Raw genomic sequence first — 144,179 nt, 5'->3', positions numbered from 1 at the left:
ATATATATATACATATATGATTCATATGTCTTTTTATAATACATTATTTCACTGGTATTGAACCCCAACAGTGTTACAAAGAAAATGGGTCAGATACCGTCAGATAGCTGTTGGAGATGTGAAACAGTGGTGGAAAACTTAGCACATATTTGCTATGTCCGATAATAACCACGTTCTGGGACCAGGTGATATTGATATATGAGACAGTTATAGGGGTCCAGGTGACGATAAGCCATTTAAAGACCCTACTAAAAAGGAGCTACTGGTCTGCTCCAGTTATGGGTAGCAGCTAAAGCAATGATTACCCTGCACCCAAAGCAATAAATTAAATAGGTCTTAGGCTAATGTCTGTGGATAAACGCAGGCCAAAAATCTGCCCCTACGCTCCAAAAAGCTTTTTGATGTGCCTGCACCTGGAGCAGTTGTTGGTGCGGAAAAGCTAGAGTATACATTATGGCACAATAGTTCGCTCATTGTGCCCGCACCCAGGCCAATGCAATGGCTCCGGCTACAGGCACACAAAAAAAGTAAAATTATTGCCAGTGACCTCTTCATACCACTTCTCCAGGCGGAAATTCGTTACCAAATTTAGTGAATTTGCAGAGCAACGATTATTCACCAGAGTGCGAATAAACGCTAGCGACAGTCTCTTTCCCTAGCCAACTCTCATCTGCGCCTGTTAGTGAATTGGTGATGTCCCTGTGGATGTAATTTCTGTTAAAAAGGCTCTAGTGTTAGCCACTTTGCCCTTTAGTACATCTGCCCCCTTGTTGGAGCCCAAGAGGCCTCAGATAAATAATAGATCTCTAATTAGTACAGTTTGTGTACTAACTGTTCAGCTAAAAAAATACTAGAAGGTATACACACAAACTTTATAAATATGTTTTGAATAGCTTGTGAACCACTTAAATTGTTATTTTCTTTTGTTTGATTAACAAGACTTAATTTCTCCTTTCATTTCCGTTTGGTTAACATAAATATTGATCTGTGTGCCACCGACTCGTTCTCAGTGGTGTAACTAGATGTTACTGGGCCTAGGGTTGCCAAATTTTCTGGAAAAAAATACAGGCCTTCCAATATATTTATCTTTTTTCCCAATTAATAACATTTGGACCAACCATAAATTTTTACTGGCTGGGCCGGTAAAATACCGGGCAGGTAGGGCTGCCACCTGGCCGGTATTTTACCGGCCTGGCCGGTAAAAATGCTGGTTGATCCCAATGTTATTAAAAGGAAAAAAAGATAAATATATTGGAAGGCCGTTTTTTTTTTCCAGAAAAGGTGGCAACCCTATGGGCAGGTAGCAACACTAACTGGGCTGCCCATAGGGCTGCCACCTGGTCATTATTTTACCGGTCTGGCCATTAAAAATGCTGCTTAGTGCCAATGTTATTTATAGAGAAAAACCACAAAAATATAGGAAGGCCGGTATTTTTTTTCCAGAAAATTAGGCTACCCTAGCCCCACAGTAAAGTCTGTTTATGGCCCCCAACATACAGAGGCTGTCCTGTTATAACAAATTATCGATTCATGCGGGCCTAGTGGGGCCTCTAAACATCCTGGGCCTTCCTCTGTAGTTACTACTTTTGCCACCTGACTGGTATTTTACTGGCCTGGCCGGTAAAAATGATGGCTGATCCCAATGTTATTAATAGGGAAAAGAGATAAATATATAGGAAGGCCAGTATTTTTTTCAAGAAAAGGTGGAAACCCTAGTAGTTACCCACAAACTGTTTCCTGTGATTATTAGATATCATATAAGCCTAAAGAGTTTTGTCTTCACAGCGCAGGTCTGTGTGTGGAATCGTTACTATAAACAACACATATGTTCAATAAACAAAAAAACTTAAAATGATGACACTACGTCAGATGGCCCCTGGTTTTGCCAAATTTCTTTAAATTTTGGTCAAATTTAGCGAAGAGACTGTAATCAGGCGCCATTGGCAACCAGCAAAAAGTATTTTTTTAGTTCCGACAGACACAATTCTGAGCAGAAAATATAAATGACTTCTAAAGAAATTGGAATCTGAGGTGGTAAAGCACATGATGAAAAACCAACACGAAAGATTTATTTTTATTTTCTATTTTTTTGTTATGAAACAGAGGAAGGAGGTGACTCGTGAGGGGAGCTTCAACAACTGACTAAAAGCTTTCGATTGTGTTACGCGGAATTACGCCTACTCGTCACTCCCACAAGGCGGCTACGTGATGCGTCACTGCGCTCACGTGTAGTCTCGCGTGATGAGACTTGTGGCGTTAGGATTTTCTGTAAGACAGGAGACTAGGAGCCTGCAGTTCACAGTTTTGCGGGAGGCGTAAGTAGCTATGTGGGACCGCGGGTTGTGTTAGGGAAATGGTCACTGTTGGGCGGTGTGAAAGTTGTGTAGTGAAAAGAACATGCAGATAATGTAGCTCCCGCCGTCCCGAGATCTGCAGCTCACTGACAGCAAGGGGCCCGGTAAGTGCAGCACAGCCCGGACCCACTTTGGGGGGATGATTTACCCCCACCTTGGTGACCCCGTGTGCTGCTGGGATGTACGTGGACCGCTGTAGGGGTTGCAGATGCCCCTAAGTGATGTGCTAGTGTCGTGACATCAAGCTATATGTATATATACACCACAGAGGTGCTATGTCTCAGTTACCAGTCTGACACAGGACAGAAAGTCATTGCAGCGAAGTGGTCAGGGCACTCTGTTATTGATAAGAATGAAACAATCATTTATTACTATGGTATCTAGGGTGGTAATGTTCACTTGGGTGGCAGAGGATGTAGTGCGATTACTGTTGTATCACAGTGACTTATATTGGGGTAAGAAAGGGCAGAAAGTGATACACAGCAGGGCACCTAAGGCTGGGCTTTTATATAGAAGCTGACACTGGTGAATTATTGTGGACACAGTATGTGAGGGCTGGCAATGGAATGGGATTGTGGAACCTATAAACAACTAGCACTGCTAATCTGCCTGGCAACTTGGTTATATAGTCACAATAAGTAAACCAGAGACCATGGGGAATATTTATCAAAGAGTGAAGTTAGAGATCACCACAATCAGGGCCGGAACTAGGGGCAGGCAGAAGAGGCACAACAATGTGGGGGCGCTGGGCAGGTACCTGTTCACAGGTCTTCTGAATATCCCTAGTCCGGATTCGCTCCCCTCCCTCCTCTCAGGACTGTATTTAGGTCCCATGCTGCCCTACGCATCGGACCTAAATACGCCCCCTACGTTGATCACGTTACGTCACTTCCACAAACCAGACCGGCCCCCTCACCCCCAAGCTTTTTCATCGGATTTTTAATGGAAATCCGTGTAAGAGGCTGGGCGATTTTTTTTTTTTTAATTTCAAAATTGTTTTTTATAGGCCCCCCAAAACCTGCCGCCCTAGTGACAGGCGCTCGGGTGCTTTAATTTAAATACGGCCCTGCCTCCTCTGTCCTCTCCTCCCCTCCTTCCCCTCCCCTCTATTACTCCCCCCTACCTCCGTCACTCCCCCCTTCCTCCACTGCCCTTCCCCTTTGTTGCTCTCCCCTCCCTCCTCTTCTATTATGGCACATGCGCACTCACAAGGGGGTATCCGACTAGGGGTCCCTGGGGCACCCTGACGGCTTGGCCCTGGCCACAATCCACTAGAGTGAAATTCCACCACTCTCCATTCATTTCTATGGGATTTTTAATAGAGTATTTATCAATGGGTGAAAGGGAAATTTCAGCCTTTGATAAATACGCCTTTCAAAATGTGAAATGAATGGAGAGTAGCAGAATTTTACTCTAGCAGATTGTGGCAATCTCTAACTAACGTGAATGTTGATAAAAGGATCCGCACACACTTCTTTCTTTTGCAGTGGGGGGTCACCCCTTCACTTTATTTGTTTAATCACCACACCATCAACGTTTCGGGGGGGATACACCCTCCCTTCATCAGGATAAAAAGAATTGTGCACATACAAATTTAAAGCTTCATCCCACGCCTCCATTGCCCATAGTGCATTGTGTTTTACAACAATGTTTAATTAATCTCTAACTAATCTCTTTGATAAATATGCCCCTTTGTGTGCCCAGGAAAAGTCAGAGGGTGGCAGCAGAGTTGGCCTCTAGGGAAGAAAATAGAAAAACTGAAGTTTAGGAAGGTCCTCATCTGAATAGTTATACAGTATATGCAGCATAGGTAGGTCTTAGTAGACAGGACTATGGTGACAAGGATAGTGAGTTTAGGTATAGGAATGCAAGGCATTAGCCTGGTATACAGTGTAGAATATATTGCTTGTTTTAGTTATATTACCTAGTGTTTCTTGTTACTGTGAAAAAATTGTGATGTTTTACTCTGGAACATCCGTGTATTTTCTCTATTCCATTTCCCTGCTATGTAATTGATCTTGGTTACACTGCTTGAAGAGTATTTCTCCTTAAAGTGCAATTTTAGCAGTCTACCTCTAGTGGGATTCTTAAAACCTTGCACTCTTATATTATGTATTCATTTTGTTTTGCAGCTCCCAGGCTTGGAATATAAAACTGCTGACTCATTTCTAGGACTTTACAACCGTAGTAACCATTAGAATAACAAAGTGCAATATAAATAGGGAAGGCCTGAGAAAAAATAATATAACACTTAGACCGAAGTCTTAATTACTGACCTTTTTTTTTTTTGTTGCTGGGGTCAGTGGCCCTGACAACCAGACCAGAGTTGCAAGTTGGAAATAGAAGAAATAGGAAGTCTATTTGGACCAACTGAAGTAATGTTGGAGGGGCTGGGCCAGGGTTACAATGGCAGTGGGGAGGGTGTTTGGCAGAGTCAGTCCTACAACCTGCTAAAAAGCTGGTTTGTCAGCCTGAACCCACCAAACTCTCAGGTTGGAGGCCAGCCTTGCTGTACACATATCCCAGTTATAGTCCGTTATCCTAACAACATATTGCCTTACTCTGCATACTGTCTTATAGTTACATACCCTTCTCTGATTAATAATACACTTCCTGCAGATGCAGCCTATTCCCAGAAGAGCAAGAGATGTTTGTGGATCCCACTAAGGATAGATACACAGACCTTTGGCCATTGCATCTTCCCAAAATGTTATTTTAATCCAATTAGATTCAAACACAGCAGGAGTTTGCTGGATACTGTGCTGACCCCCACTGGTATGTGAGATGTTTTTTTGACCCAAGTGTAGTAGAAGTCACATGTCTCTGTGATGGTGCTTTGCCAGCAGGCACTTTTAGAGTTTCAACCCTAACCTCAGGATGACGTCCCCTTTGGAAATAATCCCTTCTTTGAAACTAATGATAAAACAATTGAGATTCTCTCTGTGTAGAAATGTTCAATGCAAGGATCTGCTGCTTTTCTGCTTTTATCTGGGAGTTCTAGTTCAGCACAAACTTAGATCATATCACACAGATTTAAGTATAAAGGTGCCAGAAGTTAAGATTCTTGGACTAATTTTCGTGTGATTCGACAAATCCGTCATTGTCGTGAGGTTGGTGGGGCACTGATCTAACGATTTTCAACCGACATTGGTCAAAAAGTCAATCGATCGGGTTAGAAAATGTAATCAGTCAGTGACTGACAGTTATCCAAGGAAAATAACTTTTAAAATTCTTAACATTTAAGGCCACAGGGTGCAGAAGGAGAAAGCCACTCACCTAACTTCAAAGGAGATGTTCACCTTCAAACACTTGTTCACAGTTCAGTTGTTTTCAGATAGTTCACCAGAAATAAAGCCTTTTCCCAACTGTTTTCTATTTGTGAACATTTTTCTAATATTGAAGATTAAATGTTAATTTTTCATCTTCATTTTTCTATCTGAAGCAGCTCTGTGGGGGGGGTCGCTGACTCTGTAAACTGTTCTGAACTGATACATTAGTTGAAACTTTACTTTTCTTTGTACGGAACACATTTTAGGACATCATGAGGAGAACACACGCTCCTGCATGCGCTCTCATAAAGAAGAAGTATGCAGACTCGTCTCTTATGATACTCGCTTATCTGAAGAAACTGCAGTTACACCTCTGTGCTGCCCACATTTGCTGTTGCAATCTCACCCCTCTTGGCTCATTCCTCATCCCTCCCTCCTCGGCCCTCAGCCCTCCCTCCTCGGCCCTCAGCCCTCCCTCCTCGGCCCTCATCCCTCCCTCCTCGGCCCTCATCCCTCCCTCCTCGGCCATCTTCCCTCCCCCCTCAGCCCTCCCTCCTCGGCCCTCAGCCCTCCCTCCTCGGCCCTCAGCCCTCCCTCCTCGGCCCTCAGCCCTCCCTCCTCGGCCCTCAGCCCTCCCTCCTCGGCCCTCAGCCCTCCCTCCTCGGCCCTCAGCCCTCCCTCCTCGGCCCTCAGCCCTCCCTCCTCGGCCCTCAGCCCTCCCTCCTCGGCCCTCAGCCCTCCCTCCTCGGCCCTCAACCCTCATTACAAAAGTCCTCAGCACTCCGTCCTTAGACCTCCCTCCTCAGCTCAGCCTGGTTTACGAGCTGAGATCTGAGCACGGAGGGCTGAGTGAGGGAGGGCTGATGAATAAACCACGAGGTGGGACATTGCAAAAGCAAATGTGGGCAGCACAGAAGTGTGACTGCAGTTTCTTCGGATAAGTGAGTATAATAAAAGACGAGTCTGCATACGTCTTCTTTACGAGAGCGCATGCAGGCGAATGTGTTGTGATGATGTCCTAAAATGTGTTCCGTATCTTTGTCCCTGCTGAGCAGAATCCCTGGGCTTCATTAAATGCAATTGATACAATAGTTGCTAATGTTCCACAGATGCTGCTGACAAATGTATCAACTAATGGAGCAACATTAAACTTAAATTTTGGAAAAACGGTAAGAAAAAAACTGGACTGAAAAAAGTCTTTATTTCTGGTGAACAATCTGAAAACAACTCAACTCATTTTGGAAGGTGAACAACCCCTTTAATTGCATGAAACTATCATCTTGCTACAGATACAGAGCTTGTTCTTCTGGTTCCCAAAATTTTGCAGCCACTCTATACAGCTCCCAGAATGTTGTGTGCTATAGTTGTTCCCAAATAGCAGTCATGGACAGGATAGCAGCAGCAAGTGGGCCAGAAGGGAGCCACAGATAAATATTTTTCCAGCTGCAGCAAGTTATTGCACACAGAGGGTTTGTGTTGTTCTTATAGGCAGCACTGTCTTGTTTGGATCAAAGCCTCTTGTATTTGTGCAAAATAAGCTATAAATGATTCTTTCTGTAGCTCTGAGAGTGTTCTCACTTAATTTTCAGTGTGTGCACAGTGCCCCAGGTTGGAGCTTTATAAATACATGCTACTAATATAAATTTACATAATGTGCATTAGTATATATAATGGGACAGATTTTGCAGCCTCCATGATGACCCTTCTCAATTCGGCCCATCCAGTGGCTGCCATTTGCCTTCTTTTTTCAAACTATCTGATTAAAGAAGAAGAAAAGGGTTCATCAATTGGGGGTGCCACTTCCCAGTGCTTATTATTGATTTGCGCAGACCCCGGGCCTCCTCTTCTCTTCACTGAAAAACGTACCAGCCCAGGGTATTATTCTAGTGAGCACTGCAGCCACCATCATTTTCCTGGGAATATCAAGGATTATGCCAAATCTATTGGCTATTTGAGAGAGAAAAAGTTGACTCCTGGATTGTTTTTTTTTTTTAATTCTGAAATATTTTTTTGTTATTTTTAGTCTTTATATAGTGTCAACACGTTCCACGGGGCATCATTCATATCAAACATGTTCTACAGAACCTATATCCTTATCATCAAACATGTTCCACAGCGCTTACATCATTAACATCAGTCCCGGCCCCAGTGGAGTTTACAATGTCCATGTCCCAATTGTGTCAATTTTACCCGGAGCAAATTAACCTGTGTGTATGTCTTTGTAATATGGAAGGAAACTGGAGTACTTGGTAGAAACCCACACAGACATGGAAGGACTCTCAATGGATTATTGTTTTGATTTCCCAAGGCTGCTGCATTTGTATCAGGTGGACAGATAAGGAGGAGTTCATAAGGGGGTTAACAGAGTATAATCATTTAATATATTACTTTATAATTCTCCCAGGATTGCTGTGAAATACAATGGAGATTAGATCACGTATAGAATGAACGTCCTTTCAATTTTACTGCTCTGTACTTTTTAGTGCTTGAAGTACCTAAGGTGCATGAATGCATGTCCAACACAAGCCCTTTATAAGTTATAGTCATGGTGAACACGGGTATATTGCTCTGCTATTTTCAGGAAACCTATAAAATACATATTGTTCGGTGCAACTCAGTTCTCTCTATATATATTTTTTTGCCTAAATATTCCTCTCCATTTTCTTCCAGAATGCTGAAGTCACAGATGGGTACAAGACAAACGTTACGTGTCCTGTAGTAAAGGAGAAAGCACATATTTGGCTTGCTTTCCATCCCCTCCTTTGGGCTGCTTCAAATCCCCATGGTAAAATGTCTGTAGACATGAACAGTCAAGGATCAGACAGCAATGAGGACTATGACCCTAACTGTGAGGACGATGAGGAGGAGGAAGATGATGATGATCCAGGAGATATCGAGGATTATTACATTGGGGTTGCAAATGATGTCGAGCAACAGGGGGCGGACTCGTTTGATCCAGAGGAGTATCAGTTTACCTGTCTCACCTATAGAGAATCAGAGAGTGCACTGAATGAACAAATGGCAAATCTGTCCTCCATGTTAAAGGTAAACTGTACACGGTCATATTACTGGCTAGTTATATATTTCGAAAACAGTGCAGGCTTTTTCTGCATTATTTCTGGGCCATGCACAGACCAATGTTGGAATTATCCAATCAACTAAACTTTTGGCCAGTGAGTTCGATATTTTGTAATGTGGCTGTTAACAGGGATGTTGGAATATAATCCAGTGCTTGTTCCTCAGTGGCCCAATTCAGTTGGACAATGCCTTATCCATCATCCCTGGTTTGATGATGCCTTACTGACTATCCATGCTCCAATGGGAAGCCATAGGCAGTAAGGCTGAAACAGCCACATAGCCTGATCATATTGTTCTGGATGGACATATTTAAGGGATACTGTCATTTTTCCAAAACACATCAGATAATAGTGCTGCTGCGGCAGAATTCTGCACTGAAATCTGTTTCTCAAAAGGGAAAACTTTTTTTTTTTATATTTAACTCTGAAATCTGACATGGGGCTAGACATATTGTCCGTTTCCCAGCTGCCCCCAGTCATGTGGCTTGTGCTCTGATAAACTTCAGTCACTCTTTACTGCTGTACTGCAAGTTGGAGTGGTATCACCCCCCCCCCCCAACATTCTAACAACAGAACAATGGGAAGATAACCAGATAGCCGCTCCCTAACACAAGATAACAGCTGCCTGGTAGATCTAAGAACAGCACTCGAACAGACTGATTCAAGTAACATTGAGTAGGAGAAACAATAACCTGCCAGAAAGCAGTTCCATAGTGCAGCACTGCCTCTAATGAAAGCACATGACCAGGCAAAATGACCTGAGATGGCTGTCTATACACCAATATTATAAATTAAAAAATACACTTGCTGGTTCAGGAATGGAATTTTATACGGTAGAGTGAATTATTTGCAGTGTAAACAGTGTATTTTAGAAATAAAAACTACATAATAAAATCATGACAGAAACCCTTTAAAGTTCTTTAAAGTTCCTTAAATTATAGAAGGAGGCACTATCAGTAAGAGAGATACCCTTTAAGGCAAAGTTACTCCCATGCGTTGGATGAAACATTGTGCTTGATAAAGAAAGTATCCATTCTACCATTATCTGATAATATGGCCATTAGCAGGAACTTGTTGTTGGGGGTCAGAGCTGATATTCAGTTGGAGCTAACATGACTTCTACCTGTTGTATAAATCTATAGGCAGGGAAGTTAACTCTCTCTGCAGTTGTAGAAAATAAGGTAAATGGGAACCTTGCAAAGACATAGGGACACTTTCTATTTATAGGGCAACGAAACCCAAATTCACTGGGATTGCCCTGTTGAAATTTCAGTACTAGGGAAAATGGTTAACTGTATGTTGTCCTTTAAATCCCAAAGAACATCAATTTGTTATTCAAATTTCATGACTTTTATTGGTTCACCTCTAACCTCGGCCAGTATTTTCTGTAGTGCAAACCAACACAGTCTTGCCTCCGCTCCCCAGGCATTCCCTTCACCTCTTTAGACTTGGCACATGTGCAGTACACATGCCTCACTTTTACTTAGTCAGCCGCTGCCAGATTCACACCTATATGTATCCAGTCATTTTCACTTTAGAGAGCTTGAGGGCAGAGATGGACGAGAAGATTCGGGGTGATTTAGTTACCGGGCGACAAATTGCCTCTTCGTCGGGCGACTAATCTCCCCGAACTGCCTCCCACCACTAGAATGTAAATCGCCGGCGGGATGGCAATCGGTGTGCTTCGTTTTCCGGATGGCAACTGGTGCGGTCGCTCGAAGTTGCCTTACGAGGGAACATAGTGGCGACTTCGGAAAACGGAGCGCTCCGAGTGCCGATAATCTAGATCGCGGGGGGGGAGGCAGTTCAGGGAGATTAGTCGCCCCAAAAAAGAGCCGATTTATAGCGACTAAATCTCCCCGAATCTTAGTCATGAGCTGTAAGGGCAGAGACACTGTGTTCTCCTGAGTCTGGCACTGTTATCAATTGAGATAAGCGACATTCCTTTTAGCTAATAATTCTTTACACTGTGACTGATATGTACAATATGAATGCAGCTTGCTTTTAGCTGCAGTGCTGTTTAAATGGGTTCAACTTTAAAGGGGAACTATCGCCAAAATGAAAATTTAATACAAGATTCAGCACACTGAAATAAGAAACTTTCTAAATACAATCAATTAAAAATTCTGTACCGTTTCTGAAATAATCAAGTTTATCTTCCTCTCCTCTCTCAGCATCTGTTTCTCCTCATTCTGTCTTCATGCAGCAGTAGGGTGTCAGATGAATTATCCAATATATCTGATAGGGGGGCTCCTTTTACCTAGAAGATGTATTAGAGCTCACTCTATTAAAATCCCCAGACATCATGTCTCCCTACATGCTCTCTTTGTGTAAAAGGCAGTTATTTTGTTATATTTTGTTTGTATTGGAATCAGTTATTTGAGTGAGCTCTAATTCATCTGATAGGAAAGGGAGCCCCCCCATGAGATATATTGAATCTTTCATCTGACACCAACTCCTGCATGAAGACAAAATGAAAAGAAACAAATGCTGAGAGAGGAATATTGAAACTTGATTATTTCAGAAACAATGCAGAATATTTCATTGGTTGTATTTAGAAAGTTTCTTATTTCAGTATGAGGAATCTTATATTAAATTTTCAATTTTGTGATAGTTTCCCTTTAAGGTGTGCATCCCTTTTAAACTCCCCAAAGCAAGATAGGCTCAATCCTCAGAGCACTAACACACACACACACCTGAATATAGCAATAAATATATCTGACTAGGCAAAATGTGAGACCAACAGCTGCCCCCACAGCCTTCATTGAGACATCCAGCAAAAACAGCTACTCTGCTCAGCCCCTGCAACAGTCACTAAACATATCCACATCTGGGAAAAGTCAGTCTGTAATAGTCATTTAGCTGACAGACCCTTTGCCCATAGCCATCCTTCTTGTCTATTCTCTCACATGATAATTGTTTGGGAGGCTGATGGGCATACAAGATATTTTTTTTTCACACCAGTGCATTGCAGCTGGGAGAGAAGCACCAAAAACTGGCCCTGAATCGAGTCTTTCTGAAGTTACTGCAGGGATTGTGCAGTGCAGCCTTTGGCTGATCTCTTGGTCAGCCTTTATTACATATTTTTTGTGTAATAGTTTTATAGAGCTGTGAATAATCATATTGGAGAAAGATGAACTTGTAGATCCAAAATGTAATTACAACTGAAATCTGTGTGTGCCTCTCCCTTTCTGCACTGTTGCTTCTGACTCTTGCAAGCTACATTCTCCTCCAGCCACATTTCTTTTTCCTCAACGGCTTGCTGTGTCGCAGTTGCTTCAGAAGTCAGAGGCAGCAGTGCAGAGAATAGCAAAGGTCAGACAGATTCTGAATTCCCGTCGAAATTCTATTTACAAAAAAAATCCATAAAGCCATTAAAAACGTATATGATAATAAATGTGTAGATTAGTTTAGGAAGATTTTAAACCCTACACCACCCAGGAATTAAATCTAAAGGTCCCCATAGACGCGACGATTCTTCTTGCCGAACGACCGATTTTAGGGAAGCCCGACCAATCCTTCGAAATTATCGTGCGGTTAGTGGTATTCGAACGATCGTACATCTTACGATTTTTCGGCCGACATCTGTCGGGAAATTGATCGGCCAGGTCAAAAAATCTTTGTCGGCCCCAGTGCAATCTCTCTATGTTTGCAGGGCCAAGCAGGCAGCTCCCCTTTGTTTTCCTGCCAAATTGGTCTTTTTAGTTGATGGTAAATTCGTACGATCGTACGATCGTTCTGAGAAGATATTGGTCTCACGATCAGGATCTGATCTTTTAAAAATCTCAACATCTATGGCCAGCTTAAGATCCATGGCCCATATCTCTCTCCCCCCCCCTCTCTCTCCCCCCCCCTCTCTCTCCCCCCCCCCCCCTCTCTCTCTCTCTCTCTCTCTATCTCCTCCTCTCCCTCTCTCGCCCTCTCTCTCCTCCTCTCCCTCTCTCCCCCGCCCTCTCTCTCTCTCGCCCTCTCTCCCCCCCTCCCTCTCTCTCCCCCCCCCCTCTCTCTCTCTCTCCCCCCCCTCCCTCTCTTTCTCTCTCAAGAACTGATAGACACATTTTTCCACTTCACCGGTCCCATAATAATGCCTTTATTGATCAGCTGCTGCGGATATGAGTGTTGACGCTGCTCTTTGCCTTCTATTTTGTGCAAGTAATTAGTACTATATCTGGCCCCATGAGCGTGTGGGCTGGAAAGAGATCTGTGATAGAGTGCAAGTTCAGCATTATTGTAAGGGCCTGTGTGGAGGATGGTAGCTGGAGCCTTTACTTGCGTTCACTCTGCAAATGTTTTCTGTATCGCTTATATTATTTTTTGTATGATTTTAATTTACTAGGAATCTATATTTAAACCCCACTGTTAACTTTAATGGCCGCAATGTACTTGCCAAAGCTTTAATCTGTTAATCTTGCTTTTGATACTGGAGATATCATATACTAAAACATAATTTATGCATTTAATAAACCCAATAAGTTTGTTTTGCCTCTAATGAGGAATAACTATATCTTCGTTGGGATCAAAAACAAAGTACCGTTTTGTTATTACAGAGAGAAAAGGGAAATTGTTTTTAAAAATGATTTGATTATAATAGAGTCTAGGGCAGCTTTCTGGATAATGGGTTTCTGGATAACTGATCTTATACCTGTATTATAGGCAGCAGCAGCCAGCCTGAGACACCATTTTGTAAATGATGATCTAAATAAATGTTTAGCACTATAGAAATAAAATGTTATAAGAATAATAATGGCAGCCTAGGTGAGGCTACTTGTAGCTGCCTGGGTTGCTTATATTTTCTTGTACAGGTATGGGATCCATTATGCAGAAACCTGTTATCCAGTAAACTCCAAATACCGAAAAAGCCATCTCCCATAGACTTCATTCTAATCAAATAATTCAGATAATTTTAAAAATTATTACCCTTTTCTCTCTAATAATAAAACCGTGCCTTGTACAGGTCTGGGATCCATTATCCGGAAACACGTTATTCAGAAAGCTCTGAATTTCGGAAAGACTATCTCCCATACACTCCATTTTTTCCAAATAATCCAAATTTCTAAACATGATTTACTTTTTATCTGTAATTATAAAACCGTAGCTTGTAATTGATCCCAACTAAGATATAATTAATCCATATTGGAAGCAAAACCAGCCTATTGAGTTTATTTAATGTTTAAATGATTTTCTAGTAGACTTAAGGTATGAAGATCCAAATTACGGAAAGATTCATTATCCGTAAAAAACCCCAGGTCCCAGCATTCTGGATAACAGGTCCCATACCTGTACTTTTACGCCTGTCCGTGCATCAGTGAGTGCCTGCTGCAGTCTGTCCCCTAGGTAGGGCTAAAATTGTTAACTGAGCCAGTAACTCATAAGTAATAAAACAATAGTAAATATGGCTTCAATTCTTACTGATTTCATTAGATCCAAATGTAAAATACAATTCAGCCAAGATTCTGCCTTTTTCAGCAGGATTCAGATTTGGCCGAATCCTTCTGCCTGGCCGAACCAAACCCGCATCCTAATTCGCATATGCAAATTAGGGGTAGGGATGGAAATCGCGTGACCTTTGGTCAAAAAACGCATGTTTTCCACTTCCCATTCTTAATTTGCATGTGCAAATTAGGGTTTGGTTCGGTATTCGGCCGAATATTTTGTGAAGGATTCGGGGGTTCGGCCGAATCCAAAATAGTGGATTCGGTGCATCCCTAGTAATGATGTTGGACCTGGGGCAGAGCAAAGACTGTTCAAGCTAGCTACATTTTTGTCCCATCCCCAAGCCCAATATCACTACTGAGGCTGCAATGGCTGGAGAGATGTTGAAAACCCACACACGTAAGTAATGGTTTAGCTTACAGGATCATAAAGCCCAATTTCTCTGTCAATGCCAATTTATTCCGCAACACTAGTTCCTCTAATAACCAAGCTGGAAGTTGATGAATGGTGCCTGGAATTAGGGTTAAAGGGGTGGTTCACCTATAAATTAATGTTTAGTATGTTATAGAATGGCTAATTCTAAGCAATTTTTCAATTTGTCTTCATTTTTTTTTTTTTTTATAGTTTATTAATTATTTTCCTTCTCCTGATTCTTTCCAGCTTTCAAATGGGGGTCACTAACCCCATCGAAAAACAAATTCTCTGTAAGGCTGCACATGTATTGTTATTGCTACTTTTTATTACTTACTATCCAGTCCCTCTCCTTTTCATATTCCAGTGTCTTTTACAAGTCAATGCATGGTTGCTAGGGTAATTTGGACCCTAGCAACTAGATTGTTGAAAATGTAAACTGGAGAGCTGCTGAATAAAAAGCTAAATAACTCACAAATAATAAAAAATAAATGTTAATTGTCTCTAAATATCCATCTCTACATTATACTAAAAGTTAACTGAAAGATCAAGCCCTTTTAAAATGGTCCATTATATAATGAATAAAGTAGCTCTCTTGTAAAATATAAGGATATTATAAGTTACCGAGGAGTTTCATGATCATATAAGAAGGCCAAGTGTTTTTATACAGGTCATGGAACTCCGGGGTAACTTCTAATATCCTCATATTTTGCAACTGGGGGTACTTTATTTATTATAATACACAAGTTTCAGTGAGAACTCACCGTTTATAACGGATGACATCAGAACTCACCATTTATAACTGCTGACATCAGAACTCACCGTTTATAAGGATATTATTTACAAGATATTCATGGCTTTTGTGTATTATAGGGAAATCGTGGCAATTTGCATCTTCAGTTGCACTTTGCACACTCTTATTCTTGTAATAGATTTGTATGTTATCCTTGTGATGCTGAGACCTTGGGGAACAATTCCAAGGTTTTCTCTAGAATGCACCCTATGCAGCAGCAGCCAGGCTCATGCACATTGCAGTCAGTTTCTCATTTTATATTAAATGAAACATTTATAAATATGTCTTATATTTCGGAGAAGAATATTTCTTGTAGTGCAGTCACAAGCCCGTGTGTTGCAGATGAGCATATTGCTGCAGGGTGAGCTTGTTGCTTTATAAGAACTACACAAGTGACTTTTGTTTGCCCCCAGGAGTCTGACGCACACAAAAAAGCTTCACTACCAGAGTATTCACTTGGAAAAGTGACTTTTTTTCTTTGAAAGGGAACCCTTCACCCCCTCCAAATAACTGCTCTTCCAATAGGACTCCTGATTTTATTTTCTTCCATGCCAAACATGACTTTAAAGTCTGTGGAGCAAGACAAGTTTTCTTATGGCCTGTACAAAGAGGATCATTTTAGGACCCTATTAATTGTACACTGTTTTGAACAAGGAACCTGTATTTAAAGCGGAATTACTATACAAAATATATATTTTTTTTACCATGTTGTTAATTTGACCTTGTTAAAGGGGTGGTTCGCCTTTAAGGTAACTTTTATTATGTTATAGAACGGCCAATTCTAAGCAACTTTTCAATTCATTATTTATAGTTTTAGAGTTATTTGCCTTTTTCTTCTGACTCTTTGCAGCTTGATCCAGGGACTAGTCCGATTGCCATTTTGGAGTCAGGAAGGAATTTTTTACCCCTCTGAGGCAAATTGGAGAGGCTTCAGATGGGGTTTTTTGCCTTCCTCTGAATCAACTGGCAGGCGGGTTAAAAAAAAATAAATAAATAAATAAAAAAAAGTTAAAAGGTTGAACTTGACGGACATGTCTTTTTTCAACCTAAATTACTTCTGTTTCAAATGGGCGTCGCTGACTCCCTTCTAAAAAACATGCTCTATAAGGCTATAAAGTGTATTGTTATTGTTACTTTTTATTACTGATTCTTCTATTCAGGCCTCTCCTATTCATATTCCAGTCTCTTAGTGCTCTTACTCATGAGCGTTTTTACCTGCGCTCCCCTGCGTTCCGTTTTTCGGCGTTCAGCCGCAGGGGAGCGCAGGAATAGACGCATTTCATTATTTCAAATGGGGCTGTACTCACACAGGCGCGTGTAGGCGCCGAACGCAGGAAAAATGCAGCATGTTGCGTCTCAACCTGCGTTCCGCGCCTACACGCGCCTGTGTGAGTACAGCCCCATTTGAAATAATGAAATGCGTCTATTCCTGCGCTCCCCTGCGGCTGAACGCCGAAAAACGGAACGCAGGGGAGCGCAGGTAAAAACGCTTGTGAGTAAGAGCCCTTATTCAAATCAATGCATGGTTGCTAAGGTAATTTGGACCCTAGTTACCAGATTGGTTAATATTCAAATTGAAGAGCTGCTGAATAAAAAGCTAAATAACTCAAAAACCTTCAATGATAAAAAATGAAAACCAATTGCAAATTGTCTCCGCATATCACTCTCTGGATCATACTAACAGTTATCTCAAAGGTGAACAAGCCCTTTAAGTCTTTTTGTTTATATAATGTTTCAATAATGTTGAAGCATTTCACAGACTGGGTTATATGATAAAAGGTGCAAAGTTAGCAATGATCCAGGACTTCAAACTTGTCACAGGGGGTCACCATCTTGGAAAGTGTCTGTGACACTCACATGCTCAGTGGGCTCTGATTGGCTGTTGAGAAGCTAAGCTTAGGGGTCGTCACTAATTATCCAGCAGAAAATGAGGTTGGTCTGTAATATAAGCTGATGCTACAGGGCTGATTATTAAATTCTGATGCTGATTGCACTGGTTTCTGTGCTGCCATGTAGTAATTATCTGTATTAATTACTAATCAGCCTTATATTGTGACATTTCTATTCTATGTGTACTGTATATTGTGAGTGGGTCCCTAAGCTCAGTAAGTGACAGCAGCACAGAGCATGTGCAGTGAATCAGCAGAAAAGAAGATGGGGAGCTACTGGGGCATCTTTGGAGATTGGAGGTTGCCTTGGGCTGGTACAGAAGCACAAAACATAATGTACAACATTTCTAGACACTTCTTTAATTCAACTTTTTAGTTCTCATTTAAAGGGGTGGTTCACCTTTATATAAACTTTTAGCATGTTCTAGAATGGCTAATCCTAAGTAACTTTTTAATTGGTCACCATTGATTCTTTTATTCTGTAGCTTTTGAATGACTTGCCCTTTTCTTCTAACTCTTTCCAGCTTTCAAATGGTGGTCACTGACCCCATCTAAAAAACAAATGCTCTGTAAGGCTACGCATTTTCTGTTATTGCACCTTTTCATTACTCATCTTTCTATTTAGGCCTCTCCTATTCATAATCCAGTCTTTTATTCAAATCAGTTGCATGGTTGCTAGGGTCATTTTCATTATTTGTCTTGGACACTCCTTTTATGATTTAATAATGGTACAATTGCTGGCATTGTGTACCAATTGTTGCAATGGTAGGGTAATTTTGACCCTAGCAACCCGATTGCTCAGCTTGCAAACTGGAGAGCTGCTAAATAAAAAGCTAAATAACTCCTAAGGCTCAAATCACAAAACATGGAAACCAGTTGCAAATTGACTCCGAATACCCCTCCCTACATCATACTAAAAGTTAATTTAAAGGAATCACCTTGGTTTCAGTTCAAAGTTAACAGAGGAGCTGTTTATAGTAATTAGCATCTTGTCTGCCACCCACTTGCAGACTGGGAGTGAATTCTTCCGACTGTCGAATGAGAGGACATGTGGCTATTAACCCCTTTGTAGTTTTGTACAAGAAACACTGTCATTTTGAAATGTCCTGTGATATGATGAAGTCTGCTCAGCTACTCCTCTATCTAAAGCTCAGGGACCCCACCTAGTCTGTATTTTTCATTCCGATGTCTCTGTGCTTTGCCATATCTGTGAGAACAAGAATGATGTGCTGCGAGCGTGTCCTTCATGCTGTGCAAACAGACCTTGGACAGGACAAGTGAAGGAGCGAACTGATAAAATTCACATTCTTCCTGTAGAAATAAACATATAGACCACCTGACGCAATGTCTTGGCGTCACCAAAGCGTAGTCTCTGCCCTCCTTGGATGGATCTCTTTCATGACGTTGACCCCACCGGCCGGCACAGCGATCAGCAGAATATTACAGCTAGGGGACCCGTTATCTGAAAAGCTCGAAATTACTGGAATTTCCCATAGACTCCATTTTAAAATAATTCTCTTTTTTTTAAATATTATTTACTTTTTACTTTCTGTAATAATAAAACAGTACCTTGTACTTGATCCCATCTAAGATATAATTAATACTTACAGGAGATAAAACAATCCTATTGGGTTTAATGTTTTTAGCAGACTTAAAGTATGGCGATCCAAATTAAGTAGAGATGCACCGAATCCACTTTTTTGGTTTCGGCCGAATCCTTTGCAAAAGATTCGGCTGAATACCGAACCGAATCCAAACCTTAATATGCATATGCAAATTAGGGCTGGGAAGGGGAAAACATTTTTTACTTCCTTGTTTTGTGACAAAAAGTCACACGATTTCCCTCCCCATCCCTAATTTGCAAATTAGGATTCAGATTCGGTTCAGCCACAGAAGGTTTCAGCCGAATCCGAATCCTGCTGACAAAGGTCGAATCCCGAACCGATTCCTGGATTCAGTGCATCACTAAAATTAAGGAACAAACCCTTATCCGGAAAAAACTAGGCCTAGCATTCTGGATCACAGGTCCGATACATGTACTAGAAATCAGCCCAGCATAGGGACATCTTCCAGCAATCATAAGCAGTAGAAAAAAATAAGTGTACCCCAAATACAAGGTACAGAAAAAATAAGTATACCCCAACTCTGAACCTTGACCCTGAACCATGACCCTGAAATGGCAGCATCAAACCTTCTCCCTGCTACGAGTATGTATTTAAAGTCTCTGGTGCCCTAGCATATCCGAGTCTTTCAGATATTCAATATCGTCTTCATTTTTCAGAGTGAAAATCGTTTAGGTCAGATATCTGTAGGGAATAGGATTCCTGTAAGTGGCATCTGACCAGACCTGTAACACCCCCCCCCCATGCAGGCCATTTGTAACGGTGGCTGTCTATCCGGTATCCCGTAACCCATTATCCAGAAATCTCTGAATTATGGAAAGGCTGTCTCCCATAGACTCCATTTTAATCAAATAATTCAGATTTTGTAAAAATGATTTCCTTTTTCTCTGTAATAATAAAACAGTAAAGTTATAGGATCCCTTATCCGGAAACCCGATACCCAGAAAGCTCAGAATTACATACATACATTAGTCTCCCATAGACTCCATTTTATCCAAATAATCCAAATGTTTAAAAATGATTTCCCTTTTCTCTGTAATAATAAAACAGTAGCTTGTAATTGATCCCAACTAAGATATAATTAATCCTTGTTGGGAGCAAAACCAGCCTATTGGGTTTATTTAATGTTTAAATAAATTTCTAGTAGACTTAAGGCATGAAGATCCAAATTACGGAAAGATCCGTTATCCGGAAAACCCCAGGTCCCGAGCATTCTGGATAACAGGTCCCATACCTGTACAAGCTACTGTTTTATTATCACGGAGAAAAAGGAAATAATTTTTTAAAATTTGGATTATGTGAATAAAATAGATTCTATGGGAGACAGCCTTCCCATAATTCTGAGCTTTCTGGATATATATATATATATATATATATATATATATATATAGTGAATAAAGTAGCCCCTCTTGTAAAATATAAGGATATTATAAGTTACCGAGGAGTTTCATGACCATATAAAAACACGAGGCCGAAGGCCGAGTGTTTTTATACAGGTCATGGAACTCCGAGGTAACTTCTAATATCCTCATATTTTGCAACTGGGGGTACTTTATTTATTATAATACACAAATTTTAGTAAGTCATGTGACAGAAATCACATCACTACTCACCGTTTATAACTGATGACATCAGAACTCACCGTTTATAAGGATATAATTTACAGGATATTCATGGCTTTTGTGTATTATATATATATATATATATATATATATCATCCTTAATTCAAGATAACTGGCTCAGGCTCCAGCTACTAGTGCGTAAGAACAAATGCTATTAATAGCCAGTCCCTAGGGAATATGTGCATCTCCTGCAGAGAAGAGGAGCCGTGGAGGGTGCAGTTTTTTTGGTGCACTGCTTGTAATTCCCCTTCCCTGTCCGCCAGCAGCACTGCGAAGATCCTCCGTCTGACTTCTGTGGGCACCATATGGGTTGCTGAATCAGAGATTAGTTAATGTATATCCAGCTTTTCCAAAGCTTCATTTTGTGTGGTCAGGATATGTAATGGTTTATTTCCCATGGGCGCAGCTATATAACTTCCATTTTAATATTTCATGCAGCTGCAGATGACTGATGATCCTATTGCAATCGAAGATGAATGCATATTAATGAACATGTTTGTATATTATTAACGTCAATATATGTGGGGTGCAGAATTCAAGTCAATGCAGCAGGTAATGTTTTAAAAGAGACATTAACAGCAAAAAAAATGTGTTTTAAATTTGAAAAATAAAGTGCTGTTGTCCTGCACTGGTACAACTGGTGTTTGCTTCAGAAACTACTACTACTATAGTTTATATAAACAAGCTGCTGTGTAGCCATGGGGGCAGCTATTCAAAGCACAGGTTACATATCATAGCAGGTTACATAGGGATCCTTCTCTGAAAGGTCCCATTGTATTCTATTACAGAGCTTTTCTATAATCTGCTAAATTTCACGTGCCTTTTCTCTTTTTTTAGCTTAAAGGAAAACTATACCCCCCAAACAATGTAGGTCTCTATAAAAAGATATTGCATAAAACAGCTCGTATGTAAAACCCTGCTTCGTGTTAATAAACCATTTTCATCATAATATACTTTTCTAGTAGTATGTGCCATTGGGTAATCATAAATAGAAAATTGCCATTTTAAAAAATAAGGGCCACCCCCTGGGATCGTAGGATTCACAGTGCACACAAACATACCATACATGTTAGGTCACATGAGCCAATTAACACTGTTCTGTCTTTTGCTTCGACACTTGTTACAGTTAGAGTTGTAGTATTTCTGGTCAGGTGATCTCTGAGGCAGCACACAGACCATCACGAAATGGGCAAGAGATTAAATGGGCAATATTTACTTACGTATATATTCCAGTTTGGTGAGATTATTTAATATGTCACTTAATATGATATAATCTGTTGCTTAAGTATTCAGCAAACACGTAACAAACCAAAGCTGGGCAATAGTACACTATATTTCAATTACTTTAAAATGCTTTTATTTTTAGGTGTTACTGTTCTTTTAACCATCAGTATGGCTTAGCCATGAGGTTGCTGCCCTGGTCGACGTTGAATGTCGAAATTTATCATGTCTTTAAATATTCGACTTCGACTATTCGGCATCTAAAACCTGCGGAATTGCCGTTTTAGCCGATGGGAGACCCCCTAGACCCTATTTGGAGTCAATTGGTGGACTTTGAAAAGTTTTCTTTGGGAAAAACTTAACTCAAACTCAAATACGCTATTCCTCCGATTCGTACGATTCTAATTTGGCCGAATACAGACCTATTCGATCGAAAATGGACCTATTCGACCAAAACAAAACCTTGACTTAATTTCGGTTGGTCTATTTGAATTTCGAAGTTTTTTCAATTCGAAATTTGACCCTTGATAAATATGCCCCTTAAAGTTATTGTTACTTTTTATTATTGATATCTCTATACCAGTCCTCTTGTATTCATATTTCAGCCTCACACTCAAATCAGTGCATGGTTGCTAGGGTAATTTGGACCCTAGCAACCAAATTGCAAACATGATAGCTGCTGAATAAAAAGCTAAATCACTCAAAAACCACAAATAATAAAACATGAAAACCAAAATGCATGTTTTAAATTAAATTAAAATTACATTTGTGATTGTACACAAGGGATTCTTGAGAAGATTGCATCATGGTGTTCACTACTATAGAACACCCCAACCGGTATGTTTTTCATCAGATAATTGCTATCTTGGGGTCTGAGGGAAACTATTGTAATGGTGGGGAGGGGGCCTATTGCTTTCTGTACTAACCGTCTCATTCTTCCTGTTCCAGGTAACTCACTCTGTGGCTAAACTCATATTAGTTCAATTTCATTGGCAAGTCTCAGAGATTTTAGAAAGGTAAGTCGCTTAACTTGATCAATTAAAGCTATTAACTGTTTCTAGGCTATGTATTATTCACCTTTCAGCTACCTGGAATGTGCCGTCTGTGCGATTAGCCCTAATTCTCTGTTCCCATGAGCCCACAGTACAGTCACACTTGTTTATAGACTAATGCAGGCATGTCCAAAGTACGGCCCACGGGCCAATTGCGGCCCGACTTCAAATTTACACTGGCCCAGACCCGCTCTCTGCCTTTGCTGACCCTAAACTCCTGCTCCAGCCCTGGCAAAACTAAGGTACGCGCAGAGGAGTTGCGGTAAGGTTACCATCTGTCCCATGGGGATCCACCCATTTCAGAGTGTCCTCGTCAAAAAAGCCCCTGGGAAGCATCCCCGCCTCATATCTTTGTCCCCCTGGCACCCTGTAGCAGGCAACACCACATAGACAATCACATTGCAGCAGCTCAGCCTCCGCTCAGCCTACCTCGGAGTTCCATGACCTATATAAAAACACTCGGCCTTCGGCCTCATGTTTTTATATGGTCATGAAACTCCTCGGTAACTTATAATATCCCTATATTTTACAAGAGCTCATGTAATGGGTGAACAGAGTGGGGTGCAGGTCCAAGTGATTAGAAATCAGCAGAACTCTACTTGTCTGCAAGTTTATGATTGTGATGAATAATAAAATATAACTCTATTTTTTCCCCCAGACATAAACTGAATTCTGCGCAGTTGTTGGTAGAAGCAAGAGTTCAGCCTTTATCATCTAAACATGTAAGTGTCCTGCGGTTATTACATCGATTTTGCTGACTGTGTTTGAAGTGCGTCTTTGTTTGTTGGGATTTAACCAGTACATATTACTGGGTGTGTTCGTTCTAGCACAAAGTAAGCAACAGGCAGCTAAAATTGGCCATTTATATTAGGGTTGGGCAGATCTGGGAATGACAGAAACTTTACATCATTCAGGAATGCAGATAGATTTCTAAAGAGCCTATGACTTTTAAAGTGGTACTAAGTACTACATTCTCTTTGGTTAAAGCAGCAGTACCCAAATGCTTGAACCTATTAAACTTCTTTCCCCTCCTGTTCTGCAGATTAAATTTGTTGCAGGCAGTGTGTCAAAAATACAGAAAATAAAATTGTGTTTTTAAATTGTAATATTTAACATGAATGGCGCCAACTGCCTTCATGTTTGTAAACCCTGATTTTGGTTCTTCTTTAGTCATCACAAATAGATAAGCCTCCCAAGGCAGACATCTGCATTTCGTAGAAAACAGTGTGAGCGCACACGCTGGCCTTCCTTACTCGATTGCCTGGTGCACAATCCTCTGGGGAGACGGCACTCCCTCGATTTCCAATGTAAAGCAAAGAAAGGAGGAATCGGCACACAGGAACAAATTGCAATGTGGGGTGAACCCCTAAGTGTTTATTGTGTCATAAGATGCACAACGTTTCGGGGGCACAAACGTTGTGCATCTTATGACACAATAAACACTTAGGGGTTCACCCCACATTGCAATTTGTTCCTGTGTGCCGATTCCTCCTTTCTTTGCTTTACATTAGACCTCTGCATTTAGCATGCTTTCTTTACTTTATTCTCCAGGCACCTAGATTAAATAAAGGGATTATTAAAAATGTAAAGTGTTTTAAAGGAACAGTTCAGTGTAAAAATTAAAAACCTTGGTAAATAGATGGGCTGTGCAAAATAAAAAGTGTTTCTGATATAGTTAGTTAGCCAAAAATGCAATGTATAAAGGCTGGAGTGATTGAATGTGTAACATAATAGCCAGAAAAAGAAAGCAATGGCACTCACAGCATATTCAAGCAGGATAAACCTTGCGTATGTTTATTTGCACACGATGCAACGTTTCGGGGTGGTCCCCTTTGTCAAGCATGCTTGACAAAGGGGACCACCCCGAAACGTTGCATCGTGTGCAAATAAACATACGCAAGGTTTATCCTGCTTGAATATGCTGTGAGTGCCATTGCTTTCTTTTTCTATTGATTGAGGAGGGTGCCGATCCTTCCAAGCAACTGAGCACCTGGCGGAGCTTTTAAGGCCTGGGTGTGCGAGTTTTGCCATTATCTCTTAACATAATAGCCAGAACACTACTTCCTGCTTTTCAGCTGTCTAACTCTGAGTTAGTCAGTGACTATAAGGAGGGCCACCTGGGACATAATTGTTCAGTGAGGTTGCAATTGATCCTCAGCATTCAGCTCAGATTCAAAAGCAACAGTTATGACCCATGTGCCCCCCCCCTCAAGTCACTGATTGATTACTGCCTGGGAACCAATCAGTGGAAACCAAGAGAGCTGAAAAGCAGGAAGTAGTGTTCTGACTATTATGTTACATGTCCAGTCAGTCAAGCCTTTATACATTACATTTTTGGCTAACTATATTAGAAACATTTTTTATTTTGCACAGCCTATCTATTTACCCAGTTTTTATTTTTATACTGAACAATTCCTTTAAAGGGGTGGTTCACCTTTAAGGTAACTTTTATTATGTTATAGAACTGCCAATTCTAAGCAACATTTCAATTGGTTTGCATTATTTATTTGTTATAGTTATTTGCTTTTTTCTTCTGACTCTTTGCAGCTTTAAAATTGGCGTCGCTGTACCCTTCTAAAAAAACAAATGCTCTGTAAGGCTACAAATGTGTTGTTATTGTTACTTTTTATTACTGATCCTTCTAGTCAGGCCTCTCCTATTCATATTCCAGTCTCTTATTCAAATCAATGCATGGTTGCTAGGGTAATTTGGACCCTAGTTACCAAATTGCTTAAGATGCAAATTGAAGAGCTACTGAATAAAAAGCTAAATAACTCAAAAATCTTCAATAATCAAAAATGAAAAACAATTGCAAATTGTCTCAGAATATCACTCTCTACATCATTCTAAAAGTTATCTCAAAGGTTAACAACCCCTTTAAGAGGAAGGACTCTACCCACTTGTTTTCCTGGCCACATGATTTATTGCACTCTAATTTGTACGCTGTTGTTATTTTGTAGGTCATGGCACATTCCTCCCATCACTGCGCTGTCTGTATGCAGTTTGTACGCAAGGAGAATCTACTGTCACTTGCCTGTCAGCACCAGTTTTGTCGCAGCTGTTGGGAGCAGTACTGCACAGTTCTAGTGAAAGACGGGGCTGGTGTAGGTAAGGCTGTTTCCATGATATCCTTCAGCAAAGCTGATACTGAGTAATCATCTCATCTTGATCAACCTCATTGGGGTTGGCATCCGGTTAAATGAGACACTCAAGTGATCTCAACTACATGTTGCAGAAACCCTGTCAGTCTAAGATTAGTACAGTCTTTTATAGACACTGTTGTAAATGAGTATTGTATGCTCCAGTCTGACCCTTGAAAATGTTCCCCCTGTAACACTTCTTACTTGGCTTTAGGGATGCACCGAATCCTTGTGCGTGGCCGAAACAAAACCAAATCCTAATTTGCATATGCAAGGAAGGTAAATTACGTGACTTTATGTCACAAAACGAGGAATTTAATTTTTTTTTTCCACTTTCTCCTTTCCCGCCCCCCATTGTGCATATGCAAATTAGGATTCAGTATTCGGCCGAACCTTTCACAAATTACTTGGGTATTCCAAAATAGTGGATTCGGTACATCGCTAATTTTTTTTTTATCCATCAGTGGTATAAATACAGGTATGGGACCTATTTTTCAGAATTCTCATGACCTGTAGTTTTCCAGATAAGGAGTCTTCTTGTAAATTGGATCTCCCTACCTTAAGTCTCTTAAAAATTGTTTAAACATTAAAAACCCAATAGGATTGTTTTGCTTCCAACAAGGATTAATGATATCTTGGTTGGGATCAAGTTCAATATACTGTTTTATTATTATTATTATTATTATTATTATTATTATTATAATAGAGAAAAAGGTATACAATTTTAAAAATGTGAATAATTTGATGTGTATGGGAGATGATATTCCTGTACTTTGGAACTTTCTGGATAACGGATTCCATATCTGTACAACAAGGGCAGGACGTTGGTTGTTTAAGATCTGTGTTCTGCTGTGCCTTTTCCGATCATGAAAATAGGAAACGGGGGGGAGCCATCTTTGGGAGTGTGGATGGTGCAGTTAGGGAGGAGAATTTCTGCTGGTTAAAGTGAATAATGTATTAAAACGTCACGCACCTCTTTATATTGCCCAAATTATAGATTAAATGTATGGTTTGTAGGGATGCACCGAATCCACTATTTCGGATTCGGCTGACCCCCAAATCCTTTGCGAAAGATTCAGCCGAATACCGAACTGAATCCGAATCCTAATTTGCATATGCAGAGTAGGGTGGGAAGGGGAAAACATCTTTTATTTCCTTGTTTTGTGACAAAAAGTCACGTGGTTTCCCTGCCCTCCCCTAATTTACATATGCAATTTTGGATTCAGTTTGGCCGGGCAGAAGGATTCGGCCGAATTGGAATCCTGCTGACAATGCCGAATCCCGAACCGAATTCTGGATTCGGTATATCCCTAATGGTTTGTGACCATGCCTAAAGGGGTGGTTCACCTTTAATTATGTTCTAGAAAGACCAATTCTAGAATGGCCAACTTTTTCAATTGGTCTTCAATGTTTATTTTTTATATTTATAGGATTTTAATTATGTGCTGCCTTCTGATTCCAGCTTTCGAATGGGGGTCACTGACCCCATCTAAAAACAAGTGCTCTGTAAGGCTACTTTAAAGTTGTGGGCCCATCTTCTTTCACTCTTCAATAATTCAGGCCTTATTGTCACTACCCCTATTGCCATGTTGTATAATAAAATTCCTATTTATATGTACTTATTTCTCTCTCCCTCATTTAGGGATTTCCTGCATGGCACAGGAATGCTTGCTCCGAACACCAGAGGATTTTGTGTTTCCGTTGTTAACCATCGAAGAATTAAAGGACAAATACAGACGTTATCTCTTCAGGGATTATGTAGAGGTATGTTGATATGTCACTGCTCGTCCAGTCAACATAAAGTACTGTGTATGTGTCCTATTAATACTTTAGGGTCCTCAGGCTTCTCAGTGCCATTATAATTGATTGTTGTCGTTTCTATTTAAAGACAACTTTCAGTGTCAGTTGATGGATTTGAAGTGTATTCTATGCAACAGAATGATAGTGTGTAAATTATAGACTACATACTGCTATAGGGAATGTAACCCCAAAAATAAAAACAATTGCCAGGTAAAAATAGATTTCAATAGTATATAGTTATTTATAAATGTAATTGTTATTGAAAGTGGTGTTGGTCTGTCTGTCTATTCCCTGCACCCTGAAACAACTCTCCAGTCTCTACAGTGCCTTGCTTACTTCTTCACAGGCTTTTAGTCAGAACCAGCAATGCAGAGACTAGATTTCAATTACAATTGCCTTTGCCAGCAACTTAAAAGGTTATAATGAATATAAAGTGCAAACATTGCAGACCTCCTGTATATGCAGCATTTGTAGCACTTGCCGACACTCCATATAAATGGGCAAATGGTAAGTGGGATGTAGACGTTCCCTATCCCACCCTCTAACTTAAGGTGGCCATACACGGAGAGATCCGCTCGTTTGGTGATGTCGCCAAACGAGCGGATCTCTCTCCGATATGCCCACCTTGAGGTAGGCAATATTGGGCTGATCCGATCGTGGTCCCTAGGGCCCAATGATCGGATCCTAACGATTGGGAACGGGCGGGCGGATCGCGGGACCTCATCAATGAACAGATTCGGCCAGCGATTTGACGGGATGTTTTATCCCATCCGATCGAGATCTGGCCGAAACTCGATCGGGGAAGCCCGTCGGGGGGGCCCCATACACAGGCCAATAAGCTGCTGACTCAGTCTGTCGGCCGCTTTTAGTGGCCCGTGTATGGCAACCTTTACTTACCATTTATGTGTACAGGTTAGGTAGTGCTTGCAGCATACTCCTTCTTTACTGACAGAGATTGAATAATGGAGCTCTAATGTACTTTTTGTGTCTCTGAAAACATTCATAGGGTATAGTCAGAGAATTAAAAACCTGCAGATCCCTACATAGGACTAAGGCTGTGTTCTTTGTATTATTGCTTCATTAGACTTCACTGGACTGGAAGTGTATGAGTTATCTATGTTTGCTCAATACTCGAAATAGAATTCCAAAGAATTTGAATGTTGCATGTTTATTTCTTTGGTAACAAAGTTTTATATTGTGACCCGCCTTTTGTTTAAAGGGGAACTATTGCGAAAATGAAAATTTATTATAAGCTTCATCATACTGAAATAAGAAGTTTTCTAAATATAATCAATTGAAAATTCTGTACTGTTTCTGAAATAATCAAGTTTATCTTCACTATCCCTCTCTCAGCATCTGTTTCTCTTCATTCTCTCTTCATGCAGGTGTTCGGTGTCATTTACAGTTAGATCCAATATATCTTATAGTAGGGCACCAGAAATCCTGTCTCTCTACATGCAGGATTTCTGCAAAAGGCAGTTATTTTGTTAGGTTTTGTTTGTACTGGTATCCGTTATTTGAGTGAGCTCTAATACATCTGCTAGGAAAGGGAGCCCCCTATAAGATATGTTGGAGCATTCATCTGACACCCAACTGCTGCATGGAGACAGAAACAGATGCTGAGAGAGGGGTAGTGACCATAAACTTGATTATTTCAGAAACAATGCAGAATATTTAATTGATTGTATTGTACTTTCCTAGAGATGTGCTAAATCCCTGTGCTTCTAATCCTCAACATATATATATATATATATATATATATATATATATATATATATATATATATATATATATATATATATATATATATATATATATATATATATATATATATAATCAAGAAGACCAGCAACACCAGGACTTGAGAGATTGTATTTATGTGAGCAGATATACAGTGTGTGTATATATATATATATATATATATATATATCTATATATATATATCTGTGTATGTATATATGTTATAGTCCTTCTGTTGGTAGTTAAATAACACATTGACGTGTTTACATGTTATCGTTTACCCAGAGCCACTACCAGTTACAGCTCTGCCCAGGGGCAGATTGCCCAATGGTCATACAGGTTCAGGAGCCGAAGGCTCGGCGAGTACAATGCAACAGATGCAGCGAGGTCTTCTGGTAAGTAACCTTGTTAAGTAATACCGAAAGGTAAGAATGCAAACTTTCTGAAATAAAATTTGTTTTGTAATGGATCTACATTAGGAGATGCCTCTTGTGCGTTTGTTCTTACCTTCCTCAGATACTGGAGCTCCTATTTTCACATTACATAAGGAAGTCCCCCACCATTTTAAAATATAAAGAAGTCCTAAGTCTCAGAGGAATGGACTGGACATATCAAGGCATAAGGCAGACTTTTCTTTGCCAGCTGAAACACTATGGGGCAGATTTATTAAGGGTCGAATTGAAAAAGAGAGTTTTCAACAAAAAAACTAGGGAATTATTCAAATTATTCATACTCAAGTTGAGTTTTTTTGTTTTTTTTTTTACATACCCTGGCCCTTTAAGAATTCGAATTTGACTATTCGCCACCTAAAACCTGCCAAAATTATGTATAAGTCAATGGGAGAGGTCCAGTGACCAATTTGGAGATGTTTGTAGCCTTCCTGACATTCAAGTTTTTTTTTTTCCGGACAAAAAAATCAAATCGAGTTCGGTCAAATTCAAATTGGATTCGAGTTTTCAAGTCATTAAAATTCGACCAAGTTTTAGATTTTTTTTCTTAAATAACCCCCAGTCGAATTTCAAGTATATTAGAATTTAGGGGGTTTAAAAATACTTACATGTATTCAAAATTGGAACTTTGCAATGGCGTAACTACCGGGGGAACAGGGGGTGTGGGGGCGGCTGCGTGTCCCGCGCCAGGGCCCGCCCCACTCTAGTTATGTTGCTGGACCTTTGATAAATGTACCTCACATTGACGTGAGCCTTACCAGTATATCCCAGGCTTACAGATAATGGGGATTTCATTATAAAATATGTTAAATTGAGAGAAGAATCTGATTACTTCATTTTTTCACAAGGTGGTAGGACCAACTAAAAACCAGAAGTCTTGTTCAGTTTTCAGTGATTAGTCTGAAAACAAGGCATGCACTCTACTGCTGATTAGATTGTAAGCTCAGCTGGGGCAGGGACTAATGTGAATGGTGCAAAATCCCGGTAAAGCATTGCAGAAAATGTTGGTGCTATTTAAGTAAAAGATGGTAAATGAGTAGAAGAGGCACAGCTTGAAAGATCATGGTGGAAAGCTTAGCAGTGAATGTTGTCATCAGCTCATCTACTTGCAAAGCCACCATTTCATTGTTATTGCCTGAAAACCATTTGCTTTGTGTTCGGGAAAGTTTCCTCTCCGTTAAGTTTGTCAGGAACACGAGGAATGTTTCTTCTAGTGATCTGTGCTATGTCCAAGAGGGGGCTTTAGGAGCCCTGTACTTAATCATAATGCTGCGCAGAAGAGAAGCAGGGGATTAGGTCTCTGAGGTATTCGTACCATTCCCAGATTTTGCTAAATTCCCAGACGTGTTTTCCCGTACAGGTGCCAAACTTCGATCACACAATAGACCTGTTACCTGTTTCATTAAGGCAGTGACGAGGCTGGAATACACCATGTAAAATGTGGAAATAGATGCCGCAAGAGCCTGATGAGTGTTCCCTACCTTGATTTTTCTCTCCATGTTTTTTGCTGCCATGTTGCTTCCTAAAGAATTGAAGGTGCTACAGATGTGGACCTGAGAAACATTTCTTGTTACCATTTTCAAATACAAAACCCCTTATATAAATATATTTTGTTATTTTGGCAGGCACTCCGCTTCCATTCCAGCCCCAGGTGCACGATAAGGGTTCAAAATATACTCAAAGACCAGCAACACCAGGATTTCTTATGAAAAAAGCAAATGTATGTTGGCTGCAAATGCACTTTTTAATACATTTGCTTTTTTCTTAAGAAATCCTGGTGTTGCTGGTCTTCCTTTTGATAAATAGATAGATAGATATATATATAGATATATATATAGAATATCAAAACAGGGGGGTTGTGGGAGCACTCTAAAGGCTTTAAAGTATATATATAAGTAAAATAAATGCTAAGGCATATGTACCCAAAACGGATTATTTTGTTATAAAGTTATGATCATAAAATTGACAAGCCACCATACCACGTTAGATATATATAGATATATAGATATAGCTATATAGATATAGCTATATAGATATATAGATATATATATATATATATATATATATATATATATATATATATATATATATATATATATATATATATATATATATATATATATATATATATATATATATATATATATAATAAGCCTGACTATAAAGTAATAAAATGTGTTGCCTCCTCTCCAATACTTGACATCATTAAAGCTCCCTAAACAAAAGGTCTCCTTTCCCGTACTTATAAGGAGATATTGAAAGCATATTGTTTGACTAACCCTGTACAAACAAGGGATCTCTGGGAGGATGAGGTCAGACATGACCAATGGAAGGAGGCACTAGATAGTCCCTCCCTCAGTTCACTCAACTATACACATAGGCTAATACAACTCTGTTTAGTGTACAGGGCATGTTATACTAAAGCTCAGTAAAATGTTCCCTACTCTTACACCAATGTACCTGCCGTGTTCGGAAGATCCGGGCACCTAATTGCACACACTGTGGTCCTGTTCAAGAAAGAAGCCAGCATTCAGCAGTTGGGTGTCAGATATTCATTGACAGATCCAATATATCTTATAGGGGGCTTCCTTTCCTAGCAGATGAATTAGAGCTCACTCAAATAACTGATTCCAGTACAAACAAAATGTAACAAAATAACTGCCTTTTGCACAAATTCTGCATGTAGAGAGACATGATGTCTGGGGATTTTAATAGAGTGAGCTCTAATACATCTTCTAGGCAAAATAATCCCCCTATAAGATATATTGGATCAAACTGTCAATGATTATCTGACCCCCAACTCCTGCAAGAAGAGAGAAACAGATGTATAAGGAAGATAACGGTACAGAATTTTTAATTGATTATATTTAGATAACTTCTTATTTCAATATGCTGATGCTTATATTAAATTTTCGTGATAGTTCCCCTTTAACATAGGAGCATGCCAAGTTGTACAAAAACCCATAGTAGCTCTAATAATGAAAGCGCTGTTCCATTACTATCCAACTGGATAGAGGCCGTTACAGAGATGTGTGCCAAAGAAAAAGTGTCCCTCACTTAGGATCAACTCCTTGCCCCCCAGTATAGTGTCCACACACATAGGCCCTAAGGGAGGAATGTGGTCAAGATCAAGGTATCCCTGAATTATACACCAAAGGATTAGGCCACAATAAATGTAAAACAAACCTACCGACCTTGCACGGTTGTTTCTTTTTTTGCTGTGGTTTTAAAACCAGAAACCCAAATGCGAGTACTGTGTGCTTTATATAAAGATTGTTATTATACAATTGCGCTGTTTGTTTATTCTGTATGCTTTAATAAACTTCACCTGAAGAAAAAATGAGAAAGTAATAAAATATAACTTTAATAATAAAATTATAGGAATAGTGTTGGGGGTCAGAGACCCCCCCCCCATTTTAAAGCTGGAAAGAGTCAGCATAATTTAAAAACGATGGCATGTTTTTGGCATGCTAATCCTACTGCCCAAATCATAAATACCATCTGCAGTATTTAATTGGTTACAAAAACAGAGGCTGATTTACTAATATAGGTAGTAAGTGGCACAAAGTGGAAGTACTTACAACTGCCAGACTGGAGTGTATAGAATATATTACATCTCCATCTACTGACTGTACATAAATGTAGAAGCAGATGTGCAACAAACATTTGCATTTGAAAATCAAATCGATTAGGGTTTATCATCGTGCCCCCTTTTATGACCCTTTATTAGGTATAAATATATTATCTGTATTAACTGCCAGAGATATCTCAATTTGCCGTTGGCTCGTGGATTCCATGCATCATGCTGTGAAGTAGTCGCTTCTGTAGAAAACATCTTAAATTAAAAGCAGAGGCCTGCCAGTTCTATTTATATGCCTTGGCTTGTGCTGAGAGCTACAGTGCCTCTATTAAAGTCTTGGCATTTGCCTTGACCCTTCTTGACTGCGTGCGTGGAAAGTGCTCGGCTGGACTGTGCAGACACGGACCGAAACTGCCACATTTTTACCTTTTATTTTACATTTTATTTGTTACCTTGCTTACTTTTTTTTTTTTTTTTTTAGAGGCTTGTAATAACCTTGCAGCCCACCCAGCCACTCAGCTCAGACTCTGCTTATGTTTTAAATACCGTACTCTTATCCACTAGCTGCCTTTTATGCCAATATGCCAAGCTAAATAGTTACGTACAATAAGCATGCCTTATTTTACTTTTTGTTTTACTAGAGAGCACTTTAGCTTCTTTGTAAGTGGATTATAACATTGTAGGAGGGCTATGGGGATGATAAGGTTGCGACAACTGTGAAACAACTGCAGTTTAGACAAGATAAACAAGACTGGGCACTGACAGGGACGTCACTACAGAGGAAGCAGACCCTGCAGCTTTACGGGGGCTCAGGAGGTATAGGGGCTCTAACACGTATACAATTTCAATAACTATTGGTAAATCAAGTCGATCTCTAGACATTTTGTTGGCCTGAAAAATAATTTGCTGTGGGGCCCTGTGATATCTAGTTACACCACTGGGCATTGACCTCTAAATATTCCCATTATAAAAATAAAAAGATGGAATAGTTTCCCACTAGAGTCAACAGGATAGGCTGCCCCATTTCTTTTTTTTTTTTTTTTTTGCATTGCTGTTCATTGTCCAGTCCACCCAACCTTTATCCTGTGGCCTGAGTTTAAGACTGGAGAATCATTATTGCACCCCCAGTGTTCACGTGTGAGGATACTTTGTTGGCATCTGCTGTAGGGCGGCCTCAATAAGCATTAATATATGTTCCTACCGCACACTCGCCTTTCCTCTCGCTGCGTTGGTGGTGCTGGTTTCTCCGTTGACCCCGGCCAGGTCCCTTAGCAACAGCAAACAAGAAACGGATCCGCACACACGCTATGATCAGCAGTTGGGGGGGACACCCCTCTTTATTATATCACCTCGTGATCAACGTTTCGGGGGGATAAACCTCCCTTCATCAGGATAAGAATACAAATGTGAACAGTCCCTATATTGGTGAAACCCCTCCCCTTCCCAGGGTGGGTTAATTAATCAATTAACAAACAACTGTGAAACTTTCAATATAGCCAGTTACATTACTGTGCAAATATATACTTAATTTATCCAGTTTTACTTTATACAATCAGGTTAAAAAGATTTTTTCATAAGAGATTTTTTATATATATAAGGGAAAAAAAATTTTTACATTTTTTTTTTTTTTTTTTTAAAAACAGTGATAAATATTTAAACAATTCTCCATACACATAGTAAAACGTGGAAAGTGCATATGTGCTTACTAAATATTACAGGATCAATTACTCACTGTATAAATAATGTTCTATTATGTATTGATACTCTGTTTATTCTCCATGTGCCTCATCTATAAAGGTAAAACAAGAAAAGGGGTAAGAACAAAGGAAAGAGAAAATTGAGAATGAGAAAGATCACGAGGTGATATAATAAAGAGGGGTGTCCCCCCAACTGCTGATCATAGCGTGTGTGCGGATCCGTTTCTTGTTTGCTCTCAATAAGCATCAAGCCATACCCAAAAGTAAGATGATATGTATGAACAACGTGCCCGGACTGGTAATCTGTCTGCTTGGGCAAATGCCAGAGGGGCAGGTCTACCCTGCTTTCAAGTGGGCCACCTGCTGCCTAACTAGATGAGGTGCACGCTGCACTTGACTGGAAGATTTATGGCTGACCTGGCTGCTGCCTTTACTGCTGAAGTTAGTTTCTCTGGCTTCACGGCGCCTGCACTGTTCTCCCTCCTTAGCATTTCTGCCAGTTTGGGTTTGGGGAGTGTGCCGGTAGTTTTTATTTGCTCAGCCGTGATTTATTTTTTCTAAGAGATACCAGCAGTAAGGGCAGCAGCAAGGTCAGACATAAATCTTCCAAAGTCACTCCTTTACTGCACGCAGAGAAATAGCTGGTTATCAGGAGACATTAGTGAGCACGTAACTGCTGGTTCAAGCGCTTGTCGCCCTATCGCCTTTTTTCAGACCAAGCAGTACAACCAGAAGAGGGAATTTGTGTCATTATTTAGGTGTAAAAAATAAATTGTTAACCCTATCAAGACCAGATGAGTTAGTGGAGGTGGGTAGAAGGCATTTTTTACATAAAATGTTTGTGTTCCTGATCCTTTAGCTGTAGTAAGTAGTTAGTACATAAGTACTGCTGTTTTTATTATTTTGAGTGCCCTTTAGAAGGCTGAGAACTTGCACTAAATTACATTAATTAGAAATCACATTACAGTGTATCAAATAAAGGCACAAGGCTGCAGGCTGAGTTATACAGGGAACTCTGAGTATCACTCATGTATTATAAGGGATAATGTACCCCCTACTGTAAATGATAAGGATATTAGAAGTCACTGAGGGGTTGTTCTGTGACCATATAAAGTCACAAGGCTGCAGGCTGAGTTATACAGGGAACTCGGAGTATCACTCATGTATTATAAGAGATAATGTACCCCCTACTGTAAATGATAAGGATATTAGAAGTCACTGAGGGGTTGTTCTGTGACCATATAAAGGCACAAGGCTGCAGGCTGAGTTATACAGGGAACTCTGAGTATCACTCATGTATTATAAGGGATAATGTACCCCCGACTGTAAAAAAGGATATTAGAAGTCAGTGAGGGGTTCTGTGACCATATAAAGTCACAAGGCTGCAGGCTGAGTTATTCAGGGAATTCTGAGCATCACTCAGATATTATAAGGGTTAATGTACCCCCTACTGTAAATGATATGGAAATCTATATATACATATAAAATATGCGTGTGTATAAGTAAAACACCAGCACGCATTTATGTGTGGGCTGCTTTGATTTTTTTGCCTGGCTGCTTTTTACTCCCAGTCTGGCCTGATGAACAATGTTATTTACCAAATGTATTCTTTATGCCATTTTACATCTTTTTTTTCCCCACCACAAGAGAGGAACCGCATAATTGTCTGCCACACAAAATTGGGCACAAGTTACCCAATAGTCTGTAGTAATGTAGAGCAGGTCTTATTTTTTATGTCTTATTTCTCAAGGTAATGCTTCTAACCACTCAGTCCTGTATTTACACCATATGCACTGTAACACTCAGATGTCTGGGTTCTAATCCTTTTCTATGTTTTCTTCTCAGCTTTAGGTGTCGTCAGATGTACCACGCTCCCACAGATTGCGCCACCATCCGGAAATGGCTGATAAAGTGTGCAGATGACTCTGAAACTGCCAATTACATCAGTGCTCACACTAAAGATGTAAGGACCTTCCAATGTGGATTAAAGTGGGTGGAGAAGAGCAGATAAGAGGTCTAAAATACTTGACAGATATTTGAAGTAAAGGTCTGAAAAGCGCTCTAAAAATGAGAAGGGGGTAGGAAAATATTGTTTCAGAGGTAGGGATAGTCAGAAAGAATAGCAGAAAGAATGGTGTATAAAAGAGTCAGCAGTTTTAGCTTTAATAAAAGAATACTGTTGTCAAAATGTGTCTGTGCACATAAATAGTGTGATTTAAAGTAATTAAAATATATTGTATTGTTGCCCTGCACTTGCAAAACTGGCATGTTTGATACAGAAACACTACTATAGTTATAAAGTACAGGTATGGGATCAGTTATCTGGAAACCCGTTATTCAGAAAGCTCCAAATTACAGAAAGGCCGTCTCCCATAGACTCCATTTTATCCAAATAATGCAAATGTTTAAAAATGATTTTCTTTTTCTCTGTAATTAGACAGAAGCTTGTACTCGAGCCCAACTAAGACATAAGTAATCCTTATTGGAAGCAAAACCAGCCTGGGCTTTGGGCTTATTTAATGTTTACATGATATTCTAGTATACTTAAGGTATGAAGATCCAAATTATGGAAAGGTCCGTTATCCAGAAAACCCCAGGTCCCAAGCATTCTAGATAACAGGTCCCATACCTGTAGTATATAAATAATTCTTTCGGGAAAGGAGAAAAGACCCAGGTTATATAGCGAATAAACTCTGTAGAACACCATTATATTCTACAGAGCTTATCTGTTCTCTGCTAACCTGTGCCATTTAGCCATATTTCAGTTACTTCCATTGCTATATTGCAGCTTGTTTATATGAACTATAGTAGAGATTCTGAAACAAACAGATTTGTTTTATCAGTGCAGGGCAACAGTACATTATATTTTAATTACTTTACAGGAGAAACACACCCGTAACATAAAAAACCCCTACCCTTTGTATAGACCCCCCTCCCAGCCTAGGTGGTATTCGGGGCAAATGCCCCTAACTTTTGACTTATCCCTCGGTTTTTGGCGAATGCGCAGTTGGAGTAATTTTCTGGTCCTGAACAACTGCACACGCGCCGAAAGTCATGAAATTTCGTAAAAATGCCCAGTTGTTCGGGACCGGAAAATTACTCCCAACTGTGCATGCGTTGAAAACAAAGGTCTGCTTCCGAAGTTTAATGAAGAAAAGAAGATGGCTGCCGCGAACTGCGGGGGACTGAATCTGCACCGAGGGGTAAGTAAAAAGTTAGGGGCATTTGCCCCGGGTACCACCTAGGCTAGGGGGGGGAGGAGGAGGGAGGGAGGGGGGTCTACAAAGGGTAGGGTTTTTTTATGTTACGGGTTTGTTTCTCCATTAAAACGCTTTCATTTTTGGTGATACTGTTCCTTTAATGTAATGCAGTATTGGGTATTTTTGCCAGCCTTGTGCTTCATGTGGCACAACTTTAGCACATTTGATACTATTGCTTGGAGAGGTCTTTGTATAATTTAGCTATAGTAGTGTAGAGACATGAGTTCGGTTAGAGGCAGGACGAACAAACCATAGAACTTTTAAAATACCTAAGCATTTTAAATTAAAGCGCATTCAGTTTGGTTAGGGAGAACTGTGGAAGATCAGAATGCCTTGTCCTCGTGCAGCGTCTTACCTAAAATGTTAGCCAGGTTATTCAACTCACTTCACGTTGGGGATACCTTGTATAATTTAGTCTAGATAATAAATCTATAAAATACAGTGTCTTCATCCACTGATTCTCAATGAAACTCCTCTACTCTTCCTAGTGTCCCAAGTGCAATATTTGTATTGAAAAGAATGGAGGATGCAATCACATGGTGAGTATCTAAGACTAAATATCACCTTATCATATATATTTCCCAAACAGATGAGTTGTTATTTGGAGCCATATTAATGGAGGGGGGCTGCAGTAGAAAGTTTCCCACTACCCATGAGGAAAAAAAAAAAAGTGATATTTGAACAAAAACACAGAAAAGCACATAATCCAAGAATTGATATAACTGGATAAACCAATTGCAAGTTGTTTTATTAAAAATGGTGACCACATCATGCTCTAAGTTAATTCTAAGTTGGGGTCACTTTGAAGGAGAATTACATTACAAATATTGCCAGAAATGTATTTTATATATTGAACAAAATGTGCCCAGAGATTCAGCAGCCCTATAAAAGTATTGATCCAGGCTTTCAAAGTTCTCCACAGGAGCTCCGCAATTTATGAACTTACTAGGGATGCACCAAATACCTAACCGAGTCCTAATTTGCATATGCAAATTAGGGGTGGGAAGGGGAAAACATTTTGTACTTCCATGTTTTGTTACAAAAAGCCGCACATTTGGTTCGGCCCGGGCAAAAGGATTCGGCTGAATCTGAATCCTGCTAAAAAAGGCAGAATCCTACTTGTATCCCTACTTATTACTCCTTATTTTGAGTGTCCATGTGCTCTGAACTGTTGCCATGTGCTCTGAACTGTTGCCATGTAATGTGACTCTGAATTGAATATATTGTGAATTCTATATTGCATTTATGCTTTATATTTTTAGCTGGTCACGTATGTGACCGCAGCCCAGAACATGTTTTGTAAATCTGCAGAGAAGAAGATGGCAGCTACTGTGGGCATTTTTAAAGGCAAAGTTGCTAAAGGGGGTGAATTTGGGCTGGTACAGAACTCCCTAAAACTTAGTGCAGCTTGATTCTTTATTAAGCTTTAGTTCTCCTTTAAATAAATCCACTCAGACCCTTTAGTGAGCTGTTAGTACTGTAAGTAAAGATAGTGCCCAGAAACCTGGGCAAGTACTGAACGCAGACTAAAGCTGGCCATAGACATGCAGATATATAGTGAATAAAAGTATAATACAAGTATATAAGTCACCGAGGTTACTTCTAATATCCTCATATTTTCCTACAAGGGGTACTTTATTATAATACACAAGTTTTAGTGAGTCATTTGACAAAAATGACATCACTTCTCACCGTTTATAACTGATGACATCACTAGCTGCTGTTTATAAGGATATAATTTACAAGATATTCAAAGCTTTTGTGTATTATAGCCTTAATATTGGACGAACGATCATGTGGTGCAATCTTCCGACCTACCACTAACAATTCAGATCAAATACAGTAGTAAAAGAACAAATCAGGCAATGTTCTGTCACTGACAGCAATCGTACGAAAGTTATGTCCAACAAATCGTACTGACAGTCTCCCGCTGATATCGTAAGTTAGGCCATACATGAAGAGAAATTATTGCTAGCCGACTGAAATCTTTTAACCTGTCCCATCGACTGAACAACAGATGGACATGGCACGAAATACCAGGACAATCCACTCACAGTCCGAAAATCGTATGAAATGAAGATTCGTACGACTTTATCTTTGCGTCTATGGCCAGCTTTACAGATACTTCCCTGGTAAACATGCCATTAAACGATCTTCAGCTGTAATACATTTTAGGAGCTCCAGTGGAAGTTTTAGCTTGAGCAATAATCATTTGCGTTTTGCAGCTGAAGATAAAGCCAAAATGTTACCCAATAATCGTGAGCAATAATTCAGTATTTTTCTCTTTACAGCAATGTTCAAAATGCAAGCATGGTAAGATCACTTCATATATAATCCGTTCTGTATTAAAGCGATTTAAGCTTAAAAAAGGGAAGGCAAGGACAATACAAATTCTTAAGACTTAACAGAACACGTGGCATATTTATAAGTGCCCAAATGACAGTTGAACATGTATTGTGCAGAGCTGCAGAGTGAGTCGCCATATTGCCCTTTTCCAGTAGACAAGAAGCAGTGTTTTCTAACAGTAGTTTTTTAATAAAGCATTGCTATTAATAAACTTTATGCAGGGTAGATCTATTATTAGTGTGGCTAGAATTACAGTTCCTTTAAGTTTACATTCTCTGTAGTTAAATGTTCTTATGGAGGGGTTGATGTAGGATAAAAGTAGATATTTCTATTAGAAGGAAACACTAGACATGCAACCTTGGTGATCAGCTCTCACAACTCTTATTTGTTTGTACACACAGACTTCTGCTGGATGTGTCTGGGGGACTGGAAAACCCATGGCAGCGAGTATTATGAATGCAGTCGGTACAAAGAGAACCCAGATATTGTCAATCAGAGCCAGCAGGCACAGGCCAGAGAGGCCCTGAAGAAATACTTGTTCTACTTTGAAAGGGTCAGTTTTAGAAAAAGCCTAATATATATAGTGTCACTAAGAATTTTCTATTTTAACACACTTACGTAATGCTGGCTATATATGTGAGATGTAGCCATAACAAGGACATTTGATTCTTGTCTGTTCTATATGCATTTCTGTATCATAATCTGATTGCCCAGAGCTTGCCATTCCTTGAGCACTGGCACATTTCTTGGCCATTGTTTACTCTGAACAATGGACAATGTTTTTTTCCAGTATTATTTTTGCTATTGGGTATGCTGTCTTTTCTTCTCACTTCTGTTCTGTGCTTTGTCGCTTGGCCAGTGGGAGAATCACAATAAAAGCCTGCAGCTAGAGGCACAGACGTACCAGCAGATCCAAGAGAAGATTCAGGAGAGAGTCATGAACAATCTCGGTACTTGGATTGACTGGCAGTATCTCCAGAATGCTGCAAAGCTGCTAGCAAAGGTCAGTAGGCCTCATCTGTTTGGGAAATATATATGATAAGGTGATATTTAGTCTTCTCTCCATCGCTTGGCTTAAGGGAAATTATTTTATGTAATTAAACAGGTTTTTTCAGCAAGTAGTTCAACTTTAAACCATTTTATTTGTTGGTCTTGTCATGAGGCCACTTTCGTTTTGTAATTGTTTTTATAATAAATGCATTTAGAAAAGGTGTTACTGTAGGGGAAAACAGAATTGGGCCTTTGGCCACAATGCAAAAGGGGTTATATAATATCTGTGGCATAATCCTCTATGCTTTTGTGTACGATCATTCCTCAAATCAATGGCAATGTACTAAGTCCCTTGTGATCTGCTGTTTGTTTATTACTATGGGTTTTTAGACTTGCTGCTGATCTCACTTCAGAAGTAAGGAAAAATGAAGAAAAATATATAGTGTAGCATTCTTGAATAAGATTACACCTCAAAGTGAAGGCATTCACACACTATCAGTGTATTAACCCAACCTAAAATTAGTGCAGGTGAAGTTATTCTCATATACACTTAAAACACTATCAAATTAAGGTGCGATTAAATTAGTACGTAAAGAATACAGTTTTCCTAGACAGTAGGCGGGTACCCACACTAGCTTAAGACCCAGTTTCTGGAAGTCGATTATACTTTGGAATTTTTTAATTACTTTTGGAGGTTGGAGAGAACCTTTGTGCTGCTGAACTGGAGATTACATTTGGTTTGGGACTTTTATTTTTAAATAACTATTCTAGACCTGCTGCTTCACCTATGCAGTTACAAATGTTCCACCTGCTCAGACTTATGGGGTCAGGGGTACAAAAAACAAATGAGTAATTGTCTACACAGCTGATCCTGCGTATGTTTTTTTTCCCCGCATGTGAAACCAGTGTCGGTACACTCTGCAGTACACATATCCCTATGCTTACTACATGGAATCTGGTCCAAGGAAGAAGCTAGTGAGTAAATATGAACCTCCTTTTTCCTCTCGTTCATGTCAAGACATGTTAAGCAATCAAGAAGATATATATATATATATATATATATATATATATATATATATATATATATATATATATATATATATAAACAGTGTTAATATTTGGGTTTCATACTCATTTCTTAACTCCCCCCAGGGCTTTCTCTGTTGATAGCTATGCACTGGCTATGCAGTCACTAGGGATCATACGCCAGTGTTGCCTTTGAGGATTATATACAGAGAAGGAATGTTCTGTACGATAGCTGCATTACATAATCTATTGCTTATGTTAAAGGGATACTGTCATGGGAAAAAAAAAAATTACAAAATGAATCAGTTAATAGTTCTGCTCCAGCAGAATTCTGCACTGGAATCCATTTCTCAAAAGAGCAAACAGATTTTTTTATATTCAATTTTGAAATCTGACATGGGGCTAGACATATTGTCAATTTCCCAGCTGCCCCTGGTCATGTGACTTGTGCCTGCACTTTAGGAGAGAAATGCTTTCTGGCAGGCTGCTGTTTTTCCTTCTCAATGTAACAGAATGTGTCTCAGTGGGACATGGGTTTTTACTATTGAGCGTTGGTGTTAGATCTACCAGGCAGCTGTTATCTTGTGTTATCTGGTTACCTTCCCATTGTTCTTTTGTTTGGCTGCTGGGGGGGGGAAAGGGAGGGAGTGATATCACTGAGATATCACAGTAAAGAGTGATCGAAGTTTATCAGAGCACAAGTCACATGACTTGGGGCAGCTGGGAAATTGACTATATGTCTAGCCCCATGTCAGATTTCAAAATTGAATATAAAAAAAATCTGTTTGCTCTTTTGAGAAATGTATTTCAGTGCAGAATTCTGCTGGAGCAGCACCATTAACTGATTCATTTTGAAAAAAAAAAAATTCCCATGACAGTATCCCTTTAAGAATAATGCCGTGGAAATTATGTTTGTTGCAACTACAATGACAATTACAGTAGAACATATACAGTAAATTCAAGCAAAAGTTAAATTAATTTTGGGTTCTTAGGACCTAACCGTAATAGAGGGTCTATTGTAAAATCCAGAAACATAACATGAATATCCATAGCTTTAGGAACAAAAGGATTTAGATTTGTTTTTTGTGCTTACTGAGAAATGTTTTTCTTGTGACTGTGTTTACTGTTAATAAAATGGGAATTAGCGACATGGGATTATAAACGAATGGAATTGTGTGTGATCTCACCATACCTTTAATCCTGACCAGATGGGCTGCCGTAATGGCAAATGTTTAGTTGTTCATCTTTGCTTATTGAAAGAATACTGCCTGATTGAAGCCTGGAGCTGTTTTATATTTTATTGTCAAGTTCAGTTCTTTTGGTAATGCCCCCCCCCCCCCAAATTCACTGTTTTCTCAGCAGGTGTTTAGTAAAGCAATGTGCTCTCTCTTACAGTTTGAGTATCAGCAGGCGCAGCTGGAGGCTGAAATAGAAAACCTTTCTTGGAAGGTGGAACGAGCCGATAGCTATGATAGAGGGGTAAGTGCTTTGACATGAAGCCACAAAAGCAGTATTTAGTCACATACCAGTCAGTATGTATGAAGAAAACGGAGACCCTGGTAACTTTGCTATTTAACATTGTGTTCAGAATCTCTGAGCTTTTGTTTCTAAGATATGTGTTCTTTAAAATAGGAAATCACAGTGATCACAGGCTGCTTTACTGATCATGGAGTTTTTGACTGTGGGAGTGAGCGGGGGGTCACACCAGGCACATTGTTCAGTGTAGACAAAAAAGAGAAAAATTGCGAGCGCAAGGTTTGCCTTTATAAATAATTTAAAGTTTTTTTTTTAAAAAAATTAGGTGTTAGTACCACACTTTGGCCAAAATATGTAATCTCACGTGCCACATCAAGGCCCCTCATTGTACGCGAGTCCTACATTATTTATGAGCATTATAAGTTTGTAGTGCTTTTAAAATCAAGTCCCCCAGCAATCAATGTCATTTAGTAGTAAGACCAATGTGCACTTACCCTTAACTCAGGAGCTCTATGGGAAAGCAGGGATCTTTTAAGCCCCAGCCAACAAACATGTGAATGGTTTTTCTTCCTACACTATTAGCATTTTGTAGTGCATTTTAAATCAAGTCCCCCAGTAAACATGTGACTGAGTAATAAGACCACGGTGCACTTCCCTTTAACTCAGGGGCTATAGTGAAAAAGCAAGGAGTTTTTTAGCCCCAGTCAATTAACATACATCTGAAAGTGATTCCCTATTTTAAAGGCTGAATGGCAGCTATAGGAAATATTTGGCTATAATTTGTAAACAAAAAACAGAAAGATATTGCCCACATTCTGGAGTTGACCAGCTGCTATAAACGATAAAAAGCCAATATTTGTCCAGTGTCTCTCAGCAGTAGGGCAGTGGGTCCCAAACTTGGGCAAGAGGGACTTTGAGGGGCCTCCAGCTGAAGGTTAGGGTAACATTTGTAGAAAATAGCAGTTTGTTCCCTTATACACACGTGAAAGCACAGTTATAGCAAGAGTGGGAAGAATATGTATATGCTGTCCACGATATTCTTGGAACTATAACTGTATGACTGATATACCATCATTTTCCTGTTTCTGTACCATATAATGAACTATGGGGGGGGGCTTGATTAAGTGGAGACTTATATGTGCCTTATTTGTAGTTATTAGCTTTTATTATAATGGGATATTTCCAGACAATTGGTCTTATTTTCTTTTTTATTATTTAGCTTTTTGTTTAGCAGCTCTCTGTTTGGAATTGATGGACATGGGTCTTTTTTAAACCAACTTAACACAATTGGTAAAAAAATGGTAACGTAATTTAAAGGTGAACTGCCTCTTTGAGGAGTTATTCATTGTGAATAAATGTCCCAGAAATACCTTCCGCTTGACTAACATCAGTATCGACACATGTAAAACACATTACTCGTGGCAATTGAGCACATTCTTGTGATTGCCAGATCCCATTGTGTAATATGTTTTACATGGGGCCATATGAATTTTAGTCAAGGGGATCATATTTGCCTGGCATTTGTCACCCGGTAGCATAGAGTTATCACAGGCAAAAATCTCAATGGATCTGCCATGGGCCTTGATCAATCAGGAGCTACAGAAATTATGGGATTGAAGGGTTAAGCAGCCATGCAGTTAATCCTTTGCTGTTTAATTAAAGGGACATAAAGGGAATAAGGCCTACTTTCTCTTTACTACTGGAGAACAGAACTTTTTTTTGTCTCTTTTTCTCAGGACTTGGAGAATCAGATGCATATAGCCGAGCAACGCCGGAGAACACTGCTAAAAGATTTCCACGACACCTAAAAGGCGCTTTTTCTTTTTTTTTTCTTTTTTTTTCTTCGCCGCTTTGGCAACATGAGCATGTTGGTTGTGATGGAGGACTAATGCTGCAAGATACAGACGCTCAGAGGAATGTGAAGAGAATACACCTTTCTTACAACCCTGCTCGCTCTTACGAAACATGGTCCGTTTGTTTCTGTCCCCTTCTTTTCGTTTTTCCCACCCCCTCCTTCCCTCCCATCGCAGCCACTAACCCAGGGATATCAAATTAGCAGCCTATCAGCTGGTGGAGGCTTTGAGCTTGGTGCTAAGTTTGCATCACCTAAAAGGCCAAGCATTTCCCATTCTTGTACTAACACTCTGCCACATTAACTGCCATAAGACGGTATCCCATTTCAGAACACCTCTTGATCCCTTCCTCTTCTGTTTAACATCCTCACCCTCTCTGCTGCTGGCGGGAGCCTGTAACTCATGCTTTTGTTTTGCTCCTTTTGCAGAGGAAGGGTTAATACTTCTCATTTTTGTTTTGGTTTATGCCCCTCCCTTTTTTCTTTTTACGTTCCAGAAGGCAATTTTTGGAAAAGTAGTTCAATTTTTTGAATGGCTGTTAATAGACTTAGATTATTATGCAAACTGTCATTTTGAACTGTTGTACAATTATACAGGAAAAAATAGAGTTACAAAAAAAAAAGAAAAAAAAACACTTTTTAAAACATCCTGATTTTGTTTTTTGTTATTTGATAATCAGTGATGGCTGATTTTCCAGGCTTTGTGCTGTCTCTAGGAATCCACAGCTGCAGTAGGAGCAGCAAACAGTGACAAAGAACTGTGTATCATTTCCCCTTATTAATAATAATAATTAATACATAAGAGAACACTGAATACGTGTTCAATTGGATTATGGTCAGAGTTCTGCAGACCATTCAAGTTCCTTCATCTCAGTAAACCCACTCTGTATGGCTGTGTGCATGGGAATACTATTGTGCTGATGAACAGAATTAACAATGTTGTTGTTTGATGTAGTCTTAAAGGGCAACTGTCACCCTAAAATAGTTTCCGCCATCTGAGGAGGCACCTGGAGGGCCTGAGAGTAAAGGCTGAAGCTAAAATTAAAAATGATCATGAACTCTGAAGGTCAGTAATGGGGTATTATGGATGGCACCTCTAGTGACACCCTGGGTTTTGTAGAGCCCACCAGAGACCTTGATATCCTGACCGGGTCCCTTAGCAACCAATGTGTAAAAGAAACGGATCCGCACACACACCGATTAGTGCAGTCGGGGATTATCCCCTTTTATTCAGCCACCAAACATCAACGTTTCGGGGGGGGGAACACCCACCCTTCATCAGGATAGGGTGGTGATGAAGGGTGGGTGTTCCCCCCCGAAACGTTGATAATCCCAGACTGCACTAATCGGTGTGTGTGCGGATCCGTTTCTTTTACACATTGCTTGATATCCTGACACCACTCTCACAGCAATTAGATATTGATAATGTTAAATGTTTTTTTTTCTTTAAATATTTTTTATTAGCACCAAGTAGATACATAAAAAAAAAAAATGAGACATGCCATACAGTCATGAATAGTTTACATATATAAACTAGAGTAGGTCTACACACGTTCATTGACCCAACCCAGTGTTAAATGATATTTTACATGGTTTGAAAAAAAAAAGGCACATGGAGGAAAATAAAAATAGGCTGATGACGCCACTAAACGATCCTCTCATAAGCTGGAAACCTGCATCAGTTGTGCTACCCTCAATGGAAAGTGCAGAAGAGAAAACATGATTATCCTACGGATGTTTATTATGTTTGTTAATGTTACTGCTCCTGCGATGTGCTGCATCTAGCGCCTTCCCAGCTTCTGAAGTCCAACCAAGGGATTCCCTTCAGCAGCAACTGAAAAGCTGCCACTCAGAGAATCCTCTGCTGAGTGAGCTTATCAGTCTTCAGCCACATTGTGTGTATGTGTGTGATTCTCTGAGCAGCACTTTCAAAAAGGCAAAGTCATGCTGGCTGTATTTATCAAGCAGGAATGATATAGATGCCAAGAATTCACCGAGACAGCTGGGACATGTCTGTGTTTTCCATCACAGCTCACAGAGGTGCGAGTAATAGCGTCAAGATAAAACTGCTAGTAGCCAAGATTCCTCATGTACAAATATTGTGTGCGGTGCTACTGAGACACCCAGCGTGCATTACTTTCATTGCTTGCTCTGCCCTTTAACATTATTAGATTGCTCCACCTCTGTTAAGCAAGGGTGCTCCTGTGTTTTATCTATTGTCTCCTGTAACTGAGGAAGCAGTATGGCGTCAACCAGTCCTTTTAATAATAGTAATTATTATTTATATAGTTCCAAGCAGTGCTTTACAGATATACATCAGTCCGATCGATCAGGTGCCAATAAACCTCTCTTTTTCTTATTGGAGTCTGGGAATAATGATGTTCTGCCCATAATGGGTTGCCACATCAGTGCTAGTCTCATTATTGGCAGGATAGTGTTTGTGAAGTCTGCACCCTTCTGTCATTATCTCCGACGTCAGCTAAGGGGCTGGGGTGGGCTTAGGTCTTCATGTCCCTTCTCAACCTTGGGCTCAGATTGTAAAGGGGAAATTTCTGACCCATTGGTACTGGGAACATACAAACTCCTTTAGGGCACTTACAGACAAGCGTTTTTACCTGCGCTCCCCTGCGTTCCGTTTTTATGCGTTCAGCCGCAGGGGAGCGCAGGAATAGATGCATTACATTTTTTCCAATGGGGCTGTACTCACACAGGCGCGTGTAGGCGCCGAACGCAGGAAAAATGCAGCATGTTGCGTCTCAACCTGTGTTCGGCGTCTACACGTGCCTGTGTGAGTACAGCCCCATTGGAAAAAATTTAATGCGTCTATTCCTGCGCTCCCCTGCTCCGTATTTATCCAATTATTTACTAGCCAGTCTGCTAAATATGAGTTATTTTCATGCATCAGTTGCTGTCAAAGTACAAAAGTATAGTTCATTTCAATGGGAAATGAGTATTCTAGATGGTCCAGTAAATCATGCTCCTTCAAATATAATGGCAGCAAATTATATTATTCAAAATTAATTCTATATGCTGGGAGTTGATGGTATAGGAAACCTAAATCCTGTTAGCATGGCTCTGGTCCTATCCTGGAACTGAGTGGTGCACTTTGTTTTGATAAGTTGGAAGATTGAAGATATTTTTAGCCCGTGTGTGTGATGTATCACAGCACTTTCCATTATCTGTTTTATGTTACATGCTGTCTATTCCTAACACAGGGTACTAGTCGCATTACATGTGTGTATGTGTATATATGTATATATATAAGCATTCATGGTACTTATAAATAAGTGAAATTATTATATTTATAACCGCCAATCAATAACAATTTTTATAATATGGATACACATTTCACTGTCTGCTTCTGGGCTACTGTTTTTTTTTTTGTTTGGGAGTGCGTTGCTACTACAATGTGTTGTATTTCTCTTTCATTTCACAGTAACAAGAAATGGCTCCAAATTAATTGAAAAGAATGTTCTCTGCAGGGCTGCTGTGTGGTGGGGCCATTTAAAATATTAATAAAAATAGGTTATGCAGCCATGACTGAGGTGGAACTTTACCCATTGAAGACAAAACGCAATCCATAGAACAGGGAAAGTGTGTGCAGCATGAAATTTGCTTCTTCAGATGGCACCAGGTAGAGTTCTGTGCAGGTTTAGATCTGCACCCGACCTGGACCCACTGATCTGTGCATCATCATCCAAACCAGCCTGAAACCAAATAATCACTTCTGACCTCTTCTAACAGGAAAATTCTAAAAAAAAATGTGGTCCCCAAACAAAACCTGGATCCAAGACCAATAGCCACATCTCACCCCCAACCCCTCCTGGCCCCCCTACAGGGTACCCACAGATCACCCGCACAGTCAGTAGGCAGGGGTTTCCCAGCCGAATCCTGACCTCTTTGTAGTTATTCTACAGGTACCCGACCTAATGCAGACCCAGAAGTGCCACTGCTTGCAACTTTTTTAAATGCGCCATAACCATATGCCATATTTTTCAGGTTTGGTCAGGCTTGATAAAGGGTTGGCAGGCTGTAATATTGCCTGTTTTGTTGGAACAATTAACCAGTCACTAGATTCTGATTGCTGCAGCATGTCTTCTTTGGAGTCATAAGTGGGTCCCTGGCTGTGGGACTAGCAACTTGCACCCAGCTCTGCAACAAGCAGTTTGGTATAGTTAAGCATTGCCCAAACTGTTGTTATAGTTTTCAGGTGTTGTAAAGATTGATTGACTGTACTTGCACCCACCCTGCATTTATACCCATCTGAGCCTGAAATCAGCACAAGCTTCACCCTCTTGCAAACTAACTCCCTGCCCGGATATGAGAAAATAACATCATCAGAGGGGCAGGACAAAGACAGAAAATGAGGGGCTTTTAAAGAGAGATTTTTTTAAAGGGGTTGTTCAGCTTTAAATTAGCTTTTAGTATGATGTAGAGAGTGATATTCTGAGACAATTTGCAATTGGTTTTAATTTTTTATTATTTCGGGGTTTTAAGTTATTTAGCTTTTTATTCAGGAGCTCTATAGTTTGCGAGTTCAGCAGTTTGGTTTCTTGATTGAATAAGAGACTGGAATGTGAATAGAAAGGGCCTGAATAGAAAGATGAGCAATACAAAATAGCAACAACAATACATTTGTAGCCTTAGGCTAGAGGCACACAATGCTATTTGGGGCAGATTAATCGCCCAGCGACAAATTGCCTTTTCTTCTTAATCTCCCTGCAATGCCTTCCCGCCGGCTAGAATCTAAATCGCTGGTGGGATGGCACACTTCGTTTGCCAAAGTTTCCTTGTGATGCAACTTCGGGCGACTTCAGAAAACTAACAGCTCCCAGCATGGGCGTCCACAGAGGGGGGCAAGAGGGGGCAGTGCCCCCCCCTGGGACTGTGCACATAAGTTTCCACATGTTCGTGCATTGGCCCCAGCTTACTGTGGTTTCTGTCGCGATCCCTCGAAGGAAAGCCCTATCTATTGCAGTATGCAGCCTTGTACTTGTGAGTTCTGGGGGTATTTATACAATTACTTGCCCCTGTGCCATCTGTTTGTGTGTTCTGCTGGTATTTATGTATGTACTTGCCCCTGTACCATCTGTTTGTGAGTTCTGGGGGTATTTATGTATGTACTTGCCCCTGTGCCATCTGTTTTGTGAGTTCTGGGGGTATTTATACATGTACTTGCCCCTGTGCCATCTGTCTGTGAGTTCTGGGGGTATTTATACATGTACTTGCCCCTGTACCATCTGTTTGTGAGTTCTGGGGGTATTTATACATGTACTTGCCCCTGTGCCATCTGTCTGTGAGTTCTGGGGGTATTTATACATGTACTTGCCCCTGTACCATCTGTTTGTGAGTTCTGGGGGTATTTATACATGTACTTGCCCCTGTGCCATCTGTTTGTGAGTTCTGGGGGTATTTATGCATGTACTTGCCCCTGTGCCATCTATTTTTGAGTTCTGGGGGTATTTATGCATGTACTTGCCACTGTACCATCTGTTCTGGGGGTATTTATACATGTACTTGCCACTGTACCATCTGTTTGTGAGTTCTGGGGGTATTTATACATGAACTTGCCACTTTGCCATCTTTGTGTGAACTAGGGTTGCCACTTGTCAGACAACTGGTATTTTGAAGGGTTTCCCGGGTCAAAACTTCCTGGATGGTTTTTCAAATTAGGGAAACTGTGCAGGATTCCCTTGATTGACCCGGCGATCGGCTGATCGCCGTGGCATAGCTCCACCCCCTGATGGCAGTGACACACCCACCTATCTCACAGGCCCACCCACAGATGCCTCCTTGCCCCACCCTGGAAAATTTTCTGCGGACACCCATGGCTCCCAGTACCATCAGGTGCCTGAAGAAGAGGCAATTTGTCACTGGGCGACTAATCTCCCCAAATAGCATTGTGTGCTTCTACCCTTACAGAGCATTTGTTTTTCAGATGGGGTCAGTGATCCCCATTTAAAAGCTGGAAAGTGTCAGAAGAAGAAGGCAAATGAGTAAAAAAAAACTACTGTATAAAGAAAAATGTAAAAGTTTCATGGGTGAACCACCCATGTGTAATTTGACGCACACCCTACCAGTACCTGTATTAACCTGTCCAATACTCATCCTGTAATGGTACCTGACACCAATTAAATTAGCTGACAAAAAAACATGCTTTTAATAGAAGCATCATGTTTTCTTGATACATTGTTTTTATAAAACAGTTTTTTTGTTCATTTTCAAATCTGACCCTGTAAGTGTGGGCAGCCCTCCAGAAATGCAACGCATTGGCCCACACTGTACAGGCGATGTGTACTATTGTACTAACCCACTGCCAGCCCTGCTGTGCACATAGCTTGTCTAAGTATAAATTACATCAAATATAAAAGCCAACATTTCAGCAGCTACCAAATAGCTAGTCCCATCCCAAGAGGGCCTAAAAGAAGGTGATAAGGGGTTCTCTAGAGACACTGCAGCATGAGTGTAGCACTGGAGGGGAAAGCTGGAGGGGAATATAAATGGAGTAAAGAAACAGATTGGAAGCCAAAAAACAGATGGATTTAAAGATTAATGCAGAAACAGATGGGGCCGCTGCCTTGTTGGTGGCACTGAAGAGATTTCTGTTTAACTGGGCCATCGCTATAGATGTATCAGCGATTAGATGGATTTTTATTAAGCCTTTTGACTCATAGCTTCATGCCTATTTGTTTTTTTTTTTGTTCTGTCAAGTGCAGTGAGAAATATTAAGGAAACCATTTTGTAATGCACCTTCCTGGTAAATACAATTGTCAGCCTTTCTCTTAGTGCCTGGGCTTCTCTTTGATGTCATTGTATATGGAAAGAATGCTCAGACTGCATTTTAAAGGAATTCTGTCATGATTTTTATGATGTTGTTTTTATTTCTAAATTACACTGTTTACACTGCAAAAAATTCACTCTACCATATAAAATTCCATTCCTGAACCAGCAAGTGTATTTTTTAATTTATAATATTGGTGTATAGACAGCCATCTCAGGTCTGGGCATGTGCTTTCAGAAAGAGCCAGTACTTTAGGATGGAACTGCTTTCTGGCAGGCTGCTGTTTTTCTCCTACTCAATGTAACAATGTGTCACAATGGGACCTGGATTTTACAATTGAGTGTTGTTCTTAGATCTACCAGGCAGCTGTTATCTTGTGTTAGGGAGCTGCTATCTGGTTACCTTCCCATTGTTCTGTTGTTAGGCTGCTGGGGGGCAGGAAGGGGGTAATATCACTCCAACTTGCAGTACAGCAGTAAAGAGTGACTGAAGCTTATCAGATGGCTGGGGGCAGCTGGGAAACTAACAATATGTCTAGCCCCATGTCAGATTTCAAAATTAAATATAAAAAAACCTGTTTGCTCTTTAGAGAAATGGAATTCAGTGCAGAATTCTACTGGATCAGCACTATTAACTGATGCGTTTTAAAAGAACATTTTTTCCCCATGACAGCATCCCTTTAAGGGCAAAATAAAAAGATTTGAGGACAAATAAAGTGAAAAGTATTGAGTGGCCCCCTCATTCACTAACCTTTCTGTCTGCCTGTCAATTTCCCTCTAATTCCATCTCGGCTATGTGTGGAACAAAATTATTTTGTGTGCACATTTTAAACTTTTGTGCTCTATTTTTAAAAACTGTGTGCTCACTTCAGAATTATACAAAATGTGTTTTCAGACAAAAGTCTTTATGCGCACCTCTATCTGTTGTGTGTGCTGGCCTCAAAATTTGTGTGCGCGTTCACAATCGCACACCATAGGGGAAACATTGCTGCCCGTGTCTCCATACTTTAGTGATGGCTGAGTAGTCTTCTTTCCCCTGGTGGCAACAATACCATCTTGATAATACTCCCAACTTTCCTAAATGCTAACTCCTAAATGCAGTCTTGTGTTTCTTTGCAGAAATCCGCTGAGTGGGTTCTCGCTGGAGCCGACTGTTCTGGCTGCAGAAAGGAGAGAAAGCTGCTGCCCAGCACAGGGGCTGAAATCAACTTTGTCAGCCTGAGTGCAGTAACAAGAGAAGGCTGATGCCAGCAGAAGGGCTGAGTCTGTTTATACGCAGGCCGTAATTCAGCCTGTGTGACTTTAGCCTAAAACAAAGGGCACCCATTGCCTACAGTCTGCATCTGTCTGTCTACGTTTTGTAAATAGACAGAGAGGAATGGATCCACTCAAATTCACGACACCCCCCACCCCCATCAGGCCTGGACTGGCAATCTGTGGGTTCTGTAGGGTTGCCACCTTTGCTGACGCCTAAACCTGAACAAAGGGGGTGCGGCGGATAGCATTGGGGGTGGAGTAGTGGTGACATAAGATGGAGTTATGACGCTAGGGTGGGGTTATTGTATCACTAAAGACCCCCATACACGGGCTGATAAAACCTGCTGACAGACCGAGTCGGCAGCTTATTGGCCCATGTGTGGGGTCATCAGACGGGGGTCCCCGATGAATATCTGGCCATGTTGATCGGGTAGGGTAAAAAATCCCATTGGATCGCGGCCGCATCTGTTCGTTGATGCAGTCCCACGATCTGACCATCTGTATTGCCTGCATTCTGATCCATTCATTTGGCCCTAGAGTCCACGATTGGATCAGCCTGATATCGCCCACCTCAATGTGGGCATATCAATGTCGCCAAACGAGCGGATTTCCCTGTGTATAGTCACCTTTAGACGCAACTAGCTGGCTTTCCATCCAGTTTTCTCAATGTTGTAAACCGGACAGAAAATTTTGATGTCCAATTCAAAACCACACTGGTGGCAAACCTATCTATATTCTGCCTGATGAGTAAGCCCAATCCTTTAATTACAGATATGGGATCTATTATACAGAAATCAGTTAGCCAGAAAGCTCTGAAATACAGCAATGCTAATTTAGAAAAACAGTTTCTTATTTTTGATTGTTTTGCTCTTTTTTTGTTGTTTCTGAAATAAGACGCCCCAGTGTATAGCTCCGTAGGCAGCAGACAAAGTGCTTGGAATTTTGCAAATCGCCAGTATAAAGGTCCCCATAGATGCAACGATTCTTCTTGCCGAACGACCGATTTTAGGGACGTCCGACCAATCCTTCGAAATTATCGTGCGGTTAGTGGTATTCGAACGATCGTACATCTTACGAATTTTCGGCCGACATCTGTCAGGAAATTGATCGGCCAGGTCAAAAAATCTTTGTCGGTCCCAGTGCAATCTCTCTATGTTTGCAGGGCCAAGCAGGCAGCTCCCCTTTGTTTTCCTGGCAAATTGGTCTTTTTAGTTGATGGTCAATTCGTACGATCGTACGATCGTTCCGAGAAGATCGTGGTCTCACGATCAGGATCTGATCTTTTAAAAATCTTTACATCTATGGCCAGCTTTAGTGCCATTTTGTTTATAGCAATAATCGCCTGACCCAGGTCCAGGTTATTTTTGCCTGACAGCCATTGCACTGGAAATCGTGTGCAGGGTAAAACAATCACCTCTGAATACCATTTCCCTCTGTAGTTTTTTTTTCTTAATCTTCTATACAGGGTCAAAAATAACAATTTTGGTCCCACACATTGCCTTTTTTGTTTCCAGAAAAAAAGAAACGTATTAATGGAGCTGACCCTGTGACTGTTAAGGCGTCAGGAAGTAAATTTGAAACATTTCTTATTCCCAATGTTTAGGGGATCCCTACTATGATTGTGCTACAAGATCCACTTCGTCTAATCTTTTATTTGTATGAGTGAAAGTATCTTCCCGAGTGATGAGGGAAGTACCACAACAAAACACAAACATGAGGTGTAGTACTAAGTTCTGTTTCCTAGCAACCCCCTCCCCTGGTCCACGCGCGCGCGTCACTTGGCCCCTCCTCCAGATCTCGCGCGCCGAACTAGTCCCTGTCAGCTCGCGAGCTCGTACGACACACCGTCTCCATGGCAACCAGCGCGCTCCCCGGCTCCTGTCAAAGCCAGAGGATGGAGGCTGCAGCGGCGGCTGCTCTGGGCAGTGCGGTAACCGGAGGGCCTCCCCCGCCTCAGGATCAACCACCGCCTCCCCCGCCTGTGAGAGACAGGTTAGCCGGGATGCAGAAAGGTGGCGGCGTGTGCTCCCGTTCGTACTTTGTGGTGGTGATGGTGTTCGTGCATGTGTACATATTAAATGTCATCGCGCTGCTGCTCTACGTGTACTACACTAATGGCAACCAGCACGGTACCGAACTAGGCGCAGATACAGAGCAGGCGGCTACAGGGACACCACCAGCCCCGCCGGACACCAGACCAATCCCGCGCCTGGAGGAACTAGCCGGTCCCTACACATATCTGCCCAGACTGGAGGGCATTAAGGTGAGGGGGCGGGGCAAATCCTGTGTACTGTGTGGGGCACACCATTACTACAGCAGCATGGGGGGCGCCAGCTAATAAACTGGCTAACAATGGAATACCCCTACAGGAAGAGCTCCTTTCAACATCCTATAGAAGCCAATGCAGTCTGCAAGCGACATGCAGCTCAATCTATTGGATCTAAAGCCTATGGCACCTGGGGCATTTTGTCTGGCACTTTCTGCTGGACCAAACACGTCATTAGGGAAAACAGATTTGGAGTTTAGGTATGTCCAGCCTGAGACAGTCCTGCTGTTGTTAAATTACAACTGTCAGCTTCCCATGAACATGCTGGCCCCTGAGAAACTGAGGGCTAAAGGAGAATGTACTCTCTGCTTTAAAGGAGAGTTCAACCCTTAACTAAAAAAAAAACCCTACATCCCTACCCTATGTAGACCCCTTTCCTCCTCCCCCCAGCCTAGCTGCCTCCCTGGGGAAATGCCCCTAACTTTTTACTTACCCCTCTGTGCAGATTCAGGGATCGCATTTCACGGCAGCCATCTTCCTGGTACGCAACAACTGCACACGTGCCAAAATAGATGTAAATTGTCGAAACGCCAGAAGAAGACACGTAGACCTGGAAGATGGCTGCTGTGAACTGCGATCCCTGAATCTGCACAGAGGGGAAAGTAAAAAGTAAGGGGCATTTCCCCCAGGGTAGGCTGGGGGGGGAGGGAAGGCCCAAATTTGTTGCGAGTCCACAAAGGTCCGGGCCTAGGGTGGCAAAATTTGAGGGGCGGCATGCCTTATCACTGTTCCTTGAGGAGCGAGCATGTGTTGCTCTGATTCTGTTAAGTGAAGATACAAATCTATGGTCTGGCAGTTAAGGCTCCCTGCACCTTGCAAGGCTCTACAGTGGCACCAATGTGTCTAGCAGCTGCTTTATGATTTCACCCACTTTGTGATAACAAATTGATTTGAATTTAAGCAGCCCTATACTCCCTGCTCTTTCTGCAATAAATTGTCATACATCACTTGTAATTTTATCTACTGTATTAAGTCTCGTCCAATTCAGCGCGCCGGCGTTAGTTGGGGCTAGGCTCGGCGGCCCAGTGCAGGACTTTCCGCAGCCCGGTTGTGGGCCATGGCCCGGTGGTTGTGGACCCCTGAGTTGAAGTACAGCAGCCCTAGCATTCAGCTGTGGTACTAGTGTGATCTTACTAACATTCTGATTGAGGATTCTGCATTCAGTGGCTGCTAGATCTGTTTTTATCAGGGTAGTAGCAGCGTCTACAATAGTCTCTTGGAAAGGACTGTGGCTGTGGGATAGCAGGTGTAGTAGTGAGAGATGGTGCCTATAGTAACAGTGGGGATAATAGTCTCTGGGAAGGGAGTGTGACTGTGGGATAGCAGGTATAGTAGGGAGAGATGGTGCCTATAGTAACAGTGGGGATAATAGTCTCTGGGAAGGGAGTGTGACTGTGGTATAGCAGGTATAGTAGGGAGAGATGGTGCCTATAGTAACAGTGGGATAATAGTCTCTGGGAAGGGAGTGTGACTGTGGGTTAGCAGGTATAATAGGGAGAGATGGTGTCTATAGTAACAGTGGGATAATAGTCTCTGGGAAGGGAGTGTGACTGTGGGATAGCAGGTATAGTAGGGAGAGATGGTGCCTATAGTAACAGTGGATAATAGTCTCTGGGAAGGGAGTGTGACTGTGGGATAGCAGGTATAGTAGGGAGAGATGGTGCCTATAGTAACAGTGGGATAATAGTCTCTGTGAAGGGAGTGTGACTGTGGGATAGCAGGTATAGTAGGGAGAGATGGTGCCTATAGTAACAGTGGGATAATAGTCTCTGGGAAGAGAGTGTGACTGTGGGATAGCAGGTATAGTAGGGAGAGATGGTGCCTATAGTAGCAGTGGGATAATAGTCTCTGGGAAGGGAGTGTGACTGATGGATAGCAGGTATAGTAGGGAGAGATGGTGCCTATAGTAACAGTGGGATAATAGTCTCTGGGAAGGGAGTGTGACTGTGGGATAGCAGGTATAGTAGGGAGAGATGGTGCCTATAGTTACAATGGATAATAGTCTCTGGGAAGGGAGTGTGACTGTGGGATAGCAGGTATAGTAGGGAGAGATGGTGCCTATAGTAACAGTGGATAATAGTCTCTGGGAAGGGAGTGTGACTGTGGGATAGCAGATATAGTAGGGAGAGATGGTGTCTATAGTAACAGTGGGATAATAGTCTCTGGGAAGGGAGTGTGACTGTGGGATAGCAGGTATAGTAGGGAGAGATGGTGCCTATAGTAACAGTGGATAATAGTCTCTGGGAAGGGAGTGTGACTGTGGGATAGCAGGTATAGTAGGGAGAGATGGTGCCTATAGTAACAGTGGATAATAGTCTCTGGGAAGGGAGTGTGACTGTGGGATAGCAGGTATAGTAGGGAGAGATGGTGCCTATAGTAACAGTGGGATAATAGTCTCTGTGAAGGGAGTGTGACTGTGGGATAGCAGGTATAGTAGGGAGAGATGGTGCCTATAGTAACAGTGGGATAATAGTCTCTGGGAAGAGAGTGTGACTGTGGGATAGCAGGTATAGTAGGGAGAGATGGTGCCTATAGTAGCAGTGGGATAATAGTCTCTGGGAAGGGAGTGTGACTGTGGGATAGCAGGTATAGTAGGGAGAGATGGTGCCTATAGTTACAATGGATAATAGTCTCTGGGAAGGGAGTGTGACTGTGGGATAGCAGGTATAGTAGGGAGAGATGGTGCCTATAGTAACAGTGGGATAATAGTCTCTGGGAAGGGAGTGTGACTGTGGGATAGCAGGTATAGTAGGGAGAGATGGTGCCTATAGTAACAGTGGGATAATAGTCTCTATGGGATAGCAGGTATAGTAGGGAGAGATGGTGTCTATAGTAACAGTGGGATAATAGTCTCTGGGAAGGGAGTGTGACTGTGGGATAGCAGGTATAGTAGGGAGAGATGGAGTCTATAGTAACAGTGGGATAATAGTCTCTGGGAAGGGACTGTGACTGTGGGATAGCAGGTATAGTAGGGAGAGATGGAGTCTATAGTAACAGTGGATAATAGTCTCTGGGAAGGGAGTGTGACTGTGGGATAGCAGGTATAGTAGAGAGAGATAATGTCTATAGTAGCAGTGGGATAATAGTCTCTGGGAAGGGAGTGTGACTGTGGGATAGCAGGTATAGTAGGGAGAGATGGTGCCTATTGTAACAGTGGGATAATAGTCTCTGGGAAGGGAGTGTGACTGTGGGATAGCAGGTATAGTAGGGAGAGATGGTGCCTATAGTAACAGTGGGATAATAGTCTCTGGGAAGGGAGTGTGACTGTGGGATAGCAGGTATAGTAGGGAGAGATGGAGTCTATAATAACAGTGGGATAATAGTCTCTGGGAAGGGACTGTGACTGTGGGATAGCAGGTATAGTAGAGAGAGATAATGTCTATAGTAGCAGTGGGATAATAGTCTCTGGGAAGGGAGTGTGACTGTGGGATAGCAGGTATAGTAGGTAGAGATGGTGCCTATAGTAACAGTGGGATAATAGTCTCTGGGAAGGGAGTGTGACTGTGGGATAGCAGGTATAGTATGGAGAGATGGTGCCTATAGTAACAGTGGGATAATAGTCTCTGGGAAGAGAGTGTGACTGTGGGATAGCAGGTATAGTAGGGAGAGATGGTGCCTATAGTAACAGTGGGATAATAGTCTCTGGGAAGGGAGTGTGACTGTGGGATAGCAGGTATAGTAGGGAGAGATGGTGCCTATAGTAGCAGTGGGATAATAGTCTCTGGGAAGGGAGTGTGACTGATGGATAGCAGGTATAGTAGGGAGAGATGGGGCCTGTAGTAACAGTGGATAATAGTCTCTGGGAAGGGAGTATGACTGTGGGATAGCAGGTATAGTAGGGAGAGATGGTGCCTATTGTAACAGTGGGATAATAGTCTCTGGGAAGGGAGTGTGACTGTGGGATAGCAGGTATAGTAGGGAGAGATAGTGCCTATAGTAACAGTGGGATAATAGTCTCTATGGGATAGCAGGTATAGTAGGGAGAGATGGTGTCTATAGTAACAGTGGGATAATAGTCTCTGGGAAGGGAGTGTGACTGTGGGATAGCAGGTATAGTAGGGAGAGATGGTGCCTATAGTAACAGTGGGATAATAGTCTCTGGGAAGGGAGTGTGACTGTGGGATAGCAGGTATAGTAGGGAGAGATGGTGCCTATAGTTACAATGGATAATAGTCTCTGGGAAGGGAGTGTGACTGTGGGATAGCAGGTATAGTAGGGAGAGATGGTGCCTATAGTAACAGTGGATAATAGTCTCTGGGAAGGGAGTGTGACTGTGGGATAGCAGGTATAGTAGGGAGAGATGGTGCCTATAGTAACTATGGGATAGCAGGTATAGTAGGGAGAGATGGTGTCTATAGTAACAGTGGGATAATAGTCTCTGGGAAGGGAGTGTGACTGTGGGATAGCAGGTATAGTAGGGAGAGATGGTGCCTATAGTAACAGTGGGATAATAGTCTCTATGGGATAGCAGGTATAGTAGGGAGAGATGGTGCCTATAGTAACAGTGGATAATAGTCTCTGGGAAGGGAGTGTGACTGTGTGATAGCAGGTATAGTAGGGAGAGATGGTGCCTATAGTAACAGTAGATAATAGTCTCTGGGAAGGGAGTGTGACTGTGGGACAGCGGGTATAGTAGGGAGAGATGGTGTCTATAGTAACAGTGGATAATAGTCTCTGGGAAGGGAGTGTGACTGTGGGATAGCAGGTATAGTAAGGAGAGATGGTGCCTATAGTAACAGTGGGATAATAGTCTCTGGGGAAGGGAGTGTGACTGTGGGATAGCAGGTATAGTAGGGAGAGATGGTGTCTATAGTAACAGTGGATAATAGTCTCTGGGAAGGGAGTGTGACTGTGGGATAGCAGGTATAGTAGGGAGAGATGTTGCTTATAGTAGCAGTACGGATAATAGCCATTTGGTGGTATCAAACTTTGATTTTTCATAATAATAATAAGAAAGTTTCAGGGGGGTGATAGGATTTTTCTGTAATGGCTCTAGTGCTTTATATATGTATACAAGACTCTGCAGCAGGTGGCACTTTTTACAACTCCCTCCCCCCAGTACAACCAGTATAATGTTGAGGGGGTGTTGCATGATCTTTTACAGGCCAGTCTCCAACAAAATGTTATCTCATCTCACACACCCAGTGGTGGGAATGAGGATCCACTGCACCTCTAATTTTAGAATCCCTGTCTCTGTATCAGACACTACAGACTGTGTTATCCTAACAGGTTTAGATAATAAAAAAAACTGAACAAATATTATGTACCGTAACACAATATTATTCTAAACAACTTTAACAATATACATTAAATAGATACATTACAATTAAGCTTAGCACTTAACCAGGTATATATTGGAATGGGAACATCTTGAATTGTATTCATTATTTATAGCTATTTATAATCTGTTGTTGTATTGTTTCCTATCTGTTTCTATTCATGTAGTGATTTAATGTGCAGTGCTGTATATAAAAGTAGTGCCATGTAAATACCAATGCTGGAGGACCTTCATTCTATGCCACTTGTTTAGCGCTGGCCCGTCCCCATCAAGACTCGCCACACTTAATTCTTTGAAAAGCGGCTTTTATTCAGCTTGCATAAGCTCCGTTCATTACATTCACAACCCGTGTTTCTCCTATGCCACTTGTTTACCCCATATTTTCCTCTTAGATTATTTTGCGGGGAATAGCCCAGCTCTATCCTTACATGTTGCATAAATAACCCAAAATACTTCCATGGAATTCCTTGTGATGCAATAATATACTTGAAATCCAACACTTTCTTAATGACAAAATATACTTCATATACTAATATAACATACGTTCCAAAGATCATACACTTACTACCAATAATATTTTTTCAGGTTGGTTACAGACAGAGGGTGAACTTGGTTCCAGACAAAATTCATGAAATGAGGACTCTGAGTTTAAAGCCTTTGCTATTTGGTAAGAGATTCATTATTTTTTTCCCAGGATCTTGGCATCATTTAACTCAAATAAAATGCTTAAAATAATACATGAGACCTTTTCCCTTTCTTATGTGGGTCCTTCCCCTACATGGAAATGGGAGGTATTTAGCTCATACAGTGGTGGATTAAAGGAACAGTAACACCAAAAAATTGAAAGCGAAAGAAAACAGATAACACCATTATGTTCTACAGAGTTTGTCTGCTATCTGCTGTGTAACCTGGGCATTTTGAATGGCTACCCCAAACTAGAGTGTTTGGGGCCCACTGGGGGCCATCACCCAAGGGCCCTATGCACGTCAGAATAAACTCATCATGCACCCAACCCTAATCTGCAAAACCTTAACTCTTAGTATGATGTAGAGAGTGATATTCTGAGACAATTTGCACTTGGTTTTCAGTTTTTTATTATTTGTGTTTTTTGAGTTATTTAGATTTTTATTCAGCAGCTCTCCAGTTGGCAATTTCAGCCATCTGGTTGCTAGGGTCCAAATTACACTAGCAACCATACATTGATTTGAATAAGAGAGTAGAATATGAATAGGAGAGGGACTGAGTAGAAAGATGAGTAATAAAAAGAAGCAATAACAATACATTTGTTGCCTTACAGAGCATTTGTTTTTTAGAGGGGGTCAGTGACCCCTGTTTGAAAGCTGGAAAGAGTCAGAAGAAGAAGGCAAATAATTAAAAAAAACTATAAAAAAAAGAAATATAAATATGAAGACCAATTGAAAAGCTGCTTAGAATTGGCCATTCTATAACATTAAACGTTAACTGAAAGGCGGACCACCCCTTTAATTGGCACCTAACCCACAAATTGTTGCCATTGTAGGGCCGGCACTCAACCCATACACACTTCATTCTACTCAAAGGAGTGTACTTACCCAGTCTGACCTGCACCCAACTGGAACCCATAATGGCCACTGAAATTTCAATTAGGGATGTACTGAATCCACTATTTTGGATTCGGACAAACCCCTGAATCCTTCGCGAAAGATTTAGCTGAATACCGAATCCGAATCCTAATTTGCATATGCAAATTAGGGGTGGGAAGGGGAAAACATTTTTTACTTCCTTGTTTTGTGACAATAAGTCACTTGATTTCCCCCAGCCCCTAAGATTTGGATTTGGTTCGGCCGGGGAGAAGGATTCGAGTGAATCCGAATCCTGCTGAAAAAGGTAAAATCCTGGCTGAATCCCGAACAGAATCCTTGATTCAGTGCATCCCTAATTTCAATTCACATTCATACGAAACTGGCCTAACCCGTGACGCACAGCCGGGCCCCGCCCCCCCTCCGCACACGCCGGATTGCAGTGGTGAGCGGGCTGCCGGGGGGCCCTGAAGGGGTGCGGGCCCTGGTCCGCTCGCACCCCCTGCTCCCCCGGTAGTTCCATCCACTGGTCCTGTGGGTTTCAGGTCAACTCGCACATCACTACAGTCCGACCCTGCCTATTAAATACCATCTGTGCACACATTGCTTTTAATTCCATTTAACAGCAGGATCAGTAACATACTTGCCATGTGGAAACCCTAATCCCAGGAATCCTTACTAGAACTGCAATGTTACCCAAAAGTCAGTCATGTCCCCGTCACTCAGTATTTCCCACCCCAGAGCTGTTAGTTACAAGGCCAACACCATTCATATAAGCCTTGTCCTTACTCATCAGCCCAGGGATAGAACTACCAGGTGTGGGGGGATTGCACCTGGACCCGCACCCTCTTGGGGACCTCCGAACGTTCACACTGATCTGAATCTATGCTGAAAGCTGCATCTGGAGTGGGGGTGTGAGTCCGGCTGCTCTGCCTGCACCTGGGCCCGATTACATTATTGTTTCAGCCCTGCAGCTCCATGTTAAAGGAAAACTAAACCCCCCTGAACAATGTAGGTCTCTATAAAAATATATTAAATAAAACAGCTCATATGTAAAACCCTGCTTCATGTAAATAAACCATTTTCATAATAATATACTTTTTAGTAGTATGTGCCATTGGGTAATCATAAATAGAAAATTGCCATTTTAAAAAATAAGGACCACCCCTTGGGATCCTATGATTCATGCTGCACACAAACAAACCATACATGTTAGGTCACATGAGACAATTAACAGACAGAGTTGTGTCTTTTGCTTCCACACTTCTTCCTGTTACAGTTAGGGGCCCATTTACTAAGGCTCAAAGTGAATTTTCAAATTAAAAAATTTTGAATTTCGGAATAATTTTTGGGTACTTCGACCATCGAATAGGCCAAATTCAACTTCGATTCGAATTGAAAATACTTCACAAATTTGACCATTTCGAAAATCAAAGTACTGTCTCTTTAAAAAACTTCGACACTTCGCAACCTTAAACCTGCCGAATTGCTATGTTAGCCTATGGGGACCTCCTAGAACCTATAGCCCGTATTTGGGAAGTCAAAGGATTTTTTTGTAAAATCGTACGATCGTAAGATTAAATCGTACGATCGTACGATCTTAAAAATACTTCGACTTCGAATGTCGGACTACCCTATTCGATGGTCGAATTTTGAAGTTTTTTCCACTTTCAAAATTCGACCCTTGATAAATCTGCCCCTTAGAGTTGTAGTATTTCTGGTCAGGTGATCTCTGAGGCAGCACACAGACCATCATGAAATGGTGGCTCAAGGCAAGAGATGTAAAAGGGCAATATTTACTTAAGTATATATTCCAGTTTGGTAAGATTCTTTAATATCTCACTTAATTTGATATAAATCTGTTGCTTAAATATTTTGGGGGTATAGTTTTTCCTTTAATCTTTGGCTCCAGTGGAAAATTACCATAAAGGCAGCTCAAGTGGGGTCTAGAGCTGTGAACCAGCCTGCAGTTGGCATTAAATAAAGATTAACTGAATACATGTATGGGGACCTGTTATCCAGAATGCTCTGGGCCTGGGGTCTTCCGGATAAGGGATCTTTCCGTAATTTGGATCTTCATACCTTGTCTACTAGAAAATAAAGTAAATATTAAATAAACCCAATAGACTGGTTTTGCTTCCAATAAGGATTAATTATATCTTAGTTGTGATCAGGTACAAGGTACTATTGTATTATTACAGAGAAAAGGGAAATCATTTATCATCATTATAAATTTAGATTATTTGGATAAAATGGAGTCTATGGGAGCCTTTCCGTAATTCTGAGCTTTCTGGGGAAAGGGTTTCCGGGTAATGATCCCATACCTGTACAGGCAGGGCCGCCATCAGGGGGGCACAAGGGCGATGTTGTCCCAGGCACTGCAGGTTTTTGTGTGGTAGAGGGGCCTGGCCATGCTTCACTTACTTGATTAACCGGGCCCCCTGCTGTCAGCCTGCTGCAAAGTTTAGAAGAGAGGACGGAAGCACTGGTGTACCCTCATTCTTTGTTTTCTGTGGGCCCAGAAAACGTTGCCTTACATTGCCCCCGTGATTTCTGAAGGCGGTCCTGTGTACAGGTATGGGACCTGTTGAGCAGAATGCTCAGGACCTGGTGTTTTCCAGATAATGAATCTTTCTGTTATTTGGATCTCCATACCTTAAGTCTACTAGAAAATCATGTAAACATTAAATAAACCCAATGGGCTGGTTTTGCCTCCAATAAGGATTAATTATATTGTAGTTGGGATCAAGTAGAAGCTACTGTTTTATTATTGCAGAGAAAAAATAAATCATTTTTTAAAATGTGAATTATTTCTTTATAATGGAGTTGATGGGAGATGGCCTGTCCGTAATTCGGAGCTTTCTGGATAACGGGTTTCCGGATAAACGATCCTTTACCTGCAGTATGAATCCATTCAGCCTCCTTTCTGTGCACTTCTAATATTTATAATCTAGTATAGAAGAGCAATCCGTAATCTTTAAAAAAGATCCTTGTAAAAAATGCTTAATGATGTCATCAGTGAAGTAACTCCTCTGTGGCTGTGACATCCTTATATTTTACAGTAGGGGGTGCATTCATCCTTATATTATATTGAGTGACCTGTCTCTTTTGCAAAACCTGTGCCTTTTTTCCAAGTTTAATAATGGCTATTTGGTAACCTGCCTCGGGGCCCATTTATTAATTACCATCTGGGGTCCAAGGTAGTGTAAATATGCCCTTGTCTGCCTCTGCTTTACATGTAAACCATTTAAATAAGCTCACAGTACATGGGACAATCAAAATAGTATGGCCTTTGGCAGTAAATAATTGATTAGCTTTGAAAACAAACAGTACAGCGTATAATGTAAAACTCACTCCTTATGTATGTAAATATTTCATATAAACATTCCACAATTTGCCTTTAAATGCATTTTATTGAATATTCATAAGCATCTGAAAATGTGCTGCACATTGTACAGATCTTAGCCCCCCATGACCCCCTTAAATATTTTACATTCCACTAAGATTGCTATTTAACCAACAGTGCTCTCGTATTGACTGTGGGGTAATTAACTAATAGCAAATCATTAAGTCATTATTTTCGGTATTAAGGACTTTCACTTTCATGGCTGTTTCCCAAAGACAGAATTACAGTTTGTATGGAAGTACAGGTATGGAATCGGTTATGCAGAATGTTTTTTTTTGGATATTTCTGAATTTTGGATCTTCATACCTTAAGTCTTGTGAAAACATGAAATAAACCCAATAGGCTGGTTCTGCTTCCAATAAGGATTAATTATATCTGAGTTTGGATCAAGTACTTGAGAAAAAGGAAATCATTTTTAAAAATTTGGATTATTTGAATAAAATGGAGTCTATGAGAGATGGCCTTTCTGTAATTCAGAATTTTCTGGATAACGGGTTTACAGATAACGGATCCCATACCTGTACTAATTAAAGGGGACATATACCCTATAAATAAAATTGCCCAGATAGCTGAGCAGAATAGCAAAAGCTTCCCTTCCCCAGTTTTTTCACATTACACTAAAATATAATTACATTGCCCTCTCAGCCACCCTTCTGTCTTTGGTAGTCACTGTAGTCACGGGGAAGCTATTCTCACTGCTTTATTATTTCATCTTTTATTGGGTGCCAGTGTATGTTCAAGCTCTAGTGTGGCGTCATCCCTGTCCCAGTATATATAATGACATTATTTTTATATTTATAAGTGCACTAGAGATTTTTGCAGTCACTACATGTAGGTACGTCTCTTATATATCCCACTTTTTTTTACACAGACTTAAACAGTACTGTGTGACTTTTCATCTAAAGGGGAACTATCACCAAAATGAAAATTTCATATAAGCTTCCTCATACTGAAATGAGAAACTTTCTAAATACAATCAATTAAAAATTCTGTACCATTTATGAAATAATCAAGTTTATGTTCACTATCCCTCTCTCAGCATCCGTTTCTCTTCTAATTAATTGCATTTAGAAAGTTTCTTATTTCCGTATGATGAAGCTTTTATTAAATTTTCATTTTGGCAATAGTTTCCCTTTAAGAAAAATATACAGTATATTTTGAAAAAATGCAGCTTTTTCTGTTCTTCGAAAATGTCTTTCCTCGCTATGGTGTAAACAATAGAACTACTGCAGGTTTAATTTACTAACATAATTGCTCAAATGCAGTTATTAGTATTTGTATTAAAAGCAGCCAATCGGGTCATTTCAGTTGAGCCGCTATGTTAGTAAATAAGCCCATGTGTCTTTTAGAAAGAGTCTCCATGTCTGATTCTGTGTTATAAATATCACTGAATTCCTACCGGTTGTACTGGGTGCACTGGGTGACGTAGCCCATGTCAAATTGAAATCACCTATGCTACAGCCATTGTCCTCAGGGGCCAGAGAACCCACAATTTCACCTCCACTCTTCTTAAAAGATCTATTCATAATATACTGTTGCCCTTTTCTGATGACACGGTGTCCTCTCAAACAGTAGGAGACCGCTCCGCTCTTTTTATCAATAAGGTTTTATAGTAAGTTAACATAGATATATACAGTATTATATACAGTTCTCGTGAATGCCCCTGCTTCTACTATTTCACAACACAGGACTTTGGTTTCTGTACAACGAATTGGGAATTCCTATGGTCGACACTTGTGATTCTTCCATTTCCGTACAGCGAAATGCAGGTTTTTGTTCTTTTTCTGCCATGCGTAGGCATTGTTCACCACTACCTTCCCCTCTTGCACTTCTGCACAAATCACATAGACGCCTGTGCGGGTCCCACGCATGATATTCTGCACACAGGTAGCATCCAGATCCAGCCACTGCTGAAGCCTAGGAAGGACGTCTGTTTTGGGCAACGAGCCGTGTTTCAGGATCTCAAGTTTGGAATCCAAATCAAAGTCGTAAAGGTTAGCGGAAGTGATGTTCTTTTTGGTGATACGGACCTTGGCAACTATACACAGGGAGAAAAAAAGATTATCCATATTTTACATATACCATGTTTTGTTTAACTGTGTTTATTGCTCATTTTAATTCAGTTTAATCCCAAACAAATATTTTGGACATATAAAGCGATATCAAGCAAATGGCATTTTATCTGCTGCTGCTGCTGTTCTCAGACAGAGAATAGTGACCGACAAAATGCCACTCTCCACCTGTCAATACTGCAGAATGGAAAGTGCTCTCCAACAGCAACGATGGATGGACCATATTGGCCCTTATGTGTCACCAGTTTGTGTGCATTTAGTAGGGCACTTTGTATTCAGCAGTATTTAGAGTGATTCCATTTCCAGGTTTCATGGTAGTGATTGCCAAGCAGGAGAATATAGACTGGGCCAGGACAGTGGATCATCGACTGTAGTCCATGCCTCTGTTTGTTATAAAGTGCACTAGGGGTTTTCATTCCCATTCCCAAAAGGTTGGAAACCCAGACAGGACTCTGTATTAATGCAAAATCCAGCTAATCATTGGCTGCAACACCATAGCTCTGACACAGGGCCGCCATCAGAAATCACAGGGCCCAGTAAGATAAAATGTCTTGGGCCCCCTGGGCTGCATCCACCCCACCCACAGGTCTGCCCCCACCCCACAGTAGCATGAACAAATAGGTGCCCAGCCCCCCCCCACACATGTTATAAAAACATTGGTGGCCAGGGCCCCCCTTACAGGTCCATGTAAAAAAAAATTGGCCAGCAACCTCCCCAGCAGTTTAAAAATAAATTTGTGGCCAGGGTCCCCCTCATACAATTACAGGGACCACAAAGGGTCAACTTTAGGGGGGCCTGCCATGTTGCACTTGCTTGATTAGCAGGCCCCCCCCTACTGTAAGTGAGCTGTTAAGCTGGGATGGGGGGAGCACATGTGGCTGCATCTTCTTCCAGTTACAGCATTTTCTTCCCTTATTGGTCACAGAATTTTAGTTGTCCCGGTAAAGATGCATGATGATTGAATGAGCTGGAGGGAAAGTTCAAACCTCAGCTATCCAATCGCTGAGCAGCTCAACCGGGACTTAAACTCTGTGACCAATAAGGGTAGGGAATGGACTGAAGATGTCTCCATATGGGCTCCTGCCCTCCCTTCTGAAGTCGACAGTCGAAAGCAGGGGGGCCAGGCTAACCACTTAAGTACAACATGGCAGGGCCCCCCTTACCCTCTGTCCCCCCCTGATGGCGGCCCTGCTTTGACATCACCACCCACTCCTAAATATCATTGTACCGCCCCTCCACATCATTTCCTAAAGTCACCTTCCCTGCACACTTGTCCGGACCTTTGAAGGAACAAAGCTGAAGGTTTTGTACCCATATATGCTTATCTTGGGGCAGTATGAAACAAATGATTTAGTATTTTCACTTTTCTATTCATTTCTTATATACATATAGCAACTTAATTGGTAAATACTCAGTAAAGAGCTAATTACTTACCAAAATCATTATGGCAGAATGTATCCAGTATCTCCTTGGAAGTGCTGCCTTCTTCAAGTTCACAGTCTCTACAGCTGGCTCGGGGCACTGCTGTAAAACAGGGAAAGAGCTGTAGTGTCACTGCCAATATACTACAGCATAAGGTAGTGATCCCCAGCCAGTGGCTCACGGGCAACATGTTTCTCACCAACCCCTTGGATGTTGCTCCCAATGGCCTCAAAGCAGGTGCTTATTTTTTAATTCCAGGCTTGGAGATAAGTTTTGGTTGCATAAAAAAGGATGTACTGCCAAACAGAGCCTCCTGTAGGCTGTCAGTCCACATAGGGGCTACCAATAGCCATTCACAGTCCTTATTTGGCACTCAAGGAACCTTTTCATGCTTGTGTTGCTCCCCAACTCTTTTTACATTTGAACATGGCTCACAGGTATAAAAGGTCTCAGAGCCCTGCCATAAAGCATGTGCAACACAATATATTGGCCTTTTTCCTGACCGCTCAGCTTGTGGAACCATTTGCTAAGCAAATATCCTTTGGGGCTCAAAGTATAGGGGTTAGATTTTGGATGATTTGCTTTTCTGAATATCCCAGTATTGTATTCATCAACAAACACATGTGGTCCGTGATCTGACAGGATTTTTAGCCCTGCCCGATCGACATCTGCCCGAATTTCAGCCAGATATAGATCGGGGAAGCCCGTCGGAGGGCCCCGTACACAGGCCAATAAGCTACCGGTAGCTTTTATCGGCCTTTGTATGATGACCTTTAGGGTGTCTAATAACACTTTTAATTTAGATGCGTCTTGTGATAAGCTAGGGGAATACATTAAGGGGACTATTTATTAAAGGTTGAATTTTGTTTTCTATAAAACATTATGCCCTAAAGCAGCAAAAAATCTGAATCCAAAATCAGCTATATCCTGTTGAATTCCTTTAAAAGTCAATGAAAGAGGTCCCTGTAACCATTTGAAGATGTTTGACTCTAGTTTTCACTCGAAAACTCATTAATTTAAAGATAATCATAAAATCTTGATTTTTTTAAATTATTAGTAAATTAGCCAAATTCGTGGATGGTAGTTAGGTTGAGTTTGTTTCTGGTAAAATATGATAAAAAAAAACCCCTAAATGTTTGTTTGAAAAAGGGAGGAGTTATATCCTAAAGCTGGCCATACATATGGAGATTGTCGTCAAACAAGCGGATCTCTCCCCGATATTGTGATATCGGATCACAACGAGAAGAATTCAGGCAGTCAGTTTTCTGCCAGATATTGATTGGGGAAGCCCGTCATACACTGGGCAATAAGCTGTAGACTTAAGCTGGCCATGGATGCAAAGATCTGATCGTACGAATTGAGGATTCATACGATTTTAGGACCGTGTGTGGAGAGTCCCGACATTTTTCGTCCGGCGGAGATCGGTCGTTTGGTCAATCGGACAAGTTAAAAGATTTCTGTCGGCTGCGGGTAATATACAGTATCTGCGTGTATTGCCGATCGTACGATTTTCAGAGGGAGACTTTCACCAGCTTTGGTCGGACATAACTTTTGTACGATTGCTGTCAGGGGCAGAACATCGGCTGATCTGTTCTTTTGTGCTTTATTTGATCTGAATGGTTAGTGGCAGGTCGGGAGATGGGGAAGGCCGATCGTACGTTGATTCGTATGATCGGATCTTTGCGTCTGTGGCCAGCTGTAGCTTATATCTGTCGGTGTATGGGGACCTTAAGGCTGAACACTTTGGACCATTGCCTATGTCTGTATTAAAACACTGATGCCTGAAACTCTTGGACAAAACATCTCCCAGTAATGACTTGTATTAATTAGGAATTGGAACTAAAAAAATACAATTTAATATAAATTATGTCAGATTTTGTTAAAAAGAAGAACTACTTACTTCTACGGGTAGAGCCAGTATCATTTGTGATAGTTGAGATACACATGCCGTGGTCTTCAGGAAACTTATCGCATTTGAGGATCTCAGGCCAAGGGTACCCATAACAGGCCATGATAGGGGCACAGCTGCTCCTTACAGCCTCACACAGACTGCGACATGGGAAGATATACCTTGGAGCAAATATGTAAAACAACAGAGAATAAACACATTAGAAGCATGTTTTGCATGTAAAGAGAATATTCACCTAAAACTGTTTAATTGACATAATGAAAGAAAACATAATTCTAAAGATAGCTCTAAATGTAATTGTTATGGCAAACAGTATCTGACTTGCTGTTTATATTCTATGCACTGCTGGTTTTGACTTCCGAGGCGCTATAGTAGAAACTTACTGATTAACAGTCCCAGTGGAGAACTGACTTCTGCTACATTTTTTGAAGAGTCAGAACCAGGAGTGAGTGGAGAGAAGGAAATTCAGTTGGGGCAACAGGGCCCACTGTTGACAACCAAGGGAACTGATTAGTGGCTGCTTCATTTATTACATCTCCAACAAGGGAAATGTCAACACCATGGGGCAGATTTATTAAGGGACAGAGTGAAAACTTGAATTTTCGAAAAACTCTTAAATTCGAATTGTGAATTAGCCAAACTCGATTCATGTTTTAATTCGAATTTCGAGATTATCATACTCTAGCCCTTTAAGAACTCAAATTTGACTATTCGCCACCTTAAACCTGCCGAATTGCTGTGTAAGTCAATGGGAGAGGTCAGGTCGATTCAATTTGTCCGAGCTGCGAAAATTCGATATCAATAATAAATTTCAATTGGTCAATTTTCAAGTTTATGGGAGTTTTAAAAAAAAAACTCACATGAATTTGAAATTTGACCCTTGATAAATGTTCCTCCATGTGCCAAGTGGGTATAGGCAGCCTTATGTACCCCAGATGTTGCAGAACTACAACTCCCAGAATACCTCCTGTAATCAAGTGGCTAAATGCTGTAGTTCTACAATATCTAAAGCACCAAAGCAAGACTTTCCCTGTTCTAAAGATTTCAGCTTTATCAGAATCAAGCAGTTTTAAAAAAAAATGTGCTTTATTTCTGTGCTAACAATAAGTGAAGATTTACAATACACTGAAACAAAACCGAGTGTGGTCCAAATGCTGCTATATCTGTCATCAAAGCCTGTACAGGTATGGGATATATTATCTGGAAACCCGTTATACAGAAAGCTCAGAATTATTATGGAATGGCCGTCTCCCATAGACTCCATTTTATTCAAATGATCCAAATTTTGAAAGACGCTTTCCTTTTTCTCTGTTTTTGTGTACTTGATCACAACTAAGATAATTAATCCTTATTGGAAGCAAAACGAGCCTATTGGGTTTATTTAATCTTTACATGATTTTCTAGTAGATTTAAGGTATGGAGATCCAAATTACGGAAAGATACGTTATCCGGAAAACTCCAGGTACTATGTTTCAGTGAAACAACACAGAAGGATATACACTGGCCATAGAATTTTTTTTAACAATACAAAACCAACTAACAGGAAAATATATCAGATAATATCCAAGATTGAAAGATATATTCGATTATTTTTAGTGTACAGAATAAGAAGGGAACGGTCAGGGTACCCTCATTGCTGTAAGTGGAATCAGGATAATCTGGTGCATATAACAAGATGAACCAGCTCTAAAAAGCTTGAGGAAAGACTTTGGAAGCCTTTGAGAAAGTCATAAGACGAAATTTGTCAGGCTGTGACGTCTTTGGAGTGCGACTGGGACTGTGCGTTGCAGTCAGAACGCCGGCAAATTAGCGACCGACTTTAGTGAGTCTAGAACACTGGCATTGCGGTGACTTATTATTTACGATTTTAAGATGGTTAAGGAACAGTAACAAAATCAAAAAATTTAATTGTTGGAAAGGCAGTACTGGGAGATTATTCACCCACAGAAGAGCAGATTTGTTGCTGGGCCACTAATCTCCCTGTCTGCCACTTAACCTGTGCCATAAATCCTTTTTCAATTTCCGCCATTGCTACTCAGCAGCTTGTTTATATGAACTATAGTAGTGTTTCTAAAGCAAACACATCCGTTCTACCAGTGCAGGGCAACACTACATGATATTTTCATTAAAACACTTAAATTTTTTGGTGTAACTTTTAAACGGATAATCTTAAATAAAAAGGTTTTTGCACTATTTTAAGTGCAATTTTCCGAACTACTGGTAGCTGAACATTGGAGAGAGAAAAATAAAACAAGGCTTGCGGTAATTTAAACATTTGTGAGTATCCAGTCTCACCCCCTATAAGGTGCCACTGTTTAAGAAGAGTGATAAAGGGTATTAAAACCGAAAGGTGAAGGAAAAAGAGCACTTCCCCTAATTTTGAATCACATAAAGGTGTGTAATAGAACCTGGAATATTACACTATATTAGGTTATTTTGTTTTTGTATTGTCTCTCAAGCTTTTTAGCACTAGTTCATCTTTCAGTTTGGTGTTGCGGTTATATCCGAGGGAGATTAGAATTGGAACCGGCTGAGGAAGTGAACTGCAGAATTCCTAGACTTTCCTATTTGTAAACAATTTAATGTAACAAGCTCTCCCAAGTAGGCTCTAACAGATGATAGCTTTGCAAGGAAAAAAGGTTTCTAGGAAAGGGGTAATGGGACAAAAATGGTACTTTACCGATCAAAGCAAATAGGTGCAAAGAGTGAGCAGAGGAATATTCTTGCATCAGGATGGCACTCTCTTGCCAAAAGAGGTAACCAGCTTGAGGATTGTTGGATTGCCTCGGCCATCGTCTCATGTTCCAGCAAGTTGGGGATCCTCATCTCCGAATATCCAATGTCATAGCAGAGAGCCATACTCTTTGGGATTCGCATGCATCTTGAGGAGCTGCCAAAGAAGTCCAGATACATAGATTGCGAGCCACACGCCAAGAAGCACAGCAAAACAATCAGTGGCTTTCCCAGGCTCTGACACAGCTGAGGGGCCATTGGGATTTTCCTTATGGATGCACAAAAGACAAATGTTTCTCCTTCCCAAATGATGAGGCGAGTGACTTTGTCTTGATTTGGCCTAATGGATTTTTATAGTGTGGAAGTCACTGGGCTCCTAATCCTTTCTCATTAAGACTGAACATTCTTGGTATTCTGTTGGTCAACACAATACCAGAGTGATTGTTTAGTCCTGTAGGGAGCCTGCTTAGATTAGCAGGTGTTGTAATGAGGATGGGCAACTGGGGCTAACCATTCAGACCCTCCTACCTATTGCTTTATCTTAGGGGTATTATTGTATGTTTGATTGGATCTCTAAGGAGAGCAATTTGCTCAACCATGACCACTCTTTAATTATCTTCCTTGTATAAACACTTGGAATTCTTTCTTCTTCTTTTTTTTGACACAAGCAAAACCATCACTTGTTGACATAAGAAAAGACTATTTATCCTCTCCGTGGGTATCCTCAAACAGACATTAACTAACTTGCTTTCATTGACTGCTTTCCTATTAACTTTCAATCACTGTATCTTCTTAGCTACAGTCGAGCAGGTCTTATCAATCATCTTTGATAGGTAAGGGTCAGAGCACACGCTCAGATTCAGGGAGATTATTCGCCCGGCGACAAATCTCCTCTTCTTCGGGGAGATTAGTCACCTCCCACGGGCTAGAATTTAAATTGCCAGTGGGATGGCATTCGGAGCGCTATGTTTTCCAAAGTCGCCCAAAGCTGCCTCACGAGGAACTTCGGAAAACCAATCGCTCCGAGTGCCATTCCACCACTGATTTACATTCTAGCAGGTGGGAGGCAGTTCGGGAAGATTAGTTGCCCCGAAGAAGAGGAGATTTGTCCCAGGGCGACTAATCTCCCCGAATCTGAGCATGTGCCCTGACCCTAAAGGTATAATTATGTTTATACACACAATTTAGTTGACACTAAAATTAAAGAAGCAGTGGAAAATGCTGGAAAATTACGTTACGAATAATAATCCATACAGAAGGGTGGGACAGAGTTTATGCCACCCATTTATGCACACATTCTTCCTCAAGAACTTTATTTTTGTTTGTGTTCATTTTCATTAGAAATCCCTAATTTTCTCACGGAAAAAGAGTGCAAGTTACTCATCCACCTGGCCAGGTTGAAAGGACTCCAGACCAGCCAGATTTTGCCAGTAGATGGTTACAAAGAAGCCATGGACAACCTTGATATCAGCAAGGCTGACATCTTTAATCTGTTGGATCACAACCAGGATGGGCAACTGCAAATAAAAGAGGTGAGAATGGGAACATGAAAGTTAGAAACTGGAAGACATGAGATTAGAGTTGATCACAGAGACCTGGATCTGATGCACTACATCCCAAAATAAGGATCAAACTTTCAGTAGTGATATGCAGTTAAACTATTCATATACATTAATGGGCAGATTTATCAAGGGTCGAATGGAAAATTAAATTTTTTTTATGGTCAGAACTGTCAAGTTTGATTAGGGAGTTATTTTTATTATAAATTCAAATTAGATTTTTGAGATTTTTCATACTCTAGCCCAGTGGTCCCCAACCTTTTTAACCCGTGAGCCTCATTCAAATGTAAAAATAGTTGGGGAGCAACAAGAGCGTGAAAAAAGTCCCTTGGGGTGCCAAACAAGGGCTGTGATTGGCTATTTGGTAGCCCCTATGTGGACTGGCAGCCTACAAGAAGCTCTACTTGGGACTGTAATTAGTTTTTATGCAATTAAAACTTCATTTCAAGCTTGAAATTCAAAAATAAGCCCCTTCTTTGAGGACCCTGAGAGCAACATACAAGGGGTCGGAGAGCAACATGTTGCTCACGAGCTACTGGTTGGGGATCACTGCGTCTAGCCCTTTAAGAAATCAAATTTGACTATTCGCCACCTAAAACCTGCCGAATTACTGTTTAAATCAATGGGAGAGGTGCAGGGATCAATTTAGAGATGTTTGCAGCCTTCCTGACATTCACGTTTTTTTCGAGTTTGATGGAATTCGAATCGAAATTCATTAAATTTGTCCGAGTATTGATAGTCGAATTTATGTGAGTTTATAGGAGTTTTAAAGAACTCACATGAATTTGAAATTCAAACTAAATGTGTAATGATGTTAGCATGTAAATCACTGTCTTCAAGAATGAAGCTCACTATGGCCGTACACTGTCTAGTTACATATGTTCCAAACCATATACACTGCCAAACCACAAATTTTAAATAATGCTGAAAAGTAATTCACTCATTAAACCTTCCCTGTGGTCAGGGTTCTTCTGCCTCAAACCCATAGCTATGATGAGTATGCCACACCAAGATTCTTTCAGCAGTTCAGCAGTAGGGAACCCGAATGAAAGATACGGCACATAAATAAAACCAGCCAAGCTTTATTGCATCAATATCCTAAACATAAATGTTGGTATTTTCTAAAAAATTTATTTTATCTCATTGTATTAATAAAAAAAACACTACTAAACTCCCATCCCCGATTTGACCTTATTTATTAATAAAAAAAACTTGGTTCTGGAAAAAACCCGATAAAATCGAGTGAAAAACCGAATTGTCCACTTTTTTCTGACTTTTTCCCGAATCGCTCGTTTTTTTATTGTTTTTTTTTGTCCGAAAACCCAGAATTGATTAGATTGTTGGGCTAAACCCAGCACATACCACAATAACATCCAATTGGGATAGGGACATCTCCCATTGACTTATACTGGACCTCGACAGGTGGATTTTCTGATTTGTCCTCACAACATCGGGGGTATAATAAATCTCAAAAATTGTTAATAATTCGGTCAGCTAAAGAACTCTTTTGGCTTGTGTGTAGGATCTTGTGTCAACCTTGAAGGCCTTGCCTGCAGCTTTGGTGAGGTCTGGAAAGCTGTATCTGAAATGTGGACCTGAATTTAGGTAGAATAGCAAATGTATCATTCCTTGCTGCTTGAAGCCATCATATGCTGCTACCAGGCTTCCCAGTGGTAGGTTGCTTCTATAAATGTAGTTAATTTACAGATACTGCTAGGTGGGCTTTAAGTCGATCAGATACTGCTAGAGAGACCACCTTTGCTAGATGTGTGGCCATTACATAGATAGGTAGCCATTGTCATCTTACTGAGAAGAAGCAATCAAGGCTCACAACTGCCTCTAGATAGATATATATATATATATATACATATATATATATAACATATATATATATATATATATACATATATATATATATATATAACTATATATATATATATATATATATATATATAAATATATATATATATATAAATATATATATATATATATATATATAAATATATATATATAAATATATATATATATATATATATATATATATATATATATATATATATAAATATATATATATATATATATATATATATATATATATATATATATATAGATAAATAAGGTATAATTAGTTTATTGGCTAATGGCTTCCTATAGGAAACAATTTAAATCCTGTATTTGCTTTGTACATGCCAAGAGCTGGATATACCTTAGAGCTGTTATCTAGGTAGAGTAATAAATAACCCACCTTATTGTTTTTGAATTACTAAATAGCCACAGGTTTCTGTATCTCTTCTTCTGGGAAAGGGGTTGGTCTCATCATTATGGTATAACCCACAACAGGTATGGGACCTGTTATCCAGAATGCTTGGGACCTGGGGTTTTCCAGATAACGGATCTTTGGATATTCGTATCTTAGGTCTAATAAAAAAATCATGCAAACATTAAATAAACCCAATAGGCTGGTTTTGCTTCCAATAAAGAATAATTATATCTTAGTTGGGATCAAGTAGACGTTAAAGTTTTATTATTACAGAGAAAAAGGAAATCATTTTTAAAAAATTTGGGATTATTTGGATAAAATGGAGTCTATGGGAGACGGCCTTTCCTTAATTCAGAGCTTTCTGGATAACGGAACGGATAGAACACCTGTAATAAGAATTAGTAAATATGAAAAGTATGAGGGCAGAAAAAAGAGATATTGGCATCACACAACCGTGTTTATTATGTTGTGTTATTATCGGTCACATATAGGTTCATATGTTACACAAGGACAGTGTAGATCAGCCAAAAAGAAAACCAGAGTGTATTACCAATGTCCCAGTCCAGCATGTGTGAGTCCTCGGCTGGTCTTAACAAAATTACAGGACTCGTGCTCCTTGCCATTTATGGTTTCTGATATTTGCATAACCTTCAAGGCAAGTCTCTGCTGTAATAAAATGCACCTTATGTAAGCACTGGGTGTCAGTGTACATTACATATGACTGAGCAGAAAATACCTCTGACTCCAGGGCCACCAAGACATGAGCGATATTATTGTTTTGCTGCCTTGCAAAGTATTTATATATATAATTTAATTTGTTTTAGTTCGTGAGACAACCCTGATCTGATCTATTCGTTATCTTTTCTCTTATACTATAGGTATTAACCCACTCTCGCTTAGGCAACGGCAGATGGATGACCCCAGAGAATATCAGAGAGATGTATTCTGCACTGAGAGCTGATCCAGATGGAAATGGTAAGGCTATAAAAATACTTCTTGCTTCATTGGAAAAGTCTGACCTTTTTTTTTTTTTTCAAGGATCGGTACTTACTACTGGGCCATGGACATGAGACTACATTGTTCTCAAGGGACACAATAACATTAAAATATAATATTTTTCTTATGAACACAAGCATGAAAAATGTTCCTGGGGGTGCCAAATAAGGAACATGATTGGCTATTTGGAAGCCCCTATGTCAGGGATCCCCAACCAGCAGCTTGGGAGCAACATGTTGCTCTCCAACCCCATGGATGTTGCTCTCAGGATCCTCAAAGCATGCTTGAAAGCAAGTTTTAATTGCATAAAAACTAAGTATAGTGCCAAGTAGAGCCTTTTGTAGGCTGCCAGTTCTCATAGGGAATATCGAATTGCCAATCACAGGCCTTATTTGGCACCCCAAGGGACGTTTTCATGCTTGTATTGCTCCCCAACTCTTTTTACATTTGAATGTGGCTTACAGGTAAAAAAGGTTGGGGATCCCTGCCCTATGTGGACTGACAGCCTATAGGAGGCTTTTTTTGGCAATACACCTGGTTTTTATGCAATCAAAACTTGCCTCCAAACCAGGATTTCAAAAATAAGCTGCTTTGAGGCCTCTGGGAGTAACATCCAAGGGGCTAATGAGAAACGAGACACTAGTTTACTGGCTTAAAGGACCAGTAATATCAAATTTAAAAAAACACCAAGACAAATTAAACTTTAAAATCGCAAAGCCTTTCTTATTAAGAAATAACTTACTGAAACACAACTTCCGTTCCTCTTCAGAAAAGGCGACGATCCAGCATGTGGCACTTGATTACTCCTCCCTGGCTATCTCCTATAAGGAAGGCAGGGACGAGTAATCGAGCACCGCATGATGGATCGCCCGATTGCCTTTTCTGAAGAGGAGTGCAAGCGGAGTTTCGAAAAGTTATTTCTTAATAAGGACTTTGCAATTTTAACGTTGAATTTGTCTTGGTGTTTTTTTTTTCAATGTATACTAACGAATTTTAGAAAAAAATGTTTTTGATGTTACTGGTCCTTTAAGCCACGCACTCTTCCCCAAGCCCAGGTATTGCACATGCTCTGTCCTTGTAAGATTCGTTGGGCTTTACTCATAGCAGGATTGAGTGACCCAGAAAAGATGGCTGTCTCAGGGCTTGGTAGATAAAGATAAAGTGCGTTGGTGCTTCTTTATCTTAACATTTTCAGGGAAATGAGTGCAGTCAATCAGGATTGCATAAATAGGACATAGTAGTTGTTTTGTGAATCTCAATTTCCTTTAAAAGGGTTGTTCACCTTTAAATTAACTTTTGGTATGATGTAGAGAGTAATATTCTGAGATAATTTGCAACTGGTTTTTATTTTCTGTTCTTTGTGATTGTTGAGTTATTTAGCTTTTTATTCAGCAGCCCTCCAGTTTGCAGTTTCAGCAATTGGGTTGCTAGGGTCCAAATTACCATAGCAACCATGCATTGATTTGAATAATAGACTAGAATATGAATCAGAGAGGCCTGAATAGAAAGATAAGTAATAAAAGTAGCAATAACAATACATTTGTAGCCTTACAGAGCATTTGTTTTATAGGATGGAAACAGTCAGAAGAAAAAGACAAACTATATAAAATAAATAATGAAGACCACTTGAAAAGTTGCTGAGTATTCACCATTCTATAACAAACTAAAAATTAACTGAAAGGTGAACCACCCCTTTAAGGTTAGGCCAGCTTAAAACAGGCAAAACAGAAGGAGAATGATTAGAAGGGGAAGCGAGAACAAACCTAAACTATATTTATAGCTCTTACAAAGAGATATAATAAAACGTGTTAGAACATATTGCCTAATTCAAGGCAAAATTAAATAAACTGGACTGGAGATATTTTTAACTTTTAACACCAAAAACATTATTTTCCCAATTTTATTCAAGATAAGTTTTTGTTGTACAAAAAAAATGTATTCTATGAAGCAGAAGTCCTGTTTTTTTTTTCTAACTTTACTAGTGTCTTTATCCATATTATGTCTCTAGCTTTTTTTAAAAAAAATTGTTTGTAAAGAACGAAAAAAAAAACAAACAAGACATATGTAACTTTAAAATCGCAAAGTCTTTAGTAAAAAATGACTTACCGAAACTCTGCTTGCGCTCCTCCTCAGAAAGGCTGACAGGGCAACGATCCATTGTGCGGCGCTCGATTTCTCCTCCCTGGCTATCTCCTATGAAGGCAGGGAGGAGAAATCATCGCCCTGTCGCCTTTTCTGAAGAGGAGCGCAAGCGGAGTTTCTTTTAATAAAGACTTTGCGATTTTAAAGTTACATATGTCTTGTCTTTTTTTTTTTCGTTCTATACACGTTCTTTTCTCAGAAAAAAATTGACGTTACTGGTCCTTTAACCAAAACCCTATTGGGTGTTCAGTGGAACCTTAGATAACAAATATTCATGTCTAAAAAAGCACTGCAAAATAAAACTAAAGGCTAATTTATGGACTGCACAGAGGGGTTTGAGCGTTTCTCAACCAGGTGATATATCTTATGTGTCACCAAGCTTGAGGAAACTGATGTTGTTCTTTTTTTCTATTTATTCACAGGAGTCCTAAGCCTGAATGAATTCAAGAAACTAAACCTCAAGGACTTTCATAAATATTTGGGCAAACAGGAGGTCACCATGAGTGATCTGGTCAGGAATAGTCAGCATACTTGGCTGTACCAGGGAGAAGGTGCTCATCATATGCTGAGATCCATTCGTCAGAGGTAGGAGCATCTTCATGCTTTCTGGAGATCTGGGTGTTCTATATGGCTTGTGCTATCTGGACTCTGGTTTATACAGGTGTGGGATCCGTTATCCGGAAACCCATTATCCAGAAAGCTCTGTATTACGGAAAGGTCATCTCCCATAGACTCCATTATGATCAAATAATCCAAATGTTTAAAAATCGTTTCCTTTTTCTCTGTAATAATAAAATAGCGCCTTGCACTGGATCCAAACTAAGATATAATTAATCCTTATTGGAAGGGGCAGATTTATCAAGGGTCGGGTTTTGGTCAAAATTGTCAAATTTGACTAGGGATTTATTCAAATTCGATTTGAGTTTTTCAAAAAATTCTAATTAGATCATACTCTGGCCACTTAAGAACTCAAATTCGACTATTCACCACCTTAAACCTGCCGAATTAAGGTTTAAATAAATCGGAAACGTCCAGAGATCAATTTGGAGTTGTTTGCAGCCTTCCTGACTTTGGAGTTTTTTCCGGAGAAAGATTTTTTAAAATTCAAATCTAATTCGATTTTCGGGTCGATCCTATTCACCCGAGTTCAAAAAATTTAATTTTTATAATAAATTTCGATTCGTCGAACTTCAACCTTTGATAAATGTGCCTCCCCATGTTTACATGATTTTCTAGTAGACCTATGATACAATAAATATAATACAATAAATATATTTTTATAACAGCAAGAACATAGAGAAAAATTCTTTGGTTTATAATGCTCGGCTCCTATCACTACCTTATATATCCATACAATAATAAGCTAATGGTATAGACTCGTTGGTAAATCTGCACCCCAGCTGGGTGACATCCAGCTTCCCAGGGAGTGTGAGATAACCAAACCACGGCTTGATTTACTCATCTAAACACAGGGCTAATTAAGTGAGAAAAAAGGAAATAGGTCATTTGGATTCCACTAATTATGTTTGGCGTGCAGTGCCTCCCCCATTGATTGTTCTCAGTTAATTAGTAACGCAAAGTGACACTACTAAAACAATGACCAGTTGAGTAAGTATAGAGAGATAATTAGTTCACTTATCTGTGTCCCGTCATGCCTGCTTATTCTTATGCATCTGGAACACATCAGGGGGCATCGCTAAACTTATGGTTTTGGAAATAAGTGAAAAAGAGGTGAAAGGCTAAAGATTGGCTTATTAGAGAACGTCTAATTTAGACATGCGTAGGGGCACAATTGTCAATATGGGATATAAAGTGGTTCTATTAACATATGTTTTTCTATTTAACATGTGGAATCTGCTGTGTCTGGGAGATGCTTTGCAATATAGACTTTGACTTTGCCACCTTACCCCTTTAAAACCAAACACATATTGAAGCCTGCATGGCTAATTAGCAATTCATTTAGGGCACTTACTCACGGGCGTTTGAAACTGCGCTCCCCTGCATTCTGGTTTTATGCGTTCCGCTGCAGGGGAGCGCAGGAGTAGATGCGAGGAATTCTTTTCAATGGGGCTGTACTCACACAGATGCATGTAAGCGCTGAACACAGGTTGGGACGCAGCATGTTGCATTTTTCCTGCGTTCGGTGCTTGGCGTCTACTCCTGCGGTCCCCTGCGGCTGAACACATAAAATCAGAACGCAGGGGAGCGCAGTTTCAAACGCCCATGAGTAAGGGCCCTTAGATGCATGCTGCATGGCTGCACATAAATCCAGTAACGTAACCCCCCTCCGTACACGATTTATTTTCACTGTACTGAGGGGTGCAGGCCCTGGCCCAATCGCACCCCCTGCTCCCCCGGTAGTTCCGCCACTGCATAAGGGCTCCTACTGACGAGCGGTTGAAGCTGCGCTCCCCTGCGTTCCATTTTCCTGTGTTCAGCCGCAGGGGAGCACAGGAATAGACGCATTCTTTTCAATGGGGCTGTACTCACACAGGCGCATGTAGACGACGAACGCAGGAAAAATGCAGCATGTTGCGTCTCAACCTGCGTTCGCCCCCTACACGCGCCTGTGGGATTACAGCCCCATTGAAAAGAATTTAATGCGTCTATTCCTGCGCTCCCCTGCGGCTGAACGCAGAAAAACGGAACGCAGGGGAGCGCAGCTTCAACCGCTCGTCAGTAAGAGCCCTTAATCAGTTCAGTCTGCATCATGCATCTAAATGAATTGCTAATTAACCATGCAGGCTGTGGATTCCATATGTATTTGGTTTTAAAGGGGTGAGGTGGCAACCCTACCCTATCCCCTGTCAGCTCTATGGGCAAGAAACTAGTGAGAATGTCTATTGAGCTATAAATATATGATTCACTCACTTGTACAGGTATGGAATCCGTTATCCAGAAACCCATTATCCAGAAAGTTACGAATTACGGAAAGGCCGTCTCCCATAGACACCATTCAAACAATATACAATGTTTTTTTCAATTTTAAACCAGCCTATTGGGTTTATTTAATGTTTACATGATTTTCTAGTAGACTTAATGTATGGAAAGGTATCGAAATTATGGAAAGATCTTTTATATATTTGCCACCTAAAACCTGCTGAATCACTGTTTAAAGGACCAGTAACACAAAAATTTATTTTTAAAAAAAATTTGTTTCTACTTTACGGAAAAAAACCCACCAAGGCAGGTTTAGCTTTAAATTCGCAAAGTCTTTATAAAGAAATTATTTACAGATTCTCTACATGCGCTCCTCTTCAGAAAGGGCGACAGGGCGATGATCCATCGTGCGGCACCTGATTTCTCCTCCCTGGCTAACTCCTATAGAAGGCAGGGAGGAGAAATCGAGCGCCACACAATGGATCGTTGCCTTTTCTGAAGAGGAGCACACGCGGAGTTTAGGTGAGTTATTTTTTAATAAAGACTTAAATACGTCTTGCTGTTTTTTTTTGTTGTATACAAATTTTTTTTAAACAAAATTTTTGACGTTACTGGTCCTTTAAGTACAAGGCTGCCGTTTGCCTACAGCACTATAATTTGCACCTTAAGCACAAGATACAAAGGTCTAGCTGCACAAATCCCATAGACACCGGTGTTGATGAGCATTTACCATGATTGAGTAAATTTGCACTTGTTAGGAATTCACATGAATAAATGAGGCCTTGGGTGACTCTTAAAGTTACATGCACTCAATGAGAATTCATTTGTAAACCCTGCACTCTTTGAAAGGAATTTGTATGTTCTCCCAGTTTGTGTGGGGGTTTCCTCTGCAGGTTAATTGGGATAGAGAATGAAGAATAATCTCTGTAAAGTCATGTCTATATATGTGGAAGCTAGTAATAAATAAAGGATAATAATAAACCCCAATAAAACAGTTTTGGTGCAGGGAAGCACAGGAAGTAGGATTGTCAGATTTCCCTTAAAGGGGACCTGTCACCCTAAGAAATAATTCCAAATTATTTTTTATCATGTTAGTTGAGCAAAATAAAACTTACTTACATTACATTTATTATTTACATAATAAATGTAGTACATTTACAGAAAGCAGGCAGGAGCCATTTTGTGGACACTGTTATTAAGCAAAGTTGTGTATCACCCCAAAATCTTGTGTATGCACCGGAATGGGGGACCTAATGCCCATACACATTGCCCTACACAATTATAAAGTATAAGGAGGGAGGGGAAATGTGAGGAGGGCAGAGACATCTAGGAAGTGCTGAATGCAAAGTGAAAATAATTGACTGCCCCACCTCTAATAATTGATTGACAGCTCAGATATTTAAACACCTTTATAACAGGTATGGCTGCTTTAATAAGAAAAACAATTTGGGTTCCATGTTTAATTTGCAAATGACTTTTGTTATACAGCTTTGTATGTGTAGGTGACAGGTCCACTTTAAAGGAGAACCAAACCCTAAAAATGAATAGGGCTAAAAATGCAATGTTTTATATACTGAACTTATTGCACCAGCCTAAAGTTTCAGCTTGTCAATAGCAGCAATGATCCAGGACTTCAAACTTGTCACAGGGGGTCACCATCTTGGAAAGTGTCTGTGACACTCACATGCTCAGTGGGCTCTGAGCAGCTGTTGAGAAGCTTAGGGCTCGTCACTAATTATCCAGCAGAAAATGAGGTTGGTCTGTAATATAAGCTGATGCTTCAGGGCTGATTATTAAATTCTGATGCTAATTGCACTGGTTTCTGTGCTGCCATGTAGTAATTATCTGTATTAATTACTAATCAGCCTTATATTGTGACATTTCTATTCTATGTGTACTGAATATTGTGAGTGGGTCCCTAAGCTCAGTAAGTGACAGCAGCACAGAGCATGTGCAGTGAATCAGCAAAAAAGAAGTTGGGGAGCTACTGGGGCATCTTTGGAGACACAGATCTTTACTGCTAAAGGGCTGTGGATGCCTTGGGCTGGTACAGAAGCCCAAAACATAATGTACAACATTTCTAGCTACTTCTTTAGTTTAACTTTCCTTGTCCTCTAAAGAGATACCAACACATTCCTATAAAAATCATAGGAACGTGTCCATATCTAGGAGCTGCTGCATGCCGAATATTTTCAACTATAAGTCCCCCAAAGCCGCCCCCAGCCCCGGGAACCTTTTTTAACCTGACCCTCCGACTAGTGTTGCCTAGCCGGTAAAATACCTGCCAAGGCCTGGGGCCGGTATTACAAATTTACCGGCAATGTAGCTGCCGGTAAATTTGTAATACCCTTAAAAAGACCCCCTCGGCCAGCCCCCAATCCCCTGTAAACTTACCTTGTCCTTCAGTTCTTGTCCTGGACATGCCGTGGCCCCGCCCCTTTGATGCCACGCCCCTTTTTTGTACCCGCCCCCACCGGCCGGAATTTTTTTTGCCAAAAGGTGGCAACCCTACCTCCGACACAGCTAATTGATCTTCCGTAATGCTTCAATGATGCTGGGCTGGGGGCGGAGCGATCCTTCCATAGGCTAAAGTCCTGTTTTAATTTGTAATCAGCCTATGGAAGGATTGCTCCGCCCCCAGCGTCACTGAAGCAATGTGGAAGATCTGTTAGCTGTGTCGGATGGTTGGGTTAACGAAGGTTTGCGGGCTTGGGGTGGCTTTGGGGGACTTATTATTATTGAACATATTTGGCTTGCAGCAGGTTCTATATATGGCCACGTTTCTATGATTTTTATAGGAACGTGTCAGTATTGCTTTAAAGGAACAGTAACCTCAAAAAATTAAAGTGTAATAAAAATATAATGTAGTGCCCTTGCACTGCTGTGTTTGCTTCAGAAAATTACTATTGTTTATATAAATAAGCTCAAAATGCTGTGTCATTTGTGTTACAAATCTGCTGTTTCCATCACAACAGGGTCATTAAACTTACCCATCTACCCATGGACATAGTAGAGAACAGTGAGCCTTTGCAGGTGGTGAGGTACGACACAGGAGGACATTATCACGCTCATATGGACAGTGGCCCCGTGTTCCCAGAAACTGCATGCACCCATACAAAGCTAACAACCAACGAAACGGCTCCTTTTGAAACCTCCTGTCGGTAAGTAAAGATATCGAGCTCCCAAGATTTGCTTTTTGTAAAGGGAAACTATTGCGAAAATGAATATTTAATATAAGCTTCCTAAGGGCTCTTACACACGGCCGTTCCGACCTGCGCTCCCCTGCGTTCCGTTTGTTGGCGTTCAGCCGCAGGGGAGCGCAGGAATAGACGCAAGTAATAATTTGAAATGGGGCTGTACTCACTCAGGCGCGTGTAGGCGCCGAACGCAGGTTCAGACGCAACATGCTGCATTTTTCCTGCGTTCGGCGCCTACACGCACCTGAGTGAGTACAGCCCCATTTCAAATTATTACTTGCGTCTATTCCTGCGCTCCCCTGCGGCTGAACGCCAACAAACGGAACGCAGGGGAGCGCAGGTCGGAACGGCCGTGTGTAAGAGCCCTTATACTGAAATAAGAAACTTTCTGAATACAATCAATTAAATATTCTGCATTGTTTCTGAAATAATCAAGTTTATCTTCACTATTCCTCTCTCAGTATCTGTTTCTCTTCATTCTGTCCTCATGCAGCAGTTGGGTGCCAGATAAACAATTAAATATATATCTTACAGGGGGCTCCTTTTGCCTAGAAGATGTATCAGAGCTCACTCTATTAAAATCACCAGAAATCCTGTCTCTCTACATGCAGAATTTGTGCAAAAGGCAGTTATTTTGTTAGATTTTGTTTGTACTGGAATCAATTATTTGAGTGAGCTCTAATAGATCTGCTAGGAAAGAAAGTCCCCCTATAAAATATATTGGTCATTCATCTGACAACTAACTGCGACATGAAGACCGAATGAAGAGAAACAGATGCTGAGAGAGGAATAGTGAAGATAAACTTGATTATTTCAGAAACAATGCAGAATTATTAATTGATTGTATTTATAAAGTTTCTAACTTCAGTATGAGGAAGCTTATATGAAATTTTCATTTTCACGATAGTTCCCCTTTAATAAAGAAGCCTTTAATAGCCAGAAATAAATGGCACTCTCTTTTCAGATACCAGTGGCCTTTAACGCAGCCACTGCAGGACCAACATCTTATATTCAAATGTGTAACTTAGAAGATATAACCAAAACATATAGTGACATTTCCAGGTGTGTAACTCTCCACATACCCACAAAAGCATCTGCCATATAGACAGCAACTTTCTCATTTAGATGAATGGGAAGCATCTGTCACGGACATGGGCCACACGGCTCTCTCTGAGCGTGCCTGACTACCACCAGCCTAAACCATATTTTTATATTAAATTATGGGCATTTATATTCGTGAAAATAACTGGTTCATTATCCTTTAACCAGACATTGTATATGTGCTTCTCTCTTTTGCAGCTATGTGACTGTGCTGTTTTACTTGAATAACGTTACAGGGGGAGGAGAGACCACTTTTCCAGTAGCAGATAACAGAACATATGAGGAAATGGTGAGTCTTGCAGTTCAGTTTGTTTACACATGCACATTCAGTTTCAGGCAGACATTAAAGGGGTAGTTCACCTTTAAATTAACTTTTAGCATGTTATTTAATGGCTAATTCTAAGCAACTTTTCAACTGACCTTCATTATTTATTTTTTATAGTTTTGGAATTATTTGCAACCTTTTATAACTCTTAAGTTTCCTGTTTTCAATTTGGGGTCACTGACCCATGTAAAAAACAAAAGCTCTGTAAGGCTACACATTTATTGTTATTAGGGATGCACCGAATCCAGGATTCGGTTCGGGATTCGGCCAGGATTCGGCCTTTTTCAGCAGGATTCGGATTTGGCCTGGCCGAACCAGATCCTAATTTGCATATGCAAATTAGGGGCAGGGGGGGAAATCGCGTCACAAAACAAGGAAGTAAAGACTGTTTTACCTTTCCCACTCCAATTTACATATGCAAATTTGGATTTGGTTCGGTATTCGGCCGAATCTTTCAAGATGGTTTCGAGGGTTCGGCCGAATCTAAAATAGTGGATCCCTAATTGTTATTGCTACTTTTTATTCCTCATCTTTCTATTCAGGCCTCTTCTAGTCATATTCCAGTCTTTTATTCATATAAATGCATGGTTGCTGGAGTAATTTGCACCCTGGCAACCAGACTGCTGAAATTACAAACTGGAGAGCTGCTGAATAAAAAGCTAAATAAGTAAACAAACAACAAATAATAAAAAATTAAAACCAATTGCAAATTGTCTCAGAATATCGCTCTGCATCATACTAACAGTTAATTTAAGGTGGACAATCCCTTTAAGGGCAATAGCACACCAGGAGATTAATCGCCAGCGATAAATCTCTGCTTCTGTTTTCCCATAGGCAATAATGTGAATCACTGATGGTAAAACCCATGTGTCTATTCAGTCTCCCAAAATTGCCTCAAGAGGAAACTTCAAGCGATTTTGGAAGACTGAAGCAATACATGGGTTTTACCACTAGTGATTCACATTATTGCCAGTGGGAAAGCTTTTAGTGCATTGGCCGTCTGGGAGATTTGTCACCCACAATTATTTATGCACGAATGCAGTCGACAATTCGCCCGGAAACGCGTCTCCATTGGAAATAACTGAAATCGCTGGTGGTAAAACCAACATGTGGCAAAGTAGACCAGTTTCCTCCAAAGGCAACTTCGGACGACTTTGGAAGAATGAAGCAATGTGTTTTTTTTTTACCAACAGCTATTTCAGTTATTTCCAATGGAGAGCCATATTTGTCACCCACAGTCGTGCATAAATAATAACAGGCGTCAAATCTCCCCACTGGCCACTGCCCTTACAGGAAATTAGTAACCTGCAGAAGTAAAAATGCATCGCTGGTGATTAATCTCCTGGTGTGCCACTGCCCTGAATGTGTAAGATTTTGCTCGGTGCAGCAATTTACAATCCACAAATGAACCTGTACCCTAACTGGAAACTAAGATCCAGAAGAAGTTCGCTTGGGTCATTATGGACCAAATGTCAGTTTGCTTTGCTTCAAAATGGCAAATTATACCCAAATCATCCAGGAAAGATTTTTGGCATGCACCCCTAAATTGCTTCAAATAAACATTGTCATCTCTTAAAGGAGAAGGCTGAATTTACTTGGGGATGCCAAAAGTTAGGCACCCCCTAAGTGATTGTATTTACTTACCTCACACCCTGGGCCAGTGCTCCTATCACCAGAAAACTGCACCGGTCCGGGGTTCTTCCAGCGAGCACCACAAATCGTTCGCTTCCTTCTTCATCTTTATTTGCGCGGGTGCACATGCTCAGTAGTTTGAAAATCCGAACTGCAAATGTGTCTGCCCTGGGAAATTTGAAGAAAGAAGAAGAATGAAGTTGATCACACCGTGGTGCTTGCTGGAAGAACCCCTGGACCTGTGCAGTTTTCACCGGCCTGGGGTTTGAGGTAAGTCAATACAATCACTTGAGGGTGCCTAACTTTTGGCACACCCAAGTAAATAGGCCTTTCCTTCTCCTTTAAGGGACACACGGGCAGATTTGAGGAAACTTCGGGCGACTTCGGAAATCGAAGTGCTGCGAGTGCATTGGCGCTGTCGTTTTCGCATTATAGCAGGCGGAAGTCAGTTCAGGGAGATTGTCGCCCGACAGAAGAGGCGATTAGTCACCAGACGACTAAATCTCCCCGAATCTGCCCGTGTGCTAGTTCCCTAATGGCTTCATTTTCTTGTAATCTTATCAGGGGAGGAGGGTCAGAGCAAAAAGACAGGGTTGTAAGGTGCAAAGTATAAACGGTGTTCCTAGCACCTTGAAGTGCACTTCTATAATGGAGCTTAAAGAGTTGTGTTTCTGTGTATGCACCAATGGCTTCACTCAGAGTGTGGTACATGTCCCTTGGCACACTCCATCATATTCAGAATGCACAAACCAGGAATACTAAATCTCCGTTAATACAAATCAAAATTCGGTGGATATATTTCTGTAGTGCTCTATCTGGGAACTATGCTGTTCCTCAATTCCTTATACATCACGATAATAACAAGGCAATCAGATGGCACTCACTCCGCAAAATGTGCTTGCAATTTGTGATATATCAAGATCTCCACATTGTGGAGATCTTAATAAATCACAGATTGCAAGCACATTTTGCGGAGTGTGTATCATCTGATTGCCTTGTTATTATCGTGATGCACAAACCTGGAAGACTGGGGGACTCAAGGCGCTAGTGAGCCCTGTACTATGTGTGGGGGGGGCTTTAAGGGCCTTAAAGCCCCCATACACGGGCTGATAAAAGCTGCCGACAGACCGAGTCAGCAGCTAATTGGCCAGAAAGTCAGCCAGATCTCGATCAGCTGCTGCAGCTGTGCGTTTATGTGGTCACGTGATCCGACCACCTGTTTCAGATGCATTATGATCCGATCATTGATCCCTAGGGCCCACAATTGGATCAGCCCAATATCGCCCACTTCAATGTGGGCATATGGGGGAGTGATGTCGCCAAACCAGCAGATCTCTTCGTCTATGGCCACCTTAAGTTCTACTCATGTTTCAGATCACCTGGGCATGTATGTAATCTTAGGGGTCACTATCAACAGGCAATCCTGTGATTGTATAGAATGGCGACTAATCTGTCCAGACTACAAATTTTGTCTGCTGATGCACTTTGTAGTCGAGTACATAGTGAATCCACAGATGGGAAAGTAAAAAGGAGCTGCAGCTCATCTTCACTTCCTACAGAGCTACAGTATTTGACCATCCCTCTATGATCAGTCGTACTGTTTCTATCCATTAGACTCAGGATCTGATCAGTCAGATACCCGTGTAACACCAGTGTAAGTCCACCTGAACTCACTCATAGTAAGTAACATAGTAAGTTAGGTTGAAAAAAGACACACGTCCATTAAGTTCATCTTGTAATTGAGTGACCCTCCCTGACTTACATGCAATTTATATTCTATGAGGCAGCACTAAAGGGACACCTGAGGGAGGGGTGCTGTAATGAAAGTGGAGCTGGCCATGCCTTCCATTAATGCAGATCCACATAAGGAATTGGTAAGCACAGAAGTAAACTACTTTACCTTTGTCACAGTGCTACTAATCTAACTAAAAATAACTAGAAGCATATCCATATTTATTCATCTTAACACCTCTTGGTGCAGAATACCCTGAGTCTAAACAAACATTGAGCTTTTAGTTCCATAATATTCTCATGGTATGTTAATCTTCCCATCAATATCAAATGATTCCATTTGTACCCAAAATAATCTTGATTCCATTTTCTGCTCATTTGGCCTATTGCATGGGCTGGATTCTTTACAAAATATTCCTGGTGCCTGAAATTTACACGGGTTAATGTGATACAGTGTGAAGGTGAATCAGCTATGGCAACTCCGTAATGTGGATGGAATGATTTGTGTGTCGCAAGTAACAATATCACCCATATCATTTAATGTGGATCCCACAGCTTAGAATGAGTAGTAGAAACAAGACTGGATATGAGTTGTAAGTACCACTATGTTCTTCTTTTTCAGTCCTTGATACAGAATGATGTTGATCTCAGAGATACAAGGAAGCATTGCGACAAGGGGAACCTGAGAATAAAACCACGGCAGGGAACCGCGGTCTTCTGGTACAATTATCTGTCTGATGGAAAAGGTATGGTCTATATAGATCCTTTAAAAGCATACTGTCATGGGAAAAAAAAATTCAAAAGCATCAGTAAATAGTGCTGCTCCAGCAGAATTCTGCACCGAAATCTGTTTCTCAAAAGAGCAAACATATATATATATATATATATATATATATATATATATATATATTTTTTTTTTATTATTATTACGTTTTTATTAGTTTACAAGTATATCAAACCAATAACAGTAACAATGTGATAAGTACATAATGGTGGTTCAGTTCCATATATAATGTCATTCACATACATTTTTGTATCACTCACATTGCTACTAGGTATCCTATAATCTCTCCACTGTTTGCTGTTGGAACTTTCCATCATGTCAATTGTATCTTATATCAGTTATGGGGGTAAACCGGGAAGTTGGCAAACATATTTTTTTATATTTAATTTTGAAATCTGACATGGGTTCTAGCCATATTGTCAGTTTCCCGGCTGCCCCCAGTCATGTGACTTGTGCTCTGATAAACTTCAGTCAGTCTTTACTGCTGCAGCCCATCTTTATACTTAATTTACTGCTGTACTGCAAGTTGGAGTGATATCACCCCCCCCCAGCAGCCTAACAACAGAACAATGAGAAGGTAACCAAATTAACCAAATAACAACTCCCTAACACAAGATAACAGCTCCCTGATCAATCTAAGAACATTACTCAATAGTAAAATCCAGGTCCCACTGCAACACATTCAGTTACATTGAGTAGGAGAAACAACAGCCTACCAGAAAGCAGTTCCATCCTAAAGTGTTGGCTCTTTCTGAAAGCACATGTCCAGGCAAAATGACCTGAGATGCACCTACACACCAATATTACAACTAAAAAATACACTTGTTGGTTCAGGAATGAAATTTTATATTGTAGAGTGAATTAATTTCAGTGTAAACAGTGTAATTTAGAAATAAAAACTACACCATAAAAATCATGACGGAATCCCTTTATACAAAACCATCACTGATTTTGCAATGTATATTTGAGACTTCGGCTCTCATTTCTCAATGCAAGTGCAAAGCACTAACGTGAGCAGATCTTTACACACTATTTGCATCAAGTTTCAGCCTTCTTTGATAATTTGTGTGTAAACTTCACACATAAAATGCAAAATATGGAGATGATGGGCACAACGGGAATATACGTTTTCCTTGAGGAGGGGTTTGCCTACACGTGCACCTAGTTAATTTCAGGCTGGAAATGACAGGGGTGGTTTATATAAAGTTGGCCATAGACGCAAAGATCGGATCGTACGAATCATTGAACGTTGACTTCCCCATCTACCGACCTGCGACTAACCATTCCGATCAAATAAAGTAGAAAGTACAGACCAGTCGATGTTCTGCCCCTGACAGCAATCGTACGAAAGTTATGTCCGACAAAAGTGGCAGCCGACAGAAATCGCTGAACATGTCCGATCGACCAAATGGCCGATCTCTGCCAGACGAAAAATGTCGGGACTCTCCACACACGGTCCACAAATCGTACAAATCCTCGTTTTGTACGATCAGATCTTTGCGTCTATTGCCAGCTTTATCCCCTGCTGGTAGCGCTAGACCAACCCTTGATGCTCTGTTATAGGGCACTTGCAGGGGTTTTTACTGCAGTCTTTGCTTTGCACCTCATTCTAAATCCATAACCTGCGTGACTTGGGGGCAGAATAGGAGACACTAGTGTTCTGCTCCCAACCAGTCAGAATTACACTGCTGTTAATGCAGCCAGCACTGTATTCATCACAGAGGTAAAGGCTATGCAAAGACCTTCCAAAGGTGCTAAGATTGTGGCAGGGCCGAAACAAGGGGTAGGCAGAAGAGTGAGCTGACTAGGGCCCAGCGATTGGGGGGCTACCTCTTCTGCTGCTGGACAGCTACATCTTCTGCCTACCCCTAGACTAGACCTGGCACTAGACTTGCGCCCTCCAATGTTGCTGGCACATATGTGTACACGAACACTGCTGTCGCGCATGCACAAGCGAGCGCTGCTTTTGTGCATGTGCATACGCACGTAAGCACCGAGACAAGGAAAGGGGGCGAGCTGGCCGGCTGGGCTGCCTAGGGTGCCCGGCCAGCAAGGCCCGCCTTTGAGTTGTGGCAAGGTAGGGTAAATGTAAAAAAAACTACACTCTACCTTTGTTAAAGGGTCAGTTTACCTTTAAGTTTACTTTTAGTATGTTATAGAATGGCCAGTTCTAGGCAACTTTTCAATTGGTCAATTAATGATTTGCTTTTTTCTTCTGACTCTTTCCAGCTTTCAAATGGGGGTCACTGACCCCATCCAAAAACAATGCACTGTAAGACTACAAATGTATTGTTATTGCTATTTTTTATTACTCATGTTTCTATTCAGGCCTCTCCTATTCATATTCCAGTCTCTTATTCAAATTAATGCCTGGTTGCTAGGGTAATTTGGACCCTTGCAGAACATGTAAACTGGAGAGCTGCTGAATAAAAAGCTAAATAACTCAATAGCCAATAATAATACAAAATTAGAATCAATTGCAAATTGTCTCAGAATATCACTCTCTACACATCATCCTAAAAGTAAACTCAAAGGTGAACAACCTCAAACAGCACCATGTGCTGCATTCTTATTTTCTAGAACCCCCCCCACTATTACGCTGTAATACAGGGGAAATGCTGCATTTTGGGTAAATAAACATGGAAATGTGCATGCGTAAGAAGCTCTACTTATATGAATATCTGTCGTAAAGCAATGACTGCTGCTGTGTTGCCAGAAAGGTAGTTGGCAGTCACACATATACCAGTAAAATACCCTGGGCAGCTTTAAGTGCTTCTCTTCATAACCCCTTTTCTTTTCCTCACTCATAAGCATAGCATTAATCATATATTATATCAGTGGAGTAACTAGATATTACTGGGACCCACAGAAAATTATTTTTCAGGCCCCGAAAATGGTTGGAGGTTTTACCAATATTTATTAAAATTGTATATGAATTAGGGCCTCATGGGGCCCCTATACCTCCTGGGCCCCCTGCAGCCGCAGGGTCTGCTTCCTCTATAGTTAAGCCCCTATATTATATATTATATCTGTTTTTTTCTCAGGTTGGGTCGGGGACGTTGATGAGTTTGCTCTGCACGGAGGCTGTCTAGTCACAGCAGGAACCAAATGGATCGCAAACAACTGGATTAATGTGGATCCCAACAAGCATCGGCAGCTTTGGTTCCAGCAGGAGATGGCCCGATATGGCAAAGAGGAGAGTGAAGTACAACGAGATTGGGCAGTAGATAAGTCTTACAAGGACATGCACGTTGACCTATAAAGCTGAAGAGTCTCCTGGTATCACGTACATATCTGTCCTCTGCCCAGACAGTTTTTGCAGACATTTCTCTTGCACGCCTATACACTCTGGGCATTTGAAAGGTGATGTATTAAGAAATGTTGGTACATCCCTGCTGAAATATGCAAGTGCAATAGCTTTGTGCCCACACTCCAGGGAGCATGCAATGCTCATACTCCAGGCGGCATGTTAGAAAGAGCATGTATTGAATTAATTCAGCACTGAGGGCATTTAACCACCAACTTAATACTGACAGCTGTCAGACTTCACTGGCCCAGATAACCCGTGGCACTTTATTTCTAAGGACAGAGTAACACGGGAAGATTTTGTTGCTATAACCATCAACTGCAAAGACATTTTTCCTGGAAACAGCAACAGTCTTAGATTCATAAAACTATGTTATTATATACGTCAAACTTACTGTATTGGGTTATTCCGCAGGAAGAACCTTGTTTTTTTTTTTTTCCCCAATGACTGATTTGCAAAGGTAAAATGTCAATGCAATGGCGACCCCTGCTGGCTGGAAAATTTTATTTTAATTCACAAAGGATACCAAAGCCCTGCAGATCTTACACTGCTTTCTAAATCTGTAACTGTCCGTTATAATGTCCTTTTAAAAGGCTTCATAGAAACGAAAAACTCCTGTGTTACAGTAAGGAAGTGTGAATATCGGTGCCGGCGTCCGGCTAAATATCTTACAAAGAGAATCAAGTGTGAGCAATATCAGTACTCTAGCTGAGGGTCATTTCAGCTCACTGCCTGTAATTACGGGGAGAAACATTTTTCTATTACCTACATAGGTAAGGAAAAGAATAACAGATGGAAGGAGAAATTAACTTATCCCAGGAGCTTACACTTAAAGCTGAGTACAACATATCCAGTTCCGGTTCAGAAGTGAAAATGCTGCATTCATAATTAGAGTCTTGGAGAATATGGTTTTACCTCATTGTGTATAACTGCTCATGTACTTTATAGCTTTATTACTGGTTGTTGTTTTTTGTTTTTACAGTGATTTTAGGTTAATGGCACTTGCCATGTTATGTTGCAGTGTTACAGAGACAAATCACAGTGCCAACAGGGAGGCAATTGCTGTTGGTGTTATAATGGGGACTTTCTTACCCTCTCACATACCTACAGACTCCTATTCATTATAAATCATTGGCGTAGTTAGATCTTATTGGGCCCCACAGCAAATTTATTGTAGGTCCCCCAAAATATCCAGAGATTGTCCTGTTTTACCCATATATATATATATATATATATATATATATATATATATATATATATATATATATATATATATATATATATAAAAATTGCTCATTAATTAAGGCCTCGTGGGGCCCCTATACCTCTTGGGCCCCTGCAGCTGTAGGATCTGCTTCCTCTGTAGTTACGCCCCTGTTATATATCCTTGTGTTTTGCTACCACAGCATTTCTCCATAAGAATAACAATGGTAGTACTCAGGGGGAGGCAGAAAGGGTATTTGTCTTAGCATCACGGGGGGCTTTGGGGGAAAAACAAACAGGACCTACTGTAAGTAATATAATAACAGGTTTTTTCCAGTTCTAGTAAATCATAGTAACCAATCAGAAAGTAGCATTAAAGGAGAAGGAAAAGCATCCTTCACTTGGGGGTGCCAAATGTTAGGCACCCCTAAGTGAATGTATTTACTTACCTGAACCCTGGGTTCAGGTAATCAGCAGAAAACAGCAGAAAACTTCACCGGCCCGGGGTTATACCAGTGAGAACCACAGAGCGACCCTCTTCCCTCTTCTTTCTTAAAATTTCCCAGGGCAAACGCATGCGCAGTAGAATGAAATAGCCGACTTTTTAGTTAAAGTTCAGCTTTTCGTTCTACTGCGCATTTGCAGCCGCGCAAAGAAATCGGTAGCTGGAAGAGGATCGCTCAGTGGTGCTCACTGGTATAACCCCAGGCCGGTGCAGTTTTCTGCCGATAGAAGCAGCAGCCCGGGGTTTCAGGTAAGTCAATACAATCACTTGGGGGTGCCTAACATTTGGCAACCCGAGTGCAGGATGCCTTTCCTTCTCCTTTAACTGATCTACTTGGTCTGCAGGTCTTCTTGACCAGTATGCTACATTATAATGATAATAAACAAGATAGGAGCAAGTATGTTGCCTTTACTCGATAGTAAACCAGCTCCTAAACAACAGATATGTGCAACCTCTGGTCCAACAATGAGCCAATACACCGTGTTTGTAATCTGAAACATATCATTACTAGTTACCATAGAAATATGGAATTAATTTTTTACCTTATTATTATTGATGGTCTTATAGGGGCATGGCAGCTTTATTTAGTCCAACACAGTCACAATTTCATTTCAATTATTTATATGCGTGTAAGTGACTATTGTACATACCACCTCATTCACCGCATATGCCTCAAAACACATAAGCTCTACATATTTATTCACTACTTCATCATCATCATCATCATTTATTTATATAGCGCTGTCAAGATACGCAGTGCTTTGTATACTTGTACTACTTGTATAGCCTACACACCAGCAAATGGAAAATAGACACATCTGCTGAGTGAAGGTAGCATTGCAGTAGACCTGCCGTCAGTATTCAATCGTTTCTTCATTTTAAAGGGGTGGTTCACTTTAAAGTTAACTTTTAGTATGTTATAGAATGGCTAATTTTAACCAATTTTTCAATTGGCCTTCATTTTTTCTAGGGATGCACCGAATCCAGGATTCGGTTCAGGATTCAGTCTTTTTCACCAGGATTCGGATTCGACCGAATCATTCTGCCCGGCCTACCAAATCCGAATCCTAATTTGCATATGTAAATTAGTGGCGGGGAGGGAAATTGAGTGACTTTTTGTCACAAAACAAGGAAGTAAAAGATGTTTTCCCCTTCTCACCCCTAATTGCATATGCAAATTAGGATTCGGTTTGGTATTCGGCTGAAAATAGTGGATTCGCTGCATCCCTAATTTTTTCTTTTAAGCATGGGACCCCTAACCCCTCCTCTCCCCCATGTGTGTGTGCGCGTGCATACCTTTATCCGTCACGTTAGGGACGTGATCGGGTTCAGGGAGGTAAGTAAGGAGGAGTCCAGGGTACGGGCCCAAAAGAGCCAGGTCCACTGGGATTTTCCGACCCTGTTTCTTTTATATATTTTAATTAAATTATTTGCCTCCTCTTGACTTTTTACAGCTTTCAAATGGGGGGTCACAGACCCCACCTAAAAACAAATGCTCTGTAAGGCTGACAATTTATTGATATTGATCATTTTATTACTCATCTATTCAGGCCTCTCCTATTCATATTCCAGTCTCTTATTCGAATGCATGGTTGCTAGGATAATTTGGACCCTAGCAAGCAGATTGCTAAAACTGCAAACTGGAGAGCTGCTGAATAAAAAGCAGAATAACTCAAAAATAATAAATAATGAAAATCAATTGCAAATTGTCTCCAGAATATCACTCTCCATATGATACTAAAAGGTGAACAACCTTTAATGGGGTTGGAGGTTTCTAATCACCTAGAATTACAGTTACAGGGTAGCTATGGGGTGCCCCATGTATAGGAGCTTTCAGCTTGTCTTTGCCTGGCTGCCCTACACGTCAGGTATTGTAGCTTGTTGGGTCTGCGATTAAACCAAAGAAATCGTTTTAGGAATTGCCTCAAAATTTATGTTGCATTGTGCTGAGGTGTTACTGCATAGGGAAAGACTCCAGTTTATTAATACAACGTCACTGAGCACTCGTAACTAAGGTTATTGAAAGTAAAAATACACATTTGCTTTTTATGTTGTTCTGTAAGTATTATTAGAAAAATTTGTAATTATTTCCCCATGGTACCAAGGGGCTTAGTTAGAGAGTGACAGTAAAAAAACACCAGAGTTCAGCAAAGGGAAATATCATAGATTTCTAAGAGTCAATTCTATTTTCAGCCATTGATGAATATTCCCTTAAAACACTAGCAGTGTCAGATTGGGGATCCTAGGGCCAATCAAAGGACCTGACATTAACCATCACAGCAATTAACAGTTGTGAATGTAATACAGGTGTGGGACCTGTTATCCAGAATGCTCGGGACCTGGGGTTGTCTTTATAATGGATCTTTCTGTAATTTGGGTCTTCATACCTTAAGTCTACTAGAAAATCAAATAAACATTAAATAAACCCAATAGGCTTAGTTGGGATCAAGTACAAGCTACTGTTTTATTATTACAGAGAAAAAGCAAATCAGTTTTTAAAATCTGGATTATTTGATTATAATAGAGTCTATGGGAGACGGCCTTTCCGTAATGCCGAGCTTTCTGGATAACTGGTTTCCGGATAACAGATCTCATACCTGTACTGTAGTTGTGAGATAGACCAATGGAGGAAATAAGAAAGGGTTGTTGGGAATTGTCCTTGGGGTCCACCAACAAAGCCCCTGATACTCTAGCAGGCCAGTTCCGGTCTTCAAAAGTAAATATACCTTCCCTTATATCCAGCCACCCAAAATCTAAAGTGTAGGCTTCCCGATGTTCCTCACTATCTCTTTTACATTAGTCCTGGAAAGAACTGGAGTTCATTTAAATCATTGTGGAATAATTATGTCAGCTATCAGCCATTCATGGAGAGCATATCCTATATTCACATTTATGCAAATACATTTAAAAAATGCTATCTTTTAATTGTAGGGGTTATTTATCAAAGTCCGAATTTATCTCAATATTTTCTGCTACAAACTCCGATCAAATCCGCTCGGTTTTTTATGCTTATTTACTATTACATTTTCCCGAAAAATTGCTTTGAGGGGAAAAAAAAATCTGATTTCACAATTTTTTCAGAATTTTCACCTGAAAACTCTGAAAACTTCGGCAAAACCCAGCGCACATCGAAAAATCATTGGGACTTCTCTCATTGACTTATATGCAACCTCGACAGGTGTGAGATGCCGGATTTTCAGATTCAGACTTTTCCATCCTCTGGGTTTAATAAATTCCGAAAAATTTGTGATTTTGTAAAAGTCTGATTTTATATATAAAAAAAAAAACACACATTTTTCATGATTTTTGCATTCAGAGTTTAGTAAATAACCCCCGTGGTGTTTGTCTATCAGTGATCAAGTGCAATATGCAATAACAATCTATTGTTGTGAGCAATGTAACAAATATTAAGGGGCAGATTTATCAAGGATCGAATTTCGAAGTTAAAAATACTTTGAAATTTGACCATCGAATTGAAATACTTTGACTTCGAATATCGAAGTCGAAGTTTTTTTCATCGAATTTGGGTATACTGCGGTCGAAGTAAATTCGTTCGATCGAACGATTAAATCCTTCGGATTGAAGGATTTCAACGAACGATACAACGATTTTACTTCGACTTCCAAAAACTTAGAAAAATGCTCTAGACGGTCCCCATAGGCTAACATAGCACTTCGGCAGGTTTAATTTGGCGAAGTATTGAAGTCAAAGTTTTTTTAAAGAGAGAGTACTTCGATAATCAAATGGTCGAAAATTCAAACGATTTTACTTCGATTCAAATTCGAAGTCGTAGTATCCTATTCAATGGTTGAAGTATCCAAAAAATTACTTTGAATTTCGAATTTTTTTACTTCGAAAATTCCGTCAAATTCACTTCGAACCTTGATAAATCTGCCCCTAGGGGTCGAGTATAAAGTGCAGGATTTTTACTTATTTTGTTGATATTTTATGTGGCACAATAAATTGCAGGGAAATTGAAAAATGCTTATATTTCAACAGACAGGATTTACATTAGGGGTGGTGCACCTTTAAGTTAACTTCTAGTATGTTATAGAATGGCTAAATCTAAGCAACTTTTCAATTGGTCCTATTTATTTTTTGAGTTATTTGCCTATTTCTGACTCTTTCCCAACTTTCACAAAGGGGTCACTGACCCCATCTAAAAAACAAATGCTCTGTAAGGCTAAACATATGTTGTTTTTGCTACTTCTTTTATTCATCTTTCTATTCTGGCCTCTCCTATTCATATCCCAGTCTCTCATTTAAATCAATGCATAGTTGCTAGGGTAATTTGGACCTTAGCAACCACAAACTAGACAGCTGCTGAATAAAAATCGAAATAACTCACAAACCATAAATAATAAAAAATAAAAAAAACCAATTGCAAATTGTCTCAGATTATCACTCTCTACATCATACTAAGGGGCTGATTCACTATGGGTCGAATATAGAGGGTTAATTAACCCTCGATATTCGACTAGGAATTGAAATCCTTCGACTTCGAATATCGAAGTCGAAGGATGTAGCGCAAATTCTGCGATCATACGATCGAAGGATTATTCCTTCGATCGAACGATTAAATCCTTCGAATCGAACGATTCGAAGGATTTTAATCCAACGATCGATGGAATATCCTTCGATCAAAAAAAGTTAGCCAAGCCTATGGGGACCTTCCCCATAGGCTAACATTGACTTCGGTAGCTTTTATCTGCCGAACTAGGGGGTCGAAGTTTTTTTTAAAGAGACAGTACTATCGAATGGTCGAATAGTCGAACGATTTTTACTACGAATCCTTCGATTCGAAGTCGTAGTCGAAGGTCGAAGTAGCCCAAAAAAACCTTCGAAATTCGAAGTTTTTTTACTTCGAATCCTTCACTCGAATTTAGTGAATCGGCCCCTAAAAGTTCATTTAAGGGTGAACAACTCCTATAAAGGGTACGTTTTTTGCACTACTTAGTGCTCTTGCTCCTGAGCAGTGGTAAATGAGGCCTCCTGTGAGCAAATAGTCTAAAGATACACAGTTACTATATCATGTTTTCTATCGCAAGGGAACACATGAGTTAATACAACCCGTTCTTCACTATGTATTTGTACTCACGGAGGTGGAACACATTGAGCTGTGTGTAGTGATTCCCAGTTGCCAGTTGTGAGTACAAATACTTGGTTCCCTTGTGGTGCATGAAAGAGCATTTGTCTATTGGAGCCCTTAGGAAACGATTGAATATTTCTCATGTCCTTCAGCCCTTGGCATATTTAGCTGGGCTTGGCTGTAGACAGGACACCCCTGTTGTAGCTTTAATAAAGAATTGTAGCGAGGGATGCTGAACCCTTACATTGGGAAAGTCCAATTCACAGCCAATGCTTCCAAAGACATTCCTGTTGGGTCCATGAGTCTTTATGATATTGTCAGCCATGCTTGTTGCAAATCCCTTGTTTTTGTGTTTTTCTTATTGTGTTATTTACGTATTTATTTCTATTTATTTTCTGAAATGCCTGTTTTAATTAAATCAAGAATGTGGATCAATATTTGCACAACTCAGCACCCTGAAACCACTGAATTCATGTGAGTTTGTTATTTGCACACGGTCGATTGTATTTCATTGGATTAGACTTTAAAATAAACAATTACACTCAGCACCCGATTTATTTCACTCTTAAGCCCCATGTGCTTTTCTTTCTGACATTCCAAGACGGCATCTTTTATACAACGCAAATGCTCCTTTCGCTTGCGTTTGGGCTGAGCCGTAGGCTTGGGAAATAGAGGGTTTGGGCAGAGATTTATTTATTTTTTTTTAAATTCTTTATTTTAACTTTTCTTAGAGAAAGAGGGTACAGAAAGAATAAAATAGGGGAGTATTTATCCAATATCAATCATTAACAATAAAGACGGAGAGATAAATATATGTACGTTTTGTCGAAATAGATAAACAACAGGCTACTACTACATGTATCAACTTGAAATCTACCCTTGTGGCCTTCACAGTAGTATTGATAGTTTGAACAGATCTTTTTTCCTCTCTCCCTTTCCATCTCTCTCCTCCTCTCCCTATCTAAATTCCTTCTTTATGTTTTTTTTTTCCATCAATACACAGACATCTTAATTCTTGTCATTATTCCTTTTCTGGCATCTCTTGCGACCAACAAACAAGAAAAGAACCAGAGCTTTAAGCTAGGAGGGATAATGGGGTTGGGCAGCACTGTTGGGTAGGAGGATAGAAGGTTTGGGTAGATCTTTAGGTTAGGAGGGATACTGGGTTTGGGCACAACTTTTGGCTAGGGGGATAAAAGGATTGAGTAGACCTTTAGGTTAGGAGAGATAATGGGGTTGAGCAGAGCTGTTAGGTAGGAGGATAGAGGGTTTTGGCAGACCTTTAGGTTAGGAGGGATACTGGAGTTGGGTAGAGCTTTAGGCTAGGAGGGATAATGGACCTGGGCAGTGCTGTAGGTTAGGGAGATAAAGCGTTTGGGCAGAGCTTAAGTCTAGTAGGGATAATGGGTTTATGCAGAACTTTCAGCTAGGAGGGATAGAGGGTTTTGGAAGAACTGTAGGCTAGAAGGAATTGAGGGTTTGGCAGAGTTGTAGGCTAGAAGAGATAGAGGGAACTGTAGGCTAGAAGGAATAGAGGGTTTGGCAGAGTTGTAGGCTAGAAGAGATAGAGGGAACTGTAGGCTAGAAGGAATAGAGGGTTTGGCAGAGTTGTAGGCTAGAAGAGATAGAGGGAACTGTAGGCTAGAAGGAATAGAGGGTTTGGCAGAGTTGTAGGCTAGAAGAGATAGAGGGAACTGTAGGCTAGAAGGAATAGAGGGTTTGGCAGAGCCGAAGTCTAGAAGCGATAGAGGGCAGAACTGTAATCTATCAGGGATAGAGTTTGGGCAGAACTTTGGTCTAGGAGGAACAGAGGGTTTGGGCAGATATATGGTATAATCTGTTTTTGGGCAGAGCTGTAGGCTAGATGGAAATAACTGTAGACTGGGAGGTCTCACCTCTCTTCCTCATGTCTATAAAATATATGTCATCTATAAGTAACTAGAATAGGGATGCACCGAATCCATGATTCAGCCAGGATTCTGCCTTTTTCAGCAGGATTCAGATTCGGCCAAATCCTTCTGCCCCAAATCCTGCTGAACCGAATCCTAATTTGCATATGCAAATTAGGGCAGGGAGGGTAATCGCATAACTTTTTCTCACAAAACAAGGAAGTAAAAAATGTTTTCCCCTACCCGGATTTGATTCGGTAGTCGGCCGAATCTTTTGCTAAACATTCGGGGGTTTGGGCGAATCCAAAATAGTGGATTCCGTGCATCCCTAAAGTAGACATAAACTTGCCCACACATTAACCAGGTCATACAGTTAAACCTTGAGACTATTGGTCAGTGCGAGGGGCCTGAGAAGAGTTACTCTGGGCTATTACACAAGAGCTCAATGGAACCCATTGGATACAAAGAGCCCAGGTAATGTGAATGAGACTGTGTTTATTAGATTGACTTACTAATGTGATCTGCCTACACATGATGAGCCATAGGCCAATGCACATGCCCAGACTATAGACTGTAACTACTTGGCTTCTGGTTTCTTGCCACATCAGAGCCTTTTTTGCAGGGTTGCCAGGTTAGCAGCTTCCAGCCAAATTGGGCTACTAATTTAAAGCCCAGGCAGGTTTTAAAAGTACAAACTAGCCAAGGTACGGATTTGGGCTACTCTTTGGGCCTTTGGCTGGTTTGTACTTTGGAAAGTACTTTGGTTTTTTGTTGCCCTAATGTGCCAAGTCTGTGTCTCCCAATGCATGTTGGGTAATGTAGTTTTTGTTTTACAGTTTGTTGACTGCCAAGTCTTGCATTTTCTGGTGACTCTCCTCAATTTCACACAATTTTGGGGCAAAAATCTTCAGGCCACCAAAATGTCAAGAGGTTGTCTTGTTTTACCAATATTTATTGAAATTGTATAAGAATTAGGGCCTCATGGGGCCCCTATACCTCCTGGGCCCCCTCTGTATTTACACCCCTGGTGATGGGCGAATCTGTCCCATTTTACTTCATGGAATAATTTGCAAATCAGTGAAAATTTGAAAAAGGCGTATTTTTACATATATATTTATTTTTTTAGATTTTTTTTCACTCCACATATTGTGCTATTTTTGGACTACTTTTGAAGTGCCTCTTGGATAGTTTTGGGCTTTTTTAGTAGCTGATTTTGGCTGTTTTTGAAAATTAGACCTGGCAACCCAGCTATTTTGCCAATCCCAGTGTGGGTCTGTCAGTGCATCACAGGAATATGCCTATAACCTGGGAAAGACTGATACTTGTGTAGCGCTATAGTAAATTGAGTGCACCTTTCTCTGACTATGAGCTCCACTCCCAGTATTGTGCTCCGGATGAGACCTTAGGGAGTAAGCCCACGCAACAGTGTGGAGGCAGGGTGTAGTGCAACTCAGTGGCGTAACTACCGGGGGAGCAGGGGGTGCGATTGGGCCAGGGTCCGCACCCCCTCAGGGCCCCCGGCAGCTCGCGTGCCACTGACTCCACCGGCAGAAAATTATGTACGGAGGAGGGCGGGGGCCTGGCTGCACGTCCCGCGCCGGGGCACGCCCCCCTCTAGTTACGTTACTGGTGCAACTGTAACTGTATTCAGGGTGCAAATATTTGGGCACCAGTGGTTCTTATAACTTAACCAATGAACAGATTTATTGAACATACAATCCTCAATGGAGTGTACATAAAAGAGAACATGCAGGATCATACATTGACATTGGATAGGCAGTACTCACAGCACCTTTGGTCAATATAAGTTCCCTCCTCGTGAATGAAGACAATGTATGCAGCCTTGAAGAGGTACAGCCAGCTTTCAGCCTTTTCCCTAAGTGGAACCTGAGCGGAATACTCTACCCTAGGTCTGTACACTTAGTCTCTACTTCTGGGCAATTAGTACCCGGGATCTTAATCCCACTCACAATCTTCGGAGGAGCCTCAAGCTGCTCAGCTAAATATCCTGTCTATCTCTCACTCCTAGAGTGACCTATGAAGGTGAGTAGCCTATCCTAGCTAGACTTGACCTGTCTAAGTTCCACTCGAGCTCTGCCTGCCTGCTCAGGCTAGAGCCAGCACAAGATGGACCCTGTGCGCATGGCCACACAGGGTTTTATACTTTAGCACAGTGTCATCTACTGGTCACTGTGAGAAACAACAAGGGGCATAACTTAAAGGGATACTGTCATGGGAAAAAAAGATTTTTCAAAAAAAATCAGTTAATAGTGCTGCTCCATTTCTCAAAAGAGCAAACAGATTTTTTTATATTCAATTTTGAAATCTGACATGGGGCTAGACATTTTGTCAATTTCCCAGCTGCTCCAAGTCATGTGACTTGTGCTCTGATAAACTTCAATCACTCTTTACTGCTGTACTGCAAGTTGGAGTGATATCACCCCCCCCCCCCAGCAGCCAAACAAAAGAACAATGGGAAGGTAACCAGATAACAGCTCCCTAACACAAGATAACAGCTGCCTGGTAGATCTAAGAACAACACTCAATAGTAAAACCCATGTCCCACTGAGACACATTCAGTTACATTGAGAAGGAAAAACAGCAGCCTGCCAGAAAGCATTTCTCTCCTAAAGTGCAGGCACAAGTCACATGACTGGGGGCAGCTGGGAAATTGACAAAATGTCTAGCCCCATGTCAGATTTCAAAATTGAATATAAAAAAATCTGTTTGCTCTTTTGAGAAATGGATTTCAGTCCAGAATTCTGGAGAGGGAGAGAGAGAGACACACACACAAGACTGGGCAATTAAAGGGGATACAAACCCAAAAATAAAATGTTGCCCAACAAATAAACATATAATTCCAATCAATTTACCAATATTAATTCTTTACTCATTTTCAGTTGTTTTAAGGTATTGTGTAAATTGCTATTGCACCACTTTCATAAACAAGCCATCACGTGTTTTTATTTAAACACAAGCGTCGAGAAAGAACAATTGTGTGTGTGACATAAACATACCTCCCAACATTTTGGAAGTAAAAAGAGGGACAAAAATGTTTTCTGCATGTAGTGCGGCAATTTTTTTGACCACACCTATTTAAGTGACCACACCCCGTAATTACCATGTTCATTATAAAAATTTTAAAATATTTCTCCTTATCTAAACTGTTAAAATGACTTATTTTCATATCTCAAAATTGTTACAAAGTATCTTATTTGCACCTGTTAGCTGCACTGGCCTCTCTGCCAAAAGCCAATTAAGTGAGAAACTTTGTTTCTTTTTCTGGCTGTTCAGTGCAGAGAAAAGAGGGACTTTCCAGTACAAATGAGGGACCTCAGGTTGAGCAGTCAAAAGAGGGACTGTCCCTCTGAAAAAGGGACAGTTGGGAGGTATGCTAAATAACATTTGTACGATACGTAGAGGCCGAGCCCATACTCAACGAAACAAACACACAGCGAAAAATAAAGTTCAGCGAAAAACGTAGCGAGAGTTTCCAGTGAGAGGCCGGAATAAGTACAAATGAATGAACTCGTCTGCCAGCTTCACATATGGCGCCTCAGGCTTCCGAACTGTCACTCTACCAGGCTGAGGCGTGGCTATTGTAGCAGTGAGTGAGGATACGCGGGTTATTGTGTCAATTTGAGAAAAGGGCGTGGTTTATCCAACAGGAGGCCCGATGATTGGTTAGTAGAAGGTTCCTTCGTTCCTTGCTACTATTGGCTATCCGTTGTGTTGGAGCGTGAAGTAGGGCAAAGGTCGGGGTGGTTGTATTTGCCCCGTGCCCGAGAGGTGCCTTTCACTGAGCGGAGACCGGCCTTGGCTTAACCCACAGCGATCTCACGATGGCCAAGCAACCGCAGCCCATTAGTCCCATGAAGAACTTCTTTGCCGGCGGCTTCGGAGGGGTCTGCCTGGTGTTTGCCGGTCACCCGCTCGATACTATAAAGGTGAGGAACTGGATAAGTTAGGGGTGTATGAGAGGCGGCCCTCCAGCTGTTCTCAACTGCAGCTCAGCACCTGTTCAACACTGCAAAGCTGATTTTTAGAGGCGCTTGGGAGTTGTAGTTTTGTAACCACTGACTGAGTGTCTGTCTGTCTGTCTGTAAGTAAGCCAATAGGGAAACACTACGTGTCATAATAGACTTCCTCAGGAAAAGGTCTGCACAGGGAATGGCAAGTGTGACTGGAGAGACCCCTATAATAATAGAGAGAGGCCCATGTAATAAGAGAGAGGTCCCTGTAATAAGAGAGAGGTCCCGGTAATAAGAGAGAGGTCACGGTAATAAGGAAAAATGGATGACAGGAGTGACCCATGTAATAAAGAAAGAAGGGTGACCGCAGGAGAGACCCCTGTAATAAGAGAGAGAGAAGGATGACAGGAGAGACCCCTATAATAAGAGAGAGAGAAGGGTGACAGGAGAGACCCCTATAATAAGAGAGAGAGAAGGGTGACAGGAGAGACCCCTATAATAAGAGAGAGAGAAGGGATACCGGAGAGACCCCTATAATGAGAGAGAGAAGGGTGACAGGAGAGACCCCTATAATAAGAGAGAGAGAAGGGTAACAGGAGAGACCCCGATAATGAGAGAGAGAGAAGGGTGACAGGAGAGACCCCTATAATAAGAGAGAGAGAGAAGGGTGACAGGAGAGACCCCTATAATAAGAGAGAGAGAAGGGTGACAGGAGAGACCCCTATAATAAGAGAGAGAGAAGGGATACCGGAGAGACCCCTATAATGAGAGAGAGAAGGGTGACAGGAGAGACCCCTATAATAAGAGAGAGAGAAGGGTGACAGGAGAGACCCCTATAATGAGAGAGAGAAGGGTGACAGGAGAGACCCCTATAATAAGAGAGAGAAGGGTGACAGGAGAGACCCCTATAATAAGAGAGAGAGAAGGGTGACAGGAGAGACCCCTATAATGAGAGAGAGAAGGGTGACAGGAGAGACCCCTATAATAAGAGAGAGAGAGAAGGGTGACAGGAGAGACCCCTAGAGAGAGAGAAGGGTGACAGGAAAGACCCCTATAATAAGAGAGAGAAGGGTGACAGGAGAGACCCCTATAATAAGAGAGAGAGAAGGGTGACAGGAGAGACCCCTATAATAAGAGAGAGAGAAGGGATACCGGAGAGACCCCTATAATGAGAGAGAGAAGGGTGACAGGAGAGACCCCTATAATAAGAGAGAGAGAAGGGTAACAGGAGAGACCCCGATAATGAGAGAGAGAGAAGGGTGACAGGAGAGACCCCTATAATAAGAGAGAGAGAGAAGGGTGACAGGAGAGACCCCTATAATAAGAGAGAGAGAAGGGATACCGGAGAGACCCCTATAATGAGAGAGAGAAGGGTGACAGGAGAGACCCCTATAATAAGAGAGAGAGAAGGGTGACAGGAGAGACCCCTATAATGAGAGAGAGAAGGGTGACAGGAGAGACCCCTATAATAAGAGAGAGAGAAGGGTGACAGGAGAGACCCCTATAATGAGAGAGAGAAGGGTGACAGGAGAGACCCCTATAATAAGAGAGAGAGAGAAGGGTGACAGGAGAGACCCCTAGAGAGAGAGAAGGGTGACAGGAAAGACCCCTATAATAAGAGAGAGAAGGGTGACAGGAGAGACCCCTATAATAAGAGAGAGAGAAGGGTGACAGGAGAGACCCCTGTAATAAGAGAGAGAGAACGGTGGCAGCAGAAACCCCTGTAATAGGAGAGAGACCCCTATAATAAGGAAAGAAGGGTGACAGGAGAAACCCCTACAATAACAGAGCAAACTTAAACCATATGCATAGTAGTCCTACCTCACAAGCACCTTGGAAATTACAATTACCCTACTAAAGATGGTAAATCCATACTAAATTATTCATTTAACCATAAAATGTTTGTGCAGGGGATTGTGGGAGTTCTAGTTCAAGAACAATCAATGTTGGGCATCTCTGCACCATTAGAGCTTTGGAGTATGATAATCCATAGTGTGAGAAAGAAGCAGAATAAAGAGACAGGCCATGAATGAGAAGCCAAAGGATTGGGTAGAAGGTGCTTTGGGTTAGACATTTACAGCAGGACAGATGGACTGCAGCTCCTTAGCTAAAGGTTACAGGTTGCTCTGATATCTGGGTGAAAGTTCCTGGATGCAGCTCTCAAGGCCGGAGATGAGGTTAGTAGGTTTGTGTAGGTAATCACTACCAGCATGTCATTCCTGCATATATTAGCCACTAGTCTGTGTATCCTCAACATATTGGCCAGTGCAAAGTGGAATTATAATGCCCCCTCCTGTACTTTCAACTCTGTTATAGCCCCCCCTCTGATATCAGCTCTCTCTTTATATTCCTCAGTGTGGGAAGCAGTCTGTATATGTATATTTACATCTGATTTTTAAAGCACGTGAGACACGATGATAAACACATTTAAATTGCCATTTAAAATGCATCAAGATCATCTTTTATCTTTCTATTTTTTAGGTTCGGATTCAAACCCAACCAAAGCCGACCCCGGGGATAACTCCCTTATATTCGGGAACCTTTGATTGCTTTAAAAAGACTCTTGTAAATGAGGTATGTTACCTTCATAATCTCTGTTAAAGGTGCACTTATGCCTTTGTTTTGTCACGGTTCTATTGATAATAATATTGATTGACTTTCTGGGAGCATCTCCTTCATTTAGACATAACCGGGCAATCACCCAAACATGAATATCACCCCTGCCCTGTATAGCCCCATTATAATACACACGAGCCATGATATCCTGTAAATTATATAGTGAATAAAGTAAAATATTAAAATATAAGGATATTATAAGTTACTGAGAAGTTTCATGACCATATAAAAACACGAGGCCGTAGGTCATGGTACTCCGAGGTAACTACTAATATCCTCATATTTTGCAACTGGGGGTACTTTATTTATTATAATACACAAGTTTCAGTGAGTCATGTGACAGAAATGACATCAGAACTCACCGTTTATAAGGATATCATTTACAAGATATTCATGGCTTTTCTGTATTATATCCGTATAAGCTGTGCTTAGTGATGTCATCAGTTATAATCAGAGCTTAGTGATATCATCAGTTATAATCGGCGCTTAGTGATGTCATCGGTTATAATCGGAGCTTAGGATGTCATCGGTTATAATCGGAGCTTAGTGATGTCATTGGTTATAATTGGAGCTTAGTGATGTCATCTGTTATAATCGGAGCTTAGTGATGTCATCAGTTATCATCGGAGCTTAGTGATGTCATTTCTGTCACATGACTCACTGAAACTTGTGTATTATAATAAATAAATAAAGTACCCCCTGTTGCAAAATATGAGGATATTAGAAGTCACCAAATGGGTTCCATGACCTGTATAAAAACATTCGACTTTCAGGCCTCGTGTTTTTATATGGTCATGGAATTCCTCCGTAACTTATAATATCCTTATATTTTTTAATAGTGGGTACTTTATTCACTGTATAATTGCTCTGTTCTTCACATGGCTGGGCCCCAATTCTGACATAGGTACCACCTGGAAGGAGCCTACATGTTTTCCCTGTGTTCCTTCCATGCTCCAAAAACCTACATATGCCCCTGGCGCCCTAGGGTTTTGTGTGAATTCAGTAGGGATATTACGTTCCACTGGGAATATTAGTGCTAGTGATGTGCGAGCCAGCCCCATACTCGCACGACCCACGGGTTTGGGCTGACCTCGTTGCTCCTCTTGTGGGTGGGTTTGAGTTGAGCTCTTGTGCCTGCTCTCCCCGCCAGCGACTTTAGACTGCCAGCTTCTGACTTCAGATTTCCTGTTTTATAGGCTTGCGCCTGCCCTGCCATTATTGTGACATCATCAACGGCGGGGGTCTATAAGTGGAGGGGGAAGCCGGGTGCGGGCGGGTCTGGGTCAGGTGCGAGTTTTTCTCGACCCGCACATCACTAACTAGTACTATATAAATAATAACAATAACATTAGAGCGAGTCACATGTAAATATCAGTGATGTCACAACTATGAGACAATAGGTCTTTGGGAGCAAAGGATTCTGGTAGTGACCTGTAGAAACCCATGTCTTTGTACTAGGGATGCACCGAATCTACTATTTTGGACCCCCAAATTATTTGTGAAAGATTTGGCCGAACTGAATCCTAATTTGCATATACAAATTAGGGGTGGGAAGGGGAAAACATTTTTTACTTCCGTGTTTTGTGACAAAAATTCACACAATTTCCCTCCCCACCCCTAATTTGCATATGCAAATTCGGATTTGGTTCGGCTGAGCAGAAGGATTTATCCGAATCCTGCTGAAAAAGGCAGAATCCCGAACTGAATCCTTGATTCGATGCATCCCTACTTTGTACATAGCAGCACATTCATCATAGATGAGAAATCATCATTCATTTGCTTCTGTTAATCACTTTCCACTGAGCTGCTCTAGCAGAGGAAACATGTCTCATACTCGCCTGCTTTTCTCTTGCTTTTCAGGGTATCCGCGGCTTGTACAAAGGTATGGCAGCTCCCATAATCGGGGTAACCCCCATGTTTGCCGTTTGCTTCTTTGGCTTTGGCCTTGGCAAAAAGCTTCAGCAAAAACACCCCGAAGACATCTTGACGTAAGTCATTTTCTACTTTCCAGTTATTGTTTTTTTTTGGGGGGGGGGGGTTTTGTAACTTAAATTTTATTTGGCTTTTGGAAAGTTTTCCTTTTTTATACAAATGAATTTTCCCTCTTTCATCATATTTTTTCTCTTAGCTTTCATTAGCGCTGACCGTTTAAAATTTGAAATCTGGGAAAATGTCAAATCATTATCCAATATATATATATTTGTGGGACCACAAAAAGGTGTAAACATAAAGGGAAAACTTAAAATCACGGAATGTAAAATTGAGGTTTAATCAGGGTCGGACTGGCCCGCTGATCTCCCTCGCCCAACCCCCCTGTAGGGGGGTGTGGGAGCATGTCAGGGACCCCTTACATTCAGCTAAGTTTAAGGGGTGGTTCACCTTTAAGTTAATGTTATAGAATGGCTAATTCTAATTCACTGACCCCCTTTAAAAACCAATGCTCTGTAAGGCTACAAATGTATTGTTATTGCTACTTTTTATTACTCATCTTTCTATTCAGGCCTCTCCTATTCATATTCCAGTCTCTTATTCAAATCAATCCCTGGTTGCTAGGGTAATTTGGACCGTAGCAACCAGATTGCTGACATTGCAAACTTGAGAGCTAAAAAGCTAAATAACTCAAAAACCATCACAAATAATAAAAAATGAAAATCAATTGCAAATTGTCTCAGAGTATCACCCTCTACATCATACTAAAAATTAACTCAAAGGTGAACATCCCCTTTAAGGAAATATTCTTCATGTCCCAGTGCCAGTAAATATATTACTGTGTCTTACACCTTGGGGCTCTGTATGTGAACTTTACATCCCAGCCTTCTGTTCCTCATCACTTTGGAAAGAGAGAGAAACTAAAGCTTTAGTTCTGGGCCTGACAATACAAAGCAGACAGGATTGAAGGGTATCCCAGCTAAAGCTCACGTGTCTCAGTATTACTGATTAATCCTCTTATTTTTTTTCACACACATGCAAATGTTGGCTTTGCTCAGTCAGCCTGGTGCAGACAGATTAGTAAATAATGTATGTAAAAGGAGAACTAAAGCTTAACTAAAGTAGCTAGAAATGTTGTACATTATGTTTTGTGCTTCTGTATCAGCCCAAGGCAACCACAGCCCTTTAGCATTAAAGATTTGTTTCTCCAAAGATGCCCCAGTAGCTCCCCATCTTCTTTTCTGCTGATTCACTGCACATGCTCTGTGCTGCTGTCACTTACTGAGCTTAGGGACCCACTCACAATATACAGTACACATAGAATAGAAATGTCACAATATAAGGCTGATTAGTAATTAATACAGATGATTACTACATGGCAGCACAGAAACCAGTACAATTAGCATCAGAATTTAATAATCAGCCCTGTAGCATCAGCTTATATTACAGACCAAGCTCATTTTCTGCTGGATAATTAGTGACGAGCCCTAAGCTTAGCTTCTCAACAGCTGCTCAGAGCCCACTGAGCATGTGAGTGTCACAGACACTTTCCAAGATGGTGACCCCCTGTGACAAGTTTGAAGTCCTGGATCATTGCTGCTATTGACAAGCTGAAGCTTTAGGCTGGTGCAATAAGTTCACTATATAAAATATGCCATTTTTAGCCTTATTCATTTTTAGGGTTTAGTTATCCTTTAAAAGTTAACGTTAACTTTGCGTATGTAGTGATACAGCTTTTCAATTGGTTTTGATTATTTTTTATTAGTATTTGAATTATTTGCATTCACTGGCCCCATCTAAAAAACAAATGCTCTGTTAAATTACAAGTGTATTATTATTGCTACTATTTTATTACTCCTCTTTCTATTCAGACCTCTTCTATTCATGTTCCAGTCTCTTATTCAAATCAGTGCATGATTGCTAGGGTAATTTGTACCCTAGCAACCAGAAAATGCTGAAAGTGCAAACTGGAGAGCTGCTGAAGAAAAAGCTAACTCAAAAACCACAAATAATAGAAAATGAAAACCAATTGCAAATTGTCTCAGATGGTGTATGGAGGAAGACAAGCTAACCAATAACAGCAGAAGACTTGGATATCGGTCGGCTGGTCGATCGGCTGGCCGCAGAAATTTGATTGGACGCCTTTGAAGGCACCCAAACATCGGCCATTGTTAGTGCTGAATCATTAGATACAGGTAGAATTGTATTGTTTCTCTCTGTATATCTGACGATTCAGCTCTACACGTATGTATTGAAACGAAACGTATTGAAATCTTTTCCAAGAAAGATCGTAATTGTTACGTCTATGGCCACCTTCAAACACTCTTCGATCTCACGGGCTGACTTATACGTTTTTACCGTTATGATAGTGAAAGTAAAGAAGGATTAAAGGAGGAGGAGCAAACTTTATTCCTAAAAAAACATTTGTACCCCTATGGTTTATAACTGATCCATAGTTGAGTCATGAGAACCTTCTCTGTATAACATTCCCTGTTGGTTTGCAGATACCCACAACTCTTTGCTGCCGGGATGCTGTCGGGAGTGTTTACAACTGCGATTATGGCTCCAGGTGAGCGAATCAAGTGCCTCTTGCAGGTAAGCGAAAGGGTAACAAAGTTCTGCTACATAAGTGATTGTATCCAGAAGCTCATTCAGTATAGTCACCTGATTCCTTCTGACACACTAAATGTGTGATCTTGATTTTGTGGGACACTCGGTGGCAACAGTGTCAGGAGAAGGGGGGGTAGGTTAGATTTGGGTTGGAAGGAGATCATTGGGAAGAACAGAATCAATTAATACAACTGGAGGGCTGCAGGTTAAAGGGCATGTAAAGGCAACATAAAATCCAATTTTTATTTTCTTTAATGAAAAAGAAACCTATCTCCAATATACTTTAATTAAAAAACGTGTACCATTTTTATAAGAAACCTGACTGTATGCAGTGAAATTCTCCCTTCATTTACTGCTGTGGATAGGAATTGTCCCTAACTGCTCCTCAGGGAAACAATCATACTTATGAACAGCAGGGGGAGCCCCCGCCTTACTTCCCAGCCATGCAGAACTCAAGCAGCTTTGTTTGTTTCCATGTAGAGCAGTTGGCGACTGTGTAGAGATTTGTATTGGATTTTATTTTTGCCTTTACATCCCCTTTACTGTTTCCAACTCCAGCTGCAGGGACAAAGATCATGGAGCCAGATTTAAACAAATAAACTGGGATTCTATTTGGACTATTATTTTGCTGCAGCCACTGTTCTGCAGAGTTGGAGAAAGTTTGTATTAAACAATACAAAAAGTATAAAATCCACATTAGATTACATGACAACACAGGACCCAGTGCAGTCTGTATATTCTGATTATTAATCAGTCTTGCTGTATCGGCTTCTGGCAGATATTATTTGACTTGTGCTGTTTTGATCATTTGTGACGATCCCTAAGCAGCCCAGACCACACTGAGCATGTGCACATCTTGGTCTGTTCTGTTATGTTAGACATCCAGTCACTCCAGCCTTTATACATTACTTTTTTTTTTTTTTGCACAACCTATCTATTTACACAGTTTTTATTTTTACACTGAACTATTCCTTTAATCCCTTTCCCTCTGCACTCTACCAACCATAACTGTCTTCCTTGTGATAATTCAGATTTTGTGTGTGTGAGTCATACCCTGTGAGTGTGTGTGTGTGTGTTTGACCTTGTGTGTGACCGTGTGTGTGTGACACTGTGTGTGTGTGTGACCCTGTGTGTTTGACTGTGTGTGTGTGACCCTGTGTGTGTGACACTGTGTGTGTGTGTTTGACCCTCTGTGTGACCGTGTGTGTGTTTGTGTGTGTTTGACTGTGTGTTTGTGTGTGTCTGTGACCATGTGTGTGACCCTGTGTGTGTGTGTTTGACTGTGTGTGTGTGTGTGTGTGTGTTTGTGACCGTGTGTGTGTGTGTGAGAGAGACTGAGAGGGAAGTACAAGTGATGGTACAGCCCATGCATCACACAATGGTTTGGTCTTACAGATCCAGGCTGCCTCTGGAGAGGTGAAATATGCAGGCCCAATGGACTGTGCTAAGCAGCTGTACAGAGAAGCCGGAATTCGGGGAATCTACAAAGGGACAGTGCTCACACTTATGAGAGGTAAAGTGGGGAAAGTGATTTTTTCATGTTAAGGCAGGATTATAGTTTAAACAAATGGTTTATTAAATGTATAATTACAGTCCATATACCAGTGTGCAGCATTTACATTGTAGCGACTCACCTGCATCTTTTCTACTATTGTATTTTTATTTTCTCCACTAGAGGTCGCTGTTTTCTCAATTTTGTTTCCTGGCTGAAGCCTCTTCTTTTGTTTTGTAGATGTTCCGGCCAGTGGAATGTACTTCATGACCTACGAATGGCTGAAGAACGTCCTCACACCAGAGGGACACAGGTAATCAATCAATGCAATCAGAGTATTTGATGGTTTCTGTCCTGGACCAACCTGCAGCCTTTCTTCAAAGCAACGAACATTTCCAGTTCAACAGTGATATCCGACGTCTTTAAAGGGGAACTATCGCGAAAATGAAAATTGAATATAAGCTTCATCATAATGAAATAAACTTTGTAGATACAATTAATTAAATATTCTGCATTGTTTCTGAAATAATCAAGTTTATAGTCTTCATGCAGTAGTTGGGTGTCGGATGAATGATCCAATATATCTTATAGGGGGGCTCCCTTTTCTAGCAGATGAATTAGAGCTCACTCACTGATTCCAGTACAAACAAAATCTAACAAAATAACTGCCTTTTGCACAAATCCTGCATGTAGAGAGACATGATGTCTGGTGATTTTAATAGGGATGCACTGAATCCAGGATCCGGTTCGGGATTTGCCAGGATTCAGCTGAATCCTTCTGCCTGGCCGAACCGAATCCTAATTTGCATATGCAAATTGGGGGGAAGGAAATTGTGGAAGTAAAATGTAAAAAATGCTTTCCCCTTCCCACCCCTAATTTGCATATGCAAATTAGGTTTTGGTTTGGAATTGGCTAAATCTTTTGCGAAGGATTCAGGAGTTTGGCTGAATCTAAAATAGTGGATTTGGTGCATCCCTAGATTTTAATAGAGTGAGCTCTAATACATCTTCTATTCAAAAGGAGTCCCCCCCCCCCATAAGAGATATTGGATCTAACTGTCATTGACTATCTGACACCCAACTGCTGCATGAAGACAGAATGAAGGGAAAATGCTGAGAGAGGAATAGTGACCATAAACTTGATTATTTCAGAAACGATGCAGAATTTTAAATTGATTGTATTTAAAAAACATCCTATTTCAGTATGAGGAAGCCTATCTTCATTTTACATTTTCGCGATAGTTCCCCTTTAAGAACAGCTGCTGATTATGAAAGCTCTTGTTTCTTTGAAATTACTGGTTTTATATGGAATGATGTGTCAGACTTTAATGTGGAATGTCTGGATAATGATTCTGTGGACAATCAACTGGATCTGGGGCAGGTTGGCTACAAGTAAATGGCTTAATCACCCACTTGCACAGGAAAACTTTTATCCCCACTAGATTTTGTAATGGCTACAGTTTTGCAGCACCTGTGGAATCTATGCAACAACATTTGAGGCTTGTCTGTGGCACAATTCCTTTTTTAATGGGATGATTGTAAAAAAAAAAAAAGGTACATGAGTGTTAGGGGGATGGGTTGTATTAGGGGGCCACTGAGACAGCAATCACAGTGGGCCCCCAAGTGCAACCCTGGGTTTAAAGGAGAAGGAAAGCTCCAAGACAGTTTATTGCCAACAGATTGGCCACAATAGTGCAAGCTAGAATGCTATATTTATTCTGCAGAATGCTTTACCATACCTGAGTAAACAGCTCTAGACACTGTCTCTGTTTGTTTAGGATAGAAGCTGCCATTTAAGCTTGGTGTGACATCACTTCCTGCCTGATTTTCTCCCTGCTCAGATTACAGCAGGGATGGGAGGAGGGAGGGGGAGAGGAGCAAACTGAGCATGCTCAAGCCCTAGCCCTGGAGGTTTAAGCTGAAAACAGGAAGTCTGATACAGAAGCCCATGTGTACACAATAGAAGGAAAGAAATGATGTGTTTCTTTTGACAGAGTAAGAAAAATTCACATGCATGCCGCATTGAATCAATTTAAAGCAAGGGTTTCACCCTGCAAGTATTACTTGAGTGCCAGTGAATTTTTCTTCGTTTGGAATTCTGAGGGGGTAGCCGATCCCCTATTTCGCTGGGCACCAGGTATTCTAGTTTCAAGAGGGCAAGGGTGTGCGCTTGTAATTTGGAGAAGCTCTTTTGACAGAGGACTCAGAGCAGCATTACTTTAAGGGTTTACTGGTGTATTTATATAGACCTTTCTGATAAAGCTTACTTAGTTTTAACCTTTACTTCTCCTTTAACCATCCCCCCCCCCAATTTTGTTTGCAGTAGGGATGCGCCTTTTTCAGCAGGATTTGGCCGAATCCTTCTTCCCTGCTGAACTGAATCCAAATCCTAATTTGCATATGCAAATTAGGGGCAAGGATGGAAAACGCATTACTTTTTGTCACAAATCAAGGAAGTAAAAAATGTTTCCCCTTCCCATCCCTAATCTGCATATGCAAATTAGGATTTGGTTTGGTATTCAGCCGAATCTTTCGCAAAGGATTCGGGGGTTTGGCCGAATCCAAAATAATGGATTCTGTGCATCCCTAGTTTGCAGTCAATGTTTTATGTTTCTCACTTATAAACACACCTCATGGATGGAAGGGGTTAACAACATGCTGCAAAGCTGTGATGTCTCGAGGTACTAACGTCACACACTGCTAATTATATCAATATTTTTATATTCGCTGGCTACATGGCATATTGTTAGAGAAGTTGTTGCTGTTTTTAGTTTTGGGGGAAACATAAGAAAGTGACAGTTGCAGCAGTGTATCATCCAGGCATACCGACTGCCAGTTCCAGCTAACAGTGTAGCCTTTATTTATTGGATAGTATCGCCAAGGAGCTAGAGCTGGCAGCACGCTGGGGGTATAATGAAAGGCTCTTCTTTGTGAGGATTGCTTTGTGCATCCTAACCCATAAATATAAACTCCCATACACACACACATATATATATATACACACTCCCATATACAGTATATATATAAATATATATACAAACGGCATATATATACACTCATATCGTTCACACCCAACTTACCATTAATTCCATTATTTCAGACTGACAATTATGCAGTAAAATAATGTATTTCATTTCATACCCAGTGTCAGGATATCGTTTGCATTTCTTATTTGTATTTATACTTTTGAAGGGGTAGTTCAACTTTAAGTAAATCTTTAGGACGTTGTAAAAAGTCGTGGCAAGTTTTCACTAGGTCTCTTTTTTGTTTTTTTCCCCACTTTTTTTTAAATTTATTATTTAATTATTTGACGACTTTTGCCACTTTCCAGCTTTCAAATGGGGGGGGGGGGGTTGCTGGCCCCTGTTTGCAAAAATCTATTTGCTCTGTGGGGGCAACCAGTTATTACTCATCTTTCTATTCAGGCCTCTCATCTTCATATTCAAAACTCTTGTCTGGTTGCTAAACTAGGGTAAACTGGACCCAAGCAACTATATAGCTGCTGAAACCTCAAACTAGAAATCTTCTGATTATTCAAAAAAACTAAACAAAAGTGAGATATCACTGTCTCTGTCTATCAATATCATTGTCTAGAGCACACTAAAAGTTAATTTAAAGGCAGAGCCTCACACTCAAATTCAGGGAGATTTAGTCGCCTAGCAATAAATCGCCTCTTCTTCGAAGCGACTAATCTCCCTGAACTGCATTCCTGCCGGCTAGGATGTAAATCGCCCGCGGGATGGCACTCGGAGCGATTTATTTTCCGAAGTTGCCTCACAGGGGAACTTCAGGTGGCTTCTGAAAACGTATCGCTCCGAGTGCCATCCCGCTGGCGATTTACATCCTAGCCGGCGGGAGGCAGTTCAGGGAGATTAGACGTCTCGAAGAAGAGATTTGTCGCTGGGTGACTAATCTCCCCGAATCTGAGTGAGTGTCTCTGCCCTAAAGGAGGCCATACACAAGATGCTACTGTTATTGTTGACTTTTTACATTTATCTCAAATGAGCTGATATGAACAAATGCAAATATATGGCCCCCACGTAGACAACAGGCCTGTTAAAGGCCAAGTAAAGCTTTGCAACCATTGATGTATATGGATTTTATGATACAAGCTTGCCGATATTTTGCTTTGATTTGTTGTATAAGCAAGCATTAGGTCACAAGGCCAAGTTATCCCTAGTGAAGCAAATTCTTCTCTTTTTTTTTTTAATGTTTTTTTTCTGCCGCAGGGCTTAGATCCGGCTCTGAATTCTTCTTTTCATGTTTCCTTACAGTGTAAGTGAGCTGAGTGTTCCGAAAATTCTCTTTGCTGGCGGAATGGCAGGAATCTTTAACTGGGCTGTTGCAATTCCCCCAGACGTGCTAAAATCTCGTTTCCAGACAGGTGGGTGAAGTTGCGCTCTCTTCAAGCCTCGAGGGTGTCACTATTCCATTTCAGCAAGACCCTTGGAGACTCTCTGTTCTTTAAACTAATATTCTTAGTCCTGCTTCATGCTGTTTCACGCTATTACTGAGGGTGCCAATTTGTTAAGCACTTCCTAGTTGGGATGCACCGAATCCACTATTTGGGATTTGGCCGAATCCTTGGTGAAAGATTCGGCCAAATACCGAACCAAATTCGAATCCTAATTTTCATTTGCATATGCAAATTAGGGGCAGGAAAGGAAAAAAGTGGAAAAAATTCTTCTTTTGTGACGAAAAGTCACGTGATTTCCCTACCTGTCCCTAATTTACATATGCAAATTAGGATTCGGATTCAGTTCGGCCAGGCACAAGAATTCAGCCGAATCCTGCTGAAAAAGGCCGAATCCTGGAATCGGTGCATCCCTACTTCCTAGTGACTCTCTAACCTAGTACCATAGGCTGGCATTTTTGTTTTTTTTAAAGGCCCAGGGGGCTTTTCATGAGCGAACCACACCTCCATTTTTTGTACTTTCCAACCATCCCATGTAACAATAATTATTCTTCAGGCATTGGTTTAGACTCAGCACTCCAGGCCAATGCCTAGGCAAAGGAATGCTGGGAAAGTAGAAGAAAGAGTTGGTGCGGCTTTATAATAAAAAGTACCCCTGGTTGGTGCCGGTTCACAGAGGCCCCCCCCCCCTCCCATCAAGCCCAATAATTAATGACTGTCTGTGCAGCCCCTGGTATTTCCAGAATCCACAGTTTGCCAGTCTGAGCCTGCTGGGGGTTCCTAACCTTTACATTTACAACGTCTATACAGCGTCTATTAGTCCTCCAAGTCCTTAATTATCTCTATGATAACCCAGAAATCCCCAGGAGTTCTATAAGATACAATGAATGATTAATTGCAGAGATGATGACCTGGTTCCGATCTGTTGCTCCACAGTACAGATACTTTACAGCCGTTTTTAGGTTTCCTCCTACTGAGCTGTTGATCTCACACTCTACAATTTCCCTGGGAACAGTGACTCATTGGGGTCATTTATTCATTTCGTAATCAGCAAAGCTACAGTGCAATTAATGGTTTTAGTCGTGCAGCCCATTGCAGAATACATCGTCGCACCATCGATTTGCTCATTGCCTGGCACAGATTTAATTGCGGCGTAAACGAGAGATACAGAAACATTATTTCATTTTCATATCCTTCAGTGCTGTATATACTGTATGTCGTTGGGGATATTATATTCTGCAGTGCTGTGAAAATTAACTGGTGAACCAAACCTGGAGCTCCAGACCTTTGTTAAAGTATACAGAGCCTTTAAAGGAGAATGAAACCCTAAAAATGAATATTGTTAAAAATGCCATATTTTATATACTGAACTTATTGCACCAGCCTAAAGTTCCAGCTTGTCAATAGCAGCAATGATCCAGGACTTCAAACTTGTCACAGGGGGTCACCATCTTGGAAAGTGTCTGTGACACTCACATGCTCAGTGGGCTCTGAGCAGCTGTTGAGAAGCTAAGCTTAGGGGTCGTCACTAATTATCCAGCAGAAAATGAGGTTGGTCTGTAATATAAGCTGATGCTACAGGTTTGCTGATTATTAAATTCTGATGCTAATTGCACTGGTTTCTGTGCTGCCATGTAGTAATTATGTGTATTAATTACTAATCAGCCTTATATTGTGACATTTCTATTCTATGGGGCAGATTTATCAAGGGTCGAGTGAATTTGAGAGAATTCTTGAAGTAAAAAAATTTGGAAATTCGAAGTAATTTTTTTGGATACTTCTACCATCGAATAGGATACTATGACTTTCAATTCGATTTGAAGTAAAATAGTTCAATATTCGACCATTCGATAATCGAAGTACTGTCTCTTTAAAAAAAATTCGACTTCAATACTTCGCCACATTGAACCTGCTGAAGTGCTATGTTAGCCTATGGGGACTTTGTACAGCATTTTTTTGGAGTCAAAGTAAAATCGTACGATAAAATCGTTCGATTCGAATGATTTAATCGTTCGATCGAATTATTTTACTTCGACCGCAGAATACCCAAATTCAATAAAAAAAGTATTTGAAAAGTATTTCAAATCGATGGTCGAATTTCGAAGTAGTTTTTACTTCGAAATTCGACCCTTGATAAATCTGCCCCTAAGTGTACTCTATATTGTGAGTGGCTCCCTAAGCTCAGTAAGTGACAGCAGCACAGAGCATGTGCAGTGAATCAGCAGAAAAGAAGATGGGGAGCTACTGGGGCATCTTTGAAGACACAGATCTTTACTGCTAAAGGGCTGTGGTTGCCTTGGGCTGGTACAGAAGCACAAAACATAATGTACAACATTTCTAGCTACTTCTTTAGTTAAGCTTTAATTCTCCTTTAAAGTTCTACTAACTTCTTCTTTAGTTAGGCTTTAGTTCTCCTTTAAAGAACCTTTAAATTGTGTTTCCTATGATTATTGCAAATAAATATAAAAATTACAGAGTCACCAGTGCAACTCAGGGCTCCATAAGGACAAGACATTGCAAATCAGCATTACTAACATTACATTAACAAGATGTCAGGGGTAAACTCAGCCGGCCTGTGAATGTGCCTTGACCTGTCTGATCGGATTACCTGTATCCTCATGAAGCACTGCACCAGTAATATTTTCCGCAGGGTTCAATGTCTACAAATATTTTCAAGTGTTCTGGCTCATTACTCTAGTTAAAAGGAATTCTGTCATGATTTTTATGGTGTTGTTTTTATTCCTTAATTACACTGTTTACACAGCAAATAATTCACTCTACCATGTAAAATTTAATTCCTGAACAAGCAAGTGTATTTTTTTAGCTGTAATATTGGTGTGTAGGCGCATTTTGCCTGGTCATGTGCTTTCAGAAAGAGCCAGCACTTTAGGATGGAACTGCTTTCTGGCAGGCTGTAGTTTCTCCTACTCAATGTAACTGAATGTGTTGCAGTGGGACCTGGATTTTACTAATGAGTGCTGTTCTTATATCTTCCAGGGAGCCGTTAGCTTGTGTTAGGGAGCTGCTATTTGTTTACCTTCCCATTGTTCTGCTGATGGGCTGCAGGCGGGGAAAGGAGGGGTGATATCACTCCAACTTGCAGTACAGCAGTAAAGAGTGACTGAAGTTTATCAGAGCACAAGTCACATGACTGGGGGCAGCTGGGAAATTGACAATATGTCTAGCCCCATGTCAGATATCAAAATTAAATATAAAAAAATCAGTTTTCAGTGCAGAAGTCTGCTGGAGCAGCACTATTAACTGATTTGTTTTGAAAAAAACATGTTTTTCCATGACAGTAGCCCTTTAAAAGAACAGTAACATGAAATGTTTTTAATAAAAAATTTGTTTGCCCTTAACGAAAAAAAAAAAAACCACCAACACACATTTAACTTTTGTTAAGAATATCTTACCGATACTCCGCTTGCGCTCCTCTTCTGAAAAGGCGACGATCCATTGGGTGGCGCTCGATTTCTCCTCCCTGGCTCCTGGCTATCTCCTATAGAAGGCAGGGAGGAGAAATCGAGCGCCGCCAGATGGATCGTCGCCATGTCGCCTTTTCAGAAGAGGAGTATCGGTAAGATATTTCTTAATAAAGTCTTTGCGAATGTAAAGTTAAATGTGTGCTGGTGTTTTTTTTTTTTAAGGGTAAACAAATTTTTTATTAAAAAAAAATTTCATGTTATTGTTATTTTAAGGGTACGGTTTTCTTAGTTTGCTTTTTTCATTGTAATTTCTGTTTTTGCATAAAAGCTCCAGCAGGAAAGTATCCCAATGGATTCCGGGACGTTTTACGAGAGTTGATCCGAGAAGAAGGCATAGGATCCTTATACAAAGGCTTCACGGCAGTTATGCTGCGAGCGTTCCCTGCTAATGCGGTAAGAGCACGTACAGTATCCACCAACAGCAACTTGTCTGTGGATCACCATAAACACGGTTGAGTACGGGGTTCAGAAGTGACCCCTCTTGCTTTCATTACTGGTGGTACTAATGTGACCAACTGAATCAGCGCTACTCCTTGTAGCTGAATTGTGCAGGCTGCTTCTTTGGTCTTCATCTTTCTCCTACCAGGTCAGATCTGCAGGGTTTGGTTTCAGCCCTAACAGGCCCTGTCCTTCAACCTTACTAATCACTACATTTGCTTCCACAGAGGCAGGATTGCTTTTTAGTTTTAGCAGTTGGTACATTCCATTTTACACGTTGCTGGATGTGCTCTCACAATCCAGAATTCTATAGCTGGAGCACAGTAGCCTTTCTAACTCAGTGATACTATTTATATGTGTCCAAGAGATAAACCGCTTTATGTGCTGGATCAAGTTGATACAAAAGTGGTGCAACCTAGTGATACCAATGATAATACAGATTTAATTACTTGGTTAGTATTAATGCATGGAGCTTCGGCACTGCTCTCATAGCACTATTATGCAGGGCTGCTGTATCACTGTAAGGGCACACCTGGCGATTCGGGGAGATTTAGTTGCCTGGCAACTAATCGCCTCTTCTTTGGGACGACTAATTTCCCCGAACGGCTTCCCCCTGTCTTGCGCCGGCTATAATGAAAAGTCGCCTGCGGCATGGCACACGCGGCGCTTCGTATTCCAAAGTCGGAATGCCTCACAAGGAAACTTCGGGCGACTTCGGAATACGAAGTGCCGCATGTGCCATCCCGCAGGCGACTTTTCATTATAGCCTAACACTGCTGTGCCCCCTGATCTCCCAGCCACCACATTTGTAACACCTCCTCATGCCCAGTGCAACATAGCTACATGCCTAAGCTAACACAGACTATACAGTATATCAGGAGTCAGACAACAACATTGTGCTAGGAGTTGCTCTCTGTGTGGTTCTCCCCTGGCATATTGTTATAAAACTCAGAAGAGATTATAGGGAACATCCACGGATGAAGCCATTTTATCTGCACTTGTCAGACTTCATGTTTGCAGAACCCAGGAAATCCTATTGTAGAGCTGTTTAGCTAAAAGCCGCCCCTGCTGATAAGAGGAAAGAGCACAGCTCCCTAATAAACATTGTATATAACACTAAAAATATTACATTTTTTTCAATGTGGGAAGTCCTCGGTATATAAACTCTTGTATAAGACTCTTAAATAAGTGTTTATATGCCGAGGACTTCCCACACCAGTAAGTTGAACAGAAGAAGCTGCTCGGATGAGTAGTGAAACGTCTTCAATGATTTCTCAGCAAGTCCAGTTATTTTAGAATTATTTATACTAGATATCCCAGTGACAATTTATCCACATTAGATAGGGTCATGTGTGTTGGCAAACTAGCTGTACAGACAGGCTAACTATACAAGATAAGATAATGTGGCTCTCAGTAACAAGCAGATAGTTAGATGAGATCATGGGAATCTGGGTAACAAGCTAGCTACACGAGATCATGGGAATCTGGGCAATAAGCTAGCTAGATGAGATCATGGGAATCTGGGTAACAAGCTAGCTGGATGATATCATTTGAATCTGGGTAACAAGCTAGCTACATGAGATCATGGGAATCTGGGTAACAAGCTAGCTTGATGATATCATGGGAATCTGGGTAACAAGCTAGCTACACAAGATCATGGAAATCTGGGTAACAAGCTAGCTAGATGAAATCATGGGAATCTGGGCAACAAGCTAGCTACACAAGATCATGTAAATCTGGGTAACAAGCTAGCTACACGAGATCATGGAAATCTGGGTAACAAGCTAGCTACACGAGATCATGGAAATCTGGGTAACAAGCTAGCTTGATGATATCCTGGGAATCTGGGTAACAAGCTAGCTACACAAGATCATGGAAATCTGGGTAACAAGCTAGCTTGATGATATCATGGGAATCTGGGTAACAAGCTAGCTACACAAGATCATGGAAATCTGGGTAACAAGCTAGCTAGATGAAATCATGGGAATCTGGGCAACAAGCTAGCTACACAAGATCATGGAAATCTGGGTAACAAGCTAGCTACACGAGATCATGGAAATCTGGGTAACAAGCTAGCTACACGAGATCATGGAAATCTGGGTAACAAGCTAGCTTGATGATATCCTGGGAATCTGGGTAACAAGCTAGCTACACAAGATCATGGAAATCTGGGTAACAAGCTAGCTAGATGAAATCATGGGAATCTGGGCAACAAGCTAGCTAGATGAAATCATGGGAATCTGGGCAACAAGCTAGCTAGATGAAATCATGGGAATCTGGGCAACAAGCTAGCTAAACGAGATCATGGAAATCTGGGTAACAAGCTAGCTGGATCATATAATGGGGATCTGGGTAACAAGCTAGATACACAAGATCATGGGAATCTGGGCAACAAGCTAGCTAGATGAGATCATGGGAATCTTGCTGGAAGATATCATGGGAATCTGGGTAACAAGCTAGCTAGATCAGATAATGGGAGTCTGTATGAGCAACTAGCTAGATCAGATAGGGCCATGCTAAATGTCAATGTATAATTTAGTATGTTGGTTTTTTTTTTTTTGCTTTGTTTTACAAATAAGCTTTTTGCTGAAGCCAGAATCTCTCTCTCTCTCTCTCTCTCTCTCTCTCTCTCTCTCTCTCTCTCTCTCTCTCTCTCTCACACGTATGTGTGTCCGTTTGTTTCTAGGCATGTTTCCTTGGATTTGAGGTGGCCATGAAATTCCTGAACTGGATGGCACCAAACTTGTGAAACCCAGAATGAAATCTTCGGCCGTTGGTAACTGCGCTGCTAGGTACATCTCAGAGAATACCACGACTACATGCACTGAAATATACAAAATAAATTGCCTTATTAGTGGGCGGTGCTAAATTAGTGCTGTTCTGTAATACTTGAGCCTTGTGTGAGTCTCAATCTGTTGTCTGGACTGAGACCACTCACACTTGTAGATGGTACTGACCTCATATCGGCTGCCAGGCCCCTCTTTATATCCCTTCTCTGTTTACTGATTGGCCTTGTTTAACTGTGTGATTTGCTAATTTGCTTCATTATAACAAGCGACACCTTTCTTCCAAGCCCGTCTTAGGGGAGGACTCCACACGTCTGCATCCGACAGTTGCGTCGGATCAATGCTGCGACACCATGCGACAATTCTATCTCTTACCCTATTTTTGTCGCATGCGTTTTGTCGGATCTCGACAATTTTTGTGGAGTCCTACCCTTAAGCCAAGGGGATACTAATTGCCCTACATATCCCCCACTTATATTGATAAGCTGGTTTTGCCTTCGCTAGAGATCCAGTCATTGATCGTTAGCCTCTGGAATCAACGTATGGGCATTTGGCAAAGATAAACCCCTTTAATATATGAATGTACAGTATAAGGCTTATTATATTATCAAGTATTCCTACAAATGTGTGACACGGTTTTACTGCCCCCCCACCAGCGACCGGTGTAGCCAGACGTCATCACTGGTTGGAACAGTCTGTGTCGCTCTAATTGTATAACATTTTATAAACACATTTTAGCAGCAGTAAAACTTTGCCTTCTAACAAAAGTGACTTGGCGTCTATTAATTACGATTGTATCGCTCTCTGTGCAAATCATTTAGGGTATAGTGGCCTTTTAACATATGATTCAATTCTTCAGATTTAAAGGACAAGGAAAGTTAAACTAAAGAAGTAGGTAGAAATGTTGTACATTGTATATTTTGTGCTTCTGTACTAGTCCAAGGCAACCACAGCCCTTTAGCAGTGAAGATCTGTTTCTCCAAAGATGCCCCAGTAGCTCCCTATCTTCTTTTTCTGCTGATTCACTGCACATGCTCTGTGCTGCTGTCACTTACTGAGCTTAGGGACCCACTCACAATATACAGTACACATAGAATAGAAATGTCACAATATAAGGCTGATTAGTAATTAATACAGATAATTACTACATGGCAGCACAGAAACCAGTGCAATTAGCATCAGAATTGAATAATCAGCCCTGTAGCATCAGCTTATATTACAGGGGAAGCTCATTTTCTGCTGGATAATTAGTGACGAGCCCTAAGCTTAGCTTCTCAACAGCTGCTCAGAGCCCACTGAGCATGTGAGTGTCACAGACACTTTCCAAGATGGTGACCCCCTGTGACAAGTTTGAAGTCCTGGATCATTGCTGCTATTGACAAGCTGAAACTTTAGTCTCGTGCAATAAGTTCAGTATATAAAATATGGCATTTTTAGCCCTATTAATTTTTAGGGTTTAGTTCTCCTTTAAGGGGCTATCATACGCATACAGGTATGGGATCCGTTATCTGGAATCCCGTTTTCCAGAAAGCTCCGAATTACGGGAAGGCCGTTTCCCATAGACTCCATTTTATTCAAATAATCCAAATTTTTAAAAATGATTTCCTTTTTCTCTGTAATAATAAAACAGTACCTTGTACTTGATCCCAACTAAGATATAATTAATCCTTATTGGAAGCAAAACCAAACTATTGGGTTTATTTAATATTTACATGATTTTCTAGTAGACTTAAGGTACGAAGATCCAAATTACAGAAAGATCCATTATCCAGAAAATACCAGGTCCGAGCATTCTGGATAACCGGTCCCATACCTGTACATTGTTTTCTGCAGATTCCTGCTCAGTACAGGGGAATAACTATATTCGAACACAGTGCTGGATTCCTATTGGATGCATGCACTATAGTCTGTGTTCATGGGCCAATCAGGTAGGAAAAGGATGCACCCACTCATTTGCTGTCAGAGTTTACAGAGAGTGTCTGTGGGTGAGCTGGGATTTAAAAAAAAAAAAAAAAGCCACTAAGCCACCCATGAAGATGTACCCTAGACACGGGCCCTTCACTTATATAGAGAATATGGCTGCCTGGCATAGCTTCATGGTATTTGTTGGCCAAGGCTATGAGTGAATTTATTGGGTCCCTTCTAACGATAAATTAGGAATATTATATCTGTGCCTATCCCTAGCGGATCACATTGGCAGGTCCTGTGCTGGCTTGTTGCAGGGGAGTTATTACAACACAATAGGAGGGCTATTGTAGCCAGTGAGTTTGAGACAATGGAAGTCTGGCCAAGAATAACCCTCCTATATAAATAGTTAACTCCTACATAGAAGCTTGGTAACAAGGCGAAATTGGACATTTACTATTCCCATTTAATAATGATAAATTCTACACGATACAGTGGGGGTCATTTATCAACACTGGCCAAATTTGCTCATGGCCAATAACCCATGGCAACCAATCAGATTGTTGTATTCATTGTTCTATTTGCAGCTGGCTTTAAAAAAAGCTAATCACTGATTGGTTGCTATGGGTAACTACCCATGGGCAAATTTGCCCAGTGTTGATAAATGAGCCCCAGTGTCCCTTTATTGAGAGGGACCAATCAGCTGCAGTCTGGGTCAGGAAGTGATCCCTGCAGCGTTCTTTCTATGCAGCAGCTATGCCTCACTTTCAACCCCCCCCCTCTGTATTCATAGTACGATGCAAGTCATTTTTGATTGCCCCCGACCAAGAAGGATCCGATTGGCAGGTCTGTTGTATCATCAGTTACTCTGCTTCTATGTTACTCCCAGGTTAGTCCAATGCACCAGTAACTGCACAAGTGTCAGACCTCCCCCCCCACCAAGAGTTACAGTAGAACATTCTGTTATAAATCCCCTGGGGGGCTTATGCTGGGTACATTGTATTACATTGATGTACAGGTATGGGACCTGTTATCCACAATGCTCAGGACCTGGGGTTTTCTGGATAAGGGATATTTCTGTCATTTGGATCTTCATACCTTAAAGGGATACTGTCATGGGAAAAAAAATTTTTTTCAAAATGAATCAGTTAATAGTGCTGCTCCAGCAGAATTCTGCACTGAAATCCATTTCTCAAAAGAGCAAACAGATTTTTTTATATTCAATTTTGAAATCTGACATGGGGCTAGACATATTGTCAATTTCCCAGCTGCCCCAAGTCATGTGACTTGTGCTCTGATGAACTTCAATCACTCTTTACTGCTGTACTGCAAATTGGAGTGATATCACCCCCCTCCCTTTCCCCCCCAGCATCCAAACAAAAGAACAATGGGAAGGTAACCAGATAACAGCTCCCTAACACAAGATAACAGCTGCCTGGTAGATCTAAGAACAACACTCAATAGTAAAAACCCATGTCCCACTGAGACACATTCAGTTACATTGAAAAGGAAAAACAGCAGCCTGCCAGAAAGCATTTCTTTCCTAAAGTGCAGGCACAAGTCACATGACCAGGGGCAGCTGGGAAATTGACAAAATGTCTAGCCCCATGTCAGATTTCAAAATTGAATATAAAAAAATCTGTTTGCTCTTTTGAGAAATGGATTTCAGTGCAGAATTCTGCTGGAGTAGCACTATTAACTGATGTATATTGAAAAAAACATGTTTTTTGATGGCAGGATCCCTTTAAGTCTACTAGAAAATCATGTAAACATTAAATAAACCCAATAGGCTGGTTTTGTTTCCAATAAGGATTAATTATCTTAGTTGGGATTAGTGATGTGCGGGCCGGCTCAATACCTGTGGGGGGGGGGGGGTTGGGCTGACCTTGCACGCTCCTTTCCGGAGCGCTCTTTTCCAAATGCCGGCTCCTGACTTCCGGGTTGAGTTTTTATAGACGCACACCTCTCGCCCGCCCCTTTTGTGACATCATCGGCGGGGCGGCGCGGGTCTATAAAAAAGACCCGGAAGTCAGGCTCAGGCAGGTGGGGAAAAATCCGACCCACACATCACTAGTTTGGATTACAAGCTAATGTTTTATTACTACAGGTATAGGATCCGTTATCTGGAAACCCGTTATGCAGAAAGTTCCGAGTTACGGAAAGGCTGTCTCCCATAAACTCCATTATAATCAAATAATACAAATTTTTAAAAATGATTCCCTTTTTCTCTGTAATAATAAAACAGTAACTTGTACTTGATCCCAACTAAGATATTATAATTAATCCTTATTGGAAGCAGAACCAGCCTATTGGGTTTATTTAATGTTTACATGATTTTCTAGCAGACTTAAGGTATGAAGTTTTAAATTATGGAAAGACCCGTTATCCGGAAAGCCCCAGGTCCCGAGCATTCTGGATAATAGGTCCCATACCTGTACTAGGGATGCACCGAATCCAGGATTCTGCCTTTTTCAGCAGGATTTGGATTCAGCCCGAATCCAAATCCTAATTTGCATATGCAAATTATGGGCGGGGAGGAAAATCGTGTCACAAAACAAGGAAGTAAAAAATGCTTTCCCCTTCCCACCCCTAATTTGCATATGTATTCAGCCGTATCTTTCTCAAAGGATTAGGGGGTTCAGCCGAATTCAAAATAGTGGATCCGGTGCTTCCCTAATTATTACAGAGAAAAAGGAAATCGTTTTTAAAAATTTGGATAAAATGAAGTGTATGGGAGACGGCCTTTCCGTAATTGGGAGCTTTCTGGATAACAGATCCCATACCTCTACTGCCGTTTGCACCAATGTAGTTCCCTTGATTTGCCAGCACAGCAGAGTATGTATGTATGGGTTAAACACCCTGGCAGCTCACGGGTTAAACACAAGTCATGTGGGTGCAGTTGGGGGTCAGCGCAGCCAATTAGCTGCAGTGTCATCAGAGGGAGAGAGGGGTGGATCTGATTAGCTGAGTGGGCGGAGCTCCGGGGCTGTAAAATAAAAGACCTTGAGAGTGTAGGACAAAGTGACAGCCTGGGACAGGATTAATGTATTACTGGATTATATAAAGGCCTCACTAGTGACAGGTGACGTCAGAGCGTTTTGTGTAGAATGAGAGTGAAGCAATTACATGACAGCCGTAATTAATCCAGCCGGATAATATCCCAATTACATTAGTCTCACTAGGCAACGGCATTTCTCTTCCAACAGGGTTTCCTCCTGTGATTCCTGGGGCCACGTGATGGGACTGACACACACACAAAATGCCACTTAAATCACTTCCTTCTCCTGCCTTAAAGGGACAGCAGCGCTTTAGAATACAGACTTCTTTTGTTCTATAGGAGGAAGCCATTCTTGTTGCCGCTTGCCTGGGTTTGTTTTGGCAGGACTGTAAAGTGCATAGGATTTCCCACTGGGGGTAGAAACACCTGTGTGTAAAGGTTGTTGTTGGCGACCCTACTCCAAGGAACACTGTGGGGCTTATTTATCAACACTGGGCAAATTTGCCCATGGGCTGTTACCTATAGCAACCAATCAGTGATTACCTTTTTAAAGCCAGCTGCAAGAAGAACAATGACTGCAGCAATCTGATTGGTTGCTATAGGTAACAGCCCACGGGCAAATTTGCCCAGCATTGATAAATGTACCCCTGTATGTCAGTATGCTGGGGGAGGGGCAGCTGGATTCTTCTATAGGATGAAGGACTTGCCATTCCAACCCATGCAGGTCCCACAGGTTTCAGACCGACTCATCCATAACTAGCACATGCCTGGGGCATTTTGACCAACTCTGGCCTCAGCCCGTCACTGCTACTATTACTGTTAAATGAAAAGAAATCTAATAGGGACACACAGCTGGGACGGAACCCTCGGAATATTCCTAAAGTGGTTGGAAGGGGTAGGAAGTTCCCAATTTACCAACTGGGCAGGCAGTCCAAGGGTACCCAGCCATCCACCCCCAATGATCAAGCAATTTTTTCCCTTAACCTGGTGGATCTGCCTCTGGAGTGACGTCACTTCTGGCCCATGGTGACGTCACTTCTGGTTTTGCAGGACCCCGGAGCAGGTGGTAGGGTTGCCACCTTTTCTGGAAAAAAATACCAGCCTTCCTATATATTTATCTTTTTTCCCTATTAATAACATTGGGATCAACCATGATTTTTACCTGCCAGGTGGCAAGCCCAGCGGGTGTAAAATAAACACATTGCAGGTGGTTTAGGTAGTGGGCCTTAGTAGCTGCTGTGTAGAGAAGAAACACACCAACTTTTTATGGCAAAGCCTTTATCTCATTTTATTGCAGAAATTTACCTCTGAGGAAGGAGTTGGTCCCCGAAAGCTTGAGCTTCAAATTTCTGCAATAAAATGAGATAAAGGCTTTGTCAGAAAAAGTCATCCTACACATTGTGGATGACATAATTGGCTTGGAAGCAGCTTGGGATACTAATGCACCCTGCAGTGATAAGTAATTGGTGGCTGCAAGAAAAAAATGTTGTTGGCCTTAGTAGGGGGACACAGCGAGGTGGCAGGTCAGCCCAACCGGACCCGCACAGGACCCGTTTTAATCACCACTTTTCTCCACTGGAGAGCAGCACTTACATCCTGTGTTAGAGTCCTGCGTGGAACCAATTTCTAAGACTCGCAACCCACGACCCGAACCGCAACCCACATATTTACCCACTTTGATCCGCCACCCGACCTGGACCTGCAACTGCCTTATCCGCAATCCGACCCACAACCTGCCGACAGGAAGTGATGGTGCTGCAAACATCAAAAGTGGGCGGGGACAGAAACATGTTTTGTAAAACTTTAAAAGGAGTAAAATATAGACATATTACATAAGAAATTTAGATGAGACCCGCAACCCGCGGCTATACCCGCACCTGAAAATCCGCCCCTCATTCTGCAGGGTACCCACTTTTTTTGCGGTTAACCCACGGGTACCCCAGTGTGAAATTACTAAGGATTTGCATTGGCAGCAGCCCTCCTGCAGTTGACCAGTCACAGCTGATGGCAAATGAGGCACCGTGCCCAGTCCCTGAGGTTCACTGCACCCCTTTATTGGCACGAGGGTCATTGTGTATTTCACTATAGAAGGCAAATTGGGCAGCACTGAGCAGCACACTGGCAGCTGGAGAGGAAGAGATTGTATTGGATCTGATAAACCTGCAATTATTTCTGTATGTGCCGTTGCTGAAATCTCCTGCTAATTTGTATGGTAATAATTCTCTCCCTCCCGTTTATTCTCCCTATAATAAGATTCTTTTCCATTCCCCCAGCCTACGGTTCAGCACAAACAGTGAGACACAGCTCACGGGGGTTTGTACAATCAAACTTCCCACGCTCGCCTCTGGATTACGGACACGATTACAAAGAAAAAAAAAAGACAAAAGCAGATTAGAGTCTTTATTTAGCGCAGGCATCTTGAGTGGGGGGATTAAGCGAATGGCATTAGAATGTGGAATAAAGATGGAAGTGGCCAGAGAGAAGTGGGTTACGTCTCACCCTGCTGTCACCAATCTATGGGCTGTTGCTGCTGCTTTTTATACGACATCTGAAGGCAGATAAAAACTCTACAGTTTGCAACTGCAGCAGTCTAGTTGCTAGGGTCCAAGTAACCCTAACAACCGTGCATTGATATGAATAAGAGGCTGGAATATGAATAGGAGAGGCCTGAAAAGAAAGAGGAGTAATAAAAAGAAGCAATAATAAATATGTATCCTTACAGAGCATTTGTTATTTACACAGGGTCAGTGACCCTCATTTGAAAGCTGGAAAGAGTCAGAAGAAGAAGAAACTGTAAAAAAATGAAAACCAATTGAAAAGTTGCTTAGAATTGGCACATAGTAAAAGTTGAATGAAAGGTGAAGCACCCCTTTAACATTGCCCAGTTCTCAGGGAACCCCACTTTATCCATTCGTACAGCTTATACTACCGGCACGTACCATTTTTTTTCTGGGAGGACCCTGACATCTTTAGTTCCAGGTCAGGCAAGTTCTGATGTTTGGCTCCAATTCACAGCTGGGCTTTATTTACCCAGTCCATGTGCCCAAAATATTCTCGGTGTAAAAGTGCTGTTGTGAATGCAAACACTGAGTGTTGAAGTTTTGCCTGTGGCCTGAGATCTACAATCCCTCATTGTTTTCCTTTGACAAATAAGCACCTGTCTGAAGGAGAAGCTTTCTTTATTCATAGATATTCTTTTATTGGATGTTTCACAGTGTTCTGCCTGGGGCCGAGCCCATTATTGCCCTGTTCTGCTCTCGCCCTTAGAATATCTGTCACAGGGTTGTCCCTTATACAGGTATGGGGTCCGTTATCCAGAAAGCTCCCAATTACAGAAAGACCATCTCCCATTTTATCCAAATAATCCACATTTTTAAATATGATTTCCTTTTTCTCTGTAATAATAAAACAGGAGCTTGTACTTGATCCCAACTAAGATATAATTAATCCTTATTGGAAGCAAAACCAGCCTATTGGGTTTATTTAATGTTTACATGATTTTCTAGCAGACTTCAGATATGAAGATCCAAATTACAGAAAGATTATTATTATCACTATCCAGACAACCCCAGGTCCAGGGGATTCTGGATAACAGATCTCATACCTGTAATGTAATGATAACTGAGGAGCATGACTGACAGTTGGGGCCATTTCAATTGGATACAGCAGGGCTTCTATAATGACAGTTATGGGATAAGAACACGTGGTTTTTAATTGATTGGGTTCACGTTTCTCCATTGGTGGTAAAGTTTGTTCACCCCTCCATAATCTCTAACTGTAAGTCAGAAAGTAAAACTAGAAGTTACTGGGCCCCATGGCAAAATTATTTTAGGGACGTACAAACACTGAAACGACTTTTTCTCGTGCCTTGGTGGAGCCCCCTATACCTTCTGGTCCCCCTAACAATATCAGTCTGCCTCCTCTGTAATTACACCCCCTTGTATTCACCTGAAATCTCACCCTAATTGACCCTTAGACTGGGTTCCCAGGGGTAACTAGGAGACCACAAATTTCCCCCCCCAACTGGACTTTAATAGGCTGCTGCTTAAAGGGATGGTTCACCTTTAAATTAACATTTAGAATGGCTAATTCTAAGCAACTTTTCAATTGGTCTTAATGTCTTTTTTTTTTATAGTTTTTGAATTATTTACCCTTTTCTTCTGACTCTTTCCAGCTTTCAAATGGTGGTCACTGACCCCATCTATAAAACAAATGCTCTGTAAGGTACAAATTAGTGATGTGCACCCGACCCTAACCCGCCCGCTCCCTACCCGCATCCGACCCGGGCCCTATGCTCCCCTTTATTTATAGACCCGCGCCCGCCCCACCCACAGTGACGTCACAAAAGGGGCGGGGCAGGCGGAAGTCTAAATAACTCTAAATAAATTCCGGCGCTGGAAGCCGGCAGTACTAGGTCGCGGGTGGGGAGAGCAGGAGAAGAGCTCGACCCGCACCCGCCCACGACCCGCGCATTTTGTCCAGGGGTCGACCCAAACCTGCCCAACCCGCGGGCAGGCCCGGATTTGTGGAAAGGCCACCTAGGCCCGGGCCTAGGGCGGCAGGATTTTAGGGGGGCGGCATGCTGCCCAGCCACACCCTTATTGGTTCAAAAACACTGGGGATGCACTGGAGATACAATAATTTTTTTAATTTCCCATTCACCAATCCCCATTGCACAAATAAAGGGGGGGGGGACCAGGGTTGACGAATGGCAGTGGGCCTAGGGGCACCCAGTATGTAAATCCGGCCCTGCCCGCGGGCCTCGGGTCGGCCCGCACATCTCTAGTACAAATATATTGTTATTAATCCTCTTTCTATTCAGGCCTCTCCTATTCATATTCCAGTCTCTTATTCAAAGCAGTGTATGGTAGCTAGGGTAATTAGGACTCTAGCAACCAGAGCTGACTGAAGAGCTGCTGAATAAAAAGCTAAATAACTGAAAAACCACAAATAATAAAAAAAAATGAAAACCAATTGCAAATTATCTCAGAATATCACTCTCTACATCATACTAAAAGTTAATTTAAAGGTGAACAACCCCTTTAAATAGAATGTCAACCCAAAAAATAATGTTTTGCCTAATAAAAGAAAACGTAATTCTAAGCAACTTTGCAATATACATTCATTACCAACTTTCTATGATGTTTAAGTTATCTGTACACAGTTAGGTCCATAAATCTTTGGACAGAGACAACCTTTTTCTAATTTTGGTTCTGTACATGACCACAATGAATTTTAAATGAAACAACCCAGATGCAGTTGAACTGCAGACTTTCAGCTTTAATTCAGTGGGTTGAACAAAAAGCATAAAAATGTGAGGAACTAAAGACTTTTTTTTAACACAATCACTTCATTTCAGGGGCTCAAAAGAAATTGGACAAATGAAAAAACTGAAAATAAAATGTTCATTTCTAATACTTGGTTGAAAACCCTTTGCTGGCAATGACAGGCTGAAGTGTTGAACTCATGGACATCACCAGATTCTGGGTTTCCTCCATTTAATGCTCTGCCAGGCCTTTACTGCAGCGGCTTTCACTTGCTGTTTGTTTGTGGCCTTTCTGTCCAGAGTTTAGTCTTCAACAAGTGAAATGCAGCTCAATTGGGTTCAGATCAGGTGACTGACTTGGCCATTCAGGAATATTCCACTTCTTTGCTTTAATAAACTCCTGGGTTGCTTTGACTGTATGTTTTGGGTCATTATGAAACGCCTCCCAATCAATGTGACTGCATTTAGCTGGATTTGAGCAGACAGTGTCTCTGAACAGCTCACAATTCATTCTTGTGCTTCTGTCCTGTGTCACATGATGGATAAACACTAGTGTCCCAGTGCCACTGGCAGCCCAAGCCATCACACTGCCCCCCAAATGTTTTATACACAGCTGTGCTATGCTTTGTATCATGAGCTCTTCCACACCTTCTCCAGACTTTGTTCTTGCCATCATTCTGGCAGAGGTTGAACTTGGTTTCATCTGTTTTCATCAATTTTAGGGGCACCATGTTGCCCAGCCACATCCTTAGGAGCACTGAGGACTATGGGGCACCACTTCATCAAAGCCGGCCCTGGCTCCCCCAAGTATAAAATGACTTTCCTTCTATTTAATCCCACATTGTGCTGCACTGGGGAACATGGATTTGCTCTGTGTATAAACAGCCAAATACCAGATGGACAGAGAGGTAAATGGTCCAGATCTATAGCGTGAGGAATAAAGGCCACTATATATATTTATATTTACTGCTGCTCTCAGTGTCATAGACTGAAATGGCTCCTGTCATGTCAGTTGCTCTGAGATTTATTCATTAACACAACCTCCTGCTGTTTAACTTATAGTCGTCGTCCCCCGCCGCTTTCACTTATTTCCCTCATTTGCTCAATTGATATCCTTTTTGTCATCAGTATTAAAATAAATGGTTTCAACTCCTGATGTGCCAGCGCGTGGCGAACAATCCAATGGTTTATTGGTGATTAATAGGAATTAAATTAATTTTTAAAAGGACTAATCCAATGGAAACAAGCGGATACCTTATTATTTCCTAGTCAGAGTTTAAAGGAAAAAGATGCTTTTATTGGCGTCTCATTGGTTGAAGAGGATGTGCCAATATATTGACCTAGTGCACTGGTTTAGACTGGGAATTTTGATCCAGTAAAGGGAAATAGTGATTTCAAACTAACCTGCAATCAACCCTAACCTGCCCTCTCCAAACCTGCCCCCAACCCCTGGAGTGTCGTCATTATTTATATACCCGTGTCTGACCACCCATCTCTGACATCAGGACAGGCGGCCAATGGAGGAGTAGGGGGCAGGCCCGGACTGGCAATCTGTCTGAGGGGGCAAATGCCAGATGGGCTTCTCCATTTATGGCTAAGTGGGCTGGGGAAGCCGAAGCCCCTGAACGGGAGCTGAAGCCGGCGAATGCTAGTCGAAGTCTCTAAAAAGAGCTGAAAGGAACCAAAGAAGAAGCCGCAGAGGAAAACAAAGAAGCTGCTGTCATCTAGAAGGAAAAAGACCTCCTGCCAAATTTTACGTTTTCGCTGAACACCAATGATCATGGTCAATGGTCTTTTTTTTTTTTTTACTTTTATTGAGGGGGCCTTGACCACCAAATTTATTTTTTATAACTTGGGTCAATGTTGCATGTTTATATGTGGGCTGCTCTGAGTTTTTTGCCAGGGCTGCTTTTTACTCCCAGTCCGGCACCTGGTTGGGGACACGCTAAAAACACAGAAATAGAGGGTCTGCTGCTTATTATACCAGGTGACAGTTGCAGGCAACACACTAGTGTGTCATTACCCAGAGACTAGTGTGACCCCAGCTGTGCTCTCAAAGTGAGGGCCTTACAGTGGGTCACTAACTGCCCCATTACCCCAGGTATTTCTTGCTGTCAGACTCCCTCTCCTCGGCTCCCCCACGATCCCGAGCAGCTGAGACAAAAAAAGATTTCCATATGGCAATAAAACCGCTACACGGCAAGTGGAAATCCAGTGATGCGCATCATATGAGCCATTTGCATTGCAAACGAAGCCTTTGTGTTAGTGAGACGAGCAGCAGAGACAGAGGCTGGGGATGTAGGTGTCCCATTAGCATATTGGCACCTCATTGTCACCGTGTCTCATTGTCTCTTGTTCCACAAATGCTCATAGAGTGGCAGTGCCCAGGCTTGTGCCCCGTAATTACACACTTCATTAAAGAGGTGCTGTCATCTCATCATTTGCTGCTATTAGTTGCACAGAAATTGCTATTGCTCTGCAGCTTTCATAACAGCACTTGCTTTAAAGCTCAGAAGGTTTTATTTCTTCTGCCTTCCTCAGCTTTCTTAGTCTGTTAATGTCTGTGTAATAACAAATGCACACAGGCCCGGATTTGAGGGACGGTCTACAAAGGCCCAGGCCTAGGGCGGCAGGATTTTAGGGGCGGCATAAGAACCAGCTGCATCCACATTGATTCTAAAAACTCTGGAGAAATGCAGGAGATTTGATCGTTTTTGAAATTTCCCCAGCACCAATCTTCAGTGTTCTGGACCTGAAGAAGGAAATTTGCGCATGTGTCAAGGGGGAGGGTGGTGGGGGCGATGAGCAGTTGGGGGCCTAGGGGCGACCGATGAGTAAATCCGGCCTTGCGCGGGCAATAACGCATTTTGTTGCCAGATCATTTGCTTGTGTCTGCTCAAAAATGGCTACAATGGATTTATTTCCCATGTTACTCTCTAGGGCTCATTCAAGTGCAATCACCATGTTTTCCCCCCAAATTGCAGCATTTTCCCCAAACTCCAGCATCATTGAGGTCGTAGGGGCCACGATGCGCCTGTGCAATTGTGTCTATTGTGCCGTAAGTAGCACAACTGAATGTGCGTTTTGCTGCAAATCAAACACAATTGAGAGTAATGGTGGCCATAGACGTTGCAATTAGGATCTTTCTTGGAAAAGATGTTTCCAAGAAAGATCGTTTATTTCAAGATGAAGTGTAGCGCTGAATCGTCAGATATACAGAGAGAAACAATACAATTCTACCTGTATCTGATGATTCAGCACTAACAATGGCCGATGTTTGGGTGCCTTCAAAGGCGCCCGATCAAATTTTTCCGTCCAGCCCTATTGACGAGCCGACCGATATCCAAGTCTTCTGCCAAATGGTCGGCTTTTTTCCCACCATACAAGCTCCGAATATCGTACAAAAAATTGACACCCAATCCTTTAGGTGCAAGCAGGACCGCCAACAGAAATCGCAGGGCCCCGTACGTCAAAATTTCCTGGGCCCCCTGGGCTTGCGCCCACCTCATGCCCCACCTACAGGTCCGCCCCCCCACCACACAGTAAAAAAACAAAACAAATATTGGTGGCTAGGGTTCCCACATGTTAAAAAAAAATAAAAAGATATTGGTGGTCAGGGCCCCCCATAAAAAACATTTGTGGCCAGGGCCCCCCCCATTAAAAAATATTGGTGGCTAGGACCCCACATGAAAAAAAAAATTAGTGGCAAGGGCCCCCCCCACCCACATTATAAGAAAATTGGTGGCCAGGGCCCCTTAAACGTCCATGCCTTCCCGAAGTCAGCAGCTCTCAGAAAGATCGGGGGCCTGGCTATTCAAGTAAGTGTGGCATGGCCGAGGCCCCCCTTACCCTCGGGGCCCCCTACAACTCTCCCCCTGTCCCCCCCTGATGGCTGCCCTGGGTGCAAGTGTGTTGACCTGTTGATGCTGAACATGACGGGAATTCTGGAGTTACCCCCTGGTCTGGAAGGGACAGAGGCTCCAAAGTTTCCCTGAGTTAATGGCGCAGCAGCAATTGATTCTTGACCAGCCAATTATACAGAAGTACAAGGAGCATTTTTTGACTCAAGTACCTAAAATGAAAAGTGTTTTTATGAACAACTGACTGTGGGGAAATTGCCGAGAATGCAACTGCATTGTGGACTTAAACCAGCCCTAATGTGTCCAAGAACACTCAGTACTTAGAGGCAAAATTATCATAATATTCTCTCTAATGAATATTGGATATCAAAGCTTTACACCTGTAGGCCCGTAGGTTGGATGTGGTTTTGCATGTGATATGCTTTGCCCCCAGCTTGCCTGTACATGGCATAATATTCATATCATCTGTAGTATGTCGTATAATCAGCAGCATGGAGAAAGCTGCACAGCATTGCTTTATATCCACATTCTAGGGCTGCTTCACCTTTAAGTTAACTTTTAGTTTGTTATAGAATGGCTAATTCTAAGCAAACTTCAATTGGTCTTCATTTTTTCTTACAAATGTATACTTTTTATTACTCATATTTCTATTCAGTCCTCTCCTATTCATATTCCAGTCTCATGCATTGTTACTAGGGTCATTTGGACCCTTTTAGTATGACATAGAGAGTGTGATAGTCTGAGACAATTTGCAATTGGTTTTCATTTTTTATTATTTGTGTTTTTTCAGTTATTTAGCTTTTTATTCAGCAGCTCGCCAGTTTGCAATTTCAGCAATTTGTTTGCTAAGTCCAAATTCCCCTAGCAACCACACATTGATTTGAATAAGAGACTGGAATATGAATAGGAGAGGCCTGAATAGAAAGATGAGTAATAAAAAGTAGTAATAACAATAAATGTGAAGCCTT

General features: G+C 41.1%; 4 protein-coding genes across 7 annotated transcripts; 3 read left to right on the top strand and 1 right to left on the bottom strand.

Moving 5' to 3' along the window:
- The first annotated feature begins 2,263 nt into the window (after nt 1-2,263).
- Nucleotides 2,264-46,744, top strand: arih2.L (ariadne RBR E3 ubiquitin protein ligase 2 L homeolog). 3 transcript variants are annotated; one of them, NM_001096776.1, is given in 15 exon segments: nt 2,264-2,315; nt 8,294-8,668; nt 22,640-22,707; nt 23,402-23,465; nt 25,704-25,851; nt 27,526-27,647; nt 29,709-29,818; nt 36,995-37,112; nt 38,898-38,948; nt 40,701-40,722; nt 41,157-41,308; nt 41,615-41,758; nt 42,652-42,720; nt 44,167-44,250; nt 45,984-46,744. In NM_001096776.1, coding segments are annotated over 14 exon segments (1,479 nt in total). In that variant the 5' UTR covers nt 2,264-2,315; nt 8,294-8,413; the 3' UTR covers nt 46,056-46,744.
- An 8,762-nt stretch (nt 46,745-55,506) lies between these two features.
- On the top strand, nt 55,507-96,728 carry p4htm.L (prolyl 4-hydroxylase, transmembrane (endoplasmic reticulum) L homeolog). The gene is made up of 9 exons (XM_018259090.2): nt 55,507-56,399; nt 62,326-62,407; nt 76,183-76,373; nt 79,539-79,635; nt 82,221-82,383; nt 87,654-87,839; nt 89,175-89,265; nt 93,287-93,410; nt 96,493-96,728. The coding sequence occupies exons 1-9, from the start codon at nt 55,989-55,991 to the stop codon at nt 96,708-96,710; spliced, it is 1,563 nt and encodes a 520-aa protein (XP_018114579.1). The 5' UTR covers nt 55,507-55,988; the 3' UTR covers nt 96,711-96,728.
- frzb2.L (frizzled related protein 2 L homeolog) lies at nt 66,639-75,374 on the bottom strand. Of its 2 annotated transcripts, none has more exons than XM_018256539.2 (4): nt 74,789-75,374; nt 72,100-72,269; nt 70,212-70,298; nt 66,639-68,743 (listed from the first exon to the last, which is right to left on the bottom strand). In XM_018256539.2, exons 1-4 carry the CDS (start codon nt 75,097-75,099, stop codon nt 68,427-68,429), a joined length of 885 nt encoding a protein of 294 aa, XP_018112028.1. In that variant the 5' UTR covers nt 75,100-75,374; the 3' UTR covers nt 66,639-68,426.
- Nucleotides 96,729-109,201: 12,473 nt separating the features above from the next.
- slc25a20.L (solute carrier family 25 (carnitine/acylcarnitine translocase), member 20 L homeolog) lies at nt 109,202-129,949 on the top strand. Its single transcript, NM_001086950.1, is given in 9 exon segments — nt 109,202-109,388; nt 111,894-111,986; nt 113,889-114,016; nt 116,462-116,552; nt 117,963-118,080; nt 118,300-118,372; nt 122,334-122,443; nt 126,227-126,351; nt 129,083-129,949. Coding segments are annotated over 9 exon segments (906 nt in total). The 5' UTR covers nt 109,202-109,283; the 3' UTR covers nt 129,146-129,949.
- Nucleotides 129,950-144,179: the final 14,230 nt, after the last annotated feature.

This window comes from Xenopus laevis, chromosome 4L (genome assembly GCF_017654675.1).
Source record: "Xenopus laevis strain J_2021 chromosome 4L, Xenopus_laevis_v10.1, whole genome shotgun sequence".
Lineage (NCBI taxonomy): Eukaryota > Metazoa > Chordata > Amphibia > Anura > Pipidae > Xenopus > Xenopus laevis.
This window is presented reverse-complemented; position numbering and strand designations above follow the sequence as displayed.

Excerpts from the sequence above, each read along its gene's own strand:
- arih2.L (XM_018256977.1), top strand. The coding sequence starts at position 8,414 with ATGTCTGTAGACATGAACAGTCAAGGATCAGACAGCAATGAGGACTAT. Across the intron at positions 29,819-36,994 it reads AGATGCAGCGAGGTCTTCTG|CTTTAGGTGTCGTCAGATGT; the intron begins GTAAGTAACCTT and ends TTTTCTTCTCAG. Across the intron at positions 44,251-45,983 it reads CCGATAGCTATGATAGAGGG|GACTTGGAGAATCAGATGCA; the intron begins GTAAGTGCTTTG and ends TCTTTTTCTCAG.
- p4htm.L (XM_018259090.2), top strand. The coding sequence starts at position 55,989 with ATGGCAACCAGCGCGCTCCCCGGCTCCTGTCAAAGCCAGAGGATGGAG. Across the intron at positions 76,374-79,538 it reads GGCAACTGCAAATAAAAGAG|GTATTAACCCACTCTCGCTT; the intron begins GTGAGAATGGGA and ends CTTATACTATAG. Across the intron at positions 93,411-96,492 it reads TTATCTGTCTGATGGAAAAG|GTTGGGTCGGGGACGTTGAT; the intron begins GTATGGTCTATA and ends TTTTTTTCTCAG.
- frzb2.L (XM_018256539.2), bottom strand. The coding sequence starts at position 75,099 with ATGGCCCCTCAGCTGTGTCAGAGCCTGGGAAAGCCACTGATTGTTTTG. Across the intron at positions 72,270-74,788 it reads GCACCTATTTGCTTTGATCG|GTATATCTTCCCATGTCGCA; the intron begins GTAAAGTACCAT and ends ATTTGCTCCAAG. Across the intron at positions 68,744-70,211 it reads ATTCTGCCATAATGATTTTG|TTGCCAAGGTCCGTATCACC; the intron begins GTAAGTAATTAG and ends CCCTGTGTATAG.